The sequence below is a fragment of the Watersipora subatra genome, chromosome 1, assembly GCF_963576615.1.
Source record: "Watersipora subatra chromosome 1, tzWatSuba1.1, whole genome shotgun sequence".
NCBI classification, from domain to species: Eukaryota; Metazoa; Bryozoa; class Gymnolaemata; order Cheilostomatida; family Watersiporidae; genus Watersipora; species Watersipora subatra.
This window is the reverse complement of record NC_088708.1, coordinates 7,224,738-7,368,916: the sequence shown is the minus strand read 5'-3', so window position 1 is coordinate 7,368,916 and position 144,179 is coordinate 7,224,738. Positions and strand designations below refer to the sequence as shown.

At 36.0% G+C, this 144,179-nt stretch overlaps 6 protein-coding genes across 13 annotated transcripts in view; 3 read left to right on the top strand and 3 right to left on the bottom strand.

The window, feature by feature from the left end:
- The window catches only part of LOC137396116 (homeobox protein Hox-A9-like), a 6,290-nt gene extending 2,554 nt beyond the window's left edge, over positions 1–3,736 (bottom strand). The window contains exon 1 of the mRNA XM_068082279.1: positions 2,997–3,736. Within this exon, the coding sequence (XP_067938380.1) occupies positions 2,997–3,417 (421 nt within the window). The 5' untranslated portion in view covers positions 3,418–3,736. The remainder of the gene's footprint in view (positions 1–2,996) is intronic.
- Positions 3,737–27,088: 23,352 nt separating this feature from the next.
- LOC137385572 (cyclin-dependent kinase 2-like) lies at positions 27,089–35,652 on the top strand. Its single transcript, XM_068072057.1, has 8 exons — positions 27,089–27,294; positions 28,259–28,336; positions 28,890–29,007; positions 29,119–29,289; positions 31,101–31,272; positions 31,851–31,984; positions 34,703–34,841; positions 35,102–35,652. Exons 1-8 carry the CDS (start codon positions 27,179–27,181, stop codon positions 35,122–35,124), a joined length of 951 nt encoding a protein of 316 aa, XP_067928158.1. The 5' UTR covers positions 27,089–27,178; the 3' UTR covers positions 35,125–35,652.
- A 180-nt stretch (positions 35,653–35,832) lies between these two features.
- LOC137385883 (uncharacterized) lies at positions 35,833–75,674 on the top strand. Its single transcript, XM_068072474.1, has 11 exons — positions 35,833–35,889; positions 53,612–53,750; positions 54,776–54,919; positions 56,370–56,518; positions 57,866–57,921; positions 58,683–58,866; positions 60,501–60,576; positions 61,487–61,624; positions 69,810–69,938; positions 71,533–71,636; positions 74,280–75,674. Exons 1-11 carry the CDS (start codon positions 35,845–35,847, stop codon positions 75,132–75,134), a joined length of 2,019 nt encoding a protein of 672 aa, XP_067928575.1. The 5' UTR covers positions 35,833–35,844; the 3' UTR covers positions 75,135–75,674.
- Positions 75,194–88,452, bottom strand: LOC137385885 (ras association domain-containing protein 8-like). 7 transcript variants are annotated; one of them, XR_010977806.1, is made up of 10 exons: positions 85,350–85,469; positions 82,374–82,641; positions 81,747–81,959; positions 81,132–81,167; positions 80,355–80,570; positions 79,238–79,346; positions 77,662–78,031; positions 77,252–77,412; positions 76,203–76,284; positions 75,194–75,632 (listed from the first exon to the last, which is right to left on the bottom strand). XR_010977806.1 is itself a non-coding variant. In XM_068072477.1 (10 exons), the coding sequence occupies exons 2-10, from the start codon at positions 82,587–82,589 to the stop codon at positions 75,583–75,585; spliced, it is 1,392 nt and encodes a 463-aa protein (XP_067928578.1). In that variant the 5' UTR covers positions 82,590–82,641; positions 88,377–88,452; the 3' UTR covers positions 75,194–75,582. The 7 variants fall into 7 exon arrangements, 6 of the variants coding, with proteins under 6 accessions (XP_067928578.1, XP_067928579.1, XP_067928577.1 ...); XM_068072477.1 differs by lacking the exon at positions 85,350–85,469 and adding an exon at positions 88,377–88,452 and having other exon boundaries at positions 76,264–76,284; XM_068072478.1 differs by lacking the exon at positions 85,350–85,469 and adding an exon at positions 87,396–87,405 and having other exon boundaries at positions 76,264–76,284.
- LOC137385884 (SANT and BTB domain regulator of class switch recombination-like) lies at positions 87,065–110,978 on the bottom strand. Its single transcript, XM_068072475.1, has 17 exons — positions 110,933–110,978; positions 107,068–107,223; positions 106,235–106,352; positions 106,104–106,138; positions 103,864–103,954; positions 101,819–102,010; positions 101,509–101,567; positions 101,206–101,366; positions 100,631–100,792; positions 99,073–99,231; positions 98,442–98,607; positions 96,740–96,879; positions 96,411–96,522; positions 93,150–93,240; positions 90,485–90,729; positions 89,835–89,917; positions 87,065–88,488 (listed from the first exon to the last, which is right to left on the bottom strand). The coding sequence occupies exons 2-17, from the start codon at positions 107,203–107,205 to the stop codon at positions 88,446–88,448; spliced, it is 1,995 nt and encodes a 664-aa protein (XP_067928576.1). The 5' UTR covers positions 107,206–107,223; positions 110,933–110,978; the 3' UTR covers positions 87,065–88,445.
- Positions 110,979–111,366: 388 nt separating this feature from the next.
- On the top strand, positions 111,367–141,045 carry LOC137403812 (protein lin-9 homolog). 2 transcript variants are annotated; one of them, XM_068089871.1, is made up of 10 exons: positions 111,367–111,406; positions 118,079–118,310; positions 118,838–118,963; positions 121,278–121,441; positions 126,745–126,886; positions 130,179–130,281; positions 133,511–133,734; positions 134,468–134,729; positions 135,188–135,282; positions 140,866–141,045. In XM_068089871.1, exons 1-10 carry the CDS (start codon positions 111,382–111,384, stop codon positions 140,969–140,971), a joined length of 1,479 nt encoding a protein of 492 aa, XP_067945972.1. In that variant the 5' UTR covers positions 111,367–111,381; the 3' UTR covers positions 140,972–141,045. The 2 variants fall into 2 exon arrangements, with proteins under 2 accessions (XP_067945972.1, XP_067945982.1); XM_068089881.1 differs by lacking the exon at positions 111,367–111,406 and having other exon boundaries at positions 118,155–118,314.
- Positions 141,046–144,179: the final 3,134 nt, after the last annotated feature.

The following is a 144,179-nucleotide window of genomic DNA, read 5'->3' as shown; positions in this document are numbered from 1 at the left end:
CTGAATAAGTTGAAAAAGAGACTAAATGAAAAGACAGGGAAATCCATGTCATTAAAACTCCGACTTTATGTTATACTTTCTGTTTTATATTTAATAGGAAATGACGATGAGTCGCAATGTCTATTTTTTTGCTCAAACAGGAAAAGGACTCTTATCAATAAACTGTGTACTACAGCTTATAAATTTCTGTCTTTGACAAAATTCAACTTCTAAAAGTTTATTTCGATAGATTCTTGGTTTATAGACAACTCATGTCAGAGGGTAGCGCATAATAGATTTTTATACATTATTATTATGTGAGAAAGTTCAGCAATTTGGTTATTTGTTTTACTCAAAAAATTAAAAAAATAATCCTCAAAAAACAGAATTCTTTCCAGAAGTAAAAAGTGAGGTAAACTTTTCTCTGGAGAGTTCAGCAAAATGTAACTAATTTGTAACAAACCAAAGTTGGGTTTTTACTAGTCCTTTTTGCCTTGTGTTCCACGGCTAAATGTTTGAAGAGCTAAATTCTCTTTAGATAGCGATATAATAACAATAGCTAATAATAATATATTCCCTATATAGTACAAATATCATTTTACGGATTACTTATAGATATTTTGCAATTAACCTGTAGAGCACTTAGCTGCTGGTGCTAATGCCATTTTAGTAGTTGTACACTTATCAAGACAAAACTATTGTCTAAGAACTTTTTGACGCAGCTTTTTCAAACTGTAAAACTTTTTATACAAAGTTTCTTATTTGCATTGAAGGACAGTATTATCTATAAATGACAAAAAGCTTACAAAACTTTTTTCCAGCCTGAGAAAATAGGCCACTTTACTTATGAGGATTACCTATTGGATAATACGAGATTAATACTTGGTAAGGGCCATATTTAACCAATGATTTATTTAATTAATCTTACAAAGATACTTGCTAGACAATCAATAAAAATTTATTTAAAAAATATATCAAAAAGTCAGCAAAGTTCTTTTAGAAATCACTGGGCATACCATATCATACCATATCATACCATACTATACCATATCATACCATACCATACCATTCATAGTATTTTTTAATTATGAATTTCATATTTTAATTTTGATTGTTGGTGAGAAAATCGCTATAGATATGACACATGATAATAGTTACTAAATACATTCAGGGTAAAAAGTTGATATTTTATTTGTTGATATCAATATTGTAATAACATCCTATAATAGATTGCTAATGTAACTAATTATAATTTTAGATTTTATGATCTCAAGTTAAGGAAACTATTTTTAATATTTAGTCTGGAGGATAACAATAAAATATTTATGGGCATGTTTACAATAACCTAGAAGACAGTACTGTAGTGGATACTAGATATATGGCTTCGCAAATCACTGTAGCGGAGAAGCTGAAAATACAACCATAAATACTACAACAGAAATATTTCTTTGTCTTGGACTGCTGAGCAAGAACACTGACTAAGCTAATATAATACTTTGTGGTTGTTCAGATTATGTAAGCATAAAATAAAAGTAGCATAGCTTCTTGTAATATTTCAATATAACTATGTCAGTTTAAAAAATGTAGATTTTTTTTCAATAGAAAAAAGAACGAAAATTTACAAACAAAAAACTTTGCTGTTTTACAAGAATGACGTCTGCTAATTTATTGAAGCTTGAATAATTTCCAGCCATTTATCAAGGCAGTCTTGGTGACATTTTGGATAAACAAGCTGATGTGACATATTTTTATTATTGCCCTCATATCATAGGTAAATCAAGACTAGCTTATCTCGAAATGAATGACACACATGGGCTACAAAATGGTCGGTGAGCGGTGTGGCTCCTGCGTTCCTAAGGAAGTGCCATTCATCTCTCTGATCTCTAGCACGAGCTTCACGGCTCACCAATTACCCGGGCTCTCGAGACCCTCTCTGACTGTAAAACTTGAGTGATGGCAAACTATGGTTATCACAAATGTATCAAAGGTAGGCAGTGTCTCCACTCCGTACCCATTAACTAGAATAACTAAACAATTAGCTACTTTAAGAAACTGAGATTATAAAATTTAATCCTAACCAGAGATAAAATCACAAATCATGTTTCTCATTTTTAGACAAATTTTTACTATTAATATTGTTATAGCGAGCCATAATGAATGCAGAGCAGCTACTTTTGTTTGGGAACTGTATTATCTGCATCCATCTTTGTTAGTTTATGTTCTCTGCCCTTATTTTTGATTGATAAGTTTAAAAATCTTTCTCGTTTACTTGGATCTCAAGTATTGACCAGCCTTGGTAAATGAATCACCAGCCTCCAGCTCTACAACCAAGAGTATCCTCTCAGCAAGGGGAAGCTAAACTTCCGCTGTCAGTAATAATAATTTTCTGGGACAATTAGCACCGCATCAAACATCTTATTAGGTTTTGGTTAAATCCAACAGCCGAGTGAGATGGGATGAGCTGCTTCAAGTTTGTTAATCCAGCACAGTGCGCCTCGACTAAATCCCCTACTTATAAGGCAATTTATAACCTCACGTTGACCATGTAAGCATTCCACAATTGTAACAGCTGCGCCCGCAAACTTCTCTCCCACCTCACACTGTCCTCGCATGAGAACCCTGTTTAAATTCTATGAGGAAGAGACAAACAGAGAACGCTGAGAGTCACCCTTGTCACTCTGGTCTGTGCAAACTTGATTTTAGATCAGAAGTGATTAAAAAGATTATAATAATTTAAGTTGCATTTGAGATTAGACTAGATTAGACTGAGTAGGCTCCTCGCAGGCTCCTCACAGGCAGGTTACTGTCTAGTATATCAACATGGAATTTTGTGTTTTGTGTTTTTCATGAAGCCATTTCAATAGCTCCTCTGAATGCTTGCCAAACAACTTTGGCATATCATCCACAAAATAGTTGTACATGACAGCGACTATACAATGCTGCTTTTGACATATGCTAAGTGCAATGAGAAGGAAAGGACAGCAATTGTTAGTATCACTAGGAATGTATCAGCTTACCCTTGGAACCGAGGCTCTCTGTTGGAGAGGCTAGTTCTACTGGAGGCTGGTTAACACCGCTAGTTGGCCCGGTTGGTGATGTATTTACGACATTGAGCTCTCCGGGTGAGGAGATTGTCCTGTTCTGCATGAACATTTGGTGAGAAGGATAGTACACACTTGGAACTGCAGAGCTCGCTGAAATCAGCTGGTGTCTATAATTGTCTTGGTAAAAGTTTACAGGATCTGTTCCAAATGAGGCCACTGATCCAGCCATGTAGTCAGCCGCTGCCGATGGATTATACCTGCAACTTGTTGGATTCTGAGACCATGCTGCCGCTTGCATAGCCGCTGCCGTTGAGCCTCGGTTCATGACAGTCACATTTGGAGAGTGGGAGTTGTAAGGAACCGCTGTCGGGTCAATGCTAGAGTAGTGCATCATGTCGAGCGACGGCAAAAACTGTAGAGCAGCCACTTTGACGTTTGAGCTCTGCTGCCGGAGTACAGAAAGTTTAATCTAATGAATGGTTAAGATCTCTGTGAAATACAATTCTCACAACTTCGTCGGTCGTTTGCTAGTTGAAATGCTGTGATGCCTTCAACATCTGTTGAGGTGATGCTGTCATAGATGAATTCTTTGAGTACACTTTCTCACAGTAGCGTTGGAGAAATTTCTGCTTCTGTTGCATGGATCTCGAATAATACGCAAAAAGGAGAGTCGTTTGAAAAATAAATGCGATTATTGTTGCTGAGTGTTAGTGTGTAAATGATAGCTCTAACTGATATCTCCTCCATATATTATTTCATATTCCTGTTTTCCACTCGGTCTACGTTGTTGTGAATAATTTTATGGTTTCTTAACAACCAATGAAGTGAGTGCTTGGGCCATCAACGATTGGGTAACCTAGCAACGTAATCACTGGTATATAAGTGCGCATCTCATGTTTGTTGGATTGGTTGAACATAGGCATGAGTAGGCTCAACTTGGTGGCCTTGGCAGCGTTTTTTGGAAAGTGGCTCAGAGCATGGCCAGCATTTCTTTACAATCTACTGCTGTCTTTTAAGTCTAAAAGCTTCTTGTTTCTACAAATGAATGCATGAAGCTCCACGATACCAACAAACAGATAGATAACAAATAAAGCCCGTTAAAAAATGGATTTTATTTTGAGGTCATTATATTATACCTGAAATTTCTGCAACAAGTATATTTTTTGTATAGTTTATTGGCTTTTGAAGACTTGAAGCGCAATCCTTGAGCACTCTAATCAGTTTGGGAGAGTTATAAATACACATCTACACTAAAAATGCAAGGTAGACCTTACAGTCATGTTGAGTGATTTTAATTACAAAATTAATAACATAGATTACCTTGGTGATGTTATCATCTTCATATAAATTAAATCTAATTATTAACGATTTTATTTATAAACTATATTAGCTTCACTTTGTATTTTTAAATAAATACTCAAAAACGGTTGCAAAAACTTCTAAAATCATTTTCAGTTAGAATATTAATTCACTGTAATTATTTTTTCATGCCTTATGCTTGTCTAAATTTTTTACTGATGTTTAGACGGCAAAAAATGATAAAATTAAAACTATTCCAGAGTGTTGCACTGAGTCTCCAAGCTGGTCTGTGCAACGGATTGAGGCAACTGCAGAGATTTGTGGCTTTCAATGGTTTCGGCCCAGCACCTGATAACTCACATAAGCTGTTTAATCATAGCCTACCCCCAAACTGCTTAGCGCCTAATGAAACCGCAAAATATTTGAATAGTTATAAAAAACGCAATCAATTAAAGCATCCATATTTATCAACAGAAATATATGAATGCAGTCTTCCTTCTATTAACCATCAGTAAACAAAAACTACCAATTCAAAGGTGAGTAAAAAACAGACAGTTCACAGCAAAAACAAAAATGTTTTGTGATGTTCTTTTTTAATGGTTTTGCAACCTTTTCAACAATTTTTGATTATGTAACTTTTGATTTTTATCTCACCACCTAATTTTCTTGACGGTTAATAATAAAGTTGATAGCTATCTAGCAAATAATTTTATGACATTTGCTATGAACTAGAAAAAATTGGTTCAGACTTTGCTATCCACCTTTACATTCAAATATCCCAAAGGCTCTAATAATTTATTATTATGTATAATCTATATATATTTATATGTTTGTTTCTTGTCTATCTGTCCAGTTATAGCAATAAACTTTTAGCAACAAAAAATCACCTGCATAGTGGTTTTGAACTGGTGACATATCGCAAGTCTACTAACAAGCACGTACGCACTAGGCTAAGCTGTTCTTACCATTTCCATTGCTCTTACCATTTCCATTGCTCTTACCATGTAGTGTATATCTTTTTCTGATTGCACATGCTAAATGTGCTCGTTATATTATCAACTAATATCACATTTTGCGTTTGTTACTTTTTTTAAATAGTTTTAAAAGCCAGTTTTTTTACCATTACCTATTTTTTTTAATTTGTAACTTTTAAATGTGCCATTTCAATGGCGCCGCTACACTCATATTTCTGGTGCCGGCAAATCTGTAAAAGCTAAACGCTTTATTATCTGGAGTAGGAGTTGCCCCTACATTATCTCTCCATTCGTTCAGACGAAGTTTCAGGCAAAGAAAGTTGTTTTTTCTTGATTTTTTCGAACTGCACAAAACACTTTTCTCGTGAAGTTTAAAAGTTAGAATGGTAAATGTTGTATATGTTAAATAAAAAGTATGTTTCTGCGCAAAGATCTTTTATAATTTAATAATAATAATATGATAATAATATTATCTTTTTAATCTTTACTATAATTAGAGCTATATCCGTCTGTCTGTTCGTCCATCTGTCTGTCCGAAGCCATGGTTGAAGATTGGGTAAAAGCCGTCTACAGTTTCTCATGTGCTCTATTCATTTCAAAACCAAGACAACTAAAGTACGAATAATATTGAATACTGTATCTATATAAATGCATACAATAATAATATTTTATAATAAAACTATTATTATAAGTCCTAAGTGCTTAGAACTGTTTATTGAAAAGGAAGTCCAAAGCGCAAAGACTTGGCAGCAATAGATTTCATAATCTCTTTGCTCTAGTCGCTGACTGTGTACATATTCTAACAGACAAATTAGTAGCTATAATTATCGACTCTGAAGAAGTTCTCACCACTGCCGGTTTGTTGAGAGAAGGGCTGAGTGGTGCAATAACATATACCATTGCCACAACCTTTCCTCTGACCAGCATTACTCTCTATTACATTTTTATATTGATGAGTCTTTTATTACAAGCGTGTATCAATTAGTACTTTAAATAAGCCCTCTGTCATTATTCGACAATAACCGATGAGGAGTTTTGCCGTAAAACCAAAGTAAAACTGTGAAATGGCACATGTACATATGCCACCGAGTCATAAACTATTAAGAGGAATGATGTTTTATGCGCTAGACTCGCTTATGAGTGCAGTAGCCATTGAGATTATTAATAATAGTCGCTGCCGTGCTGCCACTGTCTACTCTCAGATATTTCTGTCTCTCCTATTCTTCGTCACGCTGCCTTTCTTGTAAGTGATATCAAAGGACGAGAAATATTCAATTTTGCGAATCAAAGGCAGCTTTTGTCATCGCACTTGACAGGTATTCGTAGTCGACCAATCATGTCACTGAGAAAAAGCCCAACACATGCTCTGGCGCAAGAGGGGAGCTACAGGCTCTCAGCCTTCTATTCACAAGCGAGTACCTGCCCTGCCATTCAAATGCCTCGCCCCAACATGAAAGACTAACCGTACAAAGTGAAACAATTAAACGCGCATTACATCTGAGTCAGTTGTCTGCAGTCAGCAACCTCGCTGTTGTAATTAAGTGGCATGGCAGCAACTCACCCAGAGCCCACATCAAAGAAGCAAAGGTCTTCATACCTTCTGCATTTATTATGTAATAAGAAAATAACAGATTTTTACCACAGATACGTTGGGATTAGTGTTAGACCAATCACATTACACCTGGTGTCATCTCTAATTTCCAGCCAGTTACATCAAATAATGAAGTTTGCTGACAACAGCCTATTATGCCGTGTAAACAAACTCTTCTGTTACACTGGACCCAACTTCATGGCTTACTGTACAATACCTCTCCTGACTCCACACATCTCACGCTACGCATCACGTCAGAGCTGGAGAACTGTTCTCCAATGTGCGATGACCGGGCATGCGATGATCGTCTTACAAAAACTGCAACAATGTGAAAAAAACAGTTGACACTACAAAGAAATTAATTATCTATTTTAATGACCTCACCTCATAGTCAAGCCATTAATGGTAGAGATTACAAAAAATATGCATATTGTCTTGAGCTGTAACATAACGATGCCTAGTTGAAAATGTGCGAAGGAGAGAACAAGTGTAACTCTGATTTTTAACTGTCTAGTTGCGCACTCCAAAGATAGCAAGTGCTCACCTCAGACTCTTATTTTGGTACAAGACTTAGAGACATAAACATTCCTAATGGACAGAATTATACTGTCAAATTGAACTGGAGTCCCCAGAATGTTCTAGATTTACATGGAGTCGTACCAAACATAGAGAATGACTTGTGCTCAATAACCAACTTTAAGACGCATTGTCAAACTTCTCTATTATTCAGGATGTTATATAAACAATCTTCAATGGAAAAAAAATTTTTTAGGCATTGGAAACAACAGCTACTACTTTTGAAATTTGATATTATGCTTATGAACAATTACTGCTGTTTTATGCTACAAATAAAATGTTTCTTATGCTGTTTATCCTTTAAAATCGATTCCTGTGACAAATCCTTCAATGAGTGTAAACAGTAGTCTGCAGTGACTGCGGCAAACAATAAACTGTTTGTTTATTCTACTGCGGTCATTTATATCATTTTCAAATCGTAAAAATAATTCAACATAATTTTGATTCAAAATAAAAATTTTAAAAACGGATTACTGTTAGTTCTATAAACTATAAATTCAAATTAGCTGTTGAAATTTTAAATTAATAGTGATAAACCACCATGTAGAACTCACTCGGTAATTCGTCAGTCAGGAAAGTTACTTTGATATTAGCACAACAGTCGACTATAATTTGTGATTCTTGGCTTCCTACATCCTTCTCTGACTGTATGGAGGCCTCTCAGCAATTATATTTTAAGAAAAGGTAACTCAAATGAATAATAATAATGAATTTTTGAATCTTGGGTTTAAAGGGATGGACTTGGTGATGGTTGTACTATGTTCCCTTATAAGTGTGCATAGGGCATACATATACAGTGCAGCCCTTATGACGCCCTTGCTTTACGGTTTTTTCACCTTATCATGTGGAACACGATGTTTTTTCGCCATACGAAATCAACAAAAATTTCTCATAAAATTCAAACTTGACAATCGGTGTAGTGAATACGTTGGAATAACGAAGATGTCGATATGCCATTCACCGCAATCCCTTCCACGAAGCCTGAAAGAGATATGATGCTCGCTATCTCTTTCAGCTCAGCATTCTTCATGTTTAGTAAATGCTTGATATTGCATGAGTGAAACGAAAATGAGTGAAAAGTAAGCAAAAGTGAGAATTCATTATGCATTTTAGCATTTGATTCAATAATTACTATAAAATTTAATTCATTATAATATACAACTATGTAACTGCATATTTAACTTTAATTCGTTAGCCATGGGTCCTAAGATTGATAACGGCATTAAAGGAAGAAGTAAGAATCTAAACCATAATCACAAGCAGATCATAACCACTAAATACACTAAAGTTACTGTAGGTAGCCATAGTTACCAAGGTTGATATATTGTTTTGCTACTAATTTTGAATATGTACAATGCGGATATAAAATTTTGATGATTTTTACCAGGGGTTGTTTGCATTAGATAATTACTATGGGTTTTCATACCTCTCTATTTGACATTTTCGCCTTATGATGCAAACTCCAGAACGAATTAATGTCCTATGGCCTGTGGTTCACTGTGTGTAATGTTCATGTATACATACTTCAATGGCTACTAACCATCTGTTGGCATATGAGACTATTCTTTCATTACTCTTTCTGTTTTTAATTGCTGTCAAAAGACTCTCAAAGTTCGGTGTTGCTCACCAAATTAGCCAATAAAATGCGAGTGTTGTAGAAGCAGTTCCAACAAAGTCAGCCCTGAAGCTCATAGAAGCATAAACCAAACTCAGTGATGTCTACATCAGTGCAAAAGATGTACTTGAGCACTTGAGTAGGCATCCCTTTACCCGGTGTCTTACCTGTGCTAACGAAAATCCTTACCGAACAGTGAAAAATTTTGTTTAATTTATTACGGTTTATTTTTATTGCAACAATAAGTAGAAATATTTAAACTAGCATTTTTGTAAATTTTCAAAGAAATATACAAAATTAGTCCATACTTTCATTGAATAACTTTTATCTTGTATTTTTGTATTTAAATCATGCCTTTCGGTAGCACTATCATAATTATGTGTATTACTTTTATACGGTTTTATACAGAACTATCAGCTTGACCTGAAAACCCCACAGATAAAAGATCTTCACAGTTTAATATATAATACAATTGCTATATAATATATAATACAATTACTATATAATATATAATACAATTGCTATATAATATAACCTATAATAAAATTGCTATATAATACAATTGCTATTTAACATATAATAAAATTGCTAATTGTGATGTTAGATTATGGCTACAAGAGGCTTTGTTTCATCGAAGTATTGTTCAACATGGAAGAAGAGGTTGGGAAGTTTATTATATGATAATAACGTACTAATAAGCGACGATTTCCCATAACTTTTGAAAATGCAAAAGTGTGTTCAGAACTGACAAAGATGACACAGGAAATGCGAAAGCGTCACAAACTTGCTAGAAATTGACCAAAGCTCATGTTGAACTCACTGCTACTCACATTGGTGAGGAACATCAATAATAGTACAGGTCTGACAGCCCATAATTGTCATGACACTTTTTTTCACAGAAGTTATTATATTTTTATTTCGGCAGTGCTTTTATATGAACTTGGAATGAGCTCATAGCCGAGTCGTTTGTAGCGACGAAATAAATTTCTTCAGTATCATTGCTACAAGGAATTCTCAGGGCTGCACCAGCTAACAGATTCCTGACCAAGACAAATTTCCATGGTGCTGGTCACTATTAAATTTTAAACTAGCTGTTTGTGTGACATAGAGTTATTTTAATTGCAAAAATTAGATATTCTGGGTGAATGCGTTTCAGCTTGTTTTTTTATTGTAATATAATAGCGCAGCTAAATTCACAACTTCTTGCAGCTACCAAAAATCTGGTCTTTCGATCATGGCTCCGTGTACACAAAGTGATTGTGTAAATTGAAGAGCAACGGCACAAATCACTTTTTTCTCTCGGAGAGTGGTCTTCTAGCTGGCTGATTAGCGCCAGACATGGTCTATTTTTTTCCATGGGTAGATCAGAGACTAGCATCTAGATGGCAACTCACTCACCTGCCTCTCTTCCCGCCATCAGAGGGGCCATGATCAACGGAGGAAGGCAGAGGTTAAAGGAATACAGCTGGCTGAATTTTTCCACTTGTTTAACCAGGTATTTTTTTGACTATACAAAGAATGAATTTGATGAAACAGTTAAACATTTTTGTAAGCTAATAAAATATAAAGAAGTAAAGAACAACATACCAAGTGAGAACGGTATTAACCGTTCCTTGCTAGAAAAGAAGTGATGAACTCATCTGCATATACACAGAGAGAAAATACATGAGAATGTAATTGCTTATGATTAGCTTTGATTCCTCCGCAGTCAATGTCATTATTTTTGCTCTAAAAGTTTCGTAATAAAGATTTATACTCCCATCACTTATTATTATTACTATTAATTATTTTAAATATTTCATTAGATCACTGATACAGATATTTTGTGGTTAAGTAAGTATTTACATCAAGTTGTAGTCATATAGAAAATTTACCAAATCAGTCAAATTTGGCAGTGGCTTCTGGTGTGAACTTTTGCACAGTACCAACCGACATTGATTCTAACCAACCGCTGCATCTGGTTAACAGCTGTTTACAAGAAAGAAAGTCCTTGCTTTTTTCATCAGCATCCGAATGAATGCTTTATATCATGCAAACAATTAGCTGTCGGCAAAAGGAAATACAGGGATTGTCCTTGTAACGCATCATTTGTTTGATCATGTTTGTCTGAACATATATCTAGAGAAATAATTGGTGTTGTGGCGTACTGTTATTATTGAGCGCCCACAATTATTCTCTTTGATCCGCTATGTTCTGAGATAGTTTTGAGACAGGGGATTTGTTGCAGCTTTTTACAAATAATGCGAATGTCGGCAGGGTGGGCTATCTGTCGAGATACAGATCTCTGTCATGGCCAGACACGTGTGATTCATATTCCATACTTCTATCTATCCATCACTGACTCCGCGGCTTTGAACATCCTGTGTAAACTATATAGATATAGTGCATGCATCTTTAAAAATACTCACAACATTATTTCAAAACAAGTATAAATACAATCATCTTTATTGCACTTTGATTATACGTGTTTCAAAAAAGGCTATGCAATCACAAAGCAGATATTACTGTTCAGCTGTGCACTACATGAATGAAGCTCAAAACTGTATACCTGGTATAATAACCGTGTGAAAAGTTGTTGAATGTTTAAAGTGAAGAGAAAAGCTAAATGTGTGACGATATGCTTTTCTTCCGTGCGTTTATAGAGTTGAACAGAGAAGGCATTGCAAAAGAATGAAAGAGTTATGGCTAGGTGTAGCTGTTTTCTTTATTGGGTTGTAAAGCATATTTTTGTCTTGTTTAAACAGTGGTAACTGCGAGGTGTCCCCAGATATTATCAGTCATATATATCATTGATCTACCCTGCGGTTTTATTGTTTGTCTACCAAGCTCTGCTTTTCCACGCCAGTCAGTCTGCAGCCGTCTCTATGGCCAGAATCCGCTCTTATCTGTCTTAAAAGGAGACAAATGAGACGATCTATTAGGGAAGATGCAAGGAGGAGGTATGGCGGATTGGTTCCATCCAGAATGTCCTCGCCTATGCAATCGCTATGCCTGACTGCACTCAACAACATTTTATGAAGAGCCAGTAGCCCTTTTGATTCATTTGCGATGAATCAGCGGTGTGCGGTTTCTGCGAGTTCACACACCTTTTTTTGCAGTTTCATACGTGAAAACCTTTTTAGCGGTTTGCCAAAAATTAATATTCGAACATGTATAGAATCTCATGTGATCTGTTCTGCTACGCGGCTATAGGAAGTCTCTACGCATATTACATATGATATCAATAAGGGATCATTCGCTTATTTCAGTCTTGGAGCACCTGCTCTTCTTGACCCACATGCTAGCTGTATGATTAACCAAGAAGGAATAATTTGCTGGAACCATTTGGATCATTGCACACACGTGGCTAGTAAACAACAAGTTAGGGATTGCTAGCTGTTCTTTCAGCTTAGAGAACTCGAGGAGTTGTGAGACTAACTGTAACGACAGTGCTTTTCTACTAGTCATTTCATTGCTTCATTGATTCAGGGTGAATCAGGTGATCTGGGAGTCCTCACTCAGACCTCTACTGCACCTAATGTTGTCACTTTCAATTATCTTTCTCTGTCCCCTTCATCCTGCAGTCGCTCACCCTCGAGGCTATCATATGGCAACTCTGAATGAATATGAGTTCAACTATGAATATGAGTTCAACTCTAAATGACTCAGCTGCTCTAACCATCAAAGTTTTTATATCATTTTATTTTAGCATTTTGAACAAACTTAATGCTGAATGTACACTTATTGGTCAGTCTATAGAATTGTCTCCTACTTACTAAATAAACATGATCAGATACTCTAACTCTCAGGTTCGTGACAACTCAATAACTCATGCCAGACTTGATACTGTTAATTAATTTTTTAAAAGCTTTTCTTTTTAAAAATAGAATTCATTCATTGAATGTCAATAATCATTTTTTGTATTATTGTTCGACTTTGCTATTTACTGCGATGGCATGCTTACTATCATAGTTTTTGTCATAAATTTTTTTACTGTCTTTCAAAAATACTTCTTTAAGCCAAAGTAAAAAAAATGGAGTGTAAGTTTTGCTCTAGTGTTAATCATAACTAGTCAATCATGAGCCAAGACAAAAAGGGCTGGCAGGGAAAGGTGGAGGGATGATCACTATTTTCTACATTCTACCCTTCATGCCTCCCTTGGCAATACAAAACATCTAAGGAAATCTTGTTCAGAATCTCAGCTTTTCAGGCTTCAGATAAGACTGGAGATTTATAACAATGTATTCAGGACAGCCGACCTTCGACCTTGAGTGGCTACCATCTATTACACAGACTATTGATTACTGTTAGGGGTGTCTTTCTGGTCTACTGTAAGTTTCATCTCCCTTCAATGGTTTTGCTGAAAGTGTTCATGTTTACTTTCATTTTTTCTTAAAAGAAGTATTTACTCAGGACACTGTAGCTCTTACAAAGTTTTCCCATCACCAACTCTTACAAAGCAGAATACAGAATTTTTTTGGCATTATGTCAAAGCCCTGGTCACACAACAGAAGGAAAAATTGCAAAAGTCAACCTGTGAATTCCAATTTTTATGACTATAGGTAGTCTTTTGAGTTATACGCTGGAGTTGATTACAAGGATATCCAGTCAGCAGCGAGTCAGCAGAGATAGCCTTGAACTGCAGGCACATTTGCTTGCCACTGCCTTGAAGTTTGTAACATGTCAGGCCAGTTGATATAACAAAACAGCTTATCCCTAACAAGGGTAATTGGACTTTTATGTGCGCTGGAAACAGGTAACACAGCGGTGTTTGCCATTTGTTTGCTGCCTATAACTTACCATCCGTTGGTTTATATTGAAGAAATTAAACAGCGTTTGATCACAGGTTATACATCAGCCTAATGGCTAGCAAAGCGTCCCACTAATTGAGGTTCATGGGGATAGTCCAATTTACCCATTACCAGCTTATAGTATATTCTGTTTGAAGGCTAAAACTTGAGGAAGAATGGCTATAATAGACCATATCTATAAATATGAATATGTATTCTATATACTACATTCTATGTTTTATATTTTTACATCTTACATTTTATATTCTATAATCCATATTTTATAATGCACATTATATATTTAATACTTTATATTTTATGATCTATATTCTATAGTCCGTATTCTATAACTTATATTATATATTTAATACTTTATATTCTATCATCTATGTTTTATATTCTACATTCTATGCTCTAGATTTGATATTCCGTATTTTTAGTTTGTATATTTTTATATCTATATCCACCAACTAATGCTTATTTACCGCTATATAAAATTTGGAAGCTGAATATAAATAAAGCTACATGTAAGTGTTATAAAGAATTACAAAGCTATATATTTTATGTACGCGCCTTTTACCAAATACATAATTATAATTGAGACATGTTACTTTTAGATATAGTTTAATTATTAAACGCTTCAAACTACATTTTCAGTATCTTCCAACAATTAAGTTGTTGAATTCTAAAGATTATTGTGTGAGGAAGCCCATGCTGCAGAAGCTACAAGGCTATTCTACATTGTTTGCACAAGTTATTATTCTTTGATCTTAAAAAAAGAATTTCGCTACTTTCTAATTCTTTGAAAGCCTCTCAGATAAGCCAGCATTTACTCAAGAAAGTTGTCCTTTCAGCACACCAAAAGCTATATTTACTATGTTTATGAGTAATTATGCTTATTTTAGTAAAAGTAGACATTGTTAATAGTTAACTGACCTCTAAAGTTACCCGAAGGTCGCCTATGTGAGCTATGAATGGTTATCGACAGCCAGATATTAAATATGGTTTATTGTATTAAAAATCTGCAGTCATGCAGATTTCTAAAGAATTGAAACTCAGTATAATGATAGGTTTATAGTGAGCCAGAAAGGCAGACATCTTCAGAGGTACATATCTATTTATAATCCAATTTGCTGCATCTGTAAGTACCGATTATATGGGTGCCAATTCTGTGTGTTCAAGTTATTTTTATGCGCTGTAAGAAGGACTATTAAAGGTCCTTTATAATAATCAACTAACATACATAGTTGGTTGATTTGTAGCATGAGTTTCACCTTTGATGAGTGTGGCAAACTTTCTAATATTTTGACTTACAAGCTGAGCCTATTGCTATGCATTTATGCAGAGATTAGGAAAACGTTCTATGATTAGAAAAACATTATAAAATAGGTTTGCATTCTGAGATATAATAGACACTTGCTAAATATAGGTAAATTTTCATATGTAATCTTTCCTGTATGTTTTCTTTTGCTGCTTTTCTGTAAATAGAAATATTTTTTCATTGCATCGCAACATATTGACATATTTGACTTTTTGTGGTATTACGATTTCTTGTCAACTACCTACAATGTTAGGCCTACTCCTACAAGTACACCTAAAGAAGTATACAAGTACACTTGGAAAAATATACAAACATAAAATGCTAGTACTATTGCTGGTAATAGCATGCATCAGTCATGTTACCAAAACATTCAAGAGCTACTGTATCCGTAGTTACGACTAGCTCTGTATGACATCGTAAAGCAGTCTGATAAGCTGTGCCTCTAGGGCATATTTGATTAGGAATTCATAAAAGTGTTTCTTATCAACCCTGATTCACCTGCAGCTTTAATCCTTAGCTAAAACATTCAGGAAATTAAAATTTTTTTGCGGTTAGATTTAGTAATTATTCACAAAACTGTCAACTTGATATCGTAGTTGTTTTTAATTATTTTTGCAAAATTTATATACTCGCGTGTTGAGATTTGGCAACTTTACAAGGTGTGACATCACATCAATTCCAGCAAGCTTAGAGCTCCTTGATGAAATAAGAAAAACCTTTTAGAACTGTATCATAGAGAGTTGCAAGTATATTTATTTCAAATAAAATAGTTATATTACACGTATGTTTTCATTTTGTAGCAATTTAAAATATAGTCAATAATCTACACTCTGTTTGTACTATATTACTTGATATATTTTTTTAAGGCTGCAATTGATAACTGACGCACGTTTATTCTTGTTGCGCATCTTGCCATAATGAGCTCTTTGTTTAGATACCGCCATCTCCCTAGCGATGCCTCAAACATACCCCTAGCAATGCCTCAAACTGATTGGCATCATGCAAAAATTAAGGTTGCGATTCATACTTCTGAAAGGAGACCAATAGCTTTGGTAATTACTCAGTGCAGGTTCAGCTAATAGCCTGGGTAATTAATATCTTGTATTTCGTGTGCGAAGGAGTCAGTTAAGAAAATTTTTTATAATTGATGGCTTTTCTAGCATTTCATCTCGGTGCCTATTAGGAGAAAAATTATATTCAATAGCCGCTGGTGCATAGAAACAGCGTTCTGAGCCGCAATGGCAAATCTTACCTCACATCCTTCTTAGAAGCAGTAAGGTTTTGATAATATACGCTATAACATGGTATGACTACAATAACTATCATCGTGCATCAGGGTTTGCCCGATCACATATTAAAGCCATTTCAAATAGAAAGTTTTTTTCCAACTTGTTTTTGACTATAGTTCAACTAAATTTTTATTGCTCATTACAGATATATATTCAAAAAATCATAATCAACTTTTTCCACAACAACTTTTTGCATTAAAATGAAAAACTTATTATTTTTTTTGACATCATTTCTGTCGCAATATTTTTAGCTCAGGCAGTTTTAGCATTTTAAGGATAAAGCTAAAAACCTTGAGCAATTTCTGGATACACTTAGTTTCCATGATGCGGATGATGTATATTTAAAGTTGTGCGTACCATGCGTTACCATACAATAAGGGTTTCAATAGACATTCTGAGAATGCACATTAACGCTGGTGCATTGTTAAAAAAGACAAGGACTTCTATACCAGAGGTCATAGCTGCGCATTCAGAACTGTTCAAATCTAAAAATAGCTGAACAATAGAAAATGTTTAAAATGGAATAGCTTGCACGGCATTTTCTTGCGTATCATGGCAAGTGCAATTTCCATCTTTCACAAGCATGAAACGAATGGTAAAAATTTGCAAGCAACAAAACTCACTCGACTTGCCATTTTAGCTGTTTCCATCTTGCAGATAACAGAAACTTGGAGATTAACCGTGTCAAGGAAACAGCGAATATGCTGCTGCCGACAATTACTGTCGGCAGCATATGAACTGCTTTGTTAATGGTTTTTATCAGAGAGATCTGAAGAACAGACACAACTTGGTCTTGGTTAATCAAAGATAAAGACAGCAGACAGTGTATTCATCTCACTCAGCCCAGTTGCTGGATTATCCAAGGAATAAAGGCAGACTATCGGCTTGTCTCTGAGAAACGCTAATTAAAATGAATTCATACTTTTGTTCAAATGATTGAGCTAAACTAGATGAGGGCAGCATCTCACCAGACGCTGTAAACTCGATAATGACTTTCGAATGAGTCAGTATTGAGTGCACTTGACCAACGACTGTATCACCTGACAAAAGTAACAGCGCTGTGAGAGCTATTGGAGTTATACCTTGGAATGTTGTGGTTCGCCTGTAAACATGCAGATAATCGTGTGAACTTGTCAAAGATTTGGTGACGATGTGGCTGATATTCCACCAATGCTCGGCGAATGGAATGTATTAAATTATTAATATGGGATTATAAAAAGTAATGAAAGTACATCACAAGAGGTTTGTCACAGACCCGCTTAGTATCATCTCACTTGCTAGCCGTTGTCTATTAAATATCGCTTATGCCATCGAGGGTTCCTTTCAAGAGTGCATACAAATTCTGTGAAAGAAATATGCAATTTCTTTTCAAGTTCCTAATTAGTTTCTACCAAATTTAAATTAACTCACAAAGCTAATCCATGATACCATCATATGAAATGTTTTGCTATTTGTTGTTTGTCAAAAACATATTACCATTAAAAAAATCACAAAGCAATAACCTGACTGCAGTTCTATGAACACAATCAGTTTTGTTTGTAGGTCATTTTGTATAAAATGATTAGTTCGTCATCATTGCAGACCTGGAATAATATGCCAAGGTTTATGACATACTATGAGCGTGCAATAACAGACCCACATTTCTAAATAACTGTACGAGGGCAGTAAAACATCTACTGGGGTAAAGAACTAGTCTAATCATAAAACATGCATGAAAGTCTAAATTGTTAAGTTGCATCTTCAGGTTTCTAAATATCTAATTATAATGCTAGTGTGGCATGGCCATAAGAATCTAGAGCTTTCAACTACGGTATTATACGGATGTCCTTGATAAGGGTGAACGTCTGTAAATTATTGTTTGCTCAGGGTGAGCGATCTCAGTAAAGGTACGGCCAAAAGAGAATGAACCTTAATTTTTACTCCTACTCATAGAATGTCAGCCGGTCTGTAAAAGAGGCTCTAAGTTTTATAAACTATTGCTGCATTTTTAAATAAATCTATGTGAGCATACATAGAAGCAAATTTAAAACTGTTCAAGTAAATGCATCAATTCTTTGACATTGAATCATGTGGAATATGCCAGAGCTGCTTTCAAATGACTTTTTTATGACTCAAATCAAATCCCCGGCCCTTGTCAGCAGATTCGAAGAAAAGCAAATCAAATCGAATCAGCCCAATAACGAATTCAAATCCTGAATCATTTGAGAATGATTTGAAATACTCTTTCAAATTGTTTGCTCAATTATTGCATAGTAAGATCAATCTACTTTGTAGCTGTAGCGGCATAGCCTGTACTCCTCCTATCCACAGGACCTGAACCAGAGAGAAAGGGTAAGGGGTTTGCCCCCCTGCCCGTTTTGGGTTCTATGGATAGGAATAGTATAGCTGTATCTCTGTACCACTATATGTATTATGTATGCTAAATTCATCACTAGATACGGTTTTGTTAATTGTTCTACGAGGTATGTTAAAACATCATTGCAGAGCACATCATACCATTGGCTCGATACATCAATGAATGAGTGGAGGGTTATGTAACAGTATATGGTCATGGCTGTCACTTTGGTTTTATTGAAGCTTTTAAGCAAGAATGTACAAATGTAAAAAAATCAACTTTAGATACTTGTTTAAAGTTACAAAATATAAGATAAAATCTGAAAATATTGGCAAGTGAAACACAGTTACTGGGCTTGAACTTGAAGGAAACGAAACTAAGCATTGAGCCTATAGTCAGCAGTTACATAATATTAACACATTTACTTAAATACACTTGTTGCATTTTAGAAAAACTAGCCTGCGCAAGTTTTTAGATGTCAAGGAGCTCCTGTGTGGCCTCATGATGAAGCCACTTTTACTAAAAACCCGTTCTATGGGAGCTGATGAAGCTGGTACTGAAAGGACCTTCAGCGCCAGCGTTCTAAGCCTCCGTAACTGTGTCTCACCTTGCCAATAGCTTAGAGTGTTACAAGAAGATCTGCTTTTCGCCATATACTTTTCAACCTCCTGATGTACTGAATCTAGGTTACTTGTACTAGCTAAAGGTGCTCTATTCAAAAAATCAGCGAACATATCTTCATTAACACATATTTGTATTTGCTGAGTGCATGTGACATCCTCATTCTGTACATCGTCCTTTTTAATCGAAATCCCGTTTTAAGTATTATACTTCACTTAGTACATGTAAGTGACTGTGTATAAAAAATTATTAATTATGTTATTATACATATAATATAATTAATTATATAATAATGTATAGATAAATGGTAATGTTAAAACTATGTATGATATATAAATATTACATTTATTATACTTACTTAGATAGAATATTATTGTTATGCTATTCATTTATAATTTAAAATATTAAATTAAATCAAAATTTTATTTAATTTTATTTTAATAAATTTGATATAACAAATAAAATTTTAATTTATTTTATTAATTAAATTCCACCCAATTATAATATAATGCATATTTATATTCATGAACAATGTCATTACTGTGAATATTGAATGTGTCAGCGGCATGGAATAGTATTGTATATAATATTATATATTATAATACTATATTCATTCATTCATGCCGTAGGCACAGCACAAGTAATTTTTACTTTGACTAGTGATTGTGAGGTTAGAGTGGGATAGTCACAATCAATTACTAGCAATCAAATAATTGACATCAAAGTATTCAATGCCAGCACCACAACTACAAACATGCCTTTTCCACAACTTACCAGAGCTGCTCATGTTGATTTCTTTTACACACACGACACGCGGTCCTTTTCTTTTTTCTGTAGAGGGACACACACGCGCGGTTGCTTAGCCTCGGTACCGATGGTGCCCATTTCTTGCCAAAGTTTGGGCTAACTTCGCAAATGTCGTAAAAATGTTTTGATCGGTTACAGAAGACAAGGCTATCAATAGCGATGTGATTTTAATTATTTTTCAAATCAAGTCTTCAAATCAGCCCGAAACTTCAATTCAAGTCAAGTTACTTCCAAAACTTTTCAAATCGAATCAAATCAAATCATCATTTGTGTCAAATCAGTACAAAGTTATTTGCTTCAAATATTCGAATATTCAAATATTCAAATCACCATGATTTGAGAGCAGCTCTGGAATATGCAAAGAAGTTGTCTGCTCATGCTCATGACAGATAATACAGTTGACACAAAAGGGTTAACATATTTAACCTCGCTGCTATAGGTAAAGGCATTCGAGTTAGTAAAATGTAGCGCAAACGGGTATACAAATTCTGAAGTGTAAACATGGTGTTGAATGCAGTAAAGGCTCATAGCAGCTTATCATTAGCTTAATAATTGTTATTGATTTGGACATAGAACAGGATTGTTTTATAAAACAGATGCAAATTTAAATTTACACCATCTGTACAGCAAAAATATTAAAATTTTTTACATATCTTCAAACTTAAAAAAAATGTATGAATGATAAAAAAGTTGATAGACGTTATAACTCTGATGTCTTCGAGGGTTCCTCTACAAAGTCAATGCTAGTAAAAACTTTTGTTTTGCTGTTGGTATGCGCCATCCATTACTCACTCACATTACTATAAGCAACTTCATTATAAATTCCGTATTATTTAAAACATTCTTCAAGTTTTTCATAAATCTTGTTCTTAGGCCCACAGCTTCATTGCTAATTTTATTACAAAGGTTCTGAATTTCTGTGCATATAACAATAAAAATCGGTAAGTACTTTCGATAAGGATTTTCATAGATGTACTTCTCGGCCATAAAGTGTAACAGCTTTATGGAAGTTATTGATGGTTATATTGCTCTAGTCAGTTGTTGTAATTTTCTATTATTGTATGAAAAAAATACATTTTTAATTTAAATTGCTATAGAATATAAGCCCTTTGGCTTATTTCATTGCTTTGATAGCTTTTATAGCTTCCGATAGCTTTTATTTATAGTTTGGAATATTCTGCGCTGTTGGAAGTGCGTAGATCCAACCTTGCTCCCAAACTCAGGATTACATTAAATAGTTTTTATTGTGCTATTGAGGGTTATAATTGTGATATTCGGGCTTCATGGAATACATTGACTGAATCACAAACGTTTTCCGTCTTGCATAAAAGTCCTAAACGATCTTAAACAGATTAAATGTAACAAATAATAAACTCTGTGTACTAATTAGTTGAACAGAGTAATTGTGAAAGCAAGGTTTAGCCATGAGTTAATATAGATACAGAGGGAATATCATAATTGTCTGTTTAGGTGTTAAGGTAAGGCCATGCGTAACGATTTTTTCGTTGGTTCTGACAGAAATCATGAAATGAATGAAAAACAGAATTATTTGGCCGAAGTTACAGAATTGTCAGAGCTGTGCATGCACACCGAAATCGTCGACGAAATGCTTTTAATTGGCTAAACAAGTTATTAGCGAGCACAATTCTAGCAGCTTTCGCAATTTATATAGTCCGAGGCTCATAACGCGACACGCAAGAAAAATACTAACCCGATTCGCCATAGTAAATACAATGCAATTGACTTGATTGCACTGAATATGGCAACTCTTTCTACAAGGAAAATTTTGCTACTAAATAAGAATTGTTATTATTAAAAATGAAACGATTTGTAGCCATAGTGTCCAAACGATAAAAAACCAACAATAGCGCAATTTAAGCAGTTGCATCGCATGTACTATGTTAAATTGCACTGGTACTTTTATTGTGTGTCGTAATACGTTTCTTGGGCTATACCAACTGCGAAAGCTGCTAGAATTGTGCTCGCTAATAATTTGTTTAGTCAATTAAGAGCATTTCGGTGTGCATTCACAGCTCTGACAATTCTGTGAACTTCGGCCAAATAATTCTGTTTTTCATTCATTTCATGATTTCTGTCAGAACCAACGAAAAAATCGTTACGCATGGCCTTACCTTAACACCTAAACAGACAATTATGATATTCCCTCTGTATCTATATTAACTCATGGCTAAACCTTGCTTTCACAATTACTCTGTTCAACTAATTAGTACACAGATTTTATTATTTGTTACATTTAATCTGTTTAAGATCGTTTAGGACTTTTATGCAAGACGGAAAACGTTTGTGATTTAGTCAATGTATTCCATGAAGCCCGAATATCACAATTATAACTCTCAATAGCACAATAAAAACTATTTAATGTAATCCTGAGTTTGGGAGCAAGGTTGGAACTACGCACTTGCAACAGCGCAGAAAATTCCAAATTATAAATAAAAGCTATCGGAAGCTATCAAAGCTATCAAAGCAATGAAATAAGCCAAAGGGCTTATATTCTATAGCAATTTAAATTAAAAATGTATTTTTTTCATACAATAATAGAAAATTACAACAACTGACTAGAGCAATATAACCATCAATAACTTCCATAAAGCTGTTACACTTTATGGCCGAGAAGTACATCTATGAAAATTCTTATCGAAAGTACTTACCGATTTTTATTGTTATATGCACAGAAATTCAGAACCTTTGTAATAAAATTAGCCATTAATCTGTGGGCCTAAGAACAAGATTTATGAAAAACTTGAAGAATGTTTTAAATAATACGGAATTTATAATGAAGTTGCTTATAGTAATGTGAGTGAGTAATGGATGGCGCATACCAACAGCAAAACATCAGTTTTTACTAGCATTGACTTTGTCGAGGAACCCTGGAAGACATCGGAGTTATAACGTCTATCAACTTTTTTATCGTTCATACCTTTTTTTTTAAGTTTAAAGATATGCAAAAAATTTTTTTTTGCTGTACAGATGATGTAAATTTGAAATTGCATGTGTTTTATAAAACAATCCTGTTTTATATCCAAATCAATAACAATTATTAAGCTAATGATAAGCTGCTATGAACCACCACTGCATTCAACGTCATGTTTACACTTCAGAATTTGTATACCCGTTTGCGCTACATTTTACTAACTCAATGCCTTAACCTATAGCAGCGAGGTTAAATAAATTATGTTAACCCTTTTGTGTCAACTGTATTATCTGTCATGAGCAGACAACTCCTTTGCATAGTCAACATGATACAATGTCAAAGAATTGATGCATTTACTTGAACAGTTTTAAATTTGCTTCTATGTATGCTCACATAGATTTATTTAAAAATGCAGCAATAGTTTATAAAACCTAGAGCCTCTTTTACAGACCGGCTGACATTCTATGAGTAGGAGTAAAAATTAAGGTTCATTTTTCAACTATTTATTATATATCAAGCAGTTTTTGTCTTTTGAAAGTTAATAATTTACAGAATACATATGAATGGTTTGAAAGCTGGTTTGAAGAAACTGGTTTGGAGTTATTTTGTCAAAAGAAAACAACTCCTTAACATTTCACATTGTTTTTTCATTTAATCGTCTACTCTCTACATTTACTCAGGCTTAGAACTTTGTTGCACTTTCACTGCAAACCGCTTCATTTTTTTAAATATTTTCTTACGTGCTGTATGTCTGATACATCGCTTGTATCCGACAGATATATGATTTTCTTATATGATTTTTGAGATTTTGGTTTATGATAGTAAAGTTTTAATGATTATTTTAAGATAATAATTTGTTAGGAGACAGGGCTATAAACTTGTTAAATATGTTTAATATTTACTAGCTTATTTAATAATAGTATTTCTTTAAAATGAGCCTGGTAATGTTAGTACAAATATGGCCTTTTACTATCGCTACTTTATTACTAACATAAAAGTTGGTTATTATAAACATGGACATTATAAACAACTAATAGAATTGCAGTCAGTGTCTGTAACAACGCTACAAGTATTAGAGTCGCTGAGATGGATATAGTCAACTATCGATGAATGCATACAGACACGTTGTATATTCAAGTGATACAATATCCACTGTAGATATACAACCACTATACATGTACATCTATAGCACACTTCAATAGTAATACTAATAATAAAGAAAGTGGAATAATTAAAGACCTGCCAAGAACTGTCAATGATAATAATATTTAGCATGCATAATTTGGAGTTTTTTTCCACAGTATTCGAGTCGTTGATTTGATACTGATGCATTATCCAATGTATCTCAGTTTTAGCTGACCTGATCCCTTCACAGACTATTCTATGTTTGATAAGTGTGGAGCTACTCACTTGCAAATGATTGCTGTGTGGCCTGATACAAAACATTGCTCTCTGGTTCTATCAATAGATTTTAAATATTTTGTCCGGCATGTAATATAGAAGAAGTAGTATGCTATAAAATGACATAATATTATACTAATATAGTATAGAATAAGATAATCTTAAAGTGATATAGCATTTGATATAATATAATACAAAATAATGCATATGCTTGAGAAAATCTGTATGTAAAACTCCATTTAGAAAATTTAGTAAGCTTTTAATAATCATCTGCCAAGATATGTGTTGCATCATGGATGTGCATATATTATTTAGTAAATGTTTTTCATAACATGCACAGTTTGCTCAAATCAAGCTATTAGTAAGTCAAACTGATGCTGTCATAAAGTAATTGCGAATAGTTTATCTAAGGTTATCTAATAGAAGCAATTAAAGTAGACAGGCTACACCAATAACCTAGCACTACCTCCTATAACTGACCAAAATGGAAAACTTAGCAATAAAATCGTACCAGATCTTTGCTATCTGTACTAGTAGGAGACTGGTTTTAATTGGAGATAAACATTTGCATGAGGCTAATTACTTAGTAAGAAGCTCCAATAAATAAAAAAGATACGAGATCTGCGCATGCTGATTTGATTATCTGAAGAAAACTCAGTCATTATGAAAGGTTTATGCGTGCTTCTGTGGAAGTTAGTTATTTACTTGTAGATGCCCTTTGTGAACCTAAAAGTTTTCATCTCAGTCACGGAGTTATACTATGCTAGACCTCTTTGTTCAATGAAAAGTTGTTTGGAACTACAGTTCGTTGTGATGCAACTGCGCTTCTCTCTCACCTTATGCCAGGGCAATTTTCCTTTGATTAGAAAGCTTTGTCTTATTATACTAAGTTCATACATTACTCTATATCTGAAGCCTGTGTAATTGAATTGATCTCATTGCAGTGCTGAAAAAAGAAGGCTTCGAAAATAGAATAACTCCTTGATTCAGTAGCAAAACGTTCATAGAGCTAAAAACCGTAAATCAACTAGAATTTTAGATCAACTAGAATTGTAGATCAACTAGAATTGTAGATTTATGCATTGGAGAGTAGAGGATTACTTAATACTTATCATCTTGTCATAGCTTGTAATCACACAGCAGAGTAAGTCATGGTGAATATTTTGATACCAAATAACTGTAATGTGAATTTTGTTGCAAGTCAACCTTTAAAGGTTGACTTGCAACAAAATTTGCCATTGCAATCTATTAGAGAGAATTAAGTCATTGTATTCTACAATAATGGCAGCAAAGTAAAAACATTTACAGTATCTGGTTATGTATGATGTCATGCCAATGCTAATTATTTCATCTCGATAGGTTAATCTAATGACCTCCCTTCATAAAGTCCTTCCAGGTGCTCACATTTAAAGTTTGCTTAACAGCATATTAAAGTCTAAGAGCTTAAATAACGTCTGGAGTTCAACAGCTGTTCACTAATATTCATACTGAGTTTAATCCTATTGGCTAAAACCTTTTTTAATAGCCGCTTCTCCTAGCGATGTTACTGTAACCATGGATGTTACTAGAAACATTTCTGTTACTGGAACCATTGATATTACTAGAACCATTTCTGTAACTGGAACCATTGATGTTACTGGAACCATTGATGTTAATAAAAACATTTCTGTTACTGGAACCATTGATGTTACTAGAACCATTTCTGTAACGGGAACCATTGATGTTACTGGAACCATTGCTGTTACTGGAACCATTGATGTTACTGGAAGTTGTTAGCTTTTACCATAAAATTTTATCTCGACATTTTTATGGATGCATGTAAGTTGCCTTTTCAACAAAAAAATTTTATTCATTAGCTTCATGCTAAGTAACCAACTAACACTGCTTATACAAACAGTAACCATTATTAGGGATACCAAAGATCAAGCCACAAATTTGGCAGATTCTTTATTTTTTGGAGATTACCTCCAGATTGTTTAAGCAACAGAGCTTGCACCCACATTCTGAGAATAAAGAAGAAAATTCAAACAATTTTAATAAGCTGCAAACAACCAGAACCTGGATACAAAGTTGTACAATCTATTTGCACTAGAAGTTTGGTCTTGTTTTGCTTTAGAACATTTGACAATGTACAAAAGGTGTTGAAACCAGAGCCAAAGGGTATATGTGTCTTGATAATATATTTATGTGTTCTAACATTTGCTTTAATAGTTCCCAAAAACAATTGAGAAAATGTTTAATCGCAAGGATGCGGGCTTGCTGCGGAAGGGACAAAAAGTGGTGGAGGGCACATCCAACGTTTTTTTGCTTAGATCTGACCAGCACGAAGTTATTTTACTACGAAGAAGACAACTCCTAATACCATTAATTTTTATTAATTGCGCCGTTTAACAAATTTGAAGACATGAACGTTTAACGATGTCTGCTACGTCTGTCATCGAGACAAAGCCATGTCGACGAATAATAAATTGTATATATGTGGAAGAAGCACTATCATTGGATTAATTATGGAAACCACAATGCGCATGACTTAGCGGCGGTCATTAGAAATCATGAAGTTTGGAGGATGTAGCATCACCTTGCAAATTTGCGTTCAAAAAGAATAGCGAGATTTCCAAAGGTATTATGGAAAACTTTGACCGTATTGAAAAAATTGGAGAAGGTACATACGGCGTTGTTTACAAAGCGAAAGACAATCAAACAGGAGACTTAGTAGCGCTAAAGAAAATTCGATTAGACTCGTAAGTTCCAATTATGAATGATCTGTTACTTATCGTACACGCGAACAAAAATAATGCTGCGAATAATATAAGCTATGGTAGAGTCATATTATTACTAACCATTTTTTCAATCAGGGTACAACTGCAAAGCTATGTTTGTGTTACACAAAAGCTCAAATTGCAAAAAATGTATATTTATCACCATATGTATGTTGATACAATGCTTACGTCGTCAGATCATATGAACTGAATATGATTTAACATGTGCCTGTTCAATAAAACTTGTAATAGACTTCATAATTTCAATTGAGTTGAGTTTAGAAAATGCCCATAACAATGAGTAATAGAATTTTACAATAGTTTATGTAATACAGTGTTTTAAACGAACACATGGTCAATAGCTTGACTGGCTGACTTTTGCTGACTGAACTATTGCAGCAGCGAAAAAGAATATTTCATTTTTTTTAAATGTATGAACTTTTTAATCATGCGAAGATATTTATTGCACGCCTATTAATAGTTAACTGCTCCTAGCTTCGCACTCCTATTTATCTCAATAATAGAGTAGGTCTTTGGCATTGCTTATCAGTTATTCAAGTATAATGTATTGTTTTGGGGCTTTATTTAAAAATTAAATTCAAAGCTATTGAGAGAAAGCCTTGCCAACTCTGACCTACCATGAATTAGTATGTGGAACAGAAAGTACTGCACAAAAGTAATGGTTTGCTCAATGAAGTACCAGCAATTATTTCGAGATTAATAATTCAGTATCATCTGTTTTAGAGTTTTTTCTTTGTGAAAAAGTTTAATCAAAAAAAGTTTTGTCTACATTGTAAAAGAAAGACATTCGCAATATTTTTGCATTCTGATGAATTCAAATCCAAAGTTGCCTTTTTATAATAAATATGTGTTCTTGTATTCAATGTGTTTGATGCCCTTGATGTATTTACTGCCTTTACAATTGCCTGCATAATGTTTTTGATAGAGAATCAGAAGGTGTTCCTAGTACTGCCATTCGAGAAATATCATTGCTGAAGGAACTGGACCATCCTAAAGTAGTCAAGTATGTGTGACTTGTCCACATCGGGACAATGATGTGATGTGGTAGATATTGGCAGCATATTTTTCTGTCTGCAGATCAATTCAGATTCGCACATAGTAAAAGAGGCTAAGGGAATGCTAGGCATATTTTTATATTTCTCGCAAGTCCCTTTTTGATATGCTAATTTTCACGCAGACTTCGCATAATGTATCTTATATTATGATTTAGCTACCTGTGCTTGTTGAGTGTTGCTATTATAAGTCTATTTTATTTCAAAATTGTGTTATCCACAAACCAATAAAAGATGCAGAGACCAGATAAATGTGTCACTAGTGATTAACATGGCTGTAAAGAAACACTTGATATCAAGGTTTTACTAATCCTTAATCTTTCCCAATAGTAATAAAATTGTAGCCTTGTATTGCCAGTCTTAGAAGGTGCAGCTTTTCATGAAGACTTGAAACTGCGCAAAAGTTGAGGAAGCTACTTGGCTTAACTTTTGACTTTCCAAACATAACAGTCTAGTGTCATTTATAAAAGGTGTTATGTACTTCCTTTACTCTCTATTTGCTAGGCTGTTAGATGTCATACATGCAGACAGCCAACTCTATCTTGTTTTCGAGTACCTTGACAATGACTTGAAGAAATTCACAGACTCTTACACAGATCAGCTGCCGATGCAGCTTGTAAAGGTGAACTAGACAATCTCTCTAAGATCTGTAAGATGCTCTTTTGTGTCTTTTAATGTCCAGTGTCTCAGAGTTATGTATAATGCGCGTTTGCAATGGTGTGATATGTTACAGAGCTATTGCTACCAGCTATTACAAGGCATTGCCTACTGCCATGCCCATCGTGTTCTTCACCGTGATCTCAAGCCACAGAATCTTCTCATAGACAAACATGGTAATATCAAGCTAGCAGACTTTGGCCTCGCTCGAGCGTTTGCTGTTCCGGTCAGAATGTACACACATGAGGTTAGTATCAGCAAGATGGGTTGTAGCTTTAGATCAAGGTTCCGCAGGACAAGGGATTTACCAGTCAGATTTTATAGCTTCTGTGTTATCAAAGAATATTTCATCGATCTTTGGGTGTTGTATTTACATCATCACTTTCTCTCCACCATCACGTTTCCTCTCATCCCTCTTTCCATCGCTTTCTCTTCACTTCTTTCTCACTGTTCTCCCCTTTATTTTGCCCTTTCACCTTCCTCTTCATCATCTTCTTCCTCCCATCTTCCACCCTCTCTCCTCTTCCCATCTTCCACTCATATTTTCCTTTTCCCATCCCCACCCCTCTTGTCTCTCATCTCTTAATTCATGTTCCTCTCCTTGCCCTTCTACATCCTCTCTTCCTTTTTGGTTTCCCCTTCCTTTTCTCTACTTACATACCCCTCCTCTCTCTCTCTTTCTACATCTACTTCCACAGTTATTCCTTCTCCATTACCGATTTACATTATAAATATACCTTCTTCAGCAGCACCGGATAGCAAACCATATTATTAAATTGTAATCAATGCCCTGTCATCAATGCCTGACATTTTACTAACCTTCTAGTGTCTGCCATTGTAACTTACATCACACTGTACTAACTTTCTAGTATCTATTATTGTAACTTACATCACACTGTACTTTCTAGTATCTATTATTGTAACTTACATCACACTGTACTTTCTAGTATCTATTATTGTAACTTACATTACATTGTACATACTAATCTTCTAGTATCTACCATTGTAACTATTGTCAATCAAACTAGACAAGACAGTAAAATCTGGTAGAAATCTGTGAAATAGAAGTAATGTCTGGTTCTTTTTAAAAGCGGCAAAACGAGATCCCATTATTATGAGTTTTTTTAGGTACACGTAGAGGATGTTGTTTTTAATTACCTTTTGTGATGTTTAATTTTGTAAAAAGGCTGTCTCTCAGAATACCAAGCTAGAAGTTCGACCGCAATAAAATGCATTCGCTTTTTATTAAAGGTTAACTAACGGCGCAAAATATTATTGCATTATCAGTAGCAGATAACATTACAGTTTGTGGTTTGAACATTTTTGTGTAATTTCGAACAAATACCAGGTTTTGGTGATATCTTCAGGCTGTGGAAATGGATAGAGAGATTCGCGATCCTTGCAGAATATCGAACTGAAGCAGCTGCGGTCTTATATAATTATATTAAAATCACTCCCTTTCTGAACCAGATTCTCTAAAAATTGCCCTTTTAAAATGCTCATTCATGAGTGCAGAGCATGCAATAATACCTTTTATTAAATAATTGACTTTCGTGTGAAGGAAGAATTCTTTGTTATCGAACTCTTCATGATGTATGTACAAGCTGATCGGTTCAATTCTATGACCACCACTTGGAAATTAATGCAGGATGTATAAATACAGTGCAGACTTTTTTGGTATTCATAAAATCTGTTTTGACTGCGTTATAATTATCTGCCATGATGGCAGATAATTTTATTTATGACTCGATGGGGAAAATGTATTAAAATGGTGGCCAAGAGAAGCGCTACTAGACAAAACTATATAGTAGCGTTTATTGGCCGCTACAATGGCTAAAAGTCGACTTAACATAATATATCATATGCCTATTTTTTTTTACTAAAAAAACAACCGTATGTTTCGCAGATTGCTTTGCGAGTGTTTTGGTCCTCAAAACTGGTTTTTAGTATATTCACCATCAGAATCATTGCTGTAAAACGAAATATCATGATTTTATTGTTATAAATAGATGTTATTATAAAATGCTGCCACCTAATCTTTAAACCATCCTGTTGCAGATAGTAACCCTGTGGTATCGACCCCCTGAGATACTTCTTGGGGATAAAGTCTATTCAACCGCTGTCGATATTTGGAGCATTGGCTGCATCTTCGCTGAGCTAGTCACTAAAAAACCCCTCTTCCCAGGAGACTCAGAAATTGATCAGCTTTATAGGATATTTCGCACCTTTGGTACTAGTTTCTTCTTTTCAATTTTTGACTCGTGTTGAGTAAATAATAGAAATAACCCAGGACATTGCTGTCTCCGTGTATGATGGTATGTCTTACACTTCTTGTGAACCTCTGTTCACTGCTTTTATGTAAGACCACATGGTATATCTTATGGTTGTTGTGAACCTCTGTTCACTGCTTTTATGTAAGACCACATGGTATATCTTATGGTTGTTGTGAACCTCTGTTCACTGCTTTTATGTAAGACCACATGGTATATCTTATGGTTGTTGTGAACCTCTGTTCACTGCTTTTATGTAAGACCACATGGTATATCTTATGGTTGTTGTGAACCTCTGTTCACTGCTTTTATGTAAGACCACATGGTATATCTTATGGTTGTTGTGAACCTCTGTTCACTGCTTTTATGTAAGACCACATGGTATATCTTATGGTTGTTGTGAACCTCTGTTCACTGCTTTTATGTAAGACCACATGGTATATCTTATGGTTGTTGTGAACCTCTGTTCACTGCTTTTATGTAAGACCACATGGTATATCTTATGGTTGTTGTGAACCTCTGTTCACTGCCTTTGTAGGTACTCCTGATGAAAAGAGCTGGCCAGGCGTCACAAAGCTACCCGACTACAAGAAAAAGTTTCCAAAGTTTGAGAGAACAGGTCTAGTAAATGTTTTGCCCCGGCTAGATAAACAAGGTCGTGACCTTATCAAGGTTAGTAAAGCTAACTTGTGTTATTTAAAAAATACACACTGTAAAACCTCTATTTGAACACCACCTTTATTGAAATGCCACCTTATTTGACCACTACTATAGGAGAACGGGTAAAAAATACAGTGCCACCCTTTAATTGAATGCCAGCTCTATTTGTCCACAACTTTGACATTCTATGATCTTTACTAACCCAGAATAAAAAGTGATCAGTAGAAAATGGTCCACAAAATGGTGCTAACAACGACTTTGTTACATTAATAACAATTAATTCTTTCATTGTTGCTATAGTGACTGCCATGGTTTTAGTGACAGTGTACCGGAAAAGATCGATTGTCAGAACTACACTCTGATTCGAAGTCACTAAGGCCTAAGAAGAAATAGCTATAAAAATGTGTTTTTACAAAGTGAAACTAAAGTCAGCATGAAATGTAAACATGTTTTCCATTGGCTCAACACAAACAGATGGCGGTTTCCTTTCGATTAAGTGGTGACACAATAGGCTAATTATATATCTACTCACCAATCGGAAACGATTTGTACTAAGCTAGCAAAAAGCTAGCGCCACTTGCGCAACCTTTTGTTTTTATAGATATGTACGGTGTGTTATGATTTATAGGAGCGTCTTAAATGCGAACTCTTATAAATTCCTTGATTTTAGATGTTTTTCTAGGGTCGGCTTGTGAGATAGGCTTAGATGCAGTGACAATGTAAAATCCACATAATGTAAAAATTTATGTAAAGTTTTTGCTTCGTACTATGTAGAAATTTCCACATAACCTGAAGTGTCAAGTTGATGCAAGTTCTGTAATTTGATTTGAATAACAAGAATATCCTAGCCTTTGAAATATCGCTTTCTCCCTTGCCGTACTTGTGAGAGAAAACGACGTATAGGAGTATCTCTATTATATATACAAATGCCCCGGCGGTCTAGCTCGCCGTAAATGGTCGTCAGGTGTGTCGATAAAGCACAGAGAATTGGTAGCCATGCAATTATTCAGAAATACTTGAAGACGATCGATTGATGCATTTGTTAGACAGTTAGAGTGTTAGTCTACCTATCTGAATGTCACAAGTTAGAGTATCGTTGAAAGCTATCTTTTATCATAACCTTGACCCCTCGCGATGGATATACAGACAAATAGACAGCTCTTATTATAAAGATATAAGAAAGATATTTTTATTTTTTTTATTGTAAACGAATAAAATATTTTTATGACTTTTTCTTTGCAGAATAGACCTTGCTGTCTAAAAAGAAACCAATTGTTGTAAATTGACGTGTGCGATTATTCTCATCGTAAAGTTACTGCAATCATGGGTCATAAACCGAGTGAAAGTGATGAAAAAGGAGAAAAGTTGTCTATTCAAACCAATGATACTACAGTTACGGTATAACCTGTAAATTAAAAAGTTGACTCTAGTTTTTTCCTTTTTGAATGGCCAAAGGGGTGAGTTTGGAAAGATCTTGGAACGGATTACATATATTTTACTGTTCGTATAACGTAAAATCCCTAGAACATAAATGTTCCCGAAATGGATTATTTACGTTGTAGAGGCTTCTTCTGCTCTTCTAGCTAAAACCATTTAATTGTTTTTGATATTTGCAAGTCTAACCACCTTGCTGCTAACAATGTAGATTCGTCCCCCACATTACCCGTACTGCCTATGAAACATTTTTACAATGAACTATGATTAACTCTTTCGCTACCGTAAGCCGATATATCGGCTGGTATATATATACATATATATATCGGTGGTAATTGTACAGACCGTAAGCCGATACATCGGCTATTCAATATGGTTTCACTTTTCTTTTAATTACGAAGCCTATACAATAGCTAGACCAATCAAATTCTGTCTCCAGTAAAACAACATCGTTGCCAATCACTTGCTATCAATAGAAATCTTTTTGGCTAAATATTTTCAACAATTCGCTGTGATTAAAGTACCAACTGCAAAACGATATATCGGCTTATAAATAGGGTTTCACTTTTCTTTTCATTACAAGGCCTACACATAAGCTAGACCAATCAAAATTTGTCTCCAGTGAAACAACCTTGTTGCCAATCACGTGCACTTAAAAGAAATTGTTTTGGTTTAACGATTCCATTTCTAATTATTTTTCAAAACGGTAAAACCAGATCGTTATCGCCATGGCAAGGAAAAACACACCGTGTTCGTTCAACGCAAATTAAATGTTGGATATTTTACGAAAATGGAATTCACTTTGTACTTATCTTGTAGAGAATTTTGTTTTGAATAAGATGCATTTTACAGTAAAACGATATCTGTTTTTATTCTCGAGATATTGCTAAAATACTAGCGGTATATTGGTTTTTCGGAGAATTCGTTTATTAATTCAGGCAGAATATTCATTCGGTAAGATTTTAATGCGGTAGTGAAATCACAAAAAATTTTAAATAATTAAGTAAGAAAGAGTGAGGTGGTTAATTTGTGTTGCAGAAACAAGGAAATCACTTCTGTCAGTTATGACTCTACGGCCAATCTGCCGCCTTAGGTTTATTCCATGTTACCTAACACCCAGCAGTATAATAGTAATGATGAACAGTGATATTGATTATTGAAAACTATGTGCCACTTTGTAATTAAGTGTTCAATTTGATACTGATTCTCTCCATTTCCATTAGATACACCAGGACATCACTGGGTATTCTTGTATGTAGTGTCAGTTCTGTGACCATTATTTGCTGTTTTGTGTAGCGTCTTCTTATCTATGAGCCATCAAGTAGAATCTCTGCCAGGGACGCTCTCAATCATCCCTACTTTCAGAGAATGCATACTCAGGAAACTATCTCTAACAACTGCTCAGATGAGACTCAATATGAAACATTTGATAAAGGTTAGCTCTCTTTTTCAATCTTGTCTTTATTACTTCCCAATCATAACAGCCTCCAGTGGCTATTCATTGCTTGTGTTAGCAATTTTCCTATTACTCTGAACAAAGTTCAAGCAAGGGTTTCTTGTGTATATATACGGAATATTTTATCAAACTATGCAGACAAGGTTGTCTACAGTGTATACGATCAAACTCGACCTTTCTTCAACCTCATTTGTCTGTCATGCCTTTTATTTGATCACCTTGCTTTGATTCTGTTGTAGAAAATGTATTCCATAACCAATGAGAAGCTGTTAAGAGGAGATGAGAGATTAAAATGCTGATGAGAATTTGCCTTTGAGAATTTGTGTTTGTTCTGTTACCAGTTGGCTTGCTAACCTGTTTTTGTGTAGTGTCGATCAACATCTAGTCTAATGTGCCTAAATTTATTATTTGCCTAGGTTGAGGCTTGCGTTTTGATTTTTCACGCATTTTCACATATCTTTATTACAACATATACTGTTACATATATAGGTATATTTATAATAATAATCCCCTGTTCTGTTTGCTTAATGCAATATACACTACAGCATTGTCTGTTCGTAAATCTATCACTTTTGAAATCGGCTGAAGTTTAGTCATTTCTATGGAAACAGAAGTCATCAGATTTTGTGTGATTATATTCAATTTCAACTGTATTCATTTCGTTAAGAAGCGAAATGGTGTTTTCAAAATTGTTTTGTGCCTAGCATGCTGCAAACTTCAGTCGCAGTTATTACAAATACTGAGTTTTCTTACCATGATTATTGATAGTACGAAGTTGTCATCTTTTTGTGCGTGCGCTGATTGGTTAATATAATAGCCTTAATTTTTGGTACATAATTTATGACAGTCGCTGAATTACTCATTGCAGTACATTTATTCGCTGCACCAGCAAAATATTTGTTTATCAAATAAAGCGCGCCCTTTATGTTGCACGTGGTCTATGCTAGTACAGTATAAGTGGTCGTCAGAATTTCTAAGGCAGATGACTTCTGTGAAGTTCGATTCTGTCTTGAGCTGCAGCTCGCAGGTAATGCAATGCTGTTTTGTTTTTTTGCACAATATAACGCCATCTCCGACTAACTTTTGAAGTAATCATGTCTAGAAGCTATAGCAGCACTCCCTTTGTCAGCGAAACGCTATAAAGATTGTTTAGTCATTAACACTAAATATGTTTTTAAACTTACTGGGATGCGTTGAAAATCTTCATTCATGTAGCTAGCACGGGATTAGATAGTGAGTGTGTTTTCAGTAGCACACTAATAAACACATTTGTGTCCAGTCGTTAACAAGTGTCTCGTGGATGTATATAATTAGCGTTGAGAGCTGATTGTACGCGTATGTCTTCGTTAACTTTTCAGACACCAAAAGAGCATCCTTGCTAGCGCTTTACTCTGCGTTGTTATCAGAACTTGCTACGGCGAGTTAGCTTGCAAAACTTAATCAAATCTCTCCAATACTAAATAATCCTAACACAAAAATTGTTCGTGATCTTCATCTAATTCCTATAACATAACTGGGTTTTGGTCCGGTAATGATGCTACAGGAATCATCGTTTCTGGATATGCGCGCACCACTTCGCAGTTAATTAACCAACCAAAGTGTGGCGATGTACACAGATGAGTCTATCTACTGTTGCGTGACGCCGAACTGTCTTTATTGAACACACCAAGATTCATGCGCAATACAAAATAGCACGCAAACATGAGTATAATACAACATCTCTCCTTTCCAACAGTGACTTAAGTGCAACGGGGATAATACTGGAACGTGTATGAAAGCTATGAACTGAGAAATAACACATCTAATACCTTTATCTGAAAAACCAGTAACATGACTCTACCGACGTAGATACCAATTCGGTTTGGAATATAAGTGAGATAAAATAGCATACGAGCCAGCTTAAGACATAAGCATGATAAAGGAGTATTCTCAAATGAGTATATGAGTATCAGGGGGCATGTGGGTAGGAGTCAAGAGGTTACAGGTCAAGTTTTACTGGAGGTTTTACTTCGCGGCCAGAACGTGTCGTGTACTGGGGTACATCTGACTTGATGGGTGTATTACAACCTGCCTGGGGACTCTCTCTAGGCTCAACAACTACTTGACTAGATCAACTCAACTCACTATCCGGAACTACCTGCACCAGACTTTTACGATTACGCCTCAACTCCATGCCGTTAGCATCTCTGAGAACATAGGACCTAGGGGAAGTCGCCTGAGATACTTTGGCCTCTCTGTTTAAGTCTCTGATAACCACTCTGTCTCCAACCTTAAGGGGAGATAGCGGCACTGCTTTATGTCTCTGATCGAAACTGATCTTTGTCTGACTTCTTCTGTACTCCTCTCTTTCCCTGACTACAGACCTCTGCGGTGTCTGAGGGTCCAGCAACTTAGACAAGATGGGAACTGTGGTCCTGAGTTTTCTACCCATTAACAGCTCTGATGGGGACATCCCATTTTCCAAGGGTGAAGACCGGTATGCCAGCAAGGCCAGATACGGATCAGATTCCTTCTTGAGCAGCGCCTTAACCGTTTGAACTGCTCTCTCCGCAGCACCGTTTGCCTGGGGATGTTTTGGCGAGCTAGTAACATGCACAAACCCGTAAGACGAAACAAAATGCTTGAACTCTGAACTAGAATATTGGGGGCCATTGTCTGAAACCAACAGCTCTGGGATACCATGTCTGGCAAAAATACTACGCAAGTGATCCACAACTTCTCTACTACTGAGTTCGGACAGGGGGGCAACCTCCACAAACCTAGAATAGTAGTCTACTAGCACAAGATACCATCGGCTCTGGTGGTATAACAAGTCACTGCCTAACTTCTCCCACGGTCTTTGGGGAAGTTCAGCTACCATCAAAGGCTCCTGGACTGTGTTGGCATGTAATCTGCAGGTGTTACATTGACGCACCATCTCAGCGATCTGTTGGGATATTCCGGGCCACCAAACAGCCTGCTTTGCTCTAGCGCGGCACTTGGGGACTCCCAAATGACCTTGGTGGAGGGTCCTTAACACGCCAACTCTTTCAACTTGCGGGATAACAATGCGATCTCCTAAGACTAACAAACCATCTTGAATAGACAACCATGCTCTGGACTCAAAGTAGGGACGGAGAAGGACATCCTGGCTGGTCAAGTAAGCCGGCCATGACGTCTCAACAAACTGTATGACCTGGGACAAAACCTCATCTGCTTTTTGCAACTTGGCCAACTGAGCTAATTTTCCACTAGAAGTGAACATCTGATGGGCTTGTTTAGCAACAAGTTCCACCTCTTCAACAAAACACACCTCGTCAACTGTGGGCAACGCTTGAGAACGGGATAATGCATCTGCCAAGGTGTTGTCTTTCCCTGCCAAGTACTCGATCACGTACGAAAACCTCATCAGACGCATTCCAAATCTTTGAATGCGTGCTGTCAACTTGTCCAACTCGATGGTGCTAAGGAGTGGGATAAGGGGCTTATGATCGGTTTGAATTCGCACTGTCATACCCGTAATGTAATCCTTGAACTTGGTACATGCCCACACTACGCCAAGTGCCTCCTGCTCTATTGTGGCATATCGTCTTTCAGTATCGGATAAAGAACGAGAGGCAGTTGCTACAACTCGTTTTGTACCATCAGGCTGAATCTGGAGCAATGCAGCCCCGATGCCATTTCGACAAGCATCAGATTGTACTATTGTTTCAGCTTTAGGGTCATACGCTGCAAGAACAAATTTTCTAGACAGTTCACCCTTGATCCGGGCAAAGGCTTTACTTTGGGAATCACCCCAAAACCACTGAGAGCCCTTACACAACAGATCTCTCAAGGGCCTGAACATTTCTGCCAAGTTTGGGGTAAATTTGCTAAACTGGTTAGCCATGCCCAGAAAACTACGCACATCTGAGACATTTTTCGGTGTAGTGAAATCCTGAATACCTTGCATTGTCTCAGGACTAGCTCTGATGCCCTCTTCCGATATCACGTGACCTAAGAACTTTATGGAGCTCTTAGAAAACTCACATTTGGAACTGTTTAACGTCATTCCTGCCTCCGCCATACGCTTCAGAACCAACCTCACTCGCTTATCATGTTCATCACTGGTGGAACCCCAGATGCAGACGTCGTCCATGTGGACAATAACTCCTTCAAGACCTGAAAGAACCTGGGAAACAACTTTGGCGTAGATCTCGGGACTAGAGGACAACCCAAAAGGAAGTCTATGATACGCAAACCTACCAAAGGGGGTCAGGAATGTAGTAAGCAGCTTGCTTTCTTTAGACAATGGAATTTGATAAAACCCGGAGTTAGCATCCAATTTACTGAATACCTTCCCACGACCTAGCTTTGCCAAACTAGCATCAACATGTGCCATAGGATACACTTCCCTCTTTACTACCAGGTTTAGTCGTGTATAGTCTACACAGATGCGAACTCGATTGTTGGGCTTGGGCACTACCACCATCGGAGAGCACCAATCCGTGGGCTCACTTACTGAAAATATAACTCCACAATCAACCATCTGCTTTAACTCATACTCTACTCTGTCTAACAAAGGGTAAGGGACAGACCGCGGCACATTTATTGCAAAAGGAGTGGAACCCGGTTTCAACCTGACCTCAACCTCTTGACTCATTCTACCCAGCCCTGAAAACAGACTAGGGAACTCAGATTTAAACCTGTCAAAAGAACACGGTTCTGATACATAGTCAATGCTAGTATTACATGCAATCAAGCCTAGATCAACACATGCTTTTCTACTAAGCAAAGCTTTGTTATGCGCTACCACATAGAGTTTCTCTACTACCTTGCGATTGTTTACATACAAAGTGGTTTCAAACCATCCTAACACAGGTATTTCAGCATTACTAGGGCCAAACAAGGATTTGTCTGGTAAGTTCAATTGCACTGATCCACACAATTTACGGGGAATAATGGAGACATCTGCACCCGAGTCCAGTTTGAAGCGTACAGGTATGGGTATTTTGTCTACTTTCACTGTCTTAGTCCATTCAACATCAGCGGTCCGGTCGTTGATTTCTCCGAGGAAAAAATGTCCGGGATTATCAGAGGAACCTCTACTACTACTCGGCTGCTGATCCTGTTCCTCCAAGGCATGTACTGCACTAGGTTTGGATTTACATAAACGAGCAAAGTGCCCCTGCTTGTGGCATTTGTGGCATGTTGCATTCATGGCCGGACATTTTCCGAATGTGTGGGAGTTATGACCACATCGCCCACACTGTCTCACAGATGCTTGACCCGTTGGAGTTTTGCTACTACCACTATAAGTGTCAGGTTTGGGTCGTTGCTGAGTATCACGATTATCGGTACCGCGCTTTACTGCATCCACTGCTTTGGTGTCACCGGCAGTTGCGTTTAGTTCACGCACGTTTCTATCGACTTGCTCGGCCTGTCTAGCCATTGCCACAGCTGTACTTTCAGTCAGTTTCTCAATGTCCATCTTCTGCATCTCTCTGCTCAAGTCCGTGTCAGTAATGCCGACTACCAGCCGGTCTCGTATCTGCTCGGACCGTTTTTCGCCAAAGTCACACTTGTCAGCGAGCTCATTAAGAGCACGTATATACTGTTCCACTGACTCACCCGGCATTTGGTCTCGCTTAAAAAACTTCGCCCTTTCAAATATCACGTACTTCTTAGGAGAGAAGTACTGGTTGAATCCCTCTAGCACTTTCTTATAGTCCTTTTTATCGTCATCTGAAAGGCCTAAGCTGTTGAATATACTTTCGCTAGAAGGTCCCATACAATACAACAAACTGTCAACTTGGACCTCTTGTTCATCTTGGTCTAGTTTGGAGATATTACGATATCTGCCCCACCTTCTAGACCACTCTGCCCATTTTTCCGGGAAAAAGTCGAACCCATCAGGGGGGTTAAATTTCGGCATCCCTCGAAATTAATTTTCACAACGCAAGCACAATTATTTCGTACTGGCCACCATGTTGCGTGACGCCGAACTGTCTTTATTGAACACACCAAGATTCATGCGCAATACAAAATAGCTCGCAAACATGAGTATAATACAACATCTACCAAACTAGCGTAATGAACTGTGTAACTCAATAGCCGCCGATTTACCAATAAATACCGCAGCTAAATGAACACAATAACACTTTCATTCTTATTATTCCATTTATGTTTGTTCGTGTATTAATAATAGTATCTAAATTATATTATAAATTGTACTCATGAAGTTATGCTAACTCTGTATATATTTTGAGATTATATATATATATATATAATTCTTTATTGAATTAAACAAAGAGCCTCTTTTTGCAGGCAGAGGAAAGACCTTAACAATATTTAAAAATATAGATATAAATGTAATAAAGGGATAAATGATAATGAGAGATTGTCTTCAGAAAAGATCCTTGAATTTGCGCGTCAGTGTAGATTGCGGTGCCCGGCCCCAAGACCCACCCGAGACAAGCCTGCAGCGCAGCAAGGTCCAATACGGGAGGACACGAGACCAACAAACGACTAGGGTCGAATCATTGCACTGACTCCATGTGTGCCTGGATGTCTGGCACAAGTTATATCCCTGTTACACATCCATGCGAGCGCGAAAACTCAATACTTTACTTGAGTAAATGATCTTATATAGTATGATTTGAGAAATCATATTAACCTGTAATAATGATTGTGTAAAGAGTTACTCTACACTTGTTTCTACTGATAGGACATGTACATTATTTTATTTTATGTTATTTCATGTTGAGTACTCAAGATTTGGTTTTGCCCGGGAAGGCCATCCTTGTTAAAGGAGTATTTTGGGAGCACCAAGTAGCATTTGCACGCCCCCGTCATTCCCCGGTCACAGTCCAACCGCAAAGGACAGCGAGCAGCGCCCCAAACCCGCCACGAGCCGATCCTAGCACCAAGCCCCGCCCCAACTTCTGCACCCTATTGGATATATGTGGATGAATCTATGTAGTTTTTTCTGCAGTGTAAATATATATATATATAATCTAATTTCTAGAGAGTATATGTTTTGAGTATTTGAGTATTTAATGTCAGAGTCTTCGGTAAGTATTGGATATCTGTAGTTACTCGGCATGTTGTGTATAATATTCTTGAAGAAGTTAGTTGCCTTTTAGCTAATGCTAATAGATGACTGTGTTTGTTTCTACAATTAGAAGTTTTGTTGCTATAGGCGGCCCCGGTGGAAGCCACTTATAGCAACTGTAAAAAAGAGCATGGATTAGACATGTGGCGGCGAGCATTGGATAAAGCTGTGTTAAACTATGGATTTCGTTCGGTGGCTTTTATGTAATCTATTATACTATACCAATCATTTACTGAAGGAGAGGTTTTATTTCGTACATGTTCATATAGTTCACATTCGAAAACATAATGCTGTGAAGTTTCGTCTTCGCTAAGACAGACACAGGTGGGAGAATATGTGAGGCCTAGTCTGTAGGTGTGAAGCTGGAGCCTGGTGTGACCGGTGAGTAGTGCACAAAGGTTGCCTATTAGTCGAGGAGCTGCTTGAATGGGTATTGGATTGCTATCAATTAATGTAGCCTTGTCTTGTACATAGAGTAAAAGACCATAAGATGTGCCAGAAAATTTACTGTAATTATTGTATGTTTCTTTCCACTTTTTAGTAATATATTTGTTTATTGTTGATTTTTTGAAATTCGAGGACTTTAGGTCAACTGAGTTCAATGGTCTTACACCTAAGAACTTTCTGCTAGATGCATTCAACATAATATATACCAAGCTTTTGTCGTACTGAACAAGTGTCAGGGCACTCTTGTTAATTATTAGTTGTCTCATTAGAGTCAACCTCTGAGATTCATATAGAAGTGATATGGGTTTTATACGTGCAAATACGTGAAGGTGCTCCCCTGGAGGCCGGTACGGCACTCTAAGCATGTCTTTTAGGGCTTGATATAAAGAAATACAGTTTTTCTTATCCCATAGAAAACCTAAGTAGCATATTTTCGGGATAATAACGCTAGAGAGAATTTTTCTTGTTGTTATAATAGACAAATTTTTGAAAATAAATGGTTTCAGTAGAGCCCATTTATTGTTGAAGGACTTCAGGGAAGAATTTATTTGCTGTTTGAATTCAAGTTTAGAGTCTACAGTGATTCCTAAAACTTTAGACGTTGTTGTCTTGTTTATTTGTTCACCAGAAAGAGTCGGAGTTGCACATATGCCCTGAAATATTATAAAGTCTGTTTTGGAACAGTTTGCGACAAATCTCCACTTTTTAAGCCAGTCAGATATAGTGTTACAATGTTGTTGACTAGACTGTTGGAGATGTTGGTCAGTCACACCTGTAACAATTATGGACAGGTCATCTGCATATTGCAGTGCTGTGCCAGTTATGCCTTCAAGCATGTCATTTATATAAAGATTGAATAATATCGGGGAGAGTACACTACCCTGTGGTACTCCAATCTTGCAGGTCTTAGGTTCTAGTGAATAGTCATTCACTTGCAAGCTAACTCTGCGAGATTTAATAAAACAAGCAATTAGTTTGAGCATCCTACCTTTAACACCTGCATGGTAAAGCTTATATAATAAACTGTCGTGCCACACTGAATCAAATGCTTTTTGGAGATCTATGAAAATTCCTGCAATCTTGTTTTTCTTTTTTAAATTACTTTGTATGGAAGCGAGCAATTGGAACATGTAGGTGGAGGTGCTGTAATTTTTTCTAAAGCCATGCTGAGAGTCACTAATAACATTTTTGTTTACCGAGAGGGTGGTTAACCTGTTTTTAAGTATGTGCTCGAACCACTTTCCTACGTATGATGTGATGGTGATAGGTCTGTAAGCAGAGGTACTTGAGTAATCTGGCTTACCTGGTTTGCGAAGAAATATAACTTTACCTTCATCCCACGGCCACTTATTGTTAGCAAATGCTGCATTGAATAATTTATACAGTAATATGATAAATTGCTGGCCGTAGTATTTGAGCATTTGGGGGTGTATGCCATCATTATCAATGCTTTTGCCTGAGGTCTTAAGTTTGGTTTGAACCGAAACTATCTCATCAACCATTATGGGAATATTTAGTTCATCTTTCGTGTCATCTAGAAAGTCTGATTTCCCAACATAATTTTCTACTATGGTTTTCCAATTATCATCAAATTGGGAGTTTGATAAGTGTTGGCCTAGGAATATATCCTTGTAAAAAAGATGTGCTTTGCAGCTGTCCTCCGATAAAACTTCTCCTAATTCATTTTTGAGTGAACCTATGTTCTTCGAAATGTCTGATTTAGGATAAAAGGTTCTATTGAAATGTTTCCAAAATAACTGACCATTTGAGTCATTTAGGTTCGAACATACCGAGTCTAGATAACTATTTTTAGCTTTAGTAATTTCTTGTGTAAACCTGTCTTTAGCCAATTTTAAAGCATCACCGTTTTGAAAGTTTGATCTAAACTTAAATAGTTTCCTGGCTTTTCGTAGGTCGTAGGAGAGACGACTAAGTTCAGGATTCAAGTAAGGTTTACTGTGTCCAGTTATATGTTTTTGAGGCACACATCTCTCTTTGGCTTCTAACAGCAGTGTTTTAGCTGTATGTCATAAGACAGAGGGGTCTTTCATATTTACAGTTTTTGGGATCAGCTCGATGGAAAGCTGATCTAGGGTATTCTCAAAGTAGGCCCAGTTAGTGTCCTGCCAGCAATAAGTGCGGCGTGATATGTATCTAACATGTGAAAAATCTAGTATAGTCCAGATGGGGAGGTGACCCCTATGTGGAGCTCCAGTGAAGAGTTCCACTGTAATATCTGCATACTGGTCAACAAAATTTTTTAATATGCTATTCGGGACCATGCACAAATCTATTCTACTTCCACCTTGGTCGCACAGGAAGGAGTTTCCTTCGTACTTGCTGATAATTGTAAGGTCTTTATTATCTACGAAATCTGATACAAATTTTCCAAATTTGTTGTCAGTAGTATCTCCCCAGGAACTATGTCTGGAGTTTAGGTCCCCAATTATCATCATACCGGAGCATTTGATTTTATCTAGTTGACTATAAGCTTGCTCAGTCATGTTTAGAAAAGTTTTGAGGTCTTGGAAAGCATTTGGGCCTATGTATACTGAGCAGCATAGTAGTCTAGTGTGGCCAATTGTAATAGTGGCAAATATAGCATCTATACTATCTTTTTCAAGGTGAAATTGTCTATCAATTGTTAACGAGTTATGGGAGATAATCCCCACTCCACCTTTTTGATTCGGATTGCTTTTATTGGCTCGGCCTGTGTAGACACAGTTAGCAAAATTGTGATTATTGTGGTCTGATTTGGTTTCCGATAGAAAAATCAAATCTGCTTTCTGTTCATCTATATATTTATCTAGACAGAGTTTTGACCTATCGGATAGTCCACAGATGTTTATTTGTGCGATTTTAACCATTTCGAATGTTATCAAGTCTACTTAAAACTTTGGCCTTATAGCTCGCAAATTTTGGACATGCAGACCAGCTATCTGCTGGATGGTCCTTGTCACAGTTTCTACATTTTGCCTCATTGGTACACTCTTGGTACTTGTACTTGGTATTTTGAGATTGAACTAACGATATTATTATTGTTGTTTTCCCGGAACACGGACTATGGCCGACACGGCCTTTCGTTAGCTTGTCCGTGTCCGGGCAAGTTTACTCGGGTTTTGCCCGCAGTTGTTAATATATAAAAGGGGCTCGAACTTTATAGCGGGCAGTTGGTTTTTGGACACGATACGATACAATACAACTATTTTATCTGCAACCAATTTTATTTATTAAACCGGATTATTATCCGAAGGCAATTTGATACGTGCCGGTATCTATTCTAAGGACACAAAAACCGGACTACAATATATTACAGGGCTGTTGTCCGGACTACGCAACACAACACTCAGTGGCCAACCTAGTCAATAACAACAGGTAGTAACGGACTGGGTACAACTTTAAAGGTAGTTGCACGCAATCCATTACACTAGTTAGCAGGTTATAAAAAATGTTAGACGAATTAGAGAGGCATACTTTAGTGTTGGGTGTTAAATATAGACACTCACCAAGTATTCCACAATGGAAAGCCCATCTGCAGACAGTCACCCGCTCATATATCTCTGTAGCCGTTCATATGGTCGACTCCTATAATAGGTCTTCGTGCTTGAGGTGTGACCCCACCCATGCCGATCTGGCACTAGTAAACCCTAGTTCCTACTATACGATCAGGACGCAGACGCACGCATATACAACATGGCCTTTCTTTTCAAGTTGGTTAAACCGGCGGAACGCCTTACGTAACCAACAAGCCTGAAACGCTAGGAAGAGACACTGCAGATGAAAAGAAGCATACCATCTTATGTTCTATGTGATGCATTGGGAACTTTTCCTTACATACGAACTGGTTCTCCTGGTTCAGGAGTTCATCACCGAGGTTGCCGACGCTAATACTCATCTTCACCGATGAGCTTAGTGCAGGAGTTAACCTTCTCCGGTATCAGCGACTTCCATGGCCTTGTGTCTCTTCACCACTACTACCCACATTAGCCTCTCCCTCACCTGGATCTCTATCACCAACAAACTCACCTTCGCCAGAGCTCGGCTCTTTAGGCAGTGCCTCTATAGGCAAAACCTCCGTACTCTCATTTGAATAAGAGTCCAAGTTAAATGGACTCGCATCCAGTTCACAGTCACTGGCAGTCTTAGGCTGATCCTGCTGCACAAACTCATTAGTCCCAAACTCATCAAACCAGGATTTCTGCAAACTGGTATTTGATTCATTGATCCCACTGATGTTGCTACCAACGCCACCCTCACTGATAACAAACCCCTGTGCTTGCTGGCGCATCATGGCTTTTGCTCGTGCGCCACTTGCAACTGTCTTAGGCCTACTGCCCTTAGCACATCCACCACCCATAGCAACCTAAGCTGGCTTGGCAGCGGCTCCTGATACCTTCTGGGTAAGCTTTTTCAAGTTATCAAGAGCCTCAGAGATCTGTCGATCAACATCAAACTGGCAAACCAGGCCATCCTCCTCTTGAAGCTTGGCAAGAGTCCTGTGGTAGGCAGCTAGGGCCTCCTTTTGTTGATGTCAGCGTTCCTGGCATCAACTTACTCTTGCGACAACAAGTCAGACTGGATATTAGCCAAGAATGACTGAACCTTGTCGACCACAGGTCGCTTAACTACCTTACCACCTGCTGAATCCGCGTAGCTAATGCTATGAGTGGGCATATTTTGCTTAGAGAGCCGTCTCCTCAGGGCTGGTGCTGACTCTACTCTCTTCTGGTAGCTTCCTTCCCTTCCGTGTGAAAATGGCTCCTCCTGCCATGCATTTGATCATCAGGTGCCTTACTTCCTACTGTAGCTGCACACAGACTCCTGGCATTCCTTCGTCCAATGGTTTAGTTTTATTTGAAAGGGGTAACAAGTTAACTGTGGGTTCTATCTTACCAGGGTCTGGCTTGTTAGTACTGCGACTAACCACGTGTCCAAGAAATGTTACTTCTATTAATTCAAATTCATATTTTTTTTCTCAAGGTCATCCTAAAGCCTTTCCAAAACTTTACAAAGTTTCGCCCAATGTTGTGATGGATCAGAACCATACACTAATATGTCATCCATTAAACAGATAATGCCTTTTAACTCATCCAATATCTTTTCCATTGTTCTTTGAAAATATTCTGGAGCTGGTGAAATTTCAAAAAGCATCCGCCTAGAGCAAAACCGTCCCCACGGTGTTACAAACGTGGTCAATAATTTACTTTTAAGATCCAATTTTACTGGCCAAAAACCAGAGTTGGCATCAAGTTTAGAAAACATGGCGTCTTTAGAAAACTTACATAACATATCTGAGATCTTATTTAAGGGGTGAATTTCCTTTTCAACTCATTTATTTGAATTGGTTAAACCCACACACACTGTGATTGTACCACCAGCTTTTGGTACTATTGTTAGGCCCAAACACCAATCAGTAGGTATTTCTACTTTTTCTATAACTTTATCAGTGAGCATCTTATCAAGCTCTTTCTTAGCCTGAGATCTTAACCCAGCTGCGATTGATCTTGGGAATATGATGGGGAATAGCCTACAATCGGACAGGTTCTGTGTCACCCCTCAGGGTGATGGAAAACATAACAGGCGTAGTACCCAAGCCTTCAAACACTAGGAAATTCCCTAATAGGATCAAAATTATTCGTACACATGCCGTTGATGATGGCAAGTAAATTAAAATTTTCAAGTTCTGTCATTCCTCAAAGGTTGCAACTAGAACCTCCCAATACATATACGGGAGCATCAGTAGTGCAATATGAGCTTTCTATATTTACTTTACTGAGCCCTAGAACTTTCAGACTCGAACCATCAGCACCACCAAGGCGTCGTTCTAACTCTTTCAAACTCAAACCAAGTTTACTTGATGTCTAAACGGTCAAAGTAAAAACATCAGCACCCGTATCAAACGTGAAGTCGACTTCACCACCGTTAACTTTCAAGGTCTTAACTATTTTATTATCTAGTCACTTAGGACCTGCAGATGAAAATCTTACACTTCTACTTGGGTAGTAAGAATCTTTACTATTTCTATCCCATCTATCAGGGCTTTTGCCCGTACTCCAATAACTTTCCCTACCACTACTTTTGTTGTAGCGGTGCTTATATTCACTTCTCCGAGTATTCTCGGCGCCATATTTCTTACAGTCAATACTAGTATGACCTTTTCTATTGCATACAAAGCATCTAGCTGCAGGGAAACTACGTAGCCTGTGGTCTCTACTACCGCAGTTGAAACATTCATCATTACTCTTAGGTGACCGTCCATCCTTAGACTTGAACTCTTAGAGTATCGTGAAGACTTGCTAGAGTCTCTTTACCTGCTCCAACAATCATACCTAGGAGACTCATAACCAGAGTTTCTACTCTCTTTTCTAGAGTATTTATTCTTTTTCTAGAGTTTTTTTTTTACCTTTCATCGTAATAACTTTTACATTGCCTTTGAGAAATTCTGTCAATTTCAACATTTTCACAAGCACTTGACTCAGAACTTGAATAACGACTGGCTCCTTTTACTTTACATTGATTTTTAAGAGCTTTTGTCAAAATTTCCGAAACACTCATATCACCAGCTTTACATCTAGCACCTTCCAGTGTGGCGTCAGATTCTCTCGCGAACTTTCTGGCCATCAAAGTATCCATTAAATTTTTCTAATTTACTTACGTCCATTGCATTAATTGCCTTCGTAGTGAACCTTCTCGCAAACTATTAACAGCTATTGCAAAAGCAAATTCTTTCCTTACATCTTCAATACCACAAAAATTAACATTTCTACTGAGTTTTTTAACTCAAACCATCAATCACTTTCCTTTTCACTGGATGTTTGTGAAGTAGTAACGAATTACCAGTAAAACAGTAACAACAGTACCATAAATAGTAATTAAATGAGCCATAGCCTCCTCATAAGTAGAATTTTCATTGTGCATACGAAAACCAACTTAGCTTAGAGCATCTCTACCATCACTATCTGTTGCGTGTAATAACGCAAGAAGTTTTATATGACCACTAACTTTATTGTTGCCATCCTCATCCTTACCCACTTTCATTCCAACCAATTCCACTACAATTTAGAAACTATCGAACCGTTTTTTCCATGAATCATTAACATCACCACTATCCAATTTCCAGTATCCAATTTTAATTAGGGAAACGCATTAAAATTAAACGCCATAATTGACTCGTAATGAGAAACACCACACAAGTGTTAAAAGCATCACCAACATTACACTTAGCACCACTACTCTGTAACACAAAAAGCGCTGAAACCACACAGGAAACACCTACCACAAGGTATAGACCTGTAAAACACTAAACACCACAAATAACACATCTCAAATCACATATCACTTTTAATAAGCACGCAGCGACAATCCTGCCGACTGTGCCATGTTAAATATAGACATTCATCAAGTATTCCGCAATGGAAAGCCTGTCTACAAACAGTCACCTGCTTAGATATCTCTAACTGTCCACACGGTCGAATGCCAAGCTGGCACACGTAACCCGAGTTCCTACAATACGATCAGACACACGGCAAACGCACGCGTATACAACAGTGGGTTATGTAGCTACGCAAGTTGTTTCCCTATTTAGCCCATGGCGAGCAGTACAAATACACAATTGCTGTTGTCTGAATCTTCTCAGTCTTGAATAGCGAGTATTGCTACAATAAAGAAGTTGTTTCCTCGTCTGCGAAATGGCTTATTACAGCTATCTTGAAAGTGCGTCTTTCTAAATAACCAGCTTGTGCATTCCATGAGAGTGTCTGTTATCGCTCTCTGAATGTTACAGGTGCGCCATTGATATTGTTTCTGCTGAAAATCTCGATACTAGCTCACTTTTACATTAAATTAACAATATTGTAACAGTTATTTGATGTACATGTATTAACTACCAACAGATATTCAAATATGCAAACGAAAAGCTCACATTTACTCCAATTACAATTTTCTCAGTGCTAGAAATGATAGAATTAAAGAAATAAGCCTAGGAGGAAAAGTAATACATTGATTGATAGTTGCATATGTACTTTTATATGCACTTATGTACTTACTTGACACAAATTCTCAGACAGGGTAATTTGCTTGCTCAACATCCAGCATGTCTTGCAGCTTTTGCTATCCTCTAGCATTTGTTAGTCAGTTACAGTTGTTACTTTGGAATTCTTTAATTGTATTGGACAAACTTAGGATAACCATAACTGCATCAAAAACAGCTTAATTCAGCCTTTATTTTTTTAAGACTTCGCAAGTGAACTATTCCAAACAACGGCGTTTTTGTGATGGCTGCGATTAATTGTTCGCTTTTCAAGCTTTTAAAAGCTTGCAATCACATTTCCACATATTTTGCACCTACAACACCGCAAAGTAAGACATGGTGAACCTTTTGATGCCAAATAACTGTAAGGTGAATTTTGTTGCAAGTAAACCTTTAACCCTTTGGCTGGGGAAACGACCAAAATGTCGTTTATCGGCTGCGTGGGAAACGACATTTATATCGCTTTCGGTAGACGTTTATAAAGCTGTCACCTAGTAATGTTAAACAAAAGATATGAACACTAGTAAGTTTTAAATATCATCAACAAGATATTAGTCGATGATTTACAATATGAAACGATTATCTGAGAGGCGTTGCTTTGGGCTAAAAGCTAAAGAAATCACGCCTCCTTGGAAAAGAATAAAAGTTGGAAAAACCAGTCAACATCGGCTCGACTTTCAAAACGGTAAAATAAAAGATTATTTGATCCTGCGATTGTTCGTGACTTTTTCTTTGATCAGAATAAAAATAATTCAGATGATAGAAGTGATGTAAACTTTTGGGACTTTTAATATACTTGGAATATACAGAGAAAAACAATCGTTATGGTAGCTCGTGCGGCTACGTTATAGCGTTTGACTCTACCGAAAGAAATGCTTCCAAGCATTTCATACAGGGACATGCACATGGTTGTATTTTTTTGTAGTAGTAGATATGTAAATGAATGTTTATGTACAAAAGATTTTGTTCATAGAAATAAATTTAAGATTTGAGATTTGAGCTATGCATGTTCATAAACTATCGATTTTATTGAATTTTGAAAAATAAATTACATGACTTTCGGGCGTTTTTGCCGGGCTTTTACACAGCCAAAAAATTAAAAACCAGTAGCAAAGTTGGAGTTGCGATCTCTTCAAACAGAAGGTCAGACAACTTCTAACCTGCTAACAAAAATCTACTTCATTACGATAACAGCATTGTTCAGGCTTTCTTGCCAGGTTAGGTTGAAAAAAGTTTAAACCAGCCTGCTAAATGTTGTAGTGAAAGCGAAGACCGAAACTGATAAGTGATAAAATTTTAGTGATAAAAAGTTAAAATTCAGTAAAATAGTTCAAAATACAAACTAAAACTTAGCTTTAGGTGTGTTTGTTTAGTAAGCTAAATTTGTTAGAGGTGAATTCAAAGTTTGCTATATGTACGTCTGTCTTAAAGGTAATTACTCCCTACAGTACAGTATAATGCTGCATTTCATTGCAGATCATAACCACTGAATACAATGACGTTACTGTAGGTAACTATAGTTACTGAGGATGTCATACTATTTTGTTACTAATTTTTAATATGTACATCACTTATATAAAACTTTGACAATTTTTATCCAGGATGTTTGCATTATATAATTACTACAGGTTTCTATACACCCACATACGATTTTTACACCGTACGATGCCAACCCTAAAACAGATCAAAACCGTATCGTGAGGGTGCACTGTATAGGCCACATTGTGAATGTACTTTATAGCCACTTGTGTCTATTTCTATTTCGCTTCTTTACCAATTCTCGGCAGGCACTATTGTTGAACCCAAATCTGACTGTATTTTCTTATGTTAGATTTTTCATAACCTATAAATTTTGTTGTTTTTCGTAATCAGGCTATATGGAATCACCAATTGTTCAGTCTCAAATTATTACAGTTCAGTTTCATGCAGTTTCCGCCTGCTTTTGCAGCAATGCCTTTTCTGAAGGTCCATCTACCACGCTTATGCTTCCGCAGAATCTTATTGTAACTCTAGATTCTCCCTCGAAAATATTCTTTTGCACATAAGAATGAATGGAAGTAGTCAATAAATTGGTTTTTTATTGGCGCAGGTGCCAACCTGGAAACTAAAGAAATACAGCAAGATTACTGACAAGAGATCATAAAAATGCTCCAACATGGCAAACTCTAGAAGCCAGCTAAACACATCAGATTCAAAACCCTTTTTTCTATCTATTGAAGCAGTTGGTGGTTTTACTCGTTCAGCTAAACTCCACCGAAATTTAACATAGCATGCAGGTAGCAAGCAGGTAGCGTTTAGAGAGAACAATTATACTGATGCTTGTGAAAGCTTCAGATCTTTCTACTACTACGATGTTGATGACTCCCTGAAAGAAAAGTCGCTAATATTAATACTAACGTTTGCTAGAGCGTCGTTGCTCGAACCACTACAAGGTTTCTGTTTCTTAGCATTAGGTTTCAATAATCGCTGCCTGCTTTGAAGGTTTGCTATGATTTATGAGGCTAACCAGCAAAATATCTCAAAGAAATTCACAGTTGCTGAGCCATACGGTTGCTTCGATATAACTCGTCATTAGATAGTTTGGGCTTGTAATAGTAGTCGATAATAGTCCTTCTCGCTATACATAAATATCAGCCGGCTTTTGCAGGACGTCACCACTCTCCTACTTTATATCATATAAAAAATAATACTGTTTTTCAAGATGGTTTCGGAACAGTCTCAACTTTAGTGGACTATTGCTCTGTATTTAGTCAACCTGTATATATATTTTAACTAGCTGTGCTACCCGGTGTTGCCCGGGTATTAAAAATTTGCTTATTGGCAATGAGAGTTGACTGCCATTTGCTATTAGCCTGGCACATTGCCAATGGATAATTTGAGTAAGCTTACTAACATGAGCTACCGCTTCTCATGATGGTGATGGCGTCGTGATGGAGAGCGGTAGCGTATTCACTCCCATATAGTGACATATATTGCCTAATGAATCTGTCAAGCTCGTGTGGCTGAATTGATAAGGCATTGGACTGGTTAACCGGAGGCTCTGAGATCAAATTGTCTGTGATATGGATTCCTTATTCCAAGATATTAATAGCTATGGCTGGACAAACACAAGCACATATACACAAACTTTGAGAAATAGGTATATATATAAATATTTAATGTATAATTTTTAATGAATAAACTTATACTTCTTGAATATAGGATCAAAGGAATCCAGCCTCCAATTTGTTAAATTCATCAGGAGGGAGTTGGTTACGCTCTGCTCTTGACTCCAAACTAAATCGAGTGGATGTTAGCTTACGGCTTACTAAGAGCTGTGTCATAACGCACATAGACATCGGTGAGTATCGCTTATATCATAACACACATAGACATCGGTGAGTATTGCTTATATCAACTGAGCGCCAACTGATACGCATGCTATTAAGACTTACCTTCCAATTGTAGTGTTTTCACATTCCTTTCACCTCCTCTTTGTACTTCCATCTACAGAAAGATTGCATCAGACTAGAATAGGCAGTTTAAAGATGACCTTACACAAAATTTTAGTAGATTTTATCAGAAAGTATCAGCATTTTTCTATCATTTACTATTATTTTGGATGTTTGACGGGATCTGACTGCCAGGATGTTTCAAAAGTAAAATCGACAAACTTGATCACGGTTAAAACACTCAGAAGAAAAATACGTCTTCAAAAATGACGGTAGTAGTTGCATTTCCTGTTTGTCCGTCTCGTTTTGACATCAGCTATTGCGCTCAAGTTGCAGTCTCTATTCACATCTACTTTATTTTGTATTTACTCTTGATTGTTAAAATGAAACCTCAAATATATCTTCGGATACATTTCTATAGGTGTTTTTAATAATTTAAAGATAGGTTGGTTACATGTTGTCCGACTTATCTCTCTAAATGCTGTGTAAACATATATGAGTACCCAGTGCCGATGAGACAGTATGTTTACCACTTATAGACAATATGTATGACTACTGACACCATTTTAGAGAAGTCTGAAAATGATATCGTTTTCTGAGCATTTTAACGTCGATCAAATTTTGTCAATTTCAATCTTGAAACATCCTGACAGTCAGATCACGAAAACATCAAAAATAATCGCAAATGATAGAAAAATACTGATTCTTTCTGACAAATCTACAATTTTGTTGAAATTCATCATTAAATACATATTAAATATATTCACAATGACATTCTTCTTCGAGATTTGTAGTCTGTTATTTCTTGCTCCCAGCTGCGACGTGTATTATCTTTTTTGCTGCTGTCTTGTTGGTAAACTTGTCAACCATATTATTGATTTTACTTTTAGCTGGTTGTAGGCGGCTGCAATTACGTTTGCTTTCACTTCTGTAGGTAACCATGGCAGTTTTTCTGTGGAAGTGCAGGTTGGGTGTGATGATGGCCCCTACGCAACGCTGATAAACCAGTCAACATTCATGACAGTGTCCGATAGCAGAATGGGCAAAAATCTCCACGCTGTCAAAATGTTCAAATCCGGTAGGAAAACTGTGTAGTACAGTTATCTCCCCTATCGTATTCATTGCATCATTCATAAAAATTTAGAAGAAATATTATATCGATTGCCATTTTACTTTCTTAAATCCAAGTGCTGATCAAAAGCTTGACGTGGTATAGTATATATTATTATGTATTATTTAGTTTCGGATGGTGACTCTTCTTTACCCACTTCGTTGACTTTGTTGTCAGCTCTAGTTATCAAAGTGTGACTGTCTTGTTGCTGCATGTGCAGAACATTTTCTACATTTTACTTTTCCTATGATCTTAACAATTTTGTACAGTTATCGTAAAACCTCTATTTGAATGCCACCTTTATTTGAACGCCACCTCTAATAGAATGCCACCATAGAAGAAGGGTTGAAAAAATGAGCTCCATGGTGTTCAACTGGAGGTTTTACTTTAGGTTATCTTGCTATTTTTTATTATAAAACCCTTATAGATTTTTAGCGGCTTTTTTTATTGAGATTGCTCAAGTACACATAGCGTTGCACCTCTTAGCATAGTTCTTGCACTTGGATGAGACGGCAGCTCTGGACCTAGCCTGTCTTGACAAACTGTTGTTTTTGCGGAGTTGTCCCCCGTCACGCGGGCGAGCAACACAACAGCTTGTCACAAGACGTACTGCACCTGATGCATCAGCTGCACTTATAGGGAGTTGTTCTCTTCCATCTATGCGGCTTGGTTGCGATGTTAAATCGATCGCTCCATTGGTAATCATAACGGATTTCGCGCAAAAATTTATGTAGAAAAAAATAAGATTGCAACGTTTAACCAGTGACCAGTCTCTGCGGTAAACTTTAGTAAAACTTGAGAACTTAGGCAACAACAGCGACTAAACATGTCGTTATTTGTGCGCTCAGTTTAATTTCTATTTTTGTATCAGTCAGTTTTATTTGTTTTTATGGATTTTATTTCCAATTTATTTTATTCTTAAGTTTTACTAACGTTTGCAACAGAGTTGTAAACAACCAACAGTTTTTGGTTAAACGTTGTAATCTTATTTTTTTCTACATAAATCTTTGCGCGAAATCAGTTATGATTACGTACATGATTACCAATGGAGCGACCGATATAACATCGCAACTAAGCCACATAAACGAAAGAGAACAACTCCCTATAAGTGCAGCTGATGCTTCAGGTGCAGTACGTCTTGTGACAAGCTGTTGTTGCTCGCCCGCTCGACGGGGGACAACTCCGCAGAAACAACAGTTTGTCAAGACAGGCTACATTGGACCGAGCAAAGCCTTAGAGCAACTTGTTGAACAATGTGGCTCAAAATCACTTCTGCTTGCAAGGTGTGCGACAGGAAGTTGTAAGCCTCTAGCAGTCACCCACATCAGACCTCATCATGTACTGAGCTTGTTGTAGTCTGATGAGTTTTAAAATAGGCCTAAGAGTCTACTTTGCAGGTTGTAATGAACTTTTGTAGAAGATTTTGATTCAACTCAGAGAGGAAAACTTTCAGATCGAATCAAGCTCATTTGCTTTCAGCCGTACCGTAAAGACAAGTCCTTTGGCATCGCCATGCTCAAAGTCATGACAGATTCAAACCCCGAGCAGGACTCACCAGGCTCACAGGTATGCTGTTATTTGAAGAGTTTTCTTGTCTTTCTTATTCTGAATAAGGATAATCCTTTGTTTAACAGGCTCACAGTATGAAGCTGTTGAAATGCTGTAGTTATCAATAAATATCCTAGCAAGTATTTGACATAGAGTTATGAATTGCAAGTAGAGCTGCATATTTGGTCTGGAGGTTAGTTGATAATAACTAGGAAGGGATAATAATAAAGGTATTCATGGCCAGCTTTACTTATTACCCATTGACCCTTTTTGTAGCAAGTTGAGTTCAATGTGTAGTGATCAATTAATTGCCCATTACTATACGGCATATGAAACATTAAATTAAGAGTTGTCATCTCTTTCATGTTAATTGACATTAAAATTAGACCAAAGACCTTGGGTGAACAGGTCACAAATTTATCTAAATTATCACTTGTCATGGTGTGATATTCGCTTTCTGGAGTGTCTGTCGTGCTGTAAGCACTGTTTGTGTGTTTATAGACTTCTGGAGTGTCTGTCGTGCTGTAAGCACTGTTTGTGTGTTTATAGACTTCTGGAGTGTCTGTCGTGCTGTAAGCACTGTTTGTGTGTTTGTAGACTTCTGGAGTGTCTGTCGTGCTGTAAGCACTGTTTGTGTGTTTGTAGACTTCTGGAGTGTCTGTCGTGCTGTAAGCACAGTTTGTGTGTTTATAGACTTCTGGAGTGTCTGTCGTGCTGTAAGCACTGTTTGTGTGTTTGTAGACTTCTGGAGTGTCTGTCGTGCTGTAAGCACAGTTTGTGTGTTTATAGACTTCTGGAGTGTCTGTCGTGCTGTAAGCACTGTTTGTGTGTTTATAGACTTCTGGAGTGTCTGTCGTGCTGTAAGCACTGTTTGTGTGTTTGTAGACTTCTGGAGTGTCTGTCGTGCTGTAAGCACTGTTTGTGTGTTTGTAGACTTCTGGAGTGTCTGTCGTGCTGTAAGCACTGTTTGTGTGTTTGTAGACTTCTGGAGTGTCTGTCGTGCTGTAAGCACTGTTTGTGTGTTTGTTGACTTGTGGAGTGTCTGTCGTGCTGTAAGCACAGTTTGTGTGTTTATAGACTTCTGGAGTGTCTGTCGTGCTGTAAGCACTGTTTGTGTGTTTATAGACTTCTGGAGTGTCTGTCGTGCTGTAAGCACTGTTTGTGTGTTTATAGACTTCTGGAGTGTCTGTCGTGCTGTAAGCACTGTTTGTGTGTTTATAGACTTCTGGAGTGTCTGTCGTGCTGTAAGCACTGTTTGTGTGTTTATAGACTTCTGGAGTGTCTGTCGTGCTGTAAGCACTGTTTGTGTGTTTATAGACTTGTGGAGTGTCTGTCATGCTGTAAGCACTGTTTGTGTGTTTATAGACACCTGATAAGAAATTGCTACAAAAATATCAAGAAAGCAAAGACAGCAAGATAAGGTTAGTGTGTTGAATTTTTAGCTGTCTTTAGACTCCTTTTACTAACCTATGCTGCTCTTACTTAGTGCAAGTGTTTGTATGTCCTGGCGTATTCTAAAGGGATGCTGCTGCAACAGTTTCTCTATGGTTTGTCTCTGGATAAGGAGCAGTGATAATTGCCAAATGTCAATATCTCCTAGCCTCTGAGATAACAAATGCTACGCTCTGTTTCGTTCATAGATAGTAACTAAACTTGCCTTTCTCTATACAAGCTAGACACAAAATATCAAGTCCAACAAGTTTTTTGGTTGTTAGGTTATCAGTTTTGTTATTTTTAGTAGTTGTCACTCTCAGTTAGAAGGCAACTCCGGTGTAATGGAATGCTGAAGCTATAGCAACTTCAGCGCTTAGTAGTTACCCTCGGTGCTATCTTTTGCTGTAGTTAATGTGAAGTGAAAACTTCTTGACTTGCATGCAAATGTACAAAGCATGGTAGACGATTCCATAGCTGAGCATCTGTTGCAGTCTGTACATGCATAAAAAGAGTCTTTTATACTCATGTGACAGTTGAGAGAAAAAGGAAGGAGATGTCACCTAGCAACAGAACATTTTATCAGAAAACTAGACAGTAAAATATTTAGGGGAAAGTAAAGTTGATAATTCAGATTGGTTAATAAAGCTGTTAGTATCGGTAAACATCACTCGTTACCAGAATCGGCCACAAATACAATCATCAGAGCAAATAATTAATTCTAACCAATAGTGTGAAATATTGTTGGCAGCAAGGAGTCATGGCTGAAGGGGGCGATGCATGACCGGTTACAGCAAATAGCAAGCACTGGACAAATGGTGAGCAGCGATCGGAGCATGCAGATGGTCATCGCTTCTATCAAGAGTCCTTCCCATCGCACACCTTTAATCAACGACCTGCTTAACAAGTCATCGCCGACCACTAGCAAGCCTACGGTAGGCAGTCATCGTTTGATTTCACGAACTCAGGATCGCAGTCATGCTTGCCACCTGTTTCAATAGCCATTCCCATGGTAGGAAATTTTTTCTGTCAGACGATTGTTTCATTCCAAGCCTCCCTTTAGACTACTCACTGCTAGGGTTGGAAAAAACCATGGTTTTTATGAAAAAACCGAAAAAAAACTAGGTTGTTTTGTTAAACCGGTTATTATGGTTTAAACCGGTTTTATGGTTTTTATAATTTACCAAGGTTTTTGCAATTCAAAGTCTAATTAACATCACTTACTATAGCTGCATAATTGAGTATTGAACATACATATGTGAAATCATCTGTTAAAGATGGTACTGTGGGAGTTGTTATGGCAAAAAAGAGAGAAAACATTGAAATTTCAGAATGAGTCTCTAATCAAACATGATCGATGAAATACAGAGCAGAAATCTTATCACATAAAGTGAATATTTTACATACAGCTCTATGTATAAGTAAGAATTTTAATCCAAGTGATTAGTCCTGTAGTATTGCAGAGCATAATGCAGATGCATTGCTAGTATTTGGAGCAGTGGCAAATGACTCAACTTCTATCACCTGAATACTAGCATCACTGTCTAAATTGGTGTTGTCAGCTTAACATTTTGCTACGAGAGCTTTAAGACTATCTGTCTGACCTCGCGTTACGACAGCACACCTATTACATTTTGCCTTAAAACCTTTGCCTTTTGCAGTTTAAGTGAAAAACTGCCAAACGGGATCCTGTTTGCGAGGCATGTTGGAAGTTTGAGGCACAACTTTAACTTTTAAAAACACAAAAAACTTGATAAAATGAATTCTAACAATCCAACTATTTTGGCTTGTGACCAATAAATGAAATCTTAGTTTGCAAACTTGAAGCTTTTGCCCAAAAGGAATTTATTGATTTAATTTCCAATTATAAGTAATCCTTTCTCACTGGCCAGACTTGAGAAAGTATTCATTCATTATTAGAGACGATGATTGGATTAGTATATTTCACATGGTTTTTATATTTCATCATTAAAGAGATCATCATATCGCTTGATACAAACAATTGAAAATGAAATTCACTAATTCATTGTTGTGTTGGGATTTCATGTAGTTTCAACTGGAGCTCTGCCATCAATTTACTACTGTGTCCTAATTAAACTTCCATAGCTGATAATTACATATAATTGCATTTCTATCGCTAATGAACAAATAAGAGCTTAAAATATTATGTTTTTCACAAAAAGTAATGAAAAAACCATGAAAACCGGTTTTTTAGGCTGGTTTAAACCGGGATTAAACAACATGGATTAAACCGAGCCAGCCCTGCTCACTGCTGACTTCTAATAAATCTCTGAAGTTCAGCCAATAAAAGGTAGTATAGCAGGAAGTAGCGTGTACATGATAAATAAAAATTTTGTAAACCTGCTTGTGATATAACCAAATTTAGACAACTTTGACCACAGCTTTGTAACAATCATTTTTTTTGTCTAGTAAGTGATCTCAACTTAATTGATAGTCATCAGACATTTTCTGTGTCGTAGACTTGATAATTGTAAAATAGGTACGACTCACATGAATTGTAGTATCATATTTCGCTGTCTTCAATTCGTAACCTGGGATCTCATTGTAGTTTATGAGTTCAGTCAGGTCATTCTTTCGAAAGCTGGACATGAACCGTTTGGATCCCTACGCTTTGAAGGTTTCTGGTAAGTTATAAGGTTACATGTAGGTAAATAAAAGTCACAATGGAGATTAGATGTGATTTACTTGCCATAAAATTCATCACAGAAAAGTTATGTCAAAAAATTAATTCTCGATATCCATTAATTGTTAATGAAAGCACTTGAGGGGGTCACAAACTAGCACTACTAAATCAGATGTGTGTATCATTTAAAAACATTTGTGGTGACACACTTCAACCTGGCACAGAATAATTGCTGACATATTTGAATTGTCAGTGTGACGGATGACTTGGTGTCTACACGAGAAATTTGTGACTTCTAGAGGTCTCTAGAGGTCTGAAACTAGAGAATAATTCACAAAGTCTTATAATCTCTTATTAATCACTGCTTCGTCTGGTATTATTTAATGTGTTAATAACGGTAACATATTAAATTTAGCGTTATTGACACATGCGGCGCAGTGTCACGCTGCTCATTAAAATTTGCTGCGATAGTAATGGGCTCATTTTTCAAAATTGTTATAATTACCTCACTATTCCATCCAGACAAACTTAGTGAAATGAAAAATAGGATGCTGCTAGCAATTTTTACAATAATAATTCGTTTTAAAACACTGGTGTTGCAAAAAACTTATATATCTACATTTTTCATTTTAAATGTCTCTGAGATTTTGTCAATTCTATGTAGTTTGAAAAGAATGTACTGGAAGGCATAGTCCCATCAATTTTGACTTTTTGTTCACAACTTTTTCTTCCTATGATGTACTTTATTTTTGTAATCTGCTTTGAAGTTTCTGATTGGCTGGCTATCCAATAAACATAATCGGCAAGAGATTCATATAATCTTTGCTTTGGTTGAGACATATTATAATAGGCTATGCGCCCTTGAATAGAGCTATGCTGTCTGAGGCAGTCATTGCATATGAAACTTGTAGAACTCAGACACCAATTTGAGAAGGTAAAATCTAGGAAACTGAGCTCTGATGAGAAGAAACTGTTCAAGAAGTACACTCTTGAGGTTTTTGAGAGTCAATTTGGAGAGATGAGCAGGGAGTCACAGAATCATGCTGAAGGTTTGTAGCTGATATCTGCATTAAATCTTTCGGTTTCAAAGTGGCAGCATTGAATAGTGTATATTTGCTTGTCTTGTCAGCATTATGTTATCAGTTTATATAAACAAATGTTTTTAATTACACTATGTCAGGGGTTCCCAACCAGGGAGGAATCCCCCTAGGGGAAATTTTCAATATAAAAAGGGGAAACAGAGAGTTGCCTGATTTGATAAATTTTTAATTTGTGTCCTGCAGTGCCGTGTGAGTTTAGGTTTCATCATTTAACATTTTGATTTTATCTATAATATTAGTTGCTAATAATGAGCTAGTAGTCAGAATCCAGATATATATGTCAACACATCCATCCAGATTTGCATTGGATAGTAAGTTAGCCTAGTCATCAACCAATTCACCACCATGCCGAAGGTCATGTATTGTTGTGTGTTGTGTGCATACGGTATAAAAATTAATGTTATATGTTTAGATATGTACAATAAAATAGGATTATAAATTGTGTCATGCAAGTGCCAAGTATTACTGGTACTTTGCCAACAAACATGCTTTTTAGCTAAAGCTTTATACAAGCTAATATTATATAGTACTGTCTCATTATAGCTATTAATAATGCTTGTAGCTTTTTACAAAGCTTTTCTATGACCAAACATATAAATACTTGGGTTTTCTGTTATCAAATCAGTTGTCTCTGGAGTGTGCAATAAACCATTTCTCTAATTTAATACTCTATTTAATTGCTTCTGTGCAGAAACATAACAGAAGCTAATTGGCGACAAGGATTTCTCTTTTGAACAGTTACAAAGAGTGTTGTTCAGATTTTATCATTGATAAAATCGATACAAAGAGTTCTAGTTTATTACAAGTGTAACTGTTCAAAATTGCACCACTACAATGGCAGAAGTAGCAGACCTGATCAAGCTAATGCAGAAGCAGCAGGAGGACCAGAGACAGCAGCAAGAGGAGCAGAGAAAGCAGCAAGAAGAGCATAGACAACAGCAGCATGAGGAGTTCAAGCAGCAACAAGAGGAATACAGACGTCAGCAAGATGAAAGAATGGAGGAGAATAAGAAACTGATGGAGCTACTACTACAAAACCTACAACGGAAACAAGAAACAGCTGCAACCGCTGTTCCAGCCTTCCCAGGTTTTGACCCAACAGCAGAGCTACTAACAGATTACATAGACAGATTCAACACATTCATTGCAGCAAATTCTATTCATCAAGACAAGATTGCTGGCACTTTTCTCACCAACCAACAGCCTACACTCTACAAGCAGCTTAGTAATATGGCAGCTCAGCTTTCAACACCCAAGCAGATCAACGACCTCAACATGGATGAAATACTGGAATTTCTCAAAGACCAGTATGACCCTAAGCGCTTCATTGTTAGAGAGCGTTACAAGTATTGGAGTGACATGCAGAGGAAACCTGGAGAAACTATTCAAGAGTTAGCTGCCAGAATTCGTCAAGATGCAACTACATGTGCCTTCATAGACATTACAGATCCATTAGATGAGGCTCTCAGAACAAGATTTATCTGCTCTGTAAACAATGAAGCAGTTCTCAAATCTCTCTTCAAGGTCAAGGACAATGAACTCAACTTCAACAAAGCTATACAGGTAGCACAGGAAACAGAAGAAGCAGCTAAAGTTGCCAAAGAGACAGTTTATGGAAACTCGTCTAAAGTCAACAAGGTTGCTCAACAGAAATCAAGATACAAACCAATCCAGAAAAACAACTCTACACCTGACAAGCAGAAGGAAGGAAAGCTATGCTACAGATGTGACCGAACTAACCATACAGCGGATGACTGCAGATTCAAAGCAGCCACCTGCAACTTTTGTTCTAAACAAGGTCACATAGAAAGAGCATGCAAGAAAAAGAAATCATCTGTAGCAGAAAAACCAGTAAAGATGATAGAATGCACATCAACCAAGATGGTGAAACTTGCTGAAAACATCAACTGGAGGGAGACAACTTCACACTTGAACTGGACACTGGAGCATGTGACAACTTCATCTGTAAATCAATATGGGAGAAGCTAGGAAAGCCAAACCTAAAACCTACTACAGTTAACTACAAATCAGCCTCAGGACATCTCATAGAGACGCTTGACAGATGTGAGCTAACTGCCCAATTGGATGCACAGAAAGAAGTCAGACTACTATTTGTGATTAGTGCTGTACAAGATCTCAACCTACTAGGAAGAACTGCTATACAGCAACTAGGCATCTCTATTGATGACAAGCTACAACAGAACCTTGTATCAACAATCACAGAGAACCAGCCAGATGGGAGGTTACAAATCAAGTGTAAGATGTGCAAAGAATTTCCAGAAATATTCAAAGACGAGCTAGGATGTCTCAAGAACTTTGAACTAAAGATAAACTTCAAACCTTCAACAAAGCCAGTCTTCTGCCGACCCAGACCAGTTCCTATTGCCTTGACAAAAGAGCTCAACCAAGCATACGAAGCAGGTGTAGCTAAAGGCATATGGGAACCAACTCAATTCAACCAGTATGGAACACCAGTTGTACCTGTACGCAAATCTACAACAGGTCAAGCTGCAGGGAAGATCAGAGTATGTGGAGACTACTCCAAGACTATCAATAATCAGCTAGAAACGCATAGGAAACCTATCCCACTACCAGAAGATCTAATCAGAAAACTAGGTGGAGGCTATTGCTACACAAAGATTGATTTAGCAGATGCCTACAATCAAATATTGTTGGCACCAGAAAGTCAACGACGACTAGCACTATCAACACACCGAGGAGTACTACTACAGAAGAGGTTGCCCTTTGGCATAAGCTCAGCACCAGGGTATTTTCAAGAAATCATGGAGCAACTGACACAAGACCTCCCAGGAGTAGCAGTATACCGAGATGATATACTAGTGAGTGGAGCCAATGCAGAGAGCCATCTACAAAACTTACGTCGACTTCTTCAAAGATTAGAAGAAAGAGGGCTCAGATGTAGAAAAGACAAGTGCTGTTTTGCTCAACCTACAGTAGAGTATCTGGAACACAAACTCACTTCAAAGGGAATCACTAAAGGAAAGAAGGCAGATGCAGTACAACAGATGCCAGTCCCAACAGACTTAACTCAGCTAAGATCTTTCTTAGGAGCTACACAATTCTACAGCAAGTTCATACCCAATCTGTCACAACTCACAGGACCATTGCACAAACTGACACGCAAAGGAGAGACCTGGAAGTGGGGCACTGAACAAGAAAAGAGCTTCAACAAACTGAAAGATATGCTATCAACTGATAGTGTCTTAGCACACTTCAACCCAGATCTTGACATTGGAATCTCATGTGATGCTTCAGAAACTGGACTGGGAGCTGTACTATTTCATCGTTATCCTGATGGAAGTGAGAGACCAATAGCCAATGTTTCAAAAACACTGACCAGCACACAGAGGAAATATGGACAAATACAAAAAGAAGCTCTCTCAATCATATTTGCTCTAAAGAAGTATCACCAGTACCTGTATGGTCGACGGTTTATTGACACCCTATTGCCATCACCCGCACACATAGCACAGTTTCATCAATCCAGAGAAGTCAACCGATCGGCAGAAAAGACAGTTAGCAAGATACACAGCTACAATCTTGGAGCACCATGCTATGCCTTGTATCATGGACCTAAACGCAACAGACAACCTAGATGGGTTCCAGCCATTGTTACTAAGATATATGGAACTCGTAGTCTCAATGTCAAAGTGGTACCAAAGGGACCTACTTGGAGAAGACATGTTGAACAACTCAGACCAAGATACTCAACAGAAGAAGATCAAGACCCTGGAGATAAACCTGATATAACAGAGGAGACAAAACTGCAACTACCAGCCCCTACAACTGTAACAGAGCAACCTCCGTCTAGAAGACCACGCAACCCTCGTCTACCTGATGGAGATGAGTATAGCAGAGACAAACCCCGAAGGTCTAAGAGAACCAGAAAGAACCTTTAGCTTAGTGAGGAGGTGTCATGCAAGTGCCAAGTATTACTGGTACTTTGCCAACAAACATGCTTTTTAGCTAAAGCTTTATACAAGCTAATATTATATAGTACTGTCTCATTATAGCTATTAATAATGCTTGTAGCTTTTTACAAAGCTTTTCTATGACCAAACATATAAATACTTGGGTTTTCTGTTATCAAATCAGTTGTCTCTGGAGTGTGCAATAAACCATTTCTCTAATTTAATACTCTATTTAATTGCTTCTGTGCAGAAACATAACAAATTGTATTGGTCGTTTTTAGTCATGTGAGTTAAAAGTGCGTGAGTAATCAAATTTATGAAAAAACATAAGTGGGAACTGAATAAAAAATGTTGGGAACCCCTGCACTAAGTGGTGTTAGGCATATATATAAATATATAGGCTATCTGATGAGGGAGGTCAAGGTCTGCCGTCTACCACCAGACTCTTTAAAAATTAGGTTGACCGCATTATAGTAATAGTATTGAGTATTGGTATTCTTATTTATATTTAAAAACAGTAATTATATATAATGATAATAATTAATAATATGTATATTTTATATACAGTGCACCCTCGAGATACGACTACCCTGATATACGATTTTTTCACCTTAGGAAGTCAAACATTGTGATATCTTCACCTCGCTATACAAATTTTATTTCACCATACGATTTTGAGAAAAGTTTCGCTGAGTTAAAATTTGGCGATCAGTGTGCTCATAACGCACGTCGAAATAAAAAAGACATCGAAATATAGTTTGCCGAAAGCATTTTCAGAACGTTTAGAAGAGACACGATGATCGACTTCTCTCATGTCAGCATTCCGCGTGGGAAATTTCGTGTAAAATACACAAGCGAGAGCAAATATTCATTTGTAGTGTTATTATATCTTTTACTATAAACTTTTAAGTCAGCATACGTATATAACTACAAGTATCTACATTTAATTCGTTAGCTATGGAATCTGAGACCGATACAAACGTTACAAAACGAAGGAAAATTGATTTCTATGTCAACAAAGTTGGATGTCGTAAATAAGAAGGCACCCGTATTATTAACATTATCAAGGAATATGATCGCAACCAATCAGCATTTGCAATTATTATTACAACATGAACTCCATTAAAGCAAGCACAAGAAAGAGCTTCCGACTGAAGATTTGAAGGAGCTAAGTCATGCACGCGATCAGCATTCAAAAGGAGCAACCATTTAGTAAAGGCGAGGAAGTAGAAGATACAGAAACCCAACATTGGCAGAAAGATTTCAAGTGTTTAATTTACTGATGTGGACTGGTACATTAAAACAATGCATGTATAATATGTATTAATTATCTCTTGTGTGGCATGTTTTTCATATTTTATTCGTTTTATTTGTTTTCTTTTGATTTTGTTTTATTTTCTTGTTTAACCATGTCTTTGCAGGTGGGCTTGTTATCTCCTACGTGAATACAATTAATCGTACGTATGTAACTCATATAATTAACTACTCAAGTTAGTTGACGCATTTACATTACTTTCTGAAACTTGTTGAAGCCCTTTCCTCTAGGGTATAAATATGTACAAACTTTTTACGTATGGTTACATTGATTTTTGTGCACATTCCATACAAGACAAACTACTGTAGCACCTTCTCTGGATCCTTCTACAAGCTTTAGTTAGCTAACAGTTTTCTGCATTGCACCAGCATTTTTTTCTTTTAAACCAGAAGAAAAATTGGACGGGGCTAGACAACCTTTAGCCTGCTAAAAATTCCATTTTATTACGTATTAAATTAATTTTCAAGTGTACAGCAACATAATTAGCATTGATACCCATTTGCCTCCTCTCTGCTTTATTCGCTACACTATACCAGCTTAAGTCACGTTACTCCAAAGGTATGTACGTCCTGTATAGTAAATAAAATTTCATTTTTCTTTTCGGTAGCCATTAAATGGTCAGGTGTGTGAGAGGCCGCTTTCGATAACTGCATTGCTCGGCCTTATTGAATTCTGGTTGAAAAAGGTTTCATCCAGACACGCTAAATTTTATAATGAAAGTGAAGACAGAAACTTATGAAGGATAAAATTTCGTGATAACAGTTGAAATTCATTAAAATGGTTCAAAATACATACTAAAACTTGGTTTTAAGGGTGAGTTTGGCAAGCTAAACTTATTTGGAGTGAATTCAACGTTTATGTTATGCGTACCTTTTGAAGGTAAGAACTTGTTACCGTACGATCTGCATTTGGTACACAGATTACAATTTCACAGTATTGCAGATTATAATCACTAGGTGCACTTAACACAGTGCAGCTACTGTAGGTAACTATAGTTACTAAAGTTAACATACTATTTTGTTACTAATTTTCAATATGTACAGCATTTTTATAAAATTTTGGACGATTTTTACCTTCTTTTTTTCATTGTATAATTACAATGGTTTTTATACCCCGACATACGATTTTTCCGCCATACGATGCCAGTCTTGGAACGGGTTAACATCGTATTTTGAGGGTGCACTGTATATATAAATCTCAAAGTTTGTGTGTGTACTTCAGTTTGTCCAGCTAAAGCTATTAAAATCTTTCAATTAAAAGCTGGCATCTTACTGTATTTGATCTCAGAACCTCTCATTCACCAGACAAATATGTTAACAATTAAGCTGCGCCAGATTGATGGATTCATTGGATGATATGAGTGATTATCTAGGTTAAAATGCACATAGCTTTACTTTACGGCACAACGTCACTAAAGTTTGCTCTCACGGCTCTTATTAGAACGTTTAAATTACTAGCTTGCTCAAATTAGCCATTGGCAATGGGCTAGGCTAATGGCAAGTGGCGGGCAACTACATTACCTGTCACTGTTTATAAGCTGGTTTTCAATACCCGTGCAACGCCAAGCATTCTGCTAGTTTCATATACAGTCAAACATGGATAACTCGCCCATGGATAGCTCGAACACATGGTTAACTCGAACGGTTTCTTTGGTCCGTTCCCACGTAATGATAAATTGTTATAGATAACTCGAACTCAACACTGTTAATTCGAACTGTTTTTTGCCCAACGGCTACCGAAACGGTTGTTATCGCTTTAGAAAATCACTTTATTCCAAGCCATAGAGGCAAACCTCAACTTTTCGTAATTCATAAGCGTCGTTATTACCACCATCGGCAAAATATTTTTGTCAACGACTTTTCTAAGGGTTTGGTGAAATTTGATTTATACCAAACATCCGCTTAGCGATCGCCCTTCGGAAGCAAGGTAAAGTGAGGTAATCTTTGCATAAATTTCAAGAAAAATCGGCCAAAGTTGATCGTGGGTAAAACGCTCAAAAGAAAAAGATGTCTTTTCTTTTGAGCATTTCAACAACGATCAAGTTTTGCCAATGTCAATCTAAAAAACGTCCTGGCAATAACATCACCTCAAACAACAAAACAATCTCAAGTGATAGAAAAATCTCTATACTTTTTGATAAAAACGTTTTAAACTTTACATTAGAAGCATTTAATTTGAAACAAGCCATTTGTGCTTTTGATTTATATTATAGTTTGTATATGTACATGTATCTACTAATAAATAAGTAAATACATGGACTTGTGACAGTGCTCTGATAACTTGAACGCTCTGATAATTCGAACACTTTCGCTCGGTCCCGTGAAGTTCGAGTTATCCATGTTTGACTGTATATAGAATAAATAAAGACAAATTATTTTAAAGAATCTTAGTTTTTCGTTTACGTTATACCTGCAGCTATAATAATAGGGATTATGTGTAATTCTCAGCTATTACATCTGTTTTGGAATGTCATAAAACATCACCACCAACTGTAGACCTAATATAACTTACTGGCAACAGCCAATATTAGTTTATCTAAAAATCCCCAGGGACTATCAAGCATAACATCAGTGTTACATTCTCAGTTATCATTTTAATAAAGTCTCTGGCTGGCTGTTTTTAGGTATTTTGAAAAGTTTACAACTTTTAGATGAAATGAGCACAAAGACCTGCACCACATGATCATATCACACTTTTGTTGGGTTAATGTTCATATCATCATTTGTATTATGTTTGTAGGGTTTGTTTGCGATTGTTTGTATTATGTTTGTTGACGAGTCTTCAGCATAATCCAACCTATTTTATGTTGTGAGATAAAAGCGCTCTGTTATATTTCATGCTGGCTTTATATCTGGCATGAAATGAACCCATTGCTCTATTTTTGCAGGCAGAACACCAGTCAACAAAACTCCACGCGCCGACTTAAAAACATTGAAGCTTGCAAATGATTTGGCAGCCAAACTTTCTGAGAAAAAAAAGTTGCCATCTCTGAAGCCATTAAAGCCTCGAGCAAAAGGTTGGTAGGAGCGCTCTGAAATGCTGTGTATTCGCACAGTAGCATAAACTATTAGCTACATCATGACAGATCATTTTCTTAATACATGTTCAGTTATTACGTTAGAGACTAGATTACATTAGCACAAAACTTTAACATATGAAATACATATACCGTAAAACCTTTATTTGAGCGCCATAGCGCTCTATTTTCAGCCCTTTTCTCATAGTGACGCTTTATTAGAGGTGACATTCAAATAAAGGATGGCCTTGTATTTATCAAACACCTCACCAGAATGTTGAGAAGATAAATTTAACCTTTTCCTGGGTGAATCGATTGTTGCCCATATTTTGCACTCTCCTATGAGCGGTGCATACATCAACCCTTTTAGATGCAAGAAATTTGCTAACTTACCTCCAACTTGTCGCAGATCACTAAATAAATATGCACGAGGAGCTAATACATGTCTCTACCAGTTGATATCCACTGCTTACAATTTAACTATAGTAATCTTATAGTCTGAGTTGCATTTGCTGAAGCTTTAAAGTTTTTTATGTCATTTTAAATTGGCTGGCATATTGTCATTTTATAACTACATTTAACAAGGTTGCATAAAATTGCACTCATCCATATGTTTGCAACAGTTTGCAGCCATAACTGGCTTTTTATGTGCAATAGAAGAGGAGTTACGAGCCTCGATCCATTGTAAGCCAAGTTCAGATTACCGAAATCATGCTATCAAATAATATGTTATAAATCCCTAAATTTATAAGTTTTACGATAATAACCTATCAAATACTACAAATATATATTCAAGAACAAGTGACATAAACAAACCATAATTATAACACATGCAAAAACAAAAAGTAACATTTTTGAAACGAAAATATTCGCATCGATGGCTTGGCAGGCTGCGTTCTGATTGTTACTTTCCTATGGAACCATTTTATCATCTTCTAGCTGTTCAATGCCTTCCAGTGTCTGCTGACCTGAACTCTTCTTTTGCACTGCTGAACTAGTCGATATTAGCGTTCAATCAAATTTTAGCAGAGCAAAACTTTTTCGCCTCGCTATCTGCGAAAATAATGATAAACTTTTAACCAGATGCTTGCTTAGCACAAGTCGTCCAAAATATCGTAACTCCTAAAACGTGTTAGCAATTACGACCGCGTAATTGCGCGACCGCGTTAAACATGAGCCTGAACATTACGACAGCGTTGCTATTAGCCTACAGTTACTGGTTACATGTGGTTGTGTGTGCGTACTCTATGGTGTTGCAATGAACGTTTCTAACGATAAAACTTATAAACTTCAAGTTAGAAACGGGCTTGGATACGAACAGAAACAACAAACGAATTATTTGTTATTGATCTAAACGAGTCATTATTAGTACCGTTTTGTGGGTACTTTTTTGCTTATCACCTGTTATAATGGCTTCATAAGTTTTCATTTTGGGTTTGTAAAGATTAAGAATGTCAAATAGTGGTGGTCGAATGAAAGTGGCGTTCAAATACAGGTTCCACGGTATTCTTTGTTTTTTAGTCAAATACGTGAAAACCGTCTCAGTTTGTATTTCTTCACTCATGTGCTGCCATTCGCTGTGTTGTACTTTCAGAACCGCCACCTGTCATTGTTTTGGATGATGATACTTTTCCTGAAAATACATCTGGATTAGCTTCTGTTTCTGATGTGATGGAGCCTAATATTTCTTCATCCAAGGTACATAGTGCAGACAGCCTGTTCAGCAAAATCCTAAAATGTATAAGAAACACATGTACAGTAGGCGCTCCTATAATGGAATCTCCTATAATGTAAATTCCACTTGGCGTCTAGAACTTAAGTAAACTTTTTGCTTGGTATTACATAAGAAATTTTGCGTAACGTAAGTGTCAAGTCAGTGCAAGTTCTGAAATTCAATTTGAATAGCGAGTCCTATAGGGTAGTCCTAAAATATCATTTTTCTCTCAGTGTGTAAACACTTGGAGGAAAAACAATGTATAGAGGTGACTCTATGGTATGTGCGAGTACCCTTGTAGTCTAGTGTGCCATGAGAGATCGTCAGATGTGTCGATACAGCAAAGAGAATGTGTAGCTGCACAACGATTCAGAAATATCTAAAAGTGGTCGATTAGTGCAGGCGTTAGAGTGTATGTCTACCAATCTGCATGTCATAGATTGATGTCTCATTGAAATCAATTTTTTCTAAGCTCTAACTCTGGCTTCGGAAAAATGAACGGACAGACAGACACCGCTTTTACGATAGTAAATATATATTTTTTGTTTTACTTTATTTTAGGCTTAAACGATTATTTGTTGTTCTTGCAGCCTCTTGACCTTCTGTCTAGAGAAAAAGTGAAAAAAAGATTTAAATTGACATTCAAGGTGTGCGGTCTCCTAAATTTAGTATAAAAAAAAGCTACCGTAATCATGAACCCTAAACCAAGTCAAGTGATAAGAAAAAGAGAAAAGCCGTCGGTACAATATAATAACACTATTACTTACCAGTCATTAAATTAAAAAGTTGGGTTTTTTTATTTTAAAGGTCAAAGGTGTGAATTTGGGTCAATCTTGGAATGGATTAGGTAATTAGCATGTATTTTGCTGTTCGTATAACGTAAAATCCCTATAATGTAAATAAATGTTCTCGGAATGAATTAATATTTACATCGTTGAAGCATCTACTGGATGTGTCGCGTAATATTGAGATTTATCTTCTTTGTCCAAACAGAGAAGACAACTTGTATTTTTAAATTCATTGGTTTTTTAGGGTTGTTTTAATTTTAACAAACCAACTTTTTTGAAATGATCGCTATCCACTGATGGTACAAGATTTTGATCATTGACCATCAATGTGTAGTGTGAAAAAGTTACCTTAAAGTTCGAAGACCCATATGAAAATATAATTGAAAAGAACCTCGTTATGAAAGATATAAGAAATTTAATAAAATTGGTGATGTGTAGTTCAACAAAAGAGATGAAGGTTATTGTCTGAAGCTTGGAAGACCTGATTTGTGTTGCTATGAAAAGGTTAGTCTGGTTGCTAGTGCTGTGTAAGTTGTACAGTACAGTCAAACCTCGACTTATGATCACTTTGTCACATCTTTGACCAATAACATCAACTAAATACAAAAGTTTATTTTGACATGCGAAGTAATTTTCAGCATAGGCCTACGACATTTGAATGTTTCTCCAAAAGCAAAAGAAAATCTGATAAGAATTAAAAGTTCAAGTAATAAAAAATATAATATATAACTTCAAGAATTTAAACTGTATATGAGTAAGTTAGGAAAACGTTTGCCATGGCTTTCTAAAAATTTACTAATCCATCCAAACTTAGCCTGTCTTGACAAACTGTTCTTTTTTGCGGAGTTGTCCCCCCGTTGAGCGGGCGAGCAACACAACATCTTGTCACAAGACGTACTGCACCTGATGCATCAGCTGCACTCATAGAGAGTTGTCCTCTTCCGTCTATGCGGCTTGGCTGCGCTGTTATGGCGGTCGCTCCATTGGTAATCATAACGGGTTTCACGCAAAAATTTATGTAGGAAAAAATACGATTACAACGTTTAACCAAAGACTAGTCTCTGTTGTAAACTTTAGTAGAACTTGAAAATAAAATTAATTAAAAATAAAATCCATAAGAACAAATAAAACTGACTGATACAAAAATAGAAATAAAACTGACTGAGCGCACAAACAACGACATGCTTAGTCGCTGTTGTTGTTTAAGTTCTCAAGTTCTGCTAAAGTTTACCGCAGAGACTGGTCGTTGGTTAAACGTTGAAATCTTGTTTTTTTCTACATACATTTTTGCGCGAAATTCGCTATGATTACTAATAGAGCGACCGACATAACATCGCAACCAAACCGCATAGACGGAAGAGAACAACTCCCTATAAGTGCAGCTGATGCATCAGGTGCATCAGCTGATCAGATGCATCAGGTCTTGTGACAAGCTGTTGTGTTGCTTGCCCGCTCGACGGTGGAACAACTCTGCAAAAACCAACAGTTTGTCAAGATAGGCTAACCCAAACTACGCATTGCCAAGCCTTCACTCAGTTAATGTGTCTTTAAGGTGAAATTGAAGTTTCAAATGAATCATTTGTTTTAATGCTCTGTTGTATTCTAAATATCTGTCATTCTTCATTAGACTCTCGAAGGAATCATACAGAATACTGTGTTCCTATGAGAGTATTTGGTCCAATATTCTATGATTGTGGCATACAAAGGAAATATCATAAATTATTTTTTACTTGCTTCACTCAGATTTTACAGAATTGTGTTATGTACTGCGCTGCTTCAAGAATAGCTCTATGAACTCCGCTGGGAACACATAATATGGTATTATTCTCTTATTTTTAGGTTTTACATTTCAACCCGGCAAGGAAAATGAATTTTTCTCATCTAGATGCCTCCTTAAAAAATGATTTAAATACTTTTGTCAACAACAGATGGCAGCATCACAGTAAAGCTTGTCACTCTAAAGATGATTCTAGTTTTAAAATGTCTGACGATGATGATGTGGTAGCTCTGGATGATGTAGTGGAAGTAAAAGATGTAGCGAGTACAGCTATACCAGCTTCTTCGACAGCATTAGTTCCCACTTGCTCTGCACCCCCTTACTGTGCCAGCTCTCCTCTCACCGCTATCATTACTCGAAATAACACTTCAACAAGTAAATTGTCTACTGGTAAACAACTTGCTAATCCATTTGTTAGAAGAAGTACTGCCATGTCTCAGAGTCCAGCTTGTTCACAGTTGATAAGAACAGAAATCCGACCACTAGTTAGCAAGCGATCTCTTGACGAGCTTTATGAAGATGACGACGATCTGCTGCTGCCAGTAGCTAAAAAATCAGCAGCAGAGACGATATCCTTAAAACCGGACAAGTCTAGTGGGTCGGGTCGTCGGCTTACCCTCGACAGCCTGCTCTCAAGTGAGGATGAAGATGCTGAGGAAGACGCAATCAACCAAAGTCAATCGACCTACAAGCCATCCATAAATAACCAGGATTTTTCCCTAGTTTCTACAGAAGGAGCTACGAATCAGTCGGTACAATGCTCCACATACAGAGCAAGCAGTTCAAGTTTTGAATTAGGTAATTTGAAGTCTGCAAGTCACTCATCTTATAGCTCAAGTATTGTCCTATCTAGTGACAGCGAAGACTTGCCAGACTTACAGGTTGGCAGCGATGTTGATTCATTACTTGACATCTAGCTAAACTGATGGTTCAAACCTTGTGTATTTAATCTGCAATTTCATACAATACCGTGATAGCAAATCTCCAATTTATTAGCTTATAGAGTAAGACAGCATACAGTCATACATATTATATTTTATCTAGTGTAAAAGCGATATAACACTACATAGCAGAATAGAAATACAAAAAATATAGTGATTCTCAACTGCTGAGAAGTCAATAAATATATTGAGATTAAATAGAAATGCTATGTAAAAAGCAGTGGCAAGTATGCAGTGTAAATTACTTCTCAGTGGAAATGACAATAGGATGAGACCATTTGGACTTGGGTCTGCTAATGAACTGTGGTGGACTAAGAAATTATAGAACATTGAATGTTAGTACTCCAATATTTGTATTGCACATTTACCCATTCTATTTATATATTTTAGTCGTGTATTCTAGCTACTGTCTGGGACGAATGCTTTATACTAGAAGACCTGGTGCCTTGCTGCTTTGTGCACTCTTCATGTTATCTGTAAAATGAATGTGATAATATAACAATGCATAATAAACCGCATGAGATTGGCAATGGGGTGAATCAAGCGAGCGAAATGAAACAAGCATCATCTAATGCGTAAAAGGCGAGTGTCTAGTCAAGCGCAGATCTAAATGTTGTAGAGTGGTAATGATATATCAAGCGCGTGCTGCTGACTTCACATTCAAGGAAAGCAAAATATTGAATGCAGAAATAATAAATTAGTCTGAAAAAAGGCTTCAAATCTGACAAATCTTAAAGAATTTTGCAAAAAATAAACGATATTGATCTACTGTTTTGACCAGCTTCAGGGTGGACACCAATTCTAGTGGCATGAAAGCATTCACCAAGCAGATGTTCTACTGGGAAGTTGCAAAATATCGGTGAACCTAAAGTACTGATGCTTAAGATTTTTGTGTTATTGGCCATGTACACAAATCTCTAGGTTGGCCAAAGGATTCTCTAATAGTCTAATACATGCACGAGTGTCAGTGTCATGGTTTTTTAAAGAATGTGTAGGAGTTATCTCATCGGAAACAGGCAAACTCCAATCTGATCATCTGCTCACCTAAATGCAAGATGCTTAGAATGCTGAGTGGCATGCAGATTTGCAAATATGAGCTACATACCCAGTCCTGCCTCACTGGTCACTAACAATGAAAGCATTACAAGAAGTCAGCAAGTGAGCATGAAAAGAATACAAATCAGGAACAGTATTCCCACTGCGACAAACCATAGTAGAAGGTCTTTGTAACAGATTGCATGTCCGTACAGGACAGAATTGCACAACAAGCAGTGTCTATTACAGTGGAACCTCGGTTCTCGACCAATTCGGTTTTCGACCAAAAAATTTGAGATTTGTTTGTCTCGGATCTCGAACATAAATTCGGTTCTTGACCAAACAGGAGCATGCGCACTGGAATTAAACATTCGTAACAGCTCCGGAAACAGCATGGACACATCCGTTAATAAAGAGAAAAGCAAGTTACGCTTCTTAAATTCTTTACATAAGGGAAGGAACTATCTGGGACGATGTCTCCTCTACCAAAGAGATTTGCTAGGGAGACAACTCATCCAGTCGAGTTACCCTAAACTGTTTTGGAGGAGGAGGATTCTCCTTCAAACATGTGAAGTATAAGTGCCATTGTCGTTTATATTCTCTTATTTACACGGTTTTTGATGTAACCGATCTGTTGCATTTTTTGCTGTTTCATTAGCAATTCCTGCAATTTTTGGTATTGTAACCTTGAATGTTTTCGATATTTTAAGAGTGAAAAATACGAAATATTTAATTTTTGTTTTCTTTTTTCATCATCATAGATAGAAAACCTATTAAAATTAAACACAATCTATTGTTTTTATTTATAGTATACAGTGCAGTTTATGCTGCAAAATGTTAAAAAAATACTTTACCTAAGTTGTTTTCTCGACTTGGAATGGATTAAAATTTACATACATTAATTTTAATGGGAAAAATTGTTTTGCATCTCGAACAACTCGGTTTTCGAACAACCTGGAACGGATTATGTTCGAGAACCGACGTTCCACTGTACTTGCTCCATAGAAGGTACAAAGCATTTGATTGAAGTTATTGTATGTAACTACAATCATACTTACATTTGTCACTAAAACCAGTGCTTATGAAAGTTTTCAGGTTGTACTCTCTAAGCTCGCGTTCTAATTCTATTAACATTTGTCTCCTTTTTTCTAGGGAGTTGTCTGCTTCCTTCAGGTCGTCGCAAGCGGACATGTACCCATTCTCTGCTTCCGACAAAAACCTGGAGTCAAAATGCATCAACATGTAATCTGCATTAGTTGTATGCCTTATCAGATACCCAACCCTTAGTGTTACAAGCTAATATGATGAACCCAAACTATTCCATGAAGTGATAAACCTAGTCTATTGGAGACATGTGACTCAATAAAATATTACATTTTTATTTCCTAAAATGCCAAAAACTATTCATAGCGCTACTGAGTGCAGCGTAACAAGCTGTCATGATTCATTAGCATATGCAGATACACACCTCTTTTTCTCCTCAACTCTTTTCTCCAACTTGAGCATTTCCTCTTCGTTCTCCTTGGTCAGATAGTCTAAGTGTTTCCCTTCCATAATGACATCATCAATCTGATTTTCAAGCAGTTCTGACTCGGCTCTGCACTTTTCAAGGTGAATGTCACAGTTGCCTATTCGTTTTTGTAGATCAGTCATTTCTTCTGCCATCTCCTTTTGCCTCAGCACCAAAACATTGATTTCTTCTGACAGTAAAACTTCATCAAAATCCTCCAGTTCAACATCCAAATGTTGTACAGTAGTCAGTGCTTTGGTTACCTCATCCCTGCAATCGTAAAGCTGCCCCCACTTGCGCTCTTCCTCTACAGTCAGTGTTGATATGTCTACAAGGTTAAATGTTTCAGTTGAGAATCATTGTGGAGTTAGCGACATTGTGAACCCTTGTGCAGCTGCACCGGTACGACTACAAGAATTATGAATGTATATTTTAAATGAAGGCAAGCTGTGAGATGAGAGACTGAGAACCAGTGATAAGCGCTAGAGATGTTCCTACTGGCTTGTTAAACCATCATACAACAGATATTTTGTGTATGCCACCGCGTTAGAGCTTAATCCAGGATGCCATCACTACAGCTTACAGTCTGTTAATAAAATCATTTGTTGTATTTTTAAGAGTCACTTTTCCAAGCGTCCATTTAGAATGTTATTTTTGGTAACAATTTTTACTTAATGGATCACTGCGAAATAGGCTGGGATTGTGTTTGTGACTCATTCTGGGCTCACAGTCTTACAATGTGCCATAAGGAATCATAGTTACATTATATGTGGATGTTTTCAAATCGCTTCAGATTTATGCTAATGTAGATAAAATTATCATTAGGCTACAATGTTCATTTAGCAGTTTATAACATTGTTTTTTTCAACACTATGAAATGAATCTATGTAAACAAAATTTGTAACAACAAGCATTGAACTGCTGGCCTGCAGAGGTACGTGCCACAATATAGCAGTTAAAAATGGGAGATTTTAGAGCAGCTTGTAAATTTGACATGAGCTAAATTTTGACCTGTACACGTCATTTATACCTGTGCAACCTTTTCACTTTGACGAAATCACAAACGCCTTCCCATAAATGTAAAATTGACTGAGAAGCCAGTAAAATGCAATATGTGGGCAGACCTTGACTCTATCACTGATTTGAACAACCAACTACATCCAACTCATCAAAGCGTTGACCTTGCAAGACTAGACCCACACAGGTTATTGTCACAGATAAGTAGCCAGATACTCCTACGGCACTTCATGAGTCATCCTATATCATTGATTGTGTACTCCAGAGAAACCCTAATTAAACTTCTAAACAGAGGTTCTCATCTTTTACGTAAAATAAGATGACTGGTAGACCCATTCTTCATGGGCTAATCTTCAGTTGACAATAACAGCTTGTGTTATTAACTGAAGGCTAGACGGACAGGACGCAAAAGAAACACGCATTGCTCAGTGATTTATGACCCCTCGTGTCCAGAATAAACCAGGCCTTACAAAGAGACTAGGTGGAAAAGGATCAAACCGCAGAACGTAGCAACTACCTCTATCCACCCCATTTAGTTTCCTCTCTTCTTCTTTTAGGCGTCTCTCATGACTGGCTATCACTTCTTCTAACTCTCGCGCCTCGCGCAGCCTATTCTCCACCTCCCGCTACAACCAGAGAAATTGGGCTAAAATTTATGCACCTATCATGCATAATGACAGCAATATTATGCATGATAATTACCAGCGTTCAAGATTTCAGCAGAAGACTAACCTAGACACTGAATAAAAAATTGAATTTTAATTAAATCTTTCTTATTGCCAATGAAGAAAAAAAGAGTACAATTCATTCGAGCAATCTTAAATTAGAGGGAATATTTGTCACTTCTCATCTAGCCAACAGTCCAGGAGTGGTAACAATGATAACCAATCTTTATCCTACGTCATGTGACTATTAAGTTGCCAAAAGCAAACCCTCATGACATGTGTACGCAGTGAGCATGAAGGTAGCTGCAGAAGTAGTACATATACAATGGCACATATACAGTAGCACATATACGGTATCCGTGTGACCATCTCCATCTGATGCCATATATGTAGGTATGTTGCATGTAGCAGCGTGGCTCTCGGCAGCGAGCTTACCATAGCGATACAAATCCAGAGCAATTTTATTATCTGTTTGTGTTAGACTTGTTCTATTCACCACCAGCAAAACATCTAAATTTCTGAGAGATGATTCTCATTAGCACCCTAGCTGATATAAACTTCTACATGTTCATACTATACATTTTTCAATTTAAACCATAATTAAAACAAAATTGGTCATACAAAAACATTAGACCAAACATTCAACTAAAGGTTTATTTGATTTCTGCTTTCTTTAAGCCATGTAAAACAATCCTAGTCATCAAGTCAGCTATCAGAATTCGGTAAAAAACATCTGTGCAACCTCTTATAAAATAAACCTGCAAATTAGATTAAACCCTACAGCATCCATTTAAGGGCATGACTGTTAAACTGAGCCAATATACCGTTGTCTTAAGCTTCCAAGATCATCTACATGTAACAAGGATTATAAGAACTCCATAGAATGACAAATTTCTCAGCTTGCAAAAAGACTAACTCGAAAACTTAGGCTAAGTTGATGGCTATCTACATATTGACTGTCAAACTCACCTGTTTGTGTTTCTCACTCTGGTCTGATGGTATTTCTTTGTTTTTGCCCAATTTAATTCTATCTGGCCGTTCATGAAATGGAGCTATGAATTGTGGTGATTGTCTTTCATGTCGACTATGTGATGTAGGTTTATGAGTGTCGGGAGCAGTGGGCTGTGGGAACGACATATCAGCAGGATGGGGTAGTGGTACATTCCTTCTGGGATGGGGAGTCCTCTACAATAAAGCACAATTAATCTGTTTTTTTACGGAGGAACATATGGAGCTAGAAGAAAAGGGTTGTCTGGCAAGACAGGTCCAATACCTCGGGTGCCAGCAAAGCCGAGCAACAAGAGCTAAAGTTAGCCTCGACAGTTGACTGGTTTCGGTGCACCATGGCCAGGAACCACAAGAACTATATAGGAAATAACAGTGGCCCTGCAACGCAAATGGTTTGCTATAGCAACAAAGTGTGTGGGTAGGTTTGAACATAGTGAATGGTGATTCATGTTACAAATAGACTATTGTTATTGATGTAATCACCTTCAAGAGACAGCAAGTATGAACTTGGCAGTTTTTTAAGCATCTTATATATTTTGATTACTTATCTTCTAGCAAACTATCTCACCATAGAAGCCATATCGCAAGCCAGCTTGTTTTGTAAGTTACAGGTTGAAGTAAGTTGCGGGTTGAATATTAATCAGGCGACCTAGTGTGAGTTATAACTAGTAAATGACAACTGAATGCCCAATCAAGCCTCGATTATAAGAGCAATAATTTCACAGCAAACAGCATTACCAAGTGCGTAGCTGGTTGTTGTGACTCCTGAGCATCCTAAAAAAGAGGATGTGTCCATTCATTTCAACGGAGGCGTTGAGAGGAGATATTGACTCACTGATGTCTCCTAGTACCACCTCCTAGTAATCCGCTATGCGCCAAACAGTACACTTTACATCATCATCAAAGTACAATTACAAAAACAAGGAAACTCAAGCAAGCGCTCCTGAAAATAAACAAGGATACTTGTGTACAGGACTTTGTCAAGTGGCCAAGGACCAACAACCAATTGTGGTGGATTGATGACGCCTATAGACAAACTGATGAGCCATGTCATAAAGTCACAAGGTCCGTTTAATTTTCATAAAAGTTCAGCTTGATAAAAACAAATTATATTTTTTATATTGCAAAAGAAAGGTTATCGAGTTGCATGATATTATTTCCTGCGTATCTACTGCATTGAGGTCCTTAGCAAGCAAAAAAGTAAAACATATACCACTGCAGGCCCTACAACGGGCCTTCGATGTTGGCAGCATGAAGAACTAACTTTCAAAGTGCCACCTTAGCCCAACCAATAACAGCTATTCAGTACAGCTTTATGTAGTTGGAGAAACCAAAAGGTGAGCGTGTACATACATAGCTAGAATCGGAGAGAACCTCTTCTTCGGCATGCTGTGGAAGAGGGGTGAGACGGGGAGAACGTGAGGGGCTGACAGACTGAGCGCCACCACTAAAACTCATAGATTTCTTGAGATGGGTTCTTCTGCGCTGAGGCTTGGGTGATTTAGCCTCTGCCAGCCTCCGATTCGTAGATGAAATCTCTCCAGTTTGCCTCAGTATGAATTGAACCTGGTAAACGTAGCATTGGGCATTGTTAACGCCAAGCAGCAATCACAACCTGTCACAGGAAACAAAATCTCTGGGGTACTCAGGTGCAGCTGACATAGAAGTGCAAAACTAACTTCCAGCTGATGAATGCAAGCGAGCAACCGAATTTGCATGAAAACAAAGCAGTGGGCCTGCTCATATAATGGGAATAAAAGGCCAATCCTAGGATGGGAAGGCTTCGAATGGGCCAGTGGCAGGGAGACAAAAGAGAGCACTGAGTCGATGGAAATCGCTAGGTGATTATACAAGAATGAGTCTAGGCAGCAAGTCAGCCATTTCCGTGTGCAGTCACAACAGTGTGATTAGGTGCTACTGATCTTAGCTCCTTACTTACAGTGCCAATGGTGGTGTAGAGCTAGTGAAATCTGTACCTACCTCATGGGCGTAGTCTCCAAACTTGTGTGCCATGAGGAGTGGACACTGGTCAGGAGTTAGTGTTTTCTCGTAATCACGCCATTTCTCTACCAGTGTAAATCGGCCAGTCTTGCCGGTGGCCTGTGCCAGAGCAACGATCACCTCCTGACTCGTTGTATTCTCCGACACGCCGGATATAATTCTCTGTACTGTACCAATCCATACCCTCAACTGCATATTTGCAGCTTGAGCATATGACTAGGTCGACCTTCGTTTGTCCTCAACACTCCTGTAAAACAAACCGCTAACCGTTTTTATCACATATCAATGCTATAACAAGTCAACTAGTTTGATAGTTGCAGTGTCTAGTTCCTTGCTTATCCAGGAAGTGTATAAAGCCTTCAGGACAGATTCAAAGTAGCAAGACATACCTGATCAACGCAAGGCTTGCACATGAGAAGAGCAGCGGCTTAGATAAGTAACATTAAAAGATCATCAATGACAATGGCTATTGTACAAAATGTATCAGTGATAACAGCCAAGCTATTGTGAGGGCAATGAATCATGTAATGGGTGATGTGCCGGGCATTCCAGGGAGGAGATGACACACCATTTGGATTTATTGTCCTTAATTACTTCTAATAGCTATCCGATGCTCTTTTTCCCACATTGGGAACCCTGTCCCTAGCCTCCCTCTACTCTTACTCTTCTAAATTTTAGGGCCAAATTATTTTTGGTTAAAATCATATTTCAAACTTTTTTACTGAATAATACTAATAAATATGAAAGACACGCAGACAGGCTACTGTGTATGTCTAACTAGCGCTCTCCAATCAATACAAAGATATTGACAAGCGAGTTGATCATGACAACAATTTTAATTTGTATAACCACTGAAGCATGTTGTCAGCCTGGATGAACTAGGTACTTAAATCGCAATAAACTGTCTCTTTACGCAAGTGCCACAGAGCAAAGCAGTTACGAGCCAAATGGCAGCATAATGGGAATGGTGGCGCATATCAGTTGGCAGCATCTTAGGAGATAATTCTACTTCTCCCTTCTGTCACTCAAATAGCTCTCTGTCTTATCATAAGTCGTTAGGATTAACCTTTTTCGATTTGTATTCCGGATTAAATTTGCACCTAGAAAAGCCTCTAAGGATAGTCCAATTCAGAGCCATGTTAAAAACGCATGATAGCTTATTGACAATGCAGACTCCGATTTAGTCTAGCTGACATATTGGCTAAGCGCCTGGTGGATAGCTTCTAGTTGGTTAAAGAAGAATGCTGCCGAGTGAATGATGAGCCATCTTTAACCAATTGAAGAGTTGATAATTACTCTGTCATAAACGCACTTAATGCTTGTCAGCATTTTGACAGGGTGATGGCTATGTAGCCAGGGTCTGTAGCTAGCCATTCCGAAGATGTGTCAAACAAAAGCTAGCTTAACAGTAATACAACCATTCAAGCAAATGTTGCACTCCCATGCAGAGGCTCCCACGAAGTAAAGGCTGCTTCATGTAGGCAGCAGAAAGAGATTCTAAGACTGCTATCTACCTTAATGTTACCTCTATGGCACACGAGTTAATGCTCAGCAAAACTACCGACAAACTTGAAACAAAAATATTATACGATAAATTTATTAGCGTTCAGAATTGAGTATCGTTAACAGTCTTACACAACATCATTAGAATAGAGAGTGCAACAACAAGAATGAAAAAATGATTTTCCAGCAAAAGAATCAATTTTTCTCAATTAGATTTTTCCTGATTAGAAGTCAAAACATACTCAAGTTACAGCCCTACAGCATAAGCCTACCATCTGTGTATTTCAAAAATTTATAAATCTCCAAGTGAAACAAAACTGTTTTTTCAGTATATGTTTCAGTTTTCTGTTTAAAACATATCTTTTTATAACTTCAACTAATTTAGTTATTTGCTCTGTTAGCCTATCTATTGAATTACATAAACAGCTAACAAAGTCTCACTGTAGATAGAATTAAACCAAAATACATATTTTAGGCTACTTAGTTCTAATGACAATAAATTCAGGTAATACCTGCTCGCAACTACAACTGTAATTTATTTTCTATGCTTTGCCGTTATAATATCATAAAGGCGATCTGTTGATGTATTAATACAGTCAGCTGACATCATTTATGATAAAAAATAAAGTTTCAATATGCATCAACAAACTACACAGCTAAAGAAATATAAAGAACATTCAAATTACAACCGTCACAATTCATAAACGCTAGGGCAATACTCAGGTCCAGCAAGTAACATTTGATGTATTGAATTTCAAGTACCAAGTATCACAAACTGTCGAGCTGCGTGTCGTAGAGCAACTGATGCAGAGAAATCGCAACTAATACTTAAAGTGATAGAGAATAGTTACCAAATAACAATGTAATACCAAGAATACAACAAAATGATTGAGGTGTAATGATTTGAGCTTTTGTCTACCAAAAAATTAACATGGGATACAAAAAAGCCAACTAAAACAAATTGTCCATTTGTCGTCTATTAAAAAACTCAAGGATGAAAACGTATGCATATGTACTCAGATAAATGCATTGTAAAAACTTCTACTCTGTTCGCCGTTATATACTATTTATCAAGCCTGGTGAATATGGCTCAAATCCCTCGAGATTACACACACAATATCACTACCACCCTTGCCCTTCTTTCAATAGCGATGTAATAACTAGCGAATGTCCATGCATGAGATGGCATTAGGTTCTTCAGTGCGAAAACATTTTATTGAGAACTAACACTGTATTGAACTGACTGAAGCATAAGCGTCCTAATTTTTTCAGTTTTGCTTAAACTTTGAAGTTTCATGCAAATGTTATACAGCCTTGCTTGATTAAAAAAGTGTTCCACATAACCCCGATACCTAGAAAACAATAAAGATACCTTTTTCCGTTTTGTCTCTACAACTTTGATGAATATGCCGACGCGCGGCAAATAAAAAGGGCACAAAGATGTTACCGTACCTGGTACAAATGTGTAGACGTCGGCGTATGTGCCTAGCCGTAAGCATTATAAACTAAGAATCAGAAACTGTATGAGTAAGAGTGCGTCTCTTTTCAACAACCCATTATATAAAATGTTACTCACTAACTACACCGCAGAGGATAGCGTAAAGTTATTAGACTGGGCTCCAATAACGATACAGTCATGTTGTGTCGATATAACGTCTCTCTTACGGATTTACGCCTTTCAATCTATTGTGCTGAGCATAGTTTGCCACTCTTATAATATTCAGAAGTAGCCAATAAGATCGCATGGTCGCTCCAAAATAAAAGCCGCAAATGGTTTGCTCCTAAGAATTAAAAGTGGGCAAATGGGGCTTGTTAGTTGTTACCCTCTGGCAACCAGCATTTATGACCGTAATCTTTTTAAATATGAAAATCTACTCGGCGATAAATGTTCATACTTTTAGCTTCAATACAGTCCTTATTAATTATTAGACACTAGCAACATCATGCTTTATCAACAGATATACAATTTTACAGCATTCAACTCTTAATATAATATTCCACTATGCTCATTCAACTTAAGTAAAGAAACAAGTAGAGCGCTTGAAGCAAATGACAGCTGTTTCAAATTTTAGGTAATAAAAATATCTTGAAGCTGAAATACAGGTGAATGCAATACAGAATTGTTTGGTACACAGCTCAGCAAACGAGGGTATGCATAAATAAGATGATAGTCATACCTGCCAACTCTCACGCATTGGGCGTGAGACTCACGCAATCACCCTAAAGAAAAAATGAAAATGCGTGAAAAATGTGTGAGATTTTTGCCCCAATTTCCACAATTTAATATATACTATCATTGATACATGCCATACATCAATTGCCCCAAAACCAAATCTCACGCATTGCCCAACTCTTGGGTTGGCAGGCCTGATGATAGTGCATATATGCAAATACAGGTCTACAAAATTTTGCTTGATAAATTAAAGGAGCGAGATGAGCTATTTTTGGCACATTGTGCATTATATACATTCTATATTATACGCTGGTTTTATAATTAGGAATTTGTTGTCATAGATAGGCTATTATATGCATAACTATTTGCGCAGAGCTTTGATTTGTCTACTTTTTGGTTAAACAATACTCATATCAATCCTCCAGCATGTCTTTTACATGTTTTATGCTTTGAGTTCCAACATTATTATATTAGACCATTCATTGGTTTTTTTCTTTTGTACACCGCTTTTTAGTTAGTGTACTTGCTGTGGTGAAAAACATGGTTATTGATTACCACAATAAAGATTGCTCATATATATATTGTATTATACAAGTTGGTGAGAACCTACAAACAATAAATGTTATTTGTAAAAATTAAGCCGATGTGGAAATACAAATTTTGTTAGTATGCAATAGTGCAATGGCTTATGGCAAAAGATAGTTGTTTTGCTATATTACACTTATAGGTATGCCAGGTATGTATGCGACTCGCAACACTTCATGATGCAGCTCTACCCGCTGGCCTCATGATGATGGCCTATGACAAACAGCTTCCATGATCAAAGCAAGATCTAATTATCTTATCACAAACCTGACATCGTTACAAGCATTTGATTTGTGGTGTGCTTGTTTCATCCTTGGTGCTGCACTTTGTTTTATTAATTTGGTAATGCTGACATTATATCAGATTCCATGTAATTTAAATACATACATCTTGTCAATAAAACTCGGTGAGCTAAGTAGTCCAGATTGATGTTAGTAACACTCAATACCAAAAAGATTAACTTCATGACATCACAAAAAATTGAAAAGCTTCAGTAGCTGTCTTGCCCAAATCTGCACTACAAAAGGCTTGAAACCGATTAGATTAACCTATTTACAAGATGAAAGGTAAAAATTTTACATAGATTAAAATGCACACGTGAATAGCAAAACTATATTTATTTCAATATGAAAACAAGCAAAAACTCAAAAAGTTGAGTACCATTTAAACTTAATAGTATTTATGGTGTAATAGTGTAACATAATAAATAGCTTAATTGAGTAAATTTCGAATTATCTTACCCGATGCTTTCGTGTATTTGACAAGACAATGAGTCACAAAACCAATCGATCTCAAAAAGATGGACCGAGCAGGAATGAATACTCATTTGTAAATTTTGGAGTTTAAATAATATAAAAAAGCCTCTGGTATAATAAGCATGATAAAAGAAAGCTAATACCGGTGAATGAACCCTAATTTCCATAATATAAGCCACCCACCTAGCTTCACTTGGCTGAAGCCCCAAGTGTTATACATGCTTTATAGCACAACATCAGGCTATAACTAACAATACAAAAAATGATGTAACCTAATCCTGTGTCATTCAGTGTTAGATAATCTATATACATTACTAGCTTACTCAGATTAGCCAATGGCAACTACATTACCTGCCATTGTTTATAAGCTGTTTTTAATACCTATGCAACAACGGCCATTCGGCTAGTTTCCTGATATTTTAAGCGTTTATTGCAAAAATCTTTGACAGAAAATAAAGAATGTTGTTCGCCTAAAAGTAAAGAGCATTATTTGTATAAAACACTAACAAAAAATAACTATTACTCCTGCAAATTAAAATATCAGGGATTTTTAAACAAAGCAAACAAGGCTTGCTGAAATGATTGCTTTTACGTAGTGAATGATATTCACACTTATTTATAAATTATGAAATAATTTTGGGTTGATTGAGTTGACAAATACAAACAAGCAATAAGTTGAACAGTCCTTGGATGCATGAAACAAGCATTAGTGTTTCCTAATCTAGGTGGTGTGGCTTATATTCTTGTACTAGTTATATTCCAGAAACTACTGCAATGATCGGTAGGAAAACAGTGTCAGTGCAAAACTTCCCATGTATAGCCTATGCAGAAAGATTCAAAGCACTAAAATGCACAAGCACTAAACAAAGCTACAGTAAATACCATGTATATATAAATATAGATGATTGAGCAACTCGGAGAACATTAGAGGCTGGATAAATCGCTTGTGGTTACGCCAAATCCTACCATCTTATCCGTGTTTTGTGAGTGACAAACAAGCATAATGAGTTGCAATCATTGTGGCTATTGATCGCATTAGAAGGTGGATTTGACAGGGTAGGGCTTGGCACGTGATGATCTGTAGACAAAACAAAGGCTATGTCAAATAACATGAGCACAGAGCTATGAATGTTGCAACAGGCCTATACTATCACTGTTAATACATATATTGAGTTAGCGTATGTACGCATACAGTGAGCAGTACGTTTGAAACAAATATTGGAGCATGTAGAAAGTAAATACAATAGTGGCATCTACATAACAAATTCCATCAAAGGGTGATTTGCAACAAAATTCACATTACAGTTATTTGGTATCAAAAGATTCACCATGTCTTACTCTGCTGTGTTGTAGGTGCAAAATATGTGGAAATGTGATTACAAGCTCTTAAAAGCTCAGAAAAGGAACAGTAGCCATCACGAAACTGCCATAGATTAGAATCCCTTCCCAAAATAGTTCAAATGGGACGTAGCTGAACAATATGGCTTCTGTTTACACTTTCATGCAACCTCATTCGTCGAAATATAATCACAAATATACTTCACGCATTCAATAAAACTATGTCTATTGTCCTTACGCGTCTATTTCATCATCATTGTAATGCTGTCACTTTGAGCACTGATATTTCAAACCTACCACAAAAATTCGTTTAATTTTTTAACCTTAGCTTGAAGAATTGCATATCATTCTCTGATAAACATAACGAGCCTGTTGGTCACTTATGATAGTCGAAAAATGCTGCAGAAATTATTCGCGCTGTTTGGCAGGACGTATGAGTCACATGATCAGATTACAACTAGATGATTAGACCAAGCCGAAACTGTGAAGTAGCGAGCATCTATATTTGGGAAGGGCTCTTCGGTAAAACCCGAAGTGTTTGTCATAAACTAGTGCTACGAGAAATTTTATATTGAGCCTTTTATTGGCCTTCCGTGAGAACATCACGTGTCAAAACCATAACCAAATTGTTTGACTATGTCAGAGAAATAAATTGATTCCAATCTACGGCGGTTTCGTGATGGCTACGATTAACTGTTCGTTTTTTAGCTTTTAAGAGCTTGTAATCACATTTCCACATATTTTGCACCTACAACACAGCAGAGTAATACATGGTGAATCTTTTGATACCAAATAACTGTAATGTGAATTTTGTTGCAAGTCAACCTTTAACATGATCTGATATATAATGCATAATTACTATAATGTATGTTATATTGTGACATAAGGAATACTTAAGACCAGTTGATAGCTAACCTGCCAAATGTTGACCGGCACAAAGAAATGTAGCAGTAGTGTGTGACACCATTTATTGTTAGGTAATAGTCAGCCAAAATAATCCAAGTGTTTTATGTAAATAATTTTTGTTTATCTCGATGGTGAGATATACAAGAAGAATGAAACAAGAGTTAGAGAAGACAACTATACCTTGGCGCAGCTTGATTGTTGGACTTGGCTTGCATGTTCGCTCTGAACTGAGCTTCAAGTCTGGAGAAGAGACCACCAGCATACTGTAACAAGTTTCAGTACATCTGGATTGGCTGCCCGCATACATCAAACGCAGTCCACTACCATTTTGCTCCAATTATAAACAATAACCACGACAACCATATTTTCAGAGCGACACAGAACATTGACAGAGTGGATGCAGGAGTAGAAATATGAGCAGACACTAGCCAAGCAATGAGCATTGGAGAAGGAGGGGGGGGGGTGCCTTCTGATACAAAGTCAGTTGAACAAGTATTTTAAAATAATGCTCTCTTGTTAACTAATATTACTCTAACAAAAAACTGTAAAGGCTTAAAAGTCTAAATTGTGGAAATTACATTGAAGTTTAATTTTTTGCTTTAATCACTTATTTAGCCAAACTGGTAAGATCGCTTCTCATTGCTTTATACACCTATCATGTGAACAAAGGCACCTACTGCGGGTAATACCGGACTCTGCCTAGATGACCATATATACATTCACAAATAATTCCTGACTCTTGCAGGACATGTCTTACACAGGAAGATATAAAAAGCGAAACCAATATATTACGAAGATTGTGAGACATTATTGAAAGTACTAATACTGACCTCTCTCTGTTTGTGTTTATCTAGTTTATCTGTACCAATCCTCAGCCTCGTTAAATAATGTATCATCTCCCTCTGCCTGATTATGTCCTCCTGACGTTGCGCATCTTGGTTGAAGCGAACAGAACGCGATGCGTCCCACTTGTTTTTGCTGTGTCCAGCAAACTCTGGTCCATCCACAAGTATATTGGCCGACTTTACCATCACTCGAGTTTTCGTTTTTCTCAAGAGCTTCATAAGTCGATCTTCTATTATAAACATTCAATAATTGACATTCGTAGTAGTCTATAGTAACATCCTTCATCATGCCTTTTAAATGCCCTCGAACCTCTAAATTGTCTAATGAAGATAACAAAAACAGGAAAATGCTTACGAATAATGAAAAAGTGACTTTAATAGATTTGAGTTTCTACTTTCTATTTGGCAGATTTTTACTTATCACAGGGGGTGCCGGTCCTGATTAACCATGACAAATGAGGGAATACTGTATCACAAACCCACACAAAGAACCAAAATTCACTCAAGAATAAAGTGCAGCTCTCAAGGTGCTGAATGTTTCCATCAGAGATAACTAAAACTTGTAGAGCATAAACTTTACAAACAGACATTTACAGACTTCATAGTCAACTCACATTTTTAAATAGCGTGATTATAAAAACAAAGCGATTAAAACTCAAAAAATTGGCCCCGAAAGACACTTAAAAAAACATCAAAAAGGTTACCTAACTGGAAACAAAAGATACCATATTAAAATTCATGCTAAAATCACTTGATAGCATGCTATTTCAGTAAAATTATATCCACACGCTATTACCAATGACATTGCTAAGGTAGTGATCAGAGTGTCTTTAGTTTTATAATGTAACTAGCTGTGCTACCCGGCATCGCCCGGGTAATAAAAAAGTCTTTGGACAGAAAATTGATTTGTATTTAACATATAACAACACTTGCCATTCTAACTTTCACACTACATATCATGAGAAAGGTGTTTTGTGTAGTTGAAATGAAATAAGAGAGAAAATAAAAACAACTGCTAAGGTTTTCAAACTTTGTCAAACAACTGTAACTTTCAAACTTCATACCATGAGGAAAAAGTTTTGTGCAGGACAACTAAATTAAAAATAAATAAAACAATTGTCAAGGTTTTCAAACAACTGCAAATTTCAAATTTCATAACTTGAAAGAAGTGTTTCGTTGAAATAAATTATAAGGAAAAATAAATATCTAAAGGTGTCTAAATGTAAATGTGAAATCATTAGCAAGTAATGGCTAAATATAGTCTATTTTGCTACGATTACAATCCAAAATTTATTTGGTATACAATTATACGATTTCAGGTCATTTCAGTGTTGGCACGCAAAAATTGGCTTGCAGGCTAATATCATAGGCTATAGTCATTAATCATCATCATTAAAAAATAAAAATAGTGCCAAAACACTATGTTAACCTTAGTAACTATAGGTACCTACAGTGACTTTAGTGAATTTTGTGGTTGTGATCGGCGTGCCCAAGATAATATAACATTACAATGTACTACGTTGAGAGTTTTACTTTCGAGACAGACATAACATAAACGCTGAATCTAACTTAAATGAATTTAGCTTAGTAAACACATACTTGAAAGAAGTTTTAGTATGTATTTTAGTAAACCTTGAACTTTTGACATTAGTTTTATCATTGCGAAAGGATTTTATTTAACAGATACCTACTGGATATACCGTATACGGATAACTTGCCATAGCAAGTTCAGCGATGTATATCTTTTAATAACGCATATAATCAGTACACAAATCGCCAAATTTTAAGTTCGAGATAAATTATTGTCAATATCAGGGAGCCAAATAAATTAGCCCTAACAAAAGAAGAAGAATAAGCATCGCGTTGCATATACTTAGGTCCCAAACTATTTCTGAACAGAAGCATCGTAAATCGTGGACGCAAGGCTAAAATAATTAGCACGTGCATGGTGTATTCGGTATATGATAACATAACTGACCACTAGGTCATTCTGGCTCAGTGGTAGAGTGTCCGTCCGCATAAGAACTTTGTTGATTCGTTCGTCGTGAGTTCAAATTAATCAGGATGCAGAATTTTAACATCACGATCTTAAGATCAATAGCTGGAAGGACACACATACTTTGAGAAATATATATATACATGTTCATACAAGTTTTGGCATGCAGTGTCCTATTAGTCGCTTCTAATTTTCACATCGGCCTACACCAAAAATCGCAAGCCAAGGCACTACATCTATTTAAAAAGAATAAATTTGTGGTAGAGATTGGTGACCAAGGTAAACATTGTTCAAAAAATATAAAATCGTTGATAACCACGATGGGTGTGAGTGAGCCATGGCCAACCACTTTTATATCAAACTTACAATTTTCTATAGTAATACCAATTCGATTATCTGAGCTATATCTTTTACAAATATGAATTTACTATAATATTTTTGTGTCTGCATCAGTTTAGTAGCTGATGTTTAATCTATCATTTATGAACCTTCAGCTGCCACTCATCGTAAAGATTTAAAAAACGGATTCCACCAACCTCTCTATACAACACACTGTTAATTATCACATGATGCAATGTTGGGTACTAAAACACTTTTAATACCACCTATGATGACTTTAACAACATATAGGAATATTCATAAGCCATTTCTAACCCTTTGCCAGGCCCTCAACTGGCTCCTCCTCCGAATTCAGAAAGTCACCACCCTCCTCATAGATCTCATGAGTCAGAGGCTGCAATCTTGGCTGAAGAATATACAACAAACAACTGAAGTCACTTTTCTATCAGAAAATGAGAAGCCATTATATAAATGTTCTTCATAAATTTTCGGTACCAATGCCACATGTACATACAAAAGATGTGTGAATGGTTGCATAATGCCACATGTACATATAAGAGATGTGTGAATGGATGCATAACGCCACATGTACATACAAGAGATGTGTGAATGGATGTATAATGCCACATGTACATACAAGAGATGTGTGAATGGATGCATAATGCCACATGTACATACAAGAGATGTGTGAATGGATGCATAATGCCACATGTACATATAAGAGATGTGTGAATGGATGCATAATGCCACATGTACATATGAGAGATGTGTGAATGGGTGCATGATGCCACATGTACATACAAGAGATGTGTGAATGGATGCATAATGCCGCGTGTACATACAAGAGATGTGTGAATGGATGCATAATGCCGCATGTACATATAAGAGATGTGTGAATGGATGCATAATGCCACATGTACATACAAGAGATGTGTGAATGGATGTATAATGCCACATGTACATACAAGAGATGTGTGAATGGATACATAATGCCACATGTATATACAAGAGATGTGTGAATGGATGTATAATGCCACATGTACATACAAGAGATGTGTGAATGGATGCATAATGCCACATGTACATACAAGAGATGTGTGAATGGATGCATAATGCCACATGTACATACAAGAGATGTGTGAATGGATGCATAATGCCACATGTACATACAAAAGATGTGTGAATGGATGCATAATGTCACATGTACATATAAGAGATATGTGAATGGATGTATAATGCCACATGTACATACAAGAGATGTGTGAATGGATGTATAATGCCACATGTACATACAAGAGATGTGTGAATGGATACATAATGCCACATGTATATAGAAGAGATGTGTGAATGGATGCATAATGCCACATGTACATACAAGAGATGTGTGAATGGATGTATAATGCCACATGTACATACAAGAGATGTGTGAATGGATGCATAATGCCGCATGTACATACAAAAGATGTGTGAATGGATGCATAATGCCACATGTACATATGAGAGATGTGCGAATGGATGCATAATGCCACATGTACATACAAGAGATGTGTGAATGGATACATAATGCCGCATGTACATACAAGAGATGTGTGAATGGATGTATAATGCCACATGTACATACAAGAGATGTGTGAATGGATGCATAATGTCACATGTACATATAAGAGATGTGCGAATGGATGCATAATGCCACATGTACATATAAGAGATGTGTGAATGGATACATAATGCCGCATGTACATACAAGAGATGTGTGAATGGATGCATAATGCCACATGTACATACAAGAGATGTGTGAATGGATGCATAATGCCACATGTACATACAAGAGATGTGTGAATGGATGCATAATGCCGCATGTACATACAAGAGATGTGTGAATGGATGCATAATGCCGCATGTACATACAAGAGATGTGTGAATGGATGCATAATGCCACATGTACATACAAGAGATGTGTGAATGGATGCATAATGCCACATGTACATATGAGAGATGTGCGAATGGATGCATAATGCCACATGTACATACAAGAGATGTGTGAATGGATACATAATGCCGCATGTACATACAAGAGATGTGTGAATGGATGCATAATGCCGCATGTACATACAAGAGATGTGTGAATGGATGCATAATGCCGCATGTACATACAAGAGATGTGTGAATGGATGCATAATGCCACATGTACATACAAGAGATGTGTGAATGGATGCATAACGCCACATGTACATACAAGAGATGTGTGAATGGATGTATAATGCCACATGTACATACAAGAGATGTGTGAATGGATGCATAATGCCACATGTACATACAAGAGATGTGTGAATGGATGCATAATGCCACATGTACATATAAGAGATGTGTGAATGGATGCATAATGCCACATGTACATATGAGAGATGTGTGAATGGGTGCATGATGCCACATGTACATACAAGAGATGTGTGAATGGATGCATAATGCCGCGTGTACATACAAGAGATGTGTGAATGGATGCATAATGCCGCATGTACATATAAGAGATGTGTGAATGGATGCATAATGCCACATGTACATACAAGAGATGTGTGAATGGATGTATAATGCCACATGTACATACAAGAGATGTGTGAATGGATACATAATGCCACATGTATATACAAGAGATGTGTGAATGGATGTATAATGCCACATGTACATACAAGAGATGTGTGAATGGATGCATAATGCCACATGTACATACAAGAGATGTGTGAATGGATGCATAATGCCACATGTACATACAAGAGATGTGTGAATGGATGCATAATGCCACATGTACATACAAAAGATGTGTGAATGGATGCATAATGTCACATGTACATATAAGAGATATGTGAATGGATGTATAATGCCACATGTACATACAAGAGATGTGTGAATGGATGTATAATGCCACATGTACATACAAGAGATGTGTGAATGGATACATAATGCCACATGTATATAGAAGAGATGTGTGAATGGATGCATAATGCCACATGTACATACAAGAGATGTGTGAATGGATGCATAATGCCGCATGTACATACAAGAGATGTGTGAATGGATGCATAATGCCGCATGTACATACAAGAGATGTGTGAATGGATGCATAATGCCACATGTACATACAAGAGATGTGTGAATGGATGCATAATGCCACATGTACATACAAGAGATGTGTGAATGGATGCATAATGCCGCATGTACATACAAGAGATGTGTGAATGGATGCATAATGCCGCATGTACATACAAGAGATGTGTGAATGGATGCATAATGCCACATGTACATACAAGAGATGTGTGAATGGATGCATAATGCCACATGTACATACAAGAGATGTGTGAATGGATGCATAATGCCGCATGTACATACAAGAGAAGTGTGAATGGATGCATAATGCCGCATGTACATACAAGAGATGTGTGAATGGATGCATAATGCCGCATGTACATACAAGAGATGTGTGAATGGATGCATAATGCCACATGTACATACAAGAGATGTGTGAATGGATGCATAATGCCACTAAGTACCAAAATTTTAGGGGTTAACAAAGCTGATTACCTGAGCGCTCAACTTGCTCAGTTGCTTGACAGCAGTTGAGGATTTAAACATTCCGATGCCTTCTTCCCTTAATCCAGTCATAAGTTCATCATTAGCGAACACATTTAAAGGTCTACAACAGACACAAGAGACTATGTAAGTACAACATGTAGGTGACATTGGTAGGCAGGTGCTTGATGGGGTACTTATATAATTAGAAATCATAATTACAAATTAAGAACAAGCACAAAGACACTTCCTGCCAATTTCTACAGGTAGCTCATTATGTTCTTCATGATAGGTTTTCATCAGCACTGGCACTCTGAAAGTCATTCTTATCAAGCACTTACAGGGATACAGGCGTCGGCCGAGATACTTCCACTGTGATAGCATTTCTGTAAGCCAACAGGTCCTCGTAAACCTTGTTACCCTGACAGGTACCATCATCTGCGTTCTCCAACTGTATCACATGATCCTTTACCTGACAACCCTGCAAGTCAAAACCAGACAAGCAATAAAGTTTTTGCAATAGCATCGAGAACAACCATTATTCATTGCAGTTAATTCAATAGGAGTTGATAGCCAATACAGTAGCAGCTGACAACTAAACTGCTAGTAGATGAGAACAGCCAACAGAAGGCCAGTTCAGCCCTCCTAAGCGCCATATGAACATGTCCCTGGCAGAACTGCTGACAAGCCAACTGAGTAACAGCACATCTAAACTTCTATGTCACTCACAATCAACTCGATGTAGGTGATTTACGGTGCACCCGCAACAGATTGTCAAAAGAAGCATGATTTACATACTTAAGGGTTGCAAATCAGTCATTTTATATAAATGCCATTTCATGAGACTACCCAGACTATTATCTATAGTTTTTCTATTTATCAATTTATGTTAACAAGGCAACAAATCAAGCAAACATCTCAGATAAAGAGATAATAAACATTGAAGAGATATACATGTATAGAGACCTGTGTATAATGAGACAGTGAGATATTTCAAAGATGAGAAAAACAGAAAAATGTTGGTAGAATCTAGCATTTGCTTTATCTCTTCTCCAAATTATTTTGCATTACAATGGAGATTTTATTTGCAGAAATCCCGTCTTGGTTCATAGCTGATATTTATTTATCCAGTCAGCTAGGAGCAGCACAAAGACATCTTCTCATTGAACGTTGCGCGAACATAGTAGTGGAAAAAGGCTGATGAGACTTGTGTGTAAACATTAGCATAATATATAGGGGTGTCGTATGTTCCAAAAGGGGACTTGGATATGCTCCAAATTTTTTGACTCAATTTGACCAATTTGAATATTGATGGTGTCTCCACAAGTGAAGTTAGTGTATTTCCCAATTAAACCAATATCGGACAACGCAAATGTTTTAAACTATACATATCTACAAACAGTTACCAATCTTTACAATATGTATTTCTTCTACATTTCATGGTATATCGAGGCTCAGCTGATTATGCAAACAGTTTAAAGGTAGACTACTAGCGATAAAGAAAGGAACGCATCTGTTAAATTAAAACTTACGGAGATGTTACGAGTATACCTTATAAACCTCTCTGCTAACAATTTACCAGCTCTTCACTGGGTGTATTGAACAATACTGCTCAAACAGCCCCTTGTTTTATGTATATTATATATTTTTCGTTGATGTAGGTTCTTAGTGCAATCAGATTGAGTCATAGTTACATGCAGAGAAATTGCAAAAACTTGGCAAGCATGTAAGAAAAGATAACTTCCTGAAGGCATATAGTAAGGCAATATACCCTGTGCGGAGAGTGAACCAGGCTGCGGTGAGCTTTTACTGCTTATATCTTAATTTAAAGGTAAACGCTGAGCAAACAACCCCCTACATATTATGAGTTTGAACCACAGTTTGAAATATTACCTGGGACCTCAACTGTATAAGTGTTAACCATAGATATATATAGGTTTATATATCAATGGTGTTAACAAGCATAGCCTAACAAACATTGAGTATCTGGAAGTTAGCTCGGGATAGTATTCCAGATTAGTGTGAAACATGCCCAAAACATACCACATTCTCCTTAGTTGGGTCGAACTTGATGACTTGCTGTCCACAGCAAATGTAGGTACCAACAGCTCCATTGAACTTTCCAAGCATAACATCTGACTGATAAAGTGCCACATCCTTGTGATAGAAGCAGCCAGCCAGCTCATAGCATTGGAATGGTTTGCCACACCTACAATGGACATGAGTGTTATTAACTAAAGAAATGATGGCAAACTGCAAAATTGATGGTATCCCTCTCAGTGCTTGGTACACCGAGGTGTGTGTTGTTCATACCTCCAGCATGAGATGAATGCTCTGTCAGTGCACGACTGCTGAAACTTAGAAGGTCAGCATGCACACTCAAAACTCTTCTATTCAAGAGCAAGATTAGCTTTCATATAGTTAAAGAGTCATGTGTGGATTTCACACCAAGCCCTGTGGAGGGCAACGACAATATTTGGTAGCAACAAAATGGAACTTGCCAAAGACATCACAGCTACTTGGTGGTTATAAATTTACTGACCGGGGAACACACAGCTGCAGGTGAGAGGAGGGACATTCAGAAGAGAATATAAAGTATTATGTGAAGAACAAGTAGTTGTGGAGGAAGGGGGGCAGGGTAAATCACTGAATGGAGATAGAAACGCAGGCTAACCTTGAACAGTTGAGATAGTTTATGATGCCCCACAGTCTCCAGTACACATCTCTCCACGTCTTCAGCTCCTGCTTTAACTCAATGAGAAAATCACTGACATCCCAACTAGCATCCCGCTCATGAACATACAAGAGACTGCCATACCTGTCGACCAGCATTCTGTAAGTGACAAAGTCTAGCATTATTAGTTGAAACATAATTCAGTTATTATTATGAGTTGTGTACAGTCGATGCTCCTATAACATACACTTCCTATAATGTACATATACCCCCTACAACGTGCACCTCCTATAACGTACACCCCCTATAACGTACACCCCCTATAACGTACATCTCCTATAACGTACACCTCCTATAATGAATACCTCCTATAATGTACACCTCCTATAATGTACACCTCCTATAACGTATACCTCCTATAACGTACACTTCCTATAACGTACACCTCCTATAACATACACCTCCTATAACATAAACTCAGCACAACAGAGAATTTATGTAAGGTTTTCGCTTCACACTGCATAAAAAATCCTACAACGTAAAGTGTCAGGTCAGTGCAAGTTCTCAAATTTTATTTAAATACGAGAATCTCGTAGTTTGCCTTTAAAACTTCTCTCTCTCTCGTCACACTTGGGAGAGACAACCATGTGTAGAGTTATCTCTATTGTATTTATACTAGTACCCTGGCAGTCTAGTTCACCATCAGAGATCATCATGTGTGTCAATAAATGACAGAGAATAAGTAGCTGCAAAATTATTCGGAATACTTGAAGGCGATTGATTGGTGCAGTTGTAAGAGTGTCGGCTTAACAATCTGAATGACACTGAGTTGGATTATCATCAAAAACTCTTTTTAATCCTAACCTTAAACTCTGGCGACGGATAGATGGACAGACAGACACCACTCTTAGTAAACATATATTTTTGTTTTACTTTATTTTAGAGGCATAAAATGTTTTTATTATTTTTCTGTTGCAGAATAAACTTTGCTGCCTAGAAAAAATCGATGCAAATTGACATTGAAGATGTGCACTCAATAAATTTATTGAAAAATTACCGCAATCATGAACCATAAACTGAGTGAAAGTGATAAGAAAAATGGGAAAAGTTGTCAATCCAAACCAATAATACTGCAGTTGCTGTACAGGCGTTAAATAAAAAGTTAAGTTTAGTTTTTTTTACTTTTGGAAGGGTCAAAGGGGTGAGTTTGGGAAAATCTAGGAACAGATTGAGCAATTTAGATATATTTTACTGTGTACATAACATAAAATCGCTATAACATAAATGTTGCCAAAACAGATTATGTAGGATCGTCCACTGTATATGAAAATAAAACGAATAGTCAAAAATAAAATTATTAATCTCAATGTTTAGCGAAGATTTCTGATGAAATCTAGAACAACCTATTCCACATGTTAATATGGAAGGCCAGAGAAAGTTAAAATGAGGTACATCATGGACTCACAAGCAAGCCAACTTCACCTTCAATTCCACTGCTTGCCATCACACGAACACTCTTGAACTCAAATATAGACACAGACGCTGCTCCTATACTCACCGACTTGAGATACAGCTAAGTTTCTTCTCCAAAGTCTTTGTCAATAGCTTTCCACAGGCTTTACACCGATACAAAGTACTCGCATTCTCTGGCGAATCTGGATTAATCTTCCTGCTAACATCTGTTTCAAATAGCTTCTCTGTTTTCTTGGCAAAAAGTTTGCTGCAAGTATTATTAGGAAAGAGGGTGATGAGACACGAGTTATAGTATATAGCAGGAAGAGACCTGCTAAGAGTAATAACACCAGCAACGCTGCACTCTACTGAAATATTACTATTGCGAGTCAAAGTTATCTGGGATGTTTTCAACACCTCCTACTCTCAAATGTACCATGAAAAACACCAAAATTCATTGTGGTGATGATATGAGCAAATACCCATGTGCTCATATACACTAGTGTTGAAGTTGCCAGTCTGGTCTCATAACTATATAGGTCACTGTGATATCACATTTGGTGAGTCTATATTAATTTGACAAAGTTTCTCATTCTGGTAACTTGGTTTTGGATCTATGGATGCTTTCATATTTCACAGCTCAGAACTATACTTTGTCTGCACAGAGTTGTTTTAACAAACCTTCTAAACTTGTCTTTCCTGTCCTTCAGTTCCTCCACCTCGTTATGTGAGAAGAGGGCCGTTATCCTAGTCACAAGACGATCATTGATGCAGTTCATATTGCACGGCGTGGATAGTATAGCATTCATGTGTTTATGGCAATACTCGATGCACTTATCTATCTACAATATCAAAGAGATATACCTTTATTTATAAACAACTGTGATGTAGATTACAATATCTTCTTCGCATTGCGTATAAACAAAATTTGCGCTTCATCAAATAGAAACAATCTACTGAAAAAGGCTGTAGCTAAACGCTTACCAAATTATCCATTTTGAGGAAGTCTGACGATATCAGGATACTGATAACATTTGTGGTCTCTGCAATCATAATAAAATCGCAACGCAACTCAGACTGATATATAGAACTATGATCTTTAACATGATGCTAGAATAGAAATATGCATCACCTGAGAAGATAAAAGTAAAATATTTGTAGAAAACCTTTCTGTTAACAAGTAGCTACTAGGCAGAGACAAATTACAATGATAAAATATAACGCATTAAGTTCAGTTCATAGACGCAAGTTTGCCATATTACAAGCTTGAGTTACAAAAAGAACAATGGCTTACCAAGCTTTGGTTCGTGTGGAAATTCTTTAGTTCCACGTTTGACATGTTTCATCAGCCAATCAAATATCTGCACATCGCAATGAACAGAGATATCTACATCTTCCCAGCGCTGTGAGTCAGCTGACAGGTATTCCGCAAAGTATTTCATCTCTCGCACAAGAAGGTCTCGTGGGCAGTAGAAGTCCTGCTTTACTATAACATAGTTAGTCACAAGCAATCAACAAAAGCGTAAAAGTACGTATATTATTCAACAGAGATGAACATGAGAAAGTTGTCATCTCTTGTATATGAGCAAACCACTCCTAATTGAAAGCAATATTTCAACAAAATTATATCTCTTACTTATTAAATACAGTAATACTATGATAGTTTAACGTTAAATATCATTATAGATGCAAATTCCAAACTTGTAAATAATAATAAAATATATACTTCTTGAGAATCTATGTGTGAAGTAAGCAAAGGGTCACGACAATGCTATTTGTTGGTAGAGGACTGAACAAGGAGTAGCAACAAAGGCGCCACTATGCTGCTGCCAAATGATATAGCTCAAATAAAATATACAGTGTGTTGAAAACAGATCGCCTGTTAATGTATACTGCAACATAAAAATAACTATTTAGTTAGTAGTTATAAATAAAAGTCAACCAAATTGGTCATTATATCAAAAATTTCTTGCCATAAACCATTTAATTTGTCAGCGATTATAAAATTATGCAAAATTTAAATACTAAAGATGGCTGGTTAGTTCATACTTGAAGGCGCTACAAGCGCTGCTTAAAAAATGATAAAACAACTCATCAATAGAAAATACAACATAACACACAAAATCTAAAAAAGTTAGAAAAACGTCTTTAAATATTTTTCTAATTATTTAAGTGTTCAACACCGCATTACACACAATAAATAAAGTCAACCCTTGACTAAACACTTCAGTTTTGTAACTCAGTAAATTTGTACGCGGTTCGCCTTCGTTTAGTTTGGGTCCAACAACAGTTAACAGTTCTACATATCTCCCTTTCTAAGCTTTATTGTCATGGATACCAAGAAAACTAGCACGAGTTTTTATCAGAGTTGAAAAGAACCAATGCTTTCCTTAGAATAACAAAACTCAAAAATAGCAAAACTCCAAATAAAAACATTCGAAACTTATAGCTAATATCTTTTGAACAACTTTTTTTAAATTTGATGAAGCTGACAGTAGTTACTATAAGAAAAGTAGGTTTGAAGTGAGTGAAAGCGGAGAAGCTGCAGACAATAATTGAAGATGAAAAGCATAAAAAATATTAAATATAAAGAACATGCCAGTATATGTAAAGAAGTTAAGTTGGAAGTTTAAATAGTATAAGTTAGACTAGCTTCACATTTTTATAATACCTCTATCTGGGCATCATCTCTCATGCACTGCCAAAGCTACACCTGCTCACATGTTTTGACAAGTGACAATTAAAACCTATATTACTAATCATCACATTATTAGTTCAGCTTCTTATATGCAAATTCTTGGTTTACATAAAGCCTTCTACATAATTTTATACAACACATTTTTTGATCTACATACATGTGTGGTTACCTTATCTATTTGGTCTTCATATATGTGTAGTTACCTGAAGTATTCATTTCATCTACATATATGTGTGGTTACCTGAAGTATTCATTTGATCTACATATATGTGTGGCTACCTGAAGTGATCATTTCATCTACATATATGTGTGGTTATCTGAAGTATTCATTTCATCTACATATATGTGTGGTTACCTGAAGTATTCATTTCATCTACATATACATTGTATGTTTGGTTACCTGAAGTGATCATTTCATCTACATATATGTGTTGATACCTGAAGTAATCATTTCATCTACATATATGTGTTGTTACCTGAAATATTTGTTTGTTTGGCTACTGCTCAAGGACAGTTACAGAAATCTTTCTCTGTATGTAAAGTACATCTAATTTTACAACTATTTGCATAAAAGTAACAAGTTGAACAACATCAGAATGCGAACATTGACCAAGTTCTCTACATCATAGCAGATTACTTACAATTCTTTGCCTCATCGCATACATGAATCACCATAGTCGGTCCTTGATCTCTTTCACTAGAGTTGGAGTTAGCACTGTTGGGAGGTGTCGACTGTCAAGGAGAGAATAGCGTGATAAGTAACAAAGAAAATAAGTGATTATTCTGGTAGGTGCTCAACTCTCCGTCACCTCTAAAGCTATGTTTTGCAAGAGCAGCAAAACCTTTAATTATCCACAAACCATGACAAACTTGGCCTAGTAAATAATATTAACCATCTGCAGAATAGTGTGTAAAGACTTTAAAGAAAAACGATTTAAAAACAGTTTGAACACATTTTGTTCCCAGATTTGACAAAGTTTTCAGCAAAACAGAATCTATAAAGAGGTCTGTAAAATTCAGAAGAAATAGGAAAGAATTGAGGTTGTTATTGCCTACTCGAAAAGCAAAACTGATTGACACTTTTGCAACAGTGACAGTTTGGTTACGCTAATAACGAAACCAAAAGTACATGCGTGTTAAAGAATAGAGAAAGCATAATATTATTATGCTTTATTAGTTATCTTGAGGTGTTGACTGATGTTCTAAAAAAAGAATCAAGGAGATTGACCCACTATTAGCTGAGATATAGCCAGCCAAACACAGGTCTACCTAATAAAGAATCAGAGGAAAACCCTTCGAAAATCCCGAAAACTGACGTATAAAATCAACTTAATGTTCATGTGCCGGAGTTGTGCACCCTTACCGCCGTTACGTATAATGATTGTTTTGGCTACGAGATGTGAAACGCTTCTCGAGATAGTAAAGAATTTACAGGCTAGCTCTGGTTTCTCAGGAAAATCAAGCAAACATTGTGTGGTAAAGGCATTTGCCCACAACCCCTCGCCATGATTTTTCAAAACAGAAGAGCAGATTTTGACTATTGTGCTTCAAATTTTAACTCGATCTCTACGGATATGCTACGAAGATCCTCTGTTCAACGAACGGCGCGTGTATAGTCTATATGCGACATCCGCGATTTGCAGTTTGTTTAGAATAAGAAATGGGAATGTGAATTTTTGTTCATTCATCATTTTTCTACTGTGTACCTACTGCAGCATTCAGTTGATTTTCATGATTATCGTCACTATTAACAGACTGTAAGTTCACTACAGCCATTATTTTAAAAAGAATAACTTGACCGTGCTGCTCTTGCTGTAAGATAAGAAAACGATAACTTTTGATTTGATTTTTCTATTTATCTATTATCTTATCTATGATTATTTTTTATGATTAATATAATAATCATAATGCATATTATACAAAATAATAATATAACTGCCTCTAGAATAAATGATGTAACTAATATAATTTGTAGAAAATTCCAAATGATAATCGAGATTGATGATTGATTTAATTGATTCCATTTATTAGCTATAGTTAAAAAAATCTGAACAGCGCTAAAGATGAGTCTGAATAGGGAAGCTAAGTGGGAGAACAACAAAACTGAGCTGAACTAGCAAGATGGCGACCTAACTAACTAAAGATAGCGAAATAATAGATGCGTGTAATTATTTTATGCTAAAACTAATCTACACGTCAGAGGGACTGGTTCGGAATTCTCAGAGCAATGATTGTTAGGCCCAATTAGATTGTTCTATACTTCCAGGGATTAAACCAATTAAAATGCCATGATTGTTATAGGAGAGCGCATTAGTTGGCTTAATTGACCAATGGCACACAAGTCGATTTCATTTGTCATGTATTGATGATTACCAAAACACTTATGTTTTTTGGTAGACCTGTGTTTGGCTGGCTATATATCAGCTTCTGGTTGGTCAATCTCCTTGATTCTTTTTTTAGAACATCAGTCAACACCTCAAGATAAATAATAAAGCATAATAATATTATGCTTTCTCTATTCTTTAACCAATCAAGGCTCGGTGATAGAAATTGTAAAAAATGTTCTAACTTCCACAATGGTCCCAAGAGCGAGCTCATTAAACTCAGCTATTCATATGATGTGATGTTTCAGCCATACAGACAATAGACTTTTTCCAATGCGTATTAAAAAATGTCCGCATTTAAGAATTCCTTAGTTAATCCAAAATTATTTAACAATTTTAAAGCGGAATAAAAAATCAGGCATATCTAAAAAGTTTAAGATAGAACCTGATGAATACTCATACAAATATGCTGTAAGACTGGATATCAGTCATATTAGCTATAGCCTACAATAAAGTCATAGAAGGGTTTTAACATAATGAAATAACTTGAAACCAACCTTAGTATCATTGCTTCCCTTCGTTGCTTTATCACCTGCAAATAGTAAAGCAGTCGATAATCATTCTACTTTTTCATCATAACATTGGTTAAAGCAGCTGCTAAGTAAATCACTCCTTTTCACTGTTATACCTTTGGGTTCACTTATTTGCTCTCTTTGTGAGGACTTGCCGAAGGTGGTCACCTTCTGAGAACTTGGTACGGGAACTGAAACAGACTCGGATTTGAATTCTTTATACCTCTTTTGGCACTAAAAACAGATAAAATTGAAGAAATACATAGTACATTGAAAATTCATGCAAAATGATCTTCAACATAAAGCATGTTATAACAGATAACCATGCATCCTCTCTCTCTCTCTCACCCCACCCCCCTCCCATTTCCCTCCCTCCCTTTCCATCTCTCCCTTTTCTCCCTCTCTCTTTGCCATGTCCTGTGAGGACGTAGGTAATCATGATTCTCCCCGCTTCCTTTAACCATGACTTTTCTTGGCAGGCTTCGACAGTGGTTCGCCATTGCATTCTGTTGGGCATTTTTAATGAGACACTACCTCTAGCCTGGCTCGCACAGAAGCTCTTTGGTCCTGTGTCAGGTTTTGCTTTTAGTTCTGCAGGGTTGCTAGGCACCCTCCTCATCCTCGCTGGAGGTCAAATGAAGGAGCCAGCTTAGTCGCCGACAACCCAACCAGATTGGACACAGGATCAATTATGGTTGAATGCCCTTCCTAATACCACCAATGGTCCTTACGTGACTCAAACCACTAACCTATTGATCATAAGCCAGAGCCCTAGCCAGTTAACCGCAAATGCTGAGTTAACCATGCTTGTACTGGTATGAAAAGATAGCACCGCATTCAATTTCCTAGCAATTTACATGTGTCCACAGTGGCAAACTTGCTCTAGGTTCTACGTAGCAGCAGATTTGCTCAATCTAGAAAAAAGTGTAATACCAACCATTTAACTAACCTGGTATGGTGTGGTCCCAGGAAACATGTTAGATATTGCTTCCCAATTTTTTGTTTGAAGTATGTCAAACTTCTTGTTGACAACCAGCTGCTGAAGGAAGCTGTCCAATGCCACATTTTCCCAATATTGGACACTCATAACTTCATGCAAGCGTTCCTAAAATAAAGATCAATGAACCATAAGGGTGATTGTTCAGATCGTGTGCTAAAGGAAACTTTTGAGCTTAGTGTCAAACTCAACTGCTAAGGTAAATAACAGGAAAGATATGAGAGGAAGTAAAAGAGAATGAAAAGACGCATATAAAACAATACTGTAAGTCTTGCATACACGGTAACAGGGCACTTAGCTTGTGCGGACTTGTTTATGGCTCACTGCCATAATCACCAGAGCTGATATTTCAGGCTAAAGTGACATTTTTTGTGTGTTCTACGGATGTTTTAGTACAAACTTCGGAGTGTTGCTTGATATGTAAAACTACACAATAGAACATCATTGTCCAGCATGATTGGATAATGAAATGGCAAAGACATGCACAAGATCGAGTTTGCATCCCATTTAAGATGTGCACTGCAACAACTTAAAGGTTGACTTGCAACAAAATTCTCATTACAGTTATTTGGTATCAAAAGATTCACCATGTCTTACTCTGTTGTGTTGTAGGTGCAAAATATGTGGAAATGTGATTACAAGCTCTTAAAAGCAAAAAACGAACAGTTACTCGCAGCCACACGAGACCGCCGTAGTTTGGATTCTCTTCCCAAAACGGCTCAAATGGGACGTAGTTGTTACAGAATGGTTTCTGTTTACACTTTCATGCAACCTTATTTGTCAAAATATTTTCACAAATATACTTCACGCTTTCAATAAAACCATGTCTATTGTTCTTACTCGTCTATTTTATCATCATTGTAATGCTGTCACTTTTAGCACTGATATCTTATAACTCACCGTAAAAATTCGTTAAACTTTTTTACCTTAGCTCGAAGGAGTGCATATCATTGTCTGATAATCATGACGAGCCTGTTGGTCACTTGTGACAATCGAAAAGTGCTGCAGAAATTATTTGCGAAGTATTGGGTCACATGATCAGATTACGACTTGACGATTAGTTCAAGCCGAAACAAAACTGTAAAGTAGCGAGCATCTATATTTGATACGGGGTCTTCGGTAAAACCCGAAGTGTTTGTCATAAACTAGTGATACGATAAGTTTATATTGAGCTTTGCATTGGCCTTTCAATTCACGTGAGAACATCACGTGACAAGACAATAACCAAACTATCATGACTATGTCAGAGAAATAAAGAGATTCCAATCCACGGCAGCTTTTCATTTTTGAGCTTTTAAGAGCTTGTAATCACATTTCCACATATTTGGCACATACAACACAATCGAGTAAGACATGGTGAATCTTTTGATACCAAATAACTGTAATGAGAATTTTGTTGCAAGTCAACCTTTATGTAGTGTTATTAGCACCATTGTCAGTTTCAAGTGTTATAAAAATTTCACTGCAACAATCCCTACTGTTTCAATGACAAATATTTGATTTTCACTATCTAAGGGCATATTTGAAAGTTGAGCAGACTCTTGGCAATAAACTATTCTCTTGTCTACGCTGCCAACATATTGTTAAAAGCAAGTCTAACTCGTATGGCCTTGCCAAGCGCATAAACGTTGTGTCAGCAGCTAGGTGAGTGGGCCGCTCTTTCCTGATACAGAATATGACTACTAAAGTAATTTTGAGTCGGCATAAAGTTTGCTTTATCTCAGAAGAAATAACTTCTATTAGTGATCTTATCTTGGCCTCTCAAAATTAGACTAAAATGCTAGGAAAATTTCTGATTTGGGCAGTGTGAGCTATCAGCAGCTGCTAGTCTGGAAGGAATAACGAGATTTGGTGGTTAGCTTGCCATTGCTAAACTAATGTTTTAAACAAGTTGAAAGGTAAGCATAAAAATGACTGTTGAAAAAATAAAAAAAATAAAATATTTACATGAGTCTATAGTACAGCATTGGCTTTTACTGTGCCTATTAACTCGTCAGCAAAGCAAAAAAGTGCTCAACTAGAGCAATCTCTGTACATTCTAAAATAAAAATGATATATTTTCAGTTTTGAGAGACTTTCTGCGTTTAGCAAGCGGGTGTAGTCAAAAGGCCTACTTCAAAACACACTGTAAACTTTGGGGAAGGGTACGCAGAATGTGTTGGCACCCAACCTGTTTGTGTGAAAGTGTCCTATGTATGCAACTACCATTATATCGTTATTCTATATACGTTATTCGATTATTATAGTTATCCGATTATTTTCATCCTAACAATTTATTCTTTCGTAGTTATATTTTTATAAATGTACATTGAGACTTCAAGTTGACACATGAGCATAATTTGACTGACATTCAATTAAACAAATTAATCATTACTCACATTACAGCATAAACATTTCCTATGGTAAATAAACCCATTAATGTAATGTTAATATATCGCCACATTTTATGACAATAGCATACGCCACTAAATTTCTTCATTGTGCGCACATGTATTATCCCGTGTAACCTTGTAGTTGTCTTCACACTAGACCACTTAATGTGTAAGTGGTGTGCCTCATATAATTTAATTTATTTTGTCGGTGGTTTTTAATTTTCGAGTAATTGAGTTTAATGTTAGTCAGTAATGCAAGCTTAACTTGTTGTATAAGTTTATAGTGCTTTGGCTGAGAGGTTATTTGTAAGATTTTTAATGTCTCTTATAGTTTTCAGTAGAAAGCTGTTAAAGTATTCACTTTTAGTGGCATGTACGGATGACGGTAGTCCTTTTACTGTTTACTCGAGTTTGAATAGGGAGCTCGGATTGGCTATTATGTTGGTGGTATGAACTGTTCAGTGCTGAATGCTTATCCTCTTCACTAAGTATCCTCATTAAAAGTCGGAGTCTGATGTCATGACGTCTCTTTTGTAGTAGCTCAAGACCAAGCTTTTCTTTTGCTTCACTAACACTTTCTCGTCCTTTAAGGTGGCTTATAAAATGTACAGCTTGATTTTGAACAGCTTCTATATATCTGCTATGTGTTTTTTTAGAAACGGATCTCATATTGCTGCAGCATATTCAAAATGTGGACGACAAAGTGACTTGTATGCCAGCAACCGAGCAGATTATGGAGCCCAGTATAAGGCTCTTTTTATCATGCCTAGTTGTCGCTTTGCAACTGTTTTTCAAAAATATGCTTGTCAAATCTTAGGTTAGATTGTAACTGTACGCGTAAATAACGTGTGTCTTTCACATGGTCTAGAACTTGATTCCCAAGAGCGTATTTTGGTATTACTCTACTGTTGTTAAAGCCAATAACGTGACACTTATATTCATTGAAGTTCATGTTGCATTTATCTGGTCATTTTTGCAGTGAATCAATGGTTTTTTGAAAACAATTTTCATCAGTTGTGTTGTTGCCCATTTGGTAAATCAGAGTGTCATCTGCAAACAGAATTACTGAGCAGTCTATGCAATCTGGGAGGTCCTTGATGTACACTAAGAAGAGAGTAAGCCCTAATACAGATCCTTGTGGTACTCCTGAGAACATAGGCAAAACAGATATAACTCCATAGAGCGCCACACATTGATTTCGCTCAGACAAGAAGTCATGTATACATGGTAACAAATAACTGTCAATACTTTGTATAGTAAAAAGTTTTTGCTTTATATAATAGATGTCATGCTATAATAGAAAGCTCGTCTACAGCTTAAATGTATCGATGAAAAATTTACGTGCTGTTTGCACTGTGTAAACAGAGACATTGTTTTGCATTAATAATAATAATAATTAATAAGTGTACAAAAGAGGTTGCTCATTCGCACAGCAAATTACTCACTCTCGAAATTTACAGTTGAAAACGAAAACGTGAGCGGTTACTCGCTAGCAACAGCAGCAACAAAGCCTTCGGCGTGAAAAGATAAAAACAAAAGTATTACGTGTCATAGACATATAAGTTGCGACTAATTGAATAATTGTGTCAGCATTCTACCTTCTATGTATAATTTATTGAATAATTTTATGAAATAAAATACATATCAGCTGAGGACAATTTAATAGTTTAACTTTACTCCCCGACCTATCTTTAAAAATTCAATTATTAGTCAAACAAATCAATGTATTGTTTTAAAAAATTAAATTTCATAATATAAACAATTGTTCAAAACAAATACTCAATTGAGCATTAAAACTTTGTTTCTATACAGTCTTCAAAAGTCACTCTTTACTAAGGGGGGTGGAGACAACTTTTGTGGCTCTTTGAACTAGAGGCGCGTTCAATGCACCATCATGGCTGATGCAAAAGTTGTCCGAGGTTTGTAAAAGTTTGCCCGTTTCCTACTCGATTTTATTAGGGTTTCAGTTTTTTTTTTATAAATGTTGGTCAAATATTTAATTACGTAAATTGGTTAAGACTTGTTTACGTTTAAATAAGCTGTGAAGATGCCTTTTGAAATAGAAAAGTCAACCACCCTACCTCATTCTCCTCACTGTATATTTCTTGATTTATATTATAACAGTTGATAAAATGAACAGTGTATTGTTAAAACTTAAGAAACTGATACAAAGAGTAGTTACTCAATGAAATCTAAGAGGTAATTATCACATCGTTCAGTGCTTTTGTATGGTTTTAATCAGCAGTAAAATTAATTTGTGTAAGAATTGCGTCAGTAATGCGACATCTTTAGTTCTGCCATTTGGTCAGATGAGAAGAGTACGTCTGAAGGATTTGAAAAGTGGTTGTTTTATATTGTAAGACGTTTAATAGCTTGAAGTTTTTCGCTATATTAGACCGAACAACGCGGTCTTCTAAGAGGATGGCTAATCGCTTTTATGTTGGAGTTCCTATTGGCCTTATCTGCACGGAGAAAAAGTCCGTTGTATAACCAGTAAATATGACATAAGTAGGCGATTGTTTGTTAGTTATAGATTGGTTTCTTTGATGACGCATGCAGCGGTTTCCATTTTTTACTTCTACGATCTTCTCAATAATCTGCAATGAGATTAAGTACAACATGGTCTGGTAGTAGATTATATATATATATATATATATATATATATATATATATATGTATTTTATACAATCTACTCTTACTACTGTGCATGTACAGTAATTGTACATGCACAGTAGTAAAAGTATGTAACACAATTATACTTCATGGCTGTAACATGTTTACCACTGCATGGCTAATGCAACTACATAAATTGCCAGGCAAAAACTTACTGCAATGCATTTTGCATCTGGCAGTCAGTGAGTATTTAGCAATGCGCAGTTAGAGTTTTTTACACAACTTTAGTTCCACACGATAGCAGCTACATGTTTCGAAAAATGCTAATATTCAGAGAGGATAACTCCCGATCGAGTTGATGGTGATCAGTGACCATTACACAGACACTAGTACTTATATTTGGGACATCCAGCGAGAGGTTTCGCATGCGCATTTTACTGAATGTTGCTATTTGACAACGTTGTGGCATTAATGTATGGGAATATATTAATCCAATTGACAGGACAGAGGGAATCGCACTTTGTCAACATTGTAGCAAAAAGAAGCTTCAACAAATGTTTATTGACTCGATTCTTTAGGTTAGGTATATATATATTTGTATATATATACAGTGAAACTCGGATAACTCAAACTTCAAGGGACCGAGCAAAAGTGTTCGAATTATCAGAGCGTTCAAGTTATCAGAGCACTGTCACAAGTCCATGTATTTACTTATTTATTAGTAGATACATGTACATATACAATCTATAATATAAATCAAAAGCACAAATGGCTTGTTTCAAATTAAATGCTTCTAATGTAAAGTTTAAAACGTTTTTATCAAAAACTATAGAGATTTTTCTATCACTTGAGATTGGTTCGTTGTTTGAGGTGATGTTATTGCCAGGACGTTTTTTAGATTGACATTGGCAAAACTTGATCGTTGTAGAAATGCTCAAAAGAAAAGACATCTTTTTCTTTTGAGCGTTTTACCCACGATCAATTTTGCCGATTTTTCTTGAAGTTTATGCAAAGATTACCTTACTTTACTTTGCTTCCGAGGGGCGATCGCTACGCGGATGTTTGGTAAAAATCAAATTTCACCAAACCTTTAGAAAAGTCGTTGACAAAAATATTTTGCCGATGGTGGTAATAACGACGCTTATGAATTACGAAAAGTTGAGGTTTACCTCTATGGCTTGGAATAAAGTGATTTTCTAAAGCGATAGCAACCGTTTCGGTAGCCGTTGGGCAAAAAACAGTTCGAATTAACAGTGTTGAGTTCGAGTTATAGAGCCATTTATCATTGCGTGGGAACGGACCAAGCAAATCCATTCGAGTTAACCATGTGTTCGCTATATCCGAGGGCGAGTTATCCATGTTTCACTGTATATATAATGTATACTAAGCGCATATACAGTGCACCCTCGAATGACAACATTCCTGTTTTACACTTTTTTTGTGATGTGGAACACACAATGTTTTTTTGTGTCTTCCGCATGGCTTTTTTCCACCATACGACATCAACAAAAATGATTCTTGAATTTCAAAAATGGTGGTCAGTGTGCTGAATAGATTGGAATAACAAAGATGCCGATGTGCTTTTCGTCAAAATATCTTCCACAACATCTAAAAGTGTATTCATACATGTACCGTAAGTCCTCATGCTCAAACTGTGTGGCGTGTGCTCAAAAACAGATGACTCACGAAAGAAAAAAATAATCCTCCAACAAGCCGCATATGCCCACAGACCGTGGCTAATGACTGAAGTTTTGTCGTCCTTGACCCCTTCGAGAACAAGAGTTGGAATGGGTTCCGCTATACCCCCCGTCCTTTTGAATAAGAAAACAGGCTACATCAGTACACGTGAAAAGAATTTTCTTTTACTTCCATGTTCGAATTAAAATTTCTAAACCCTTGCATCAAGAACTTACTTGCCATGTCTCAGCTAGATTTTTATTGCGCTGTTAGAGAGCTTCACGTTTATGAAAAGATGCCGGTCAAGAATGAAAAGTTGTTAATAACCTATGACTGTGGTGAGTTAAACATGAGCGATAAATTCTTCTTTAGTCTAAAGTATTCCATAAACATGACCTTGAAAATAAACGATTAGGTCGCCAAAACCCCGTACATAAAAGTGTATCATGACTGCGATTCTATGGTTATAGCGCGAAACTGAGCAGAGACCGCATTTATCGAGAAGCCGCCCTGAGCCCCACGTATGTTTTAAAAACTTGGCTTTAACCTTGAACCGGAAGCCGCGCTTAACGACAAGCTGCGTGGCTTGAGCATAAGGACTTACGGTATATATACCCATCATAAGCCGAAAATGTTGTATATAGTGGTATAGAAACCCATAGTGATTGTCTAATTCAAACACCCCCTGGTATAAATCATCAAACTTTTATATGCGTACTGTACATTTTTAAATTAATAACATAACAATATGTTAACCTTATTAACTATATTTACTTACAGTAACTTTAGTGTATTTAGTGGTTATGATTTGCAAGAAAATGTAACATTACGCTGTATTACGTGCAGTGCATACCGTTGGAAGTTCTTTCCTTCGAGACAGAGGTATAACATAGACATTGAATTTAACTTAAATGAATTTAGCTTACTAAACACATACTTGAAGCTAAGTTTTAGTATGTATTCTACTAAACTAAACTTGAATTTTGTCATAGGCTAAAATTTTATCACTTTTCTATTTTCGGCTTCGTTCTTACTATAACGAGTTGAGTTGAACTGAGATAACGAGCTTCATATCTTTTTCAGGCGTGGGAGGGATTTTGGCGAATAGCATATCAGCGTTTTCACTATTTTGTTGTAATCAGTACACTGACTGCCAAATTTTGAGCGAAATTTTGTTGCTATTGATAAAAAAAGAGTTTAGCATGTGCAATCGTGAAAATGATATACAGTATATGGTAAAAGCAATGGAAGTGGTAAGAACGGCTTATCCTTGCGGTTAGGTGCGCGTTTTTTACAACTTGTGGTTACAATCTTCCTGAGTTGAAATCCAACATGAATCGCGTTTTTCATTCCTTGATTTTAATCACTATAATTGGCCAGACACACGACTAATTTTGAGATTTATATATACAGATACACATATGTGCATTTATATATTATTATTATTATTTATATATTATAGTTGAAACTATCAAAATATATATATATGTAATATATATATATCCACACCCCAGGAAGTAGGGTGATTGAACACAAAAAACAATAGATCTTGTTTAATAGCTGATATTTATTTTCTGAGAGGTTTTACTCTAATATACGACGGGTTTGACATGTGAACAACTATTGTAGCAAATTAAGTTCGCATGCTGAGATTTGCCTTCACGTATCAGAATGTCGCAAAATAATATTGCTGATTTTTAAAAACTTATTGTATTACCTAGAGGTGTTTACTGATATCGTACTATGACCATAACCTGTTCCCTGGCCAATTATGCTGCTTTTGTGAGCAGCAGCACTTCATGAGTTGAAAGTAATAACTCGAGTTAGTAAATGTACACATCACCATGTTTCAAGAAGGGACAACTAAAAAGTATCGAGTGAATCTCAGTGTCATGCATAAAGTTTATAGAGTAGTTTCCTGATCAATTGTTAAAGACAAATTTATGCATTCATTTTAAACAATTATAGTTTATTAATGCCACCTTATCGTGTTTGTCAATAACAAGCATGGCATAAATGTAATATATATATTAAAGAGCTTAGTGCTATTATCAGAATGAATCTAAATACTGCAACGGTGCATTAGTAGTCTGTAAAACTTTTACCAATGGAAATATTTCAAGTACAGTAGACGCTCCTATAACTTATACCTCCTATGACATAAATTGCAGATACCGTAAAGAATTTATGTGAAGTTTTTGCTTTATACTATGTAAAAAATTTCATATATTACGTAGTGTTGAGTCGGGCAAGTTCTCATATTTGATTTGAATGGTAACTTATCTCGTCACACTTGTGAGAGAAAAAGCAACCTGCATATAGCATTATATCTATTATATATACAACTCTCATGACATTCTAGATCGTCATGATAGATTGTCATGATAGATCGTCATGATAGATTGTCAGATGCGTCGACAAAATTGAGAATAGGTAGCTGCGCAATCGTTCATAAACATGGTTAAAGCGATCAATTGGTGCAGGTGTTACAATGAGTCTACCAATCTTACACGGTCTACCAATGTGTTGGAGTATCGTCTAAAGGTGTCTTTTATCCTAATCTTGACCACTGGATACAGATAGACGAAGAACAGATAGTACTGCTCTTTTTATAGTAAAAAAATATTTTGTTTTGTTGAAGATGTATGAAATAATTGCTACTAGTTTTAATTTGCAGAATAGACTTTGCTGTTTAAAAAGAATAAGCAAATAGTTGTGAATGAACGGCGACAATGTGCGCTCCCCATCAATTTTCTTGTAAAATTACCGCAATCACAGTCTATAAAACCAGTGAAATTGATCAGCAAGGAGAAAATTTGGTGATGCAAATCAATAATATTGCAGTTGCGGTGCAGCCCACAAATTAAAAAGTTCCCTCGTTTTTTTCCTTTTTGCATGGCCACAGGGGTGAGTTTGGAAAGATCTTGGAACGGATTAAAAAATTGGTATGTAATATAATGTAAAATTCCCATAACGTAAACGTTATTGGAACGGATTATTTACATTGTAGAAGTGCCTACTGTAGTAGGTATAATTATCAAGGTAAATCATTAGTTATTAATTACCGGATAAAGTAAGTCATTTTTCCATCCTTATTTGCATCATAGACAAGGATTGACAACAAAAGATGCAGTGACACAAGCTTGTATCATGACACAAGCAGAATGATTTCAATCTCAAACATTTTCTCTAAGAAAATGCAAAGGTTGCTCTAGCTATTAACTTGTAACTCACTGTCAACTAGGTTTGCTAATGTGCTTATGTTATGGTTAATGTTTATTCACCTCATCGTTCTCGATCTTAGAGAATTTTGCAGAACTTGGTCATATGTATTAGATTGTGTATTTAAATGCACATCATTGTCAACTAATATAGCTAAGGACTCAAAAACTCGCATTGTAGATACACTTGTGGGTGTGTTGTAATGAATCCCAATTTCCTTGAGCGTGTATCGCAAAAGAATTTGCATATTATTTGCTGCTAATTATCATTACGAGCCGTGTTATATTGCTTTTGTAATGTTTAAAAGCTGGTGAATATTGTTACCAAACCCACCAAAATTAAATTAAACCAAACCTTAATTAAACCAAAATTAAGGCGTAATTTTGGTTTAAATCAACATGTATTTTACAAACAAAGACATTTCTCACTTTTTAATAATCTAAAAATACAGCAAACAACTGAATTGAGCAAATTTTTTCAATATACACTGATATTGGCAGACAAATGTACCATCCATATAATATCCATCAGGTATGCAATTTAGGCAAATTTTAGAAAATTTAAAAATTCTGAAAATTAGATTCAGGCTTTTATTTTTTCAAATGTATTCAATTATCATGTTGCATCTCCTTTTATTAGTGCCTTGTCTGGAAGGTATTGAAGCTATTGATCTCAATCAAACTGAAGACTTGAGATCAGGTTACGTTTACATACAATAAGCATCAAGCTTTGCAAGGACGTTAGTGTGTTTCTGCAACAAAAAGTGTGCAAATGAAATTGTTCAAATTGTTTGTGCATTGTGCTAGTTGACATCTCACAAAATTTTGATTGATTTTCTATTTAAATTTTAGAATTTCATCGCGAATCCTCTAAATTTTATAACCCAACTTCCATCTACTAAGCATATGGCATGACTATACAACCCTTTAGAATAATTGATATTATTGTTGCTTAGATGTTTTTTGTAATATTTAACAAATTGCTGTACCATTTATTACTATTTTAATATAATATAATAATAATATTGAATATTTTCTACAAGTGGTAATAGTTCATTTTATTGCTAATATTTTATGCAGATGGTATTGCAAGTGCTAGAAAGAGACCCAGTCGTAATGTCAAACGTAATCGTCGTATCACTCAGCAGGATGCTAAATCAGAATCACCCAGAAAGCAGGCAAAACCAGCTCCTATTCTCAAGAGTGAAAAAGAAATAGCTCAAAGCAATGGTTTGAGGCTAAAGAACATATTGAAGTTGCCCAAAGCCCATAAATGGGTGTGCTATGAGTGGTTCTATTCAACCCTTGATCAGTAGGTGCTTATAACTCACTGGCTGCTAATCTCTTTCTCTACCATATTTAACAGCTTCTTTACAAGTTTTCAGTTGTTCACTTCAGAAACAAATACTAGCATATAATTATGGAGCAGTCGGTTTTTACCAAGCCCTTGTGACTTTAGCCTTGTGAAGTCAGAGTTGTGTTGTGTTCTAGTCTTGTGTTACGTTCTTGCCAACATTTTGTGAACAGTTCAAGACATGAGGGAAGTTTGTGACTTGTTCGCCGAATGCTTTTTTATGGAATTTAGGTATTGAGATATGAACTTGTCAAGAATATATCATACGTTGTTGATCATTACTAGTTACAAAGAACATAATTAAAAAAAGTTTTTCACATTTTCATCACTAAAAAAAGAGCGGCTAACTCTACGTCTCCTATCTTAATTAATTCTATACCTCATATTTTATCGCAGTTCCTAAACTTGTGATGTCTGGTCTGTTTTGCTGAACAGAACAGGTCACAAATTTATCTTATTAATTGGTTCTAGCTGATTTTCTGCAGGGCGCTTCTTCTTGGCGGAAACGATTTTCAAGCAGTACTGAGGGAGAACTTTCCTGACCTCGGCACCGAGCTCATGCGGAAGTCGGAGTGGAATAAGATACGCCGATTAATGGGTAAACCAAGAAGGTCAGTGATGTGATTTGTTCTTATTTGACACCAAAAAGGCTTCTTGATTGTCACCCTTAGGCCATTTCTGAGCATAGGATGTCAATTTGTTGGATTTATTAATTTTAATGTACTTTCATAAGGCGAGCGGCTTCTTATGCTCATGTAATGTCATTTGCTTTTCTTTACCGATAATCCTAGGTTTTTCTGGCCAACTTAGATGTAAAACAACATGTCAACATGAGCTCAACCACATGTGCAAGTAAGTGGTTGACTACTGCGGGAATCCATTGGCCAGCTAAACCATTTCCTAAATGTTTACCTCCTAGCTGGCCTAACCTTTTTTATAACATGAACAGAAATTATTTTTAATACTTTAAAATTCTTTGTGATATATACAACCAAATAATGCTTCTTAATAAAAACTATACATTGCAGAATACCCATCAGATAATAACAGCTACCTTCATTTCTTATTATTATGCTTAGCAAATCACTTACACACAAAATCATAACATCTTTTGAGGTAGTATTTCTTAGAACCTTGAGTGTGAATACAAGTGTTTTGGTTAAAATGATGATATGACATGGTTAAAACCATGAAAAACACCAAAATTCTTTGTGGTAATAATATGAGCAAACACCCATGTGCTCATATATCCTAGTGTTGAAGTTACCAATCTGGTCTCATAACTAGATAGATCACTGTGATATCACAGTTAGTGAGTCAATATTAATTTGACAAAGTCTCTCAACCTGATAACTTGGTTTTGGATCTATGGATGCTTTAATATTTGGCTTTCCATAACAGTCATATGGATTTATCTGTATACGATGGGTAGTGACCCCTATAACTTGTAGTCTAGCCTCATTTGGGCACTAAAAAAAACTTTCTCTATGGCGAAGTATCAAAATAGCAAGGCTGCCGGAAATGTATTACCTCAGCTTTGACTTCAGAACTTATTGATGGTGGAGGTTGGCATACATGACGGCATCCATGAAGGCATCCAGTCTTTATAAAGCATTGTGACCTGGGAAGTCTAAACTTCCATCTGTATGAATGTCTAGTTTTTCTCCGTAAATACATATTGCATTACAATAAAGCATTTGCTGGATTCGTGTCATCTTATTTCATAAGTATTTTTGAACAAACTAAATAAACAGTAAAATGCAGATCATAGATCAGTACCTAAAATAAATCAACATGTTGAAAAAGATTTTTAGATGTTTAAATCAATTTTGATGATAAGAAAATTAATATAGCTAGCAAACGATATGAACTAAATTTGAATTTTTCATGGCTGTTTTTCTGGCTCACGCTTGGCCTAACGCATGTTGCTGGCAGAAGTCTCCAAAGCTTAAGCCTTCGTTATTACAACAAAAGGTGCTGTTCACTAGGACATGGTAGCTATATATTAGGTACAGCTGCTTTGCATTCAACATTTAACCTGAACATAAATTTAAAAGAAAAGTAATGTTTGAATTACATATCCTTCATGAGAAATTGTTTCATCTTACACAGTTGAATCAATGATGTTGCAGCAATACTGATCATAGTTAACAAAACATTCTGGTCTGAAGTACTAAAATCACAACTGAATGCATGGGCTGACCTTAAAGTTAACAACTGTGTTTCTCAAGTATAAGTTTATAAATTGATTAAATGAACCAATTAACAATGAAAATATGTTTCACATTAGTAATATATACCTACCACAGTCATACGTTGCTAGTCTATAATTAAGAATCTGCTGGTTAGGTTTTCACGTCAATCTTCTGTACATGCCGGGTAAAGCTGACTAAGATTTCACAAATACCGAAAGACAAGTCTTATTTCGTGTTCCTCATTAGTTATTGGTTGGTGTTTACAGCAGCAACGTAGCTTGCGCGGCTCAGCTTGCGGATTGCGATACCAATAACCTCTTTCACACAAATTTGAAATATTTTCTTGGAAAATTTGCCAGAATACATGACGCTTGCATGAATAAGAATTTCTTATGGGCAATGTTTAGGTAGTCAAATTTTGAATGGACAATTAGCTAATCAAACACAAAACTGAGCAATTCACAATAAGTATACATGTATAGCAACACAACTGTTTCTGATTGATAGTTTGCAAAATCATGAATCTTTCCAACGACTCGAAAATGTTGATCAAACCCCAGCTTGTAATGTTATCTACTACGGTTGACGCATTAATATTTTGTGCCACTAGTAATCCTTGGTTGTGAACCATTGGGCACAGACATTGTTTTATTGAATCTTTCAGCATGTGTCACTATCATCTTCAGCAGATGTTCGACAGTTTTTAGTTGCTAATGTTATGTTCCGGTAGGTGTTCAGCGGCATTCTTCCAAGAAGAGCGAAACAACCTTGAGCAGCGGAGACAGAAAATACGGCTGATACAACAGCGAAAAATGACAGAGCTTTCCGAGGCTGACATGAAGGACTTGCCGGATCAGATACCTCTGCCTCTAGTCATTGGCACAGGTGTCACAGGTAACTATTTATCAGCGAGGTCTTTCAGCCATGCTATCTTTGAAACTTAGGCTAAAGCTAATCATAGCATTTTTATTTCCTCATGTGTACCTTTGTTGCTGTGACATTTATAGTCGCACGCATTTTGCAATATTTTCTATACATCGGAACCTCTACTTATGAAAGACTCTACACACGAAATTTGCAAGTTACAGCACGTCATTTGTTAGAAATTTTGCTTCGACCTATGAAAGATATTTGTAGATAAGAAAAGCCAAAAGCCCTTTCATAATTTTAGCCGTTGGTTTGTTTCATGACTTGACCAGTTTGTTTTTTTGTTTGTTTCGTGTCTTGGCCCATTTGTTTTTTTGTTTGTTTCGTGTCTTGGCCCGTTTGCTTCTCATGATACGACATACAATGCTACCCAGTTTCCTTTTCTATCTTAAGTCAGTAAACAACAAATGTTTTGTTTTTGTTCGTTATGTAATTTGAAATTATCATTTATCACATACATAATAAAACAACTTTCGCTTTTAGCAAATCAATTTCTGTGTGATGATATACAATCATGTCTCAACATACATGTACAAGCTTCATGTTTCTCTCATAAATCAAACCAATCTTTCTGTATAAATTAACTACCGTACTTTTCGGACTATAAACCGCAGCCCTATATAAGCCGCTTCTGCTTAATTTTCCAAAAAACGATAATAAAACAATACATAGGCCGCACCTTTGTATAGGCTGCAGACCTCAGGACAGTGCTTTTTAACGTGGCAGCAACTTTGCTGTTTAAAACGGAAAAGTGTCTAACGGCACTGTTTCATATTAACCGATGCTTTTTAATCTAGTGCCTAACGGAACAGTACCGTAAGGCATTGTTTCGTATTTTCTTTCACCGCTAGAGGCGCACTAACCGGAGATTCTGGTTAATGAGCCCTAGCGGTAAAAAAAGCCACAAAATAGCCGCACCCTTATATAAGCTGCATGGCTCAAATCATCAGAAAAGAGTAGTGGCTAATAGTCCGAAAAGTACGGTAAATACAAATTTATTCATTTTCACCCACTGGAAATATTACCTAAAACAGGAAATTACCATAAAAAAAACTCTAGGAAAACCACCTAAAACAGGATATTACCATAAAAAAAAGAAGTTGAGCTCTTACATTACACTAAACTTTATTCTTTTTTACTTTTTCCGGCTCGGGTCTTTTTGCGTCGCTTTTTTACTTGACTCTGTGTCACCTTCCCTTTTAGCCGGCTTTTTAAATCTTTTTTCAAATGAAAAAGACTGAGCGATGTTGTTATCGAAAGCTGCCTCTCGCATACTTGGCCACTTAGCTGCGACCACTCAATGACCGTCTCATATGATTGTATCTCAAATTTGTCTTGTATCTCAAGGCAAAAATTTGCTCAGATTTTTATTTGTATCGTAAATTTATCGCATGTTGGAACACTTGTATGTCGAGGTATGGCTGTAGCTTTCCAGCCATACCAGTTTTCCATGGCTTTCTACTTACATTCTTAAAGTATTTATTCTGAGCAAAACAAAACTAAGACAACAGTACAACACTTACCTCTTTTGGCCGCTTCCCAGTTCCCGCGGTCTTCGCTTAGCCTAGTCTAGACAGCCAAATATACACAAACAGATATACTTTTCATAATTTTTATTTGTTATTTCTCTGTTCTTCTGTTCATGTGTACTTGTTCTATTGATTCTGTGGGAATTTAAATGTATATTTGTTATAGGTTTTAACCATTGCATCTATTTGAAAATAATACTAATGTTATATCTGAACTTTTTGGGGGCTTGGAACGGGCTTGGTGCATTTATGTGGTGAAATCAGTTTCTACTTGCGAAATTGTCTACATATGAAATAACTTTCGGAATGAATTACTTCTCTAAGTTTTAAAAGTTCCACTGCACTAAGCTTTGTTTTTAACAATTGCTTGGGTAAAACTATCTTAGCAGTTTGGTGAGAATGTGGCAGTTGCAAAAATAATATATGTTAAAAATATCCACCTTGTTTACATGCTTGCGGTCAGTCTATCTTTTTGTGTACGCATGTTATTTTATGTACCAACGGAAGTCAACAAAAACCAAGATATCAATAATTTCAACCTGCCTCATTTACGAACATTTACTACCAAAAACCTCTATTTGAATGCCACCTTTATTTGAACGCCACCTTTACATTCTATGATTTTTACGAACCCATAATAGAAAGTGATCAGTAGAAAATGGTCCACAAAATAGTACTAATAATGTCTCGATTATATCAATAAAAATTATTTTGTTCATAGTTTTTGTTCGGGTTCCGGTGTCCATTTTCCAACTCAAATGCTTGTGGTTGTTCTTAAAAACTTTGACACCAATGCCATAGAAATAATAACTGTATCAGGCTAATAGTATTTCTTTGTTTAACCCAAGTTCTGACCAAGCCGATCTAATCGGCTTTTCGGCCGAATTTGATTTTGACCAAGCCGATCAAATCGGCTGTTACAATATTGCTCTATATTGTTTCTGATTAGCTCAAATTTGTCAGTTTCCCGAATCATAGCAGAGGAAACAAAACAAAGAAACGCTTTCAGTTGGAGTCGTTGTGATAATATCCGTTTTACTCATTTTGCAAAAAGAAATTATTTTCAAGAAAACGATCGTAACTGCTACTCTCAATATGGACGAGGAAGACGTTTTAGGTCATTTAGATTCTGATAGCAGTGATTTTGAGGCCGACCAGTCTAATGATGATTACTCCAAAAGCTCTTCTGAATAAGATGATGATGAATGTAAGTAAAATCATCTAGCTTTTTATTCGTTGGTGTTCGTAATTCATTAGAGTGTTAGTCACAGTCGCACTAGTAATTAGACATCAAACTGAAGTTTCAATATGTAGTCAGTCACACGAAAGTTGATCTAGAGCTGATTTTTCTGAGCAGAATAAATTTTCATTACTGTGAGAGGGTTAGATTAGATCACGTTTATGTGTCAGCCTGTAAAAATAAATAAAATAATTTGTTGTTACATTTATTATACATGTCATTGTCACGACTAATAATAATAGAGCTAGTATCCTGTATGAGTGAACAAATATTGAAGCAGCTGGTATGTAGCCTCAATATTCTCTTGTTCTTGTAATTGTTTTATCAACAAATTCCTGGTCTACGGGTTGTTGTAATCAATGTTGCAATGCTTGTCTTCTTTTTCTAGCTGTAACTCCAGTTGTTGATGCTCTACAAGGTGCCAGAGTGGGAGCTCGAGGCCAGAGATCCGGCAGAGAGAGACAAGCTGTACATGGCTAGCAGGCAGCTGTGCAATCTGATGCTGGCTGGAGTGAGGTTACTGCAGATGTGATTGAGGGCGGGAGCTATGAGCTTGCTGATGATGTGCCAGATTTTACAGTGTGGCAACCTGGTTCCACAAACATATCCGATGATTGTGTTACCCCTCTCCAGTTCTTCGAGCTATTCATCGCAACCGCTTTGATTTCAACTATGCTGGTGTGCAGCATGCAAAATAGGCTGTCATTTAGACTGCTATGAGATATTTACTCATAAGCTGTGATTACTTCAATTATTTTTAATTATATTATTATATTATATTTTTATAATATAAAATTATATTGTATTATATAGCATATTATTGTATTATCAATATTGATTAGTAATAATATTAAGTTACTGTAATTTTCTGTTTGCGTTCATCTTGTGCAGTTTGTACAGTCAAATATTATTAATTTGTTTTCTCTCCTTTTTTTTTGATTTTGTCGGTTTAGAATAAAACTGCAATAAACTGAAAAATAATGAAGATAATTCTTAGAAATTTTGTGTAGATGTTCTTAACACTTAGTTTTGCTGGATAATGTAAAAACACTTTTGAGAGAAGGACACTACCTTTGCTTACAACTCCTGAAACATTGGAAAAACTTTATGAAATTGTCTCCCCGTGATTTATGGTCAAAGATGGTGGATGTAATGAGCATCTACAACTTAGATTATTGTGTAGTTAGATTCTTCACTTTGTTAGCTTTCAGAAAATGTATGCATTATCCAGGTTTGGTTTATAGCATTTAGATTTCTTGGGGATTAGCCACTTGCCTCAATTATCCCTGAAATAACGGTCATTTGAGAAATTTTTATGGTCGGTACGTGGGTTAACACGGTCTTGATACTTCGACATGTGTAAAAACAGTTTAGCAATTATGAAGGAATTTGTTCAGCTATTTTCAGGCTAACTTTTTAACATTATTTTCGCGAAAAGTTTTCCAAATAGCAACGTGTAAAAGTTTTTACTTTGCTGACAAAGTTGTTTGGGCGCTAATATCGACTAGTTCTGCAGTGAGGAACAAGAGCTGAGGTCAGCAGAGACTGTGGAAGACATTGAACAGCCAGAAGAAGTTAAAATGATTCCATATGAAAGCAACAATCAGAACGTCACCTGTCGAGCAAACGACTCAAATATTTTTGTTTCAAAATGTTAATTTTGGTTTTTGCATTTATTATAATTATGGTTTGTTTATGTCACTGGTTCTTCTCTAGAGATTTGTAGCAGTTGATAGATTATCATAATATAACTTTCAAGTTTGCAGACTTATAGCATATTTGATAGTATCAGAGTGGTTATCTTAACTCAGCTTACAATGGATCAACGCTCATAACTCCTTTTCTATTGCACATTAAAAGCCTGTCTTAGCTGCAAACTGTAGCGGACATATCAATGAGTGCAATGAGCTTTAAACATTTTAAAAATATAGTTATAAAATAAAAATATGCCTTCGAATTTAAAATGAAACAAAAAACTTGGAAGCTCCAACAAATTGCAACGAAAGCTATAAGATCGGTAAAGCTATAATAGGTAAATTGCAAGCAATAGATATCAACTGATAGAGATATTTCTCAGCTTCCTAATGCATTTTTATTTAGAGATCTACAACAAGTTGGAGGTAAGTGATAGCAGATTGATCGCACACAAAAAAGGGTTACTGTGGCTCAGCTCAAATGAGAGTGCATAATATAGGCGGCATTCGCTTCGCCTGTAAAAGGATTAAATTTAGCTTTACAAAATTCTGGCAAGCTATTTGAAAATTACAATGCCACCCTGTATTTGAATGTCACCTCTAATAAAACGCCACTACAGGGGAAGTTTTGAAAAATTGAGTGCCATGACATTCAAATAGAGGTTTTACAGTATATGTTATAAGGTACATACATACATTGTATATAGATGGTATTGTTGGAAAAAACCAATTTGCATGCCAACAACCTCGCCTACTATCAGTATTTCTTACATCATTTACTGTTCATTTGTTGTCGTGTTTGAACAGCGCTGCTGAGAAGCCCTCAGGATGGGCTCTATGCTGGCACCATCGACGCTGTTGACACAATGAACAACACATACAGAATAACATTTGATAGGGCAGGTCTGGGCACACATACAGTACCTGACTACGAAGTGCTCTCTAACAGGTAGGCAAGCCTCCTATCTATAATGCATAGAGAATGTTTATGGCAGAAACTGAGCTTTGCGCCTTCTACAACCAAAGAGCTTATGAGAGTAATTTTAGACCAAACTGATCAATCGACTTTGATAGCTTCATCTATATAGATGGAAGGCTGATAGAACAAGTACTTAGCTCAAGAATTATATGTTATGAGAGGCACATCTTAAACTTCATAAAACTCTTGTTAAAGCTTTTGAGTTGTTTCAAGGGGAGTGCCAGCTTCTTAGGCCTAATCTCAATCACGTGCAGTAAGATGTCTTCATAAACATAAAGCTTTTCGTTCGCATAGCTTGGCTATATGTTGATCGATTCATACTAAACCTTTCATTATACAGCGGACCCTATCATGCGACATTAATTATATGTCATTAATATGTCATACAGAAAGGTATAGAAACTCATAGTAGTTAGTGTATCTAATCCAAACACCCCTATTGTAAAAACCTTAAAGGTTGACTTGCAACAAAATTCACATTGCAAAATATGCGGAAAGGTGATTACAAGCTCTTAAAAGCTAAAAAGCGAACAGAAAATCGCCGTAGAACGAGACCGCCGTAGTTTGGATTCCCTTTCCAAAATGGCTCAAATGTGATGTAGTTGTGAGAGATGATTTCTGTTTACACTTTCATGCAATCTTATTCGTCGAAATATTTTCACAAATATACTTCACGCATTCAATAAAACTATGTCTATTGTTATTACGCGTCAGTTTTATCATCATTGTAATGCCGCCACTTTTAGCAGTGATATCTTATAACTTACCGTAAAAATTCATTAAACATTTTAACCTTACCTCGAAAGAGTACATATCATTGTCTGATAATCATGACGAGCCTGTTGGTCATCTGTGATAATCGAAAAGTGCTGCAAAAATTATTTGCGAAGTATTGGGTTACATGATCAGATTACGACTTGACGATTGAATAATTTTGAAACAAAACTAAAGTAGCGAGCATCTATATTTGATACGGGGTCTTTGGTACAACTCGAAGTGTTTGTCATAAACTAGTGCTACGATAAGTTTTATATTGAGCTTTTTATTGGCCTTTCAGTTCACGTGAGAACATACGTGACAAGATGATAACCAAATTTCGTGGTTACGTCATCGAAATAAAGAGATTCCAATCTATGGCGGCTTTTCGTTTTTGAGCTTTTAAAAGCTTGTAATCACATTTCCACATATTTGGCACTTACAACACAACAGAGTAAGACATGGTGAATCTTTTGATACCAAATAACTGTAATGTGAATTTTGTTGCAAGTCAACCTTTAAAGTTATGTAATATATATGCATACTGTATATGTTAAAAATCAGCATCAAAATAGTATATTAACTTCAGTAACTTAACATTTATAGTAAATATTATATTAAACGCTAGAAAGCACAATAAATTCGATAGATTTCACTCACTGTAAAAACCGTAAAAGAGGAACGTCATAACCTGTGATGCACTGTACCCTCCTCTTACAGTCGATCCCGGTCGTTACGACATCCCTGTTTGAGGGTTTTTCACCTTACGATCTTGCACAAGTGAAACGATATCGAATTTATTGGGCATTCTAGTGTTTAATATAATATTTACTATAAATTTTAAGTTACCATGGTTAATATACTATTTTGATGCTGATTTTTACTAGGTACTGTAGGTATATAACATTTTGATGTTTTTTTAACGGTTGGGGTGTTTGCATTAGATTATTACTATGGGTTTCTACACCCCTCTATACGACATTTTCGCCTTACTATCTCAGCACTAGAACGAATTAATGTCGATGGTGGGGTTAACTGTAATTGTTTAAAACTATAACTTCCGTGAAGACTAAGCCTGTCATAGTAACAGTTAAAAAAAGGCGATATTACTCCTGAACTTAAGACAAGGGATCATAAAAGCCATAAACAAACATCTTTAAATCATTTTTTGAAGAAGGCTGAAGTAGTGTAGTAGTTATTGAGAGGAAGGAGTAAAAATAGTGGTAAGAGTTGAAAACCTGAAATGAGCAAAGATTAAAAAACTGGCCATGATAATTAATGATAAATTTAAAAAAATCATGAATAAAAATAAATTGTAGATATAAATAAATGTCAGCGAGTCCTGTTAATTTAAAGTTCATTTAAACTACTGTATGGTAGACGATTTCTATATCTCCATCGTTCAACTATTCTTCTCAATTCCTCAGTTTTAATGTAATGGCAATGTCTCAACTGCCCGTTTTATCGATTAATAATTCATAAAGTTTTTCACGTAATTTTGTTTTACATTGATTTTTACATATTTATACATTGAATTTGTTTTAATACAACATGGCTACATTGTTTGATACAATGCTACATTGCAATGCCATTGCAATGTAATTAAAATGTCACTGCCATTGTAATTATGTGTGAACACGAGATAAAAAGCACTTATGTTGGCTGTCATTCTAATACATTTCTCCCTAGTAGTTGCTATGCTACGTTGTTATGGCTGCACAAAATGACAGATAATTATAAGGCAAGGTCAACAAGGATTCCAACAAAGTCTGCATCGTATTTAAGCGTCCCACTTTAATTTTTGTTGTAAAATTACACCCATTGGTTTGTGTGTATCATCTTGAGGAGCGTGCCTGCAAAAAAGTTTTCTTTTACATAAGTAAGAAATTAAAAAAATTGTGCCAAAAATTTGCTATTTTAGGAAGTCATACATTTAAAACTTATTAAGGTATGCTCTGCTTTTATGAATAAGTAACGTGAACAAATAGTTTTTAGAAAATCGAGTTCGAAAAATGAGGCTTTAATGCAATTGTGTAGCATCGCAGCCAGTTGATATTTTGCAAACGCTGATCAAACTGATAAAGCTGATTTGGTTGAAATTACACAAAAATATTCAAACCATGATGTTATCTGTTTCTGTTAGTGCAATAATATCTTGTGCTAACCTTTAACTCTCCTCCTGTCGGTCGAATTTATAGCTGCGCTATTACCTGAAATTCCCTTCTCATGGTTTATGGAAACATTTGTTTTTTACTGAATTGAAAAGCAAACAAATTATGGATTCAAACAACTGGAAATTTTTATGGTAGCTTGCCAATATATGCACCAAAAATATTTAAAATTTAGCTAAATTTTAATGCACCAACATAGAAATCAATTAACTAACTTATGATCCGGTTGAAAAGTTTATTTCACTTTTGGAAATAGTTTATATGCTTTAATAATGCTTTTAACCATTAACAATTACTAAAGCAAGTCTTAAGTGTTGTAGTATTCTGTCCCGTAGGCTGCAAGATACAATACCCCTATCCTCATTCCAACACAGAATTCGTCCTGCACGATACACCGGCACAATATCTCCTCCTCACAGAAGTAGTCATCTCCAACTGGTGAGTGTCCCTGGAAAGTGAAGTTAGCTTCACGCCTATTAAGTTGATTACAATGGCATTTCATTTATGTACTACCTGAATGCCCGGAGTTGCAGGAGTAGTAAAAAGATGTTGCGCAGAAAATTCATTATGAATAAACATTGCAACATTCATCATTCTAACTTTTAAATGAAGGTGATTGTTTATTTCTGTGTATGCTATAAGTTTAATTAAGTTTATGCTATGTATACATATATTTATAGCATTTTGGGGAAGTCTGGGCACATTTTTTCTGGTATTTCATGCGTGGTAGCTGAAGATTGGCTACGATGATCTTATAGCCTGCGTTGCAATTTGTTGGAGCTTTAAGGTTTTTAATTTCATTTTAATTGGAAGGCATAGTTTTATTTTATAATTTTATTTAACAATGTTCCATAGCAGCTCATTGCACTCATCGATGTTTGCTACAGTTTGCAGCCAAAACTTAATTTTTATGTGCGATAGAACAAGAGTTACGAGCTTCGATTCATTGTAAGCTGAGTTCAGATTACCGCAAATAATATGCTATAAATCTGCAAATTTATAAGGTTGATAATAATCTATTGAATGCTACAAATATATATTTAAGAACAATTGACACAAACTATAACTATAATACATGCAGAAACAAAAATTAACATTTTAAAACAAATATTGACATTTTTAGAACAAAAATATTAGCATCGTAGGCTCAGCCAGTTGCGTTGCAATTGTTGCTTCTGTTTGGAACCATTTCATATTTTTCCGGCTGTTCAATAATTTCCACAATGCCTTCTGACCTCAACCCGTTTTCTGCACAGTTGAGCTGGTTGATATTAGCGTCCAAACAATTTTTTAGCAGAGAAAAACTTTTGCGATGCCATTTTAAATAGAAACTTCTAGCGCAAATAAAGAGAAACCTCGTTTAATCAAAATGGCTTCAAAATATTAGCCTCAAAATATGTAGTAACACATTTTTCATCATAAATGCGGAAACTTTTTTCCATATCCATTGAAGTATCAAGGCTGCGTTAAAGAAGGAACTACTATTAGCCCTTATACAATTACTAGATGTTTCTGTCGTGTTGCAATCAAAGTTTTTAACGAAAAAACCTAAAGACTTTGAGTTGGAGAACAGACTTCGAACATGAACAGAAACAATGTACGAATTAATTGTTATCGATGTAATTGAGTCATTGTTGGTACGGTTTTGTGGACACTTCCATAAAAATTTATCACTTGCTATTGTGGGTTCGTAAAGATTAAGAATGTCAAATAGAAATGGCGTTCAAATATAAGTGGCGTTCAATTAAAGGGTGCCATTGTAAATCAACCCTTTTCCCGTAGTGGCACTCAAATAAAGGTTGCACTCAAATAGAGGTGGCATTCAAATAAAGGTGGCACTCAAATAGAGGTGGCATTCAAATAAAGGTGGCGTTCAAATACAGGTTTTACGGAATGTTTGGAAATTTATTCTAGCAGTATAAGTAGCAAATATTTTTCAGATTGCAAAGAATTGAAACTAAAATTGTTTTCATATATTATTTGTTGATTAGTAAAACCAAGCAACAATTACAATTATTACAATTCCCTGCTGGCTGCACCCAGAATATTTTACTGTACTTATTCAACTCCTTGTGAGCTTAAAGCTTGTGACGACATGAAGCATGACATGTAGCAAACCTTCACATGTTCTTGCTTAAAATTCTCATTTCTCAAACTCATTCTCAAACTGTCCAACTTCATTTGCTAAGATTCTCCGAGACAATAAATCTCTGAATCAATGTTGTTTTACTGTTAATAACGAATATGAAAAGTTGTATTTTAGCTCTATAACTAATGTTGTAGTCGAGTTACAGAGGTAAAATAATATCCCACCTTTTAAGGACAGATTTCCGTATACAAATATAGCAAGCTGCCTGTCATGTATTGGTAGCAACTGGTTTATATATCAAGTGCTTGGCAGTTGGGTCAGATGAAAAACACATGCAGTTACTGTACTTTTCGGACTATTAGCTGCTACTTTTTTCTGATATTTTGAGCCATGCGGCTTGTTTAGAGGGTGCAGCCATTCTGTGGTTTTTTTCTTTCACCGCTAGGGCGCATTAACTGGAATCTTCAGTTAGTGCTCCTCTAGTGGTGAAATAAAAAACGAAACAATGCCTAGCGGTACTGTTCCTTTAGGCACTAGGTTAAAAAGCGTTGGTTAATACGGAACAGTGCCTAACGGCACTGTTCCATATTAACCAGCAAAGTTATTGCCATGTTAAAAAGCACTGTCATGAGTTGTGCAATTATGTGCAGCCTATGTATTGTTTTATTATCGTTTTTGGAAATAAAGCAAATGCGGCTTATATAGGGTGCGGTTAATAGTCTGAAAAGTACGGTAGTTGCCAGGTATCTGTCCACCTTTTTCTGCTATTCTTTTGCCTTCATTATAGTTGAATGCGATTTCCTATGTAAGGTCGAATTTTTACATTGTAGATAAGAAACTTAGCCCTTTTGCTACCAAATTAATTTCCTTTCCAGGACATACCGTAATTTCATATTTGGTAAAACCTAATATTTGACAAGGCCGCATATAAATTGTCATAACTTTTGAACAACACGGTCTATAAAAAGATGTTTCAATATCAAATTTATCAGCATAAGATTTTAGCCAAAAATGTGTTGCAGAATAAGCTCTGACACTTGTTGGTCATTCACACTACGACCATGGGTATGTCTGATTTGGACAATCAATATTATTACAGCTTACGGCAATATTATTACCGCTAAAAATAGAGTAATCACTCTCAGTAGTACTGTTATTCAATGAAAATCGCTCATATTCCATAAATCTAAAATTAGATGAACCTTTGAAGCTGTAATCCGTCTGACATGACAGGCCATTGCTAAAAAGAAATTGCGATCAAAAATTAAATTTTTGCGAAGTGAAACTTCGCTTAGGATGAATTGTAAACATATTTTCTATTCGCTCAACACATGCAGATAATTGTTTACCTTTTGTTTTAATACGGATACAATAGGCTAATTAATTAACTATTGACTAATCAGAAACGTTTTCTATGAAGCCTACTAAAGCCACACCATAATGCTCTTGCCCATACACAAATGCTTTGCCAAGCCATATTACGCGAATGAGTACGTAGCGAAAGAGTTAACACATGTATTGTAATCCTGGCAACAGTTTAGGCTGTCATAACATGTAGAAAGCTGATCCATGTTATAGGATAATGACCCGTTGCTTGGATTCGCCCCACTTCACTCGCGCCTTCTCGGTGACCAGTCAGGGACCATTGGGGGATTTCCAGTCAAGTTCCTTGTGCAGGTCACCAAACTTTCCAAGTCACTTTCCATCAAACGTGAGAAAGTTGATGAACTGAAATCAATGAATGCCAAAGCAGAAAAATTTCAATCTTATTTAGAACCCCTTTCTGTAGAATTTCAAAAGAGGTAAGGAGTCTCCTCGCTAATCTTTTTGTTTGCTTTTCTTGTTTGTGGTTTGTGCTCCACGAATTCTTAACATGTGCCTGTCATCAAGTATGCTTGTCATCAAGTATGCCTGGCATCAAGTATGCTTGTCATCAAGTATGCCTGTCATCAAGTATGCTTGTCATCAAGTATGCCTGTCATCAAGTATGCCTGTCATCAAGTATGCTTGTCATCAAGTATGCCTGTCATCAAGTATGCCTGTCATCAAGTATGCTTGTCATCAAGTATGCCTGTCATCAAGTATGCCTGTCATCAAGTATGCTTGTCATCAAATATGCTTGTCATCAAGTATGCCTGTCATCAAGTATGCCTGTCATCAAGTATGCCTGCCTTCACGTATGCCTGTCATCAAGTATGCCTGTCATCAAGTATGCCTGTCATCAAGTATGCTTGTCATCAAATATGCTTGTCATCAAGTATGCCTGTCATCAAGTATGCCTGTCATCAAGTATGCCTGCCTTCACGTATGCCTGTCATCAAGTATGCCTGTCATCAAGTATGCCTGTCATCAAGTATGCCTGTCATCAAGTATGCCTGCCTTCACGTATGCCTGTCATCAAGTATGCCTGTCATCAAGATCTTTAAATCCTCTATCAAGCAGAAACTTGACAGAGGATTTCATTAATATTCAAATCGTATCTATCAGTTGATACCAATTAGAGGTAGTTTAAAGATACTTTTTCATTTCATCTAGGTATGCCTATGATATACTAGAATTAGAAGAGATAAATCGGCGTCTGGAAGAACAACTGTCAGCTGTTCAGATCTATAGCCACGAGCTGTCAATGGAACAAGGGGTTGATGGGGCAGACACATCACAGGAAACGAGGCATGGTTGTGATTTAGAGGCTAAGGCCATGTTTGAACGGCGCATGGAAGACCTCAAATGCACGATTCAGTCGCCTAGTATGGCCGCACTCATTACCAAACTAACAGCCATGCTGTTACAACTTAAGGTAGGCTCAGGCTTGGACTCCAAGACAGTCGTAAAACTTAGATTTGCATTCAGCACTTACATATTTTTCTTTCAGGGTAAAATTGCTGGTCTGTTCATGCTTGCTCTGGTTAAACCATACTGCAGCGAACTTGTTGGCATAAACACCACAATTATACTGCCACATTCTTTATCGGTAGTACACAACTCAAATTCAGGTTCTATTATTTTTATGATAATGTTTTGCTTGCTAACTAGCGAGAGAGAGCCACATTTGCTAGCCAGTTGTGATATACATATAGCTACAAAAGCTACTTGGTTTCAACTAACTAGAGCTTAACTACGAGGTGCAAGCTAGCAATATATAGACTTGAGTGGATACCTAGATTGATTTTTTGCCCAATGTAGCCAGTCTCTAAGTCTAATTACAACGAGCTAATTTGTATTAATTCTCAATTAAATATATTTTACTTATTTCAGGCTGTCAGCGAGGGAGATGTCAATGCGCTTGACTTGCGATCTATACAGAATGCACTAGAAGGTATCAGACTCTCTACAGATTCAACTAATAGCAGGTCTGTTTCTAAATTTAGTTCAGTAGTTTGATAGTTTTATCTCATCTCACCGCCATGATCATGCCTGGTTTGCAATTACCATAAAACCTTTATTTGAACGCCATGGCCTTCTATTTTTCGACCCTTCCCTTTGGGCGGGCCCTTATGAGAGGTGACGTTCACATAAGGGGTGACGTTGTATTTGTCAAATATCTCATCGGAATGTTGAGAAGACAAATTTAACACTTTCACAGGCAATTCGAATGTTGCCTATATTTTGCACTTTCCTTCGGGCCGTGCGACATCAACCCTTTTGGATACAAGAAATTTGCTAACTTACCTCCAACTTGTATTAGATCTCTAAATAAATATGCACGAGAAAGCTTATACATGTCTCTACCACTTGGTATCTATTGCTTGCAATTAACCTGCAATGATCTTATAGCCTGAGTGGCAATTTTTCGGAGCTTTTCAAGTTTTTTATTCATTTTAAATTTGAAGGCATATTTCATTTTATAATTATATTCAACAATGTTGCATAAAAGCTCATTGCACTCATCGGTATGTTTGCTACAGTTTGCAGCCAAAACTGTTTTTTTATGTTTGGTAGAACAGGAGTTACAAGCGTCGATCCGTTGTAAGCTGAGTTCACGTTACCGCAATCATGCTATCAAATAATATGCTATAAAACTACAAATTTATAAGTTTTGTAATAATCTATCAAATGCTACAAATATATATTTAAGAACAAGTGGCATAAACAAACCACAATTATAATACATGCAGCAACAAAAATTAACATTTTAAAAACAAATATTAACATTTTTAAAACAAAAATATTGCGTCATTTGCTCTACCAGTTGCATTCTGATTTTTGTTCTGTTTGGAACCATTTCATATTCTTCTGGTTCAATACTTTCCACGGTGTCTTCTGACCTCAACCCACCTACTGAACAGCTGAGCTAGTGGATATGAGCATCCAAACAATTTTTTAGCAGAGCAAAACTTTTACACGTTGCCCATTGTAATAGACATTTCTACACAAATTAAGAGAATCTGCGTGTAATCAAAATGGCCTCAAAATATGTAGTAGCACAGATTCCATTGTGAATGCGAAAAGTTTTTTCACGTACATCGAAGTATCAAGATCGCGTTTAAAAATGAACTACTGATGGAGTTATTAATTATTTCTATGGTGTTGCAGTCAAAGTTTCTGACGAAAAAACTTGAAGACTTGGAGTTGAAAAACGGAATTTGATATGAACAGAAACTGTGAACAAATGAATTTTTATTGATGTAGTCGAATTATTATTAGTACGGTTTAGTGGACTCATTTTTACTGATCAATTGCTATTGAGGGTTCGTAAAGATTAATAATGGCAAATAGTGATGCTCAAATAAAGGTCGCATTCAAATACTGGTTTTACAGTAATTGCAGTAGTGATTGAGTATTGGCGCGTTTGCATTGCATAAGTGTACCCAAGGTCTTGTCATCGGAGGAAATGTGTTGAACCCTACTATCGAGTAGGGCTCACGCTATCCAAATGATTTACCAAGGATTGGCATGATTACAACATTTACCAAGGATTGGCATGATTACAACATTTACCAAGGATTGGCATGATTACAACATTTACCAAGGATTGGCATTATTACAACATTTACTAAGGATTGGCATGATTACAACATTTACCAAGGATTGGCATGATTACAACATTTACCAAGGATTGGCATTATTACAACATTTACTAAGGATTGGCATGATTACAACATTTACCAAGGATTGGCATTATTACAACATTTACTAAGGATTGGCATGATTACAACATTTACCAAGGATTGGCATGATTACAACATTTACCAAGGATTGGCATTATTACAACATTTACTAAGGATTGGCATGATTACAACATTTACCAAGGATTGGCATGATTACAACATTTACCAAGGATTGGCATTATTACAACATTTACCAAGGATTGGCATTATTACAACATTTACCAAGGATTGGCATGATTACAACATTTACCAAGGATTGGCATTATTACAACATTTACTAAGGATTGGCATGATTACAACATTTACCAAGGATTGGCATTATTACAACATTTTCTAAGGATTGGCATGATTACAACATTTACCAAGGATTGGCATGATTACAACATTTACCAAGGATTGGCATGATTACAACATTTACCAAGGATTGGCATTATTACAACATTTACCAAGGATTGGCATGATTACAACATTTACCAAGGATTGGCATTATTACAACATTTACTAAGGATTGGCATGATTACAACATTTACCAAGGATTGGCATGATTACAACATTTACCAAGGATTGGCATTATTACAACATTTACCAAGGATTGGCATTATTACAACATTTACCAAGGATTGGCATGATTACAACATTTACCAAGGATTGGCATTATTACAACATTTACTAAGGATTGGCATGATTACAACATTTACCAAGGATTGGCATGATTACAACATTTACCAAGGATTGGCATTATTACAACATTTACCAAGGATTGGCATTATTACAACATTTACCAAGGATTGGCATGATTACAACATTTACCAAGGATTGGCATTATTACAACATTTACTAAGGATTGGCATGATTACAACATTTACCAAGGATTGGCATTATTACAACATTTACTAAGGATTGGCATGATTACAACATTTACCAAGGATTGGCATGATTACAACATTTACCAAGGATTGGCATTATTACAACATTTGCGATTTAATTCAGAAGTATTTATCACTTACTACTTGGTGGCTATTTAAACCTATATTGCAATACACTTTTTCTGTAAAAAATCTAATATTTGAAAGAAATTGTTCGCGGTAGTAATGAAATCCATGGCAGATTTTATGAACGTCTCAGGTAAACTGAAACTGCATATTATGCAATGTGCATTATAAACCCATACCAAGTAAATACTCATACCAATATAAACCATACCTTTGCAAGCAGGAAAAAATCTAACCTATCATTCATTTTCTTTGCAGTCGGTAAAACTGAAATGCTAGTAGCTACAGCAATAGTAATAAATTTTTACTGTTTTCGGATTTTCTGTCAGCTGATATTATTCAAGCAATAACTAGCCATGACAGTTGCTCACATATCCCTTGAGATGCATTAAAATATTCATGAGTAAATTAATTTTTTTTTTTCTCAATGGTACAATATCCGAACTGCATTTTTGATATTTTTTTAATTATGTTGGATTACACATATAGAATTTATCCAGTATTTCCTCAACAGTTGCATGATTGTAGTAGCTTGATGTGATGCAAACCATGTAAATCGGAAATAGTTTTTTCCAAGTGGTAGTCATATATCATGATGGTTTTAGTCTGGCAAACATGGATTTCTGTTACTGCAAGTAGGGCTTACTGTTGGCTCATTATAAACATTGATATTGTGAATTGTGTTCATTTCGTGGTTTGATTTGAGAACAAACTATATCATTATTTCGCTACGATGTGTGCTCATTGGATATGCAAAAGTCACTCCATAAAACATTCTTTTAATTATTCCAACACATTAAGCGGTAATGTAGCTTCTACATGTTTGATGAATCGCAAAAATTAAATATTGAAATAGATCATTATGACAGGAAACGAATAGCTTGGGCTCCAATAAGATTCGGGAAGAAGAATAAGCTTCGTTTGAAAATGCATCATACAAACTTTGGTTTACTTAAAGTTAGCATTTTCAGTAACTTCGTGGTTAGGGTGTTTGAATCTGTGCCAGAGACATGAGCTAAGAACCTTAGGTGACATGATAGTTTAAGTTTACAAGAACATGTGTTTATATGAACATGAGTTTATATGAACGTGAGTTTGCAAGAACATGAGTTTATATGAACATGAGTTTATATGAACGTGAGTTTGCAAGAACATGTGTTTATATGAACATGTGTTTATATGAACATGAGTTTATATGAACATGAGTTTATATGAACGTGAGTTTTTAAGAGCGCGAGTTTACAAGAACATGAATTTACAAGAACATGAATTTATTTGAACATGAGTTTATATAAACATGAGTTTATATGAATGTGAGTTTATATGAACATGAGTTTATATAAACATGAGTTTATATGAACATGAGTTTATATGAACATGAGTTTATATGAACATAACTTTATATGAACATGAGTTTACAAGAACATGAGTTTATATGAACATGAGTTTATATGAACATGAGTTTATATAAACATGAGTTTATATGAACATGAGTTTATATGAACGTGAGTTTTTAAGAGCGCGAGTTTACAAGAACATGAATTTACAAGAACATGAATTTATTTGAACATGAGTTTATATAAACATGAGTTTATATGAATGTGAGTTTATATGAACATGAGTTTATATGAACATGTGTTTATATGAACATGAGTTTATATGAACGTGAGTTTGCAAGAACATGAGTTTATATGAACATGTGTTTATATGAACATGAGTTTTTAAGAGCGCGAGTTTACAAGAACATGAATTTACAAGAACATGAATTTATTTGAACATGAGTTTATATAAACATGAGTTTATATGAATGTGAGTTTATATGAACATGAGTTTATATAAACATGAGTTTATATGAACATGAGTTTATATGAACATGAGTTTATATGAACATAACTTTATATGAACATGAGTTTACAAGAACATGAGTTTATATGAACATGAGTTTATATGAACATGAGTTTATATAAACATGAGTTTATATGAACATGAGTTTATATGAACATGAGTTTAGATGAACATGAGTTTATATGAACATGAGTTTGCAAGAACATAAGTTTTTAAGAGCGTGAGTTTACAAGAACATGAATTTACAAGAACATGAGTTTTTAAGAACATGAGTTTACAAGAATATGAGTTTGCAAGGACATGAATTTACAAGAACATGAATTTACAGGAACATGAGTTTACAAGAACATGAGTTTGCAAAAACATGAGTTTGCAAGAACATGAGTTTACAAGAACATGAGTTCACAAGAACATGAATTTACAGGAATATGAGTTTACAAGAACATGAGTTTGCAAGAGCATGAGTTTACAAGAACATAAATTTACAAGAACATGAATTTACAGGAACATGAGTTTACAAGAAAATGAATTTACAAGAACATGAGTTTACCAGAACATGAGTTTACAAGAACATGAATTTACAAGAACATGAATTTACAAGAACATAAGTTCATAAGAACATGAGTTCACAAGAACATGATATCGTTTAAATGCGTAACCTTTCTCGTAGTAGACTTCTCTGAATCATGTTTTAACACGTGTGTGCTTTAAACTGTTTCCTGATTGAGATAACTGTCGTAGGCCAACAACTGTCGGTGGGTGAACTAGAGCTTCAAGTTTGTTCATTCTGCATGTCTCTTACATTGTCAAGCTGTATGCAAAGAATGAATCATTACAAGATGAAGAGCTCATTGTTAGGGTTAATAGCTGTTTAAGAAGAGCGTAGTGTTTGTGTTGAAAATACTAGTTTTCAAGGCATGATGAACCTGTGTTATACTCAACTGTGTCTGTCTGGTATTGATCTCATTCATGTGAATCACCATTTTAGTTGCTTCAGGAACAATGTAGAAGTGCACGTAAATCACATTCAGAGCTGTCTCACTCAAATGGGCAACCTCCACGCATTTACCTCATCTGCTGATCGATATTTGTAGCAACTGTAAGGATGCTAATTGTATAGCGTAGTACTTTATTTATTTTTTTCATTGAATATTTTTAAAGCGGTTTTTATGAGCTTTTTGCAGAGATAGATTGTAATATAAAAGTAGCATCTATAAAAGGGCTTTCGACTTGCGGCAGTTTTCATGCTATAAAAATTGTTCTACTTGAAAGTTTTCTTAACATGTATAGCACAATTTTTCGTGACATACCTTGAGCTTTTATCAATGATTTTGAATTCGATACCTTCATTTTCTGCTCACTTTGGAGTGCAATTTTATTGTCATTTTTATTATCTTATTTATGAATGTACAGCCCTGACTCAATAGTACCATTCAATATTATACTCTAATTGTTAGATACAAAATTTTTAAAAGTGCACTAGTTTTTATTGTTTGCTGTCATTTTTAATGTTCACGAGTTGTTCATCAGTAATAAATGATCTGCTTAATATAAATAAGATCTTTTATGATTATTGTAGTTTCTTGCAATCATTTCTTTTAGCAACCTTGGATTGTCTCTAGTGGTTCTTAATCTAATCTAGTAGTTGCATACCTCATCTCGTAGCACTATATCTCATCTAGTACCATTATATCTTATCTAAGAAAATACTATATCCTAACTAGTAATACTATATCCTATCTAGTAATACTATATCTTATCTAGTAATACTATATCCTAACTAGTAATACTATATCCTATCTAGTAATACTATATCATATCTAGTAATACTATATCTCATCTAGTAATACTATATATTAACTAGTAATACTATATTTCATCTAGTAATACTATATCTTATCTAGTAATACTATATCCTATCTAGTAATACTATATCTTATCTAGTAATACTATATCTTATCTAGTAATACTATATCCTAACTAGTAATACTATATCCTATCTAGTAATACTATATCTCATCCAGTAATACTATATCCTATCTAGTAATACTATATCTCATCTAGTAATACTATATCTCATCTAGTAATACTATATCTCATCTAGTAATACTATGTCCTATCTAGTAATACTATATCTTATCTAGTAATACTATATCTCATCTAGTAATACTATATCTCATCTAGTAATACTATATCTCATCTAGTAATACTATATCTCATCTAGTAATACTATATCTCATCTAGTAATACTATATCTCATCTAGTAATACTATATCTCATCTAGTAATACTATATCCTATCTAGTAATACTATATCTTATCTAGTAATACTATATCTTAACTAGTAATACTATATCTCATCTAGTAATACTATATCTCATCTAGTAATACTATATCTCATCTAGTAATACTATATCTTAATTAGTAATATTATATCTTATCTAGTAATACTATATCTCATCTATTAATACTATATCCTATCTAGTAATACTATATTTCATCTAGTAATACTATATCTCATCTATTAATACTATATCTTAATTAGTAATATTATATCTTATCTAGTAATACTATATCCTATCTAGTAATACTATATCTTAACTAGTAATACTATATCTTATCTAGTAATACTATATCCTATCTAGTAATACTATATCTCATCTAGTAATACTATATCTCATCTAGTAATACTATATCTCATCTAGTAATACTATGTCCTATCTAGTAATACTATATCTTATCTAGTAATACTATATCTCATCTATTAATACTATATCCTATCTAGTAATACTATATTTCATCTAGTAATACTATATCTCATCTAGTAATACTATATCTCATCTAGTAATACTATATCCTATCTAGTAATACTATATCTTATCTAGTAATACTATATCTTAACTAGTAATACTATATCTCATCTAGTAATACTATATCTCATCTAGTAATACTATATCTCATCTAGTAATACTATATCTTAATTAGTAATATTATATCTTATCTAGTAATACTATATCCTATCTAGTAATACTATATCTTAACTAGTAATACTATATCTTATCTAGTAATACTATATCCTATCTAGTAATACTATATCTCATCTAGTAATACTATATCTCATCTAGTAATACTATATCTCATCTAGTAATACTATGTCCTATCTAGTAATACTATATCTTATCTAGTAATACTATATCTCATCTAGTAATACTATATCTCATCTAGTAATACTATATCCTATCTAGTAATACTATATCTTATCTAGTAATACTATATCTTAACTAATACTATATCTCATCTAGTAATACTATATCTTATCTAGTAATACTATATCCTATCTATTAATGCTATATCTTATCTAGTAATACTATATCTTAACTAGTAATACTATATCTCATCTAGTAATACTATATCTCATCTAGTAATACTATATCTCATCTAGTAATACTATATCTTAATTAGTAATATTATATCTTATCTAGTAATACTATATCTCATCTATTAATACTATATCCTATCTAGTAATACTATATTTCATCTAGTAATACTATATCTCATCTATTAATACTATATCTTATCTAGTAATACTATATCTTATCTAGTAATACTATATCTCATCTAGTAATACTATATCTTATCTAGTAATACTATATCCTATCTAGTAATACCATATCTCATCTAGTAATACTATATCTCATCTAGTAATACTATATCTCATTTATTAATGCTATATCTCATCTAGTAATACTATATCTCATCTATTAATACTATATCTCATCTATTAATATTATATCCTATCTAGTAATACTATATCTTAACTAGTAATACTATATCTTATCTAGTAATACTATATCTCATCTAGTAATACTATATCTCATCTAGTAATACTATATCTCATTTATTAATATTATATCCTATCTAGTAATACTATATCTTAACTAGTAATACTATATCTTATCTAGTAATACTATATCTCATCTAGTAATACTATATCTCATCTAGTAATACTATATCTCATCTAGTAATACTATATCTCATCTAGTAATACTATATTTCATCTAGTAATACTATATCTCATCTAGTAATACTACATCTCATCTAGTAATACTATATCTCATCTAGTAATACTATATCTTATCTAGTAATACTATATCTCATCTAGTAATACTATATCTCATCTAGTAATACTACATCTCATTTAGTAGTACTATATCTCATCTAGTAATACTACATCTCATCTAGTAATACTATATCTTAACTAGTAATACTATATCTCATCTAGTAATACTACATCTCATCTAGT

What these genes read in the sequence shown, in the direction of transcription:
- LOC137385572 (XM_068072057.1), top strand. Translation starts at nt 27,179, where the DNA reads ATGGAAAACTTTGACCGTATTGAAAAAATTGGAGAAGGTACATACGGC. An exon ending in TCAGAATGTACACACATGAG is followed by an intron (nt 29,290 to 31,100) that starts GTTAGTATCAGC and finishes ATCCTGTTGCAG; the next exon opens with ATAGTAACCCTGTGGTATCG. An exon ending in TAGGATATTTCGCACCTTTG is followed by an intron (nt 31,273 to 31,850) that starts GTACTAGTTTCT and finishes CTGCCTTTGTAG; the next exon opens with GTACTCCTGATGAAAAGAGC.
- LOC137385883 (XM_068072474.1), top strand. Translation starts at nt 35,845, where the DNA reads ATGACTTCTGTGAAGTTCGATTCTGTCTTGAGCTGCAGCTCGCAG. An exon ending in TGTCAAAATGTTCAAATCCG is followed by an intron (nt 54,920 to 56,369) that starts GTAGGAAAACTG and finishes GAACTTTTGTAG; the next exon opens with AAGATTTTGATTCAACTCAG. An exon ending in ATTAAAGCCTCGAGCAAAAG is followed by an intron (nt 69,939 to 71,532) that starts GTTGGTAGGAGC and finishes TTGTACTTTCAG; the next exon opens with AACCGCCACCTGTCATTGTT.
- LOC137385885 (XM_068072477.1), bottom strand. Translation starts at nt 82,589, where the DNA reads ATGCAGTTGAGGGTATGGATTGGTACAGTACAGAGAATTATATCCGGC. An exon ending in AACAACCAGCTACGCACTTG is followed by an intron (nt 80,571 to 81,131) that starts GTAATGCTGTTT and finishes GCTTTATTGTAG; the next exon opens with AGGACTCCCCATCCCAGAAG. An exon ending in ACTAAATGGGGTGGATAGAG is followed by an intron (nt 78,032 to 79,237) that starts GTAGTTGCTACG and finishes TTAACCTTGTAG; the next exon opens with ACATATCAACACTGACTGTA.
- LOC137385884 (XM_068072475.1), bottom strand. Translation starts at nt 107,205, where the DNA reads ATGAGTGTCCAATATTGGGAAAATGTGGCATTGGACAGCTTCCTTCAG. An exon ending in AGGGAAGCAATGATACTAAG is followed by an intron (nt 103,955 to 106,103) that starts GTTGGTTTCAAG and finishes TCTCCTTGACAG; the next exon opens with TCGACACCTCCCAACAGTGC. An exon ending in AGTTGAGGGCCTGGCAAAGG is followed by an intron (nt 90,730 to 93,149) that starts GTTAGAAATGGC and finishes TGTTTATAATAG; the next exon opens with AAGATCGACTTATGAAGCTC.
- LOC137403812 (XM_068089871.1), top strand. Translation starts at nt 111,382, where the DNA reads ATGGCTGATGCAAAAGTTGTCCGAG. An exon ending in TTCTATTCAACCCTTGATCA is followed by an intron (nt 118,311 to 118,837) that starts GTAGGTGCTTAT and finishes GATTTTCTGCAG; the next exon opens with GGCGCTTCTTCTTGGCGGAA. An exon ending in ACAGATTCAACTAATAGCAG is followed by an intron (nt 135,283 to 140,865) that starts GTCTGTTTCTAA and finishes TCACCATTTTAG; the next exon opens with TTGCTTCAGGAACAATGTAG.